This window comes from Solea senegalensis, linkage group LG17 (assembly GCF_019176455.1).
Source record: "Solea senegalensis isolate Sse05_10M linkage group LG17, IFAPA_SoseM_1, whole genome shotgun sequence".
NCBI lineage: Eukaryota > Metazoa > Chordata > Actinopteri > Pleuronectiformes > Soleidae > Solea > Solea senegalensis.
Genome location: NC_058037.1, coordinates 20,551,580 through 20,673,801, shown reverse-complemented (window position 1 = coordinate 20,673,801; position 122,222 = coordinate 20,551,580). Strand labels below are relative to the sequence as shown.

General features: G+C 44.8%; 10 protein-coding genes, 1 non-coding gene and 1 pseudogene across 14 annotated transcripts; 9 read left to right on the top strand and 3 right to left on the bottom strand.

The window, feature by feature from the left end:
- Positions 1-15,645: 15,645 nt before the first annotated feature.
- Positions 15,646-37,612, bottom strand: LOC122784334 (protein NLRC3-like). The gene is made up of 16 exons (XM_044049568.1): positions 37,379-37,612; positions 37,187-37,294; positions 36,491-36,586; positions 36,143-36,250; positions 35,846-35,938; positions 35,606-35,725; positions 35,087-35,245; positions 34,802-34,906; positions 34,392-34,472; positions 33,518-33,587; positions 31,533-31,767; positions 29,495-31,253; positions 29,219-29,392; positions 28,903-29,076; positions 28,715-28,761; positions 15,646-16,729 (listed from the first exon to the last, which is right to left on the bottom strand). Exons 1-16 carry the CDS (start codon positions 37,387-37,389, stop codon positions 16,206-16,208), a joined length of 3,864 nt encoding a protein of 1,287 aa, XP_043905503.1. The 5' UTR covers positions 37,390-37,612; the 3' UTR covers positions 15,646-16,205.
- A 2,698-nt stretch (positions 37,613-40,310) lies between these two features.
- Positions 40,311-46,713, top strand: LOC122784341 (NLR family CARD domain-containing protein 3-like). The gene is given in 10 exon segments (XM_044049578.1): positions 40,311-40,466; positions 40,728-40,820; positions 40,900-41,013; positions 41,437-41,565; positions 41,966-42,044; positions 42,188-42,377; positions 42,462-44,292; positions 44,389-44,561; positions 44,564-44,810; positions 46,585-46,713. Coding segments are annotated over 9 exon segments (2,868 nt in total). The 5' UTR covers positions 40,311-40,466; positions 40,728-40,743; the 3' UTR covers positions 46,613-46,713.
- Positions 46,637-47,225, top strand: LOC122784539 (annotated as a pseudogene).
- A 1,556-nt stretch (positions 47,226-48,781) lies between these two features.
- On the top strand, positions 48,782-74,933 carry asap2b (ArfGAP with SH3 domain, ankyrin repeat and PH domain 2b). The gene is made up of 27 exons (XM_044049574.1): positions 48,782-49,163; positions 59,323-59,395; positions 59,842-59,987; positions 60,066-60,140; positions 60,796-60,845; positions 61,518-61,647; positions 62,026-62,111; positions 62,201-62,276; positions 62,627-62,713; positions 62,814-62,917; positions 65,998-66,067; positions 67,253-67,340; positions 67,414-67,462; positions 67,561-67,727; positions 68,044-68,177; positions 68,259-68,353; positions 68,430-68,619; positions 68,699-68,784; positions 69,082-69,197; positions 69,278-69,345; positions 70,311-70,418; positions 70,500-70,839; positions 70,925-71,228; positions 72,810-72,853; positions 72,921-72,988; positions 73,082-73,201; positions 74,518-74,933. The coding sequence occupies exons 1-27, from the start codon at positions 49,029-49,031 to the stop codon at positions 74,590-74,592; spliced, it is 3,084 nt and encodes a 1,027-aa protein (XP_043905509.1). The 5' UTR covers positions 48,782-49,028; the 3' UTR covers positions 74,593-74,933.
- Positions 74,934-76,284: 1,351 nt separating this feature from the next.
- LOC122784345 (cleavage and polyadenylation specificity factor subunit 3-like) lies at positions 76,285-82,321 on the top strand. The gene is made up of 18 exons (XM_044049583.1): positions 76,285-76,455; positions 77,055-77,118; positions 77,217-77,314; positions 77,441-77,569; positions 77,659-77,836; positions 77,924-78,013; positions 78,097-78,247; positions 78,819-78,994; positions 79,083-79,241; positions 79,752-79,898; positions 79,979-80,131; positions 80,209-80,317; positions 80,401-80,499; positions 80,594-80,688; positions 81,375-81,462; positions 81,547-81,613; positions 81,772-81,868; positions 82,004-82,321. The coding sequence occupies exons 1-18, from the start codon at positions 76,385-76,387 to the stop codon at positions 82,091-82,093; spliced, it is 2,061 nt and encodes a 686-aa protein (XP_043905518.1). The 5' UTR covers positions 76,285-76,384; the 3' UTR covers positions 82,094-82,321.
- A 764-nt stretch (positions 82,322-83,085) lies between these two features.
- adam17b (ADAM metallopeptidase domain 17b) lies at positions 83,086-90,305 on the bottom strand. Its single transcript, XM_044049582.1, has 18 exons — positions 89,960-90,305; positions 88,893-89,025; positions 88,646-88,779; positions 88,196-88,284; positions 87,945-88,125; positions 87,634-87,764; positions 87,481-87,567; positions 86,842-86,952; positions 86,612-86,756; positions 86,442-86,533; positions 85,889-86,041; positions 85,609-85,808; positions 84,742-84,845; positions 84,522-84,656; positions 84,311-84,441; positions 84,047-84,214; positions 83,857-83,913; positions 83,086-83,732 (listed from the first exon to the last, which is right to left on the bottom strand). Exons 1-18 carry the CDS (start codon positions 90,114-90,116, stop codon positions 83,352-83,354), a joined length of 2,589 nt encoding a protein of 862 aa, XP_043905517.1. The 5' UTR covers positions 90,117-90,305; the 3' UTR covers positions 83,086-83,351.
- A 996-nt stretch (positions 90,306-91,301) lies between these two features.
- taf1b (TATA box binding protein (Tbp)-associated factor, RNA polymerase I, B) lies at positions 91,302-97,704 on the top strand. 2 transcript variants are annotated; one of them, XM_044049593.1, is made up of 15 exons: positions 91,302-91,466; positions 92,129-92,227; positions 92,418-92,505; positions 92,997-93,094; positions 93,217-93,309; positions 93,500-93,590; positions 93,791-93,959; positions 94,066-94,165; positions 94,264-94,411; positions 96,044-96,218; positions 96,310-96,362; positions 96,607-96,700; positions 96,798-96,868; positions 96,960-97,182; positions 97,292-97,704. In XM_044049593.1, exons 1-15 carry the CDS (start codon positions 91,449-91,451, stop codon positions 97,467-97,469), a joined length of 1,698 nt encoding a protein of 565 aa, XP_043905528.1. In that variant the 5' UTR covers positions 91,302-91,448; the 3' UTR covers positions 97,470-97,704. The 2 variants fall into 2 exon arrangements, with proteins under 2 accessions (XP_043905528.1, XP_043905527.1); XM_044049592.1 differs by having other exon boundaries at positions 91,303-91,466; positions 96,310-96,371; positions 96,610-96,700.
- Positions 97,705-100,624: 2,920 nt separating this feature from the next.
- Positions 100,625-108,519, top strand: LOC122784355 (Krueppel-like factor 11). Its single transcript, XM_044049597.1, has 4 exons — positions 100,625-100,973; positions 102,655-102,885; positions 104,278-105,118; positions 106,890-108,519. The coding sequence occupies exons 1-4, from the start codon at positions 100,944-100,946 to the stop codon at positions 107,183-107,185; spliced, it is 1,398 nt and encodes a 465-aa protein (XP_043905532.1). The 5' UTR covers positions 100,625-100,943; the 3' UTR covers positions 107,186-108,519.
- Positions 108,520-111,270: 2,751 nt separating this feature from the next.
- LOC122784353 (ribonucleoside-diphosphate reductase subunit M2-like) lies at positions 111,271-116,075 on the top strand. Its single transcript, XM_044049596.1, is given in 11 exon segments — positions 111,271-112,085; positions 112,270-112,338; positions 113,154-113,309; positions 113,387-113,503; positions 113,589-113,722; positions 114,214-114,308; positions 114,423-114,556; positions 115,017-115,121; positions 115,428-115,439; positions 115,441-115,542; positions 115,798-116,075. Coding segments are annotated over 11 exon segments (1,416 nt in total). The 5' UTR covers positions 111,271-111,746; the 3' UTR covers positions 115,951-116,075.
- Positions 115,590-115,724, top strand: LOC122784635. The gene has a single exon (XR_006362206.1). It is a non-coding gene; the product is annotated as a small nucleolar RNA SNORD94 (small nucleolar RNA).
- Positions 116,076-116,560: 485 nt separating the features above from the next.
- Positions 116,561-119,248, top strand: LOC122784363. Of its 2 annotated transcripts, none has more exons than XM_044049609.1 (6): positions 116,561-116,910; positions 117,998-118,100; positions 118,178-118,406; positions 118,491-118,761; positions 118,851-119,028; positions 119,184-119,248. In XM_044049609.1, exons 1-6 carry the CDS (start codon positions 116,626-116,628, stop codon positions 119,246-119,248), a joined length of 1,131 nt encoding a protein of 376 aa, XP_043905544.1. In that variant the 5' UTR covers positions 116,561-116,625. The 2 variants fall into 2 exon arrangements, with proteins under 2 accessions (XP_043905544.1, XP_043905545.1); XM_044049610.1 differs by having other exon boundaries at positions 119,143-119,202.
- Positions 119,249-119,710: 462 nt separating this feature from the next.
- LOC122784377 (P2X purinoceptor 7-like) lies at positions 119,711-121,128 on the bottom strand. 2 transcript variants are annotated; one of them, XM_044049628.1, is made up of 4 exons: positions 120,868-121,128; positions 120,475-120,544; positions 120,035-120,189; positions 119,711-119,873 (listed from the first exon to the last, which is right to left on the bottom strand). In XM_044049628.1, exons 1-4 carry the CDS (start codon positions 120,993-120,995, stop codon positions 119,711-119,713), a joined length of 516 nt encoding a protein of 171 aa, XP_043905563.1. In that variant the 5' UTR covers positions 120,996-121,128. The 2 variants fall into 2 exon arrangements, with proteins under 2 accessions (XP_043905563.1, XP_043905564.1); XM_044049629.1 differs by having other exon boundaries at positions 119,754-119,873; positions 120,031-120,189.
- Between the last annotated feature and the right edge of the window lie 1,094 nt (positions 121,129-122,222).

Here is a 122,222-nt window from a genome sequence, read left to right as displayed (position 1 = left end):
TTTGCATTTCTCTTCTATTCTACCAATATGCCCTGCCCATGTTAACTGTGAGTCAAACACTACACCCACAAATGTAAATGTTCCAACTCTTTGCAGCTCATTCCCGTACATTTTCAGTTTCATTCCTTCCTCTCTTGGTTTCCTGCTAAAATACACTGTCTAGGTTTTTTTCCACTGAGAACTGGCATCCCCAGTCATAGCCCCACTCCACCACCTCATCAATAGCCCCTTGTACTTTGCCCACAACATATGCCACATTCCTTCCTCTTTTCCACAAGGCCCCATCATCCACAAAGAGTGACCTACCTATCTCCTCTGGTACTTTTGAGAACACGTCATTGATCATTAGTGTAAAGAGTAAAGGGCTAATCACACTCCCTTGAGGGGTCCCATTCTCTACTTAATCCAGTTGTACACCCTTCCTCTTATACCCATCTTGCACAGCTTTATTAATAATCCTTCCTTCCACATCATATCATATGCTTTCTCAATATCAAAAAACACTGCCACTACTGCTTCTTTATTTGCCTGTGCCTTTCTTATCTCTGTCTCTAGCCTTATCACTGCATCCATTGTGTTTCTTCCTTTTCTAAAACCACTTTGATCATTTGCCAGCATTTCTGGTTTTTCAAGATCATATGTTAATCTTTCTGTTATCATCCTTTCCATTATTTTGCACAGATTTGATGTTAAGGCTATTGGCCTGTAACTAGTGGGTTGTGTGGGATCCTTACTGGGTGTTCTTATGGGGACCACTACTGCTTCTTTCCAGGCACTTGGTAATCTTCCCTCTTTCCATACCTTGTTGTACAATAGCAGCAACTTTAATAATGCTCTCTCCCTTAGTTGTTTTAGCATTATATTGCATATCTTATCTTTCCCTGGGGAGGTTGGTCTTGATTTATTTATTGCCCTCGTCATTTCTGCCATAGTAAATGGTTCGTCAGTTGCTTCTCCTGTTTCTTCCCTCCTGTCTAGCACACCTGGATACTGATTCATTGTTTTCTCTCTCCTCCTCCTCCTCCCCTCTTCTGATAGATTTTCAATGCCATGTACTCTTGCAAATGACTTTGCCATCATTTCTGTCTTATCCCTGTTAGAAAGTGCAGTCTCCTCCCCACACATCATGACCGGATAATCCCATACCTTTCTATCTCCCCCCATCTTTTTTATCATTCCCATACTTCTCCTACAGGTGTCGTTCTTCCTATTTTTTCACATAATTCTCTCCAGCTTGCCCTCTTGGCCTGGCATATTGTTCTTGTCACTACTGTCTGTGCCTTCTTATATTGGACTAGCTGCTGCACACGATGGGTTCTTTTGAGTTGTTTAAATTCTCTGTTTCTTTTTTTAACAGCTTGATGACATTCTTCTGTCCACCACGGTACCAGTTTCCTATTTATCTTGCTCTTACTCTGGGGGATGGCTCCCTCTGCTGGCCTTAAAATTCCTGAGGTTATGTTCTCATTTATCTCCTCTATATCTCCTGAAACATCCACTCTTGTCAGTTCTTCCTCACTCATCTCCTGAAACAGATCCCATTTTGCCTTAGCGTATACCCACTTTGGGATTTGTCCACTCGCACTTACTTCCATTCTCTCTCCTACCGAACATGTCACTGGGTAGTGGTCACTACCTACAGTCGAGTCCGCACAGACTTCCCAACTACTAACGCCCGCAATGACCCTTGACACTAGTGTTACATCTAATGCTGACTCATAACCTGTAGCTGTGTTCACCCTCGTTCCTCTCCCATCATTAATTCATACCAAGTTCCTTTCATCCATCAACTCTTCAACTACTTTCCCATTTGAATTAGTTTGTAATTCACACACACACACACTGAGCTATGGGCATTGAAATCTGCACACCATATTATTTTTTTATATCTGACTAATTAATTATAACCACCTTCTCCTATTTCTCCCACACTTCCACCACTATATACTCCTGATCCTCCCCCTTTTCCAGCACCCTATATGGAATACCTTGCTTAATGAATGTGGCACACCCCCCCTTTCCTTATCACTGTATACCCATGTACCACAAAGTCTATCCTTGGTTTTAGCCATGTTTCTTGCACACATACTATATTTGGTCTTATCGCCATTTCCTTGATAAATTGCTTAAACTCCTGTCCATTCGCCAGCAAGCTCCTCGCATTCCATTGTAAAAGAATTACCATGATCAATATCAACCCACACATGTTGCATCCTGGCTCAACTGATTTGTGAGCTTCTCCCTCGTTTCTTCCCATGTCAGTCCCACTAATCCCAAATAGTTCACCGCTGCTTTAACGATGAGCTGTATTTGAACACTTTTTGATTTCACTTCGGCTGTACTATTGATCACTCCTGTTATGAACGTCACTAAGTCTCTTTTAGACTTAGATTTAGACTTAGACTTCCTTTTATTGTCATTGCACAGAAAACACAGCAGTGAAAACTGACAACGAAATTACGTTGCTTGGCAAGCAGATAAAAAACCAACACATAGCATTGAATTGAGGTAGATTATTGTGTACTGTGATTAGTAAAAGAAATAAATAAGTGTTTTTGTATATAAATATATATAAAAGTAGTGCAAAAAAACAACAAGAACAGGAATGAAATCTATAAGCAGCAGAAGAAATAACAGTTAAATATTGCACATCGTGTCGGGGTCAGTCAGTCATCATCTAACCGCTTTATCCTCCACCAGAGGGTCGTGCTGTGCCAATCTCAGCTACATCGGGCGATAGGCGGGGTACACCCTGGACAGTTCGCCAGTCCATCGCAGGGCCACACACAGCTAGAGACAAACAACCATTCACGCTCACACTCACTCCTATGGTCAATTTAGAGTGTCCAATTTACCTAATCCCCACATTGCATGTTTTTGTACTGTGGGAGGAAGAGAGAACCCACGCACACACGGGGAGAACATGCAAACTCCATGCAGAAAGGCCCTTGTTCCAACCGGGCTCGAACCCGGTCTTCTCGCAAGGCGAGAGTGCTAACCACTACACCACCGTGGGCTCTATTTGGAATTTAGTAGTCTGATGGCCAGCGGAAAGTAACTATTTTTGAGTCTGTTTGTTCTGCAGGGGATGCTGCGGAACCTCCTGCCAGACGCCAGCAGGGAGAGCAGTCCATGCTGGGGGTGGGTGTGGTCGGTGAGGATCTGGTGAGCCCTTGTTAGGCAGCGCTTGTGTGCAATGTCCTGGATGGGTGGGAGTGGAGTCCCAATGATCTTCTCCGCTGATCTCACCACCCTCTGCAGAGACTTCCAGTCGGAGGCCTTGCAGCTCCCAGACCAGATGGAGATGCCACTGGTCAGCAGGCTCTCGATGGTCCCTCTATAGAAGGTGGAGAGGATGGGAGGGGGGAGAGACACCCTTCTCATCCGTCGCAGGAAGTGTAGGCGCTGCTGGGCTTTCTTCACCAGGGAGGTGGTGTGAAGTGTCCAGCTGAGGTTATCTGTGATGTGAACTCCCAGGAACTTGGTACTCGACGACCTCCACCACCATTGAGGAGAAGTGGTGTATGGCTGGGACGGGATCTTTTGAAGTCGACGATGATCTCTTATGTCTTGTCAACATTCAGGAGCAGGTTGTTCACCCTGCACCAGTCCACCAGATGTTGCACTTCCTCTCTGCAGGCCAGTTCGTTGTTGTCCTGAATGAGGCCCACAACTGTTGTGTCGTCCGCATATTTTAGGATGTGGTTGGTGTTGTACCTGGGACGACAGTCGTGGGTCATCAGGGTGAACAACAGGGGACTCAGGACGCAGCCCTGTGGGGAACCGGTGCTCAGGGAGATGACACTTGAGGTATTGTTACCCACACGGACAGACTGGGTTCTGTCGGTGAGGAAGTCCAGCAGCCAGTTGCACAGGGGGTGTTGAGGCCCAGTGGGCCCAGTTTGTGTACCAGGTCCTGGGGGATAATCGTGTTGAATGCTGAGCTGAAGTCCAGAAACAGCATCCGCACGTGGGTGTTCTTGTCCTCCAGGTGCTCGAGGCTCAGATGGAGAGCAGTGGAGATGGCGTCCTCAGCGGAGCGGTCTAGGTTGGTACGCAAACTGGAGCGGGTAGTATGATGGAGGCAGTATGGAAATTATGTGGTCCTTAACCACCCACTCGAAGCACTTCATGATGGTTGTTGTTAGTGCAACAGGGCGAAAGTCATTCATCACTCATGGTCACCCCCACATCTTGCACACCTCCTCTTCTCTTTGCAGTTCTTGGCTATATGTCCACACGTTTGACAGTTAAAACATCTTAATGGTTTTTGCGCTCACTGGGAAACTCACAAACCCCAGGAACACTCTCTTGGGCACATTCTCGCCTTCAAACTCAATCATCACTGTTTCACTATCTTTTTTCCCTCCATCTCTTGTCGTCTTTAGCCTTTGCGCTTCCTTTACTTTTCCACCTTTGATGCTTTTCTTTAACTCCTCCATTCTTACATTCATAGGCACTCCCATTATTACTCCTTTGCACCCTCCTCCATTTTGTGTTCCCACCCTTCTGGTGCTGACCACCTTGTTGTTCCCTATCTCTTTTAAACTTAATGCTTTATCAGTTTGTTCTTGACTATTACACCTCACCAACAGATTGCCATCACTTAGTACCTTTGCATATTGTATTTCTCCTATTTTACTGGTCAGATTTGTTGTCAGTGTGAATTGATTTATATTCTTATTTTTTTCCTGTCCCTTTTCATCAAACCTTATTATAGCAATACACTTCTCCTGTCTCACCGTTTGTGTTTGCTCAAGCCCCACTTCTTCACTCTCATTATGCTCATCACCGTCCCTTCTTAATCTCTTCTTCCCTTTTGCTTGGCTGCGTTGGTTCATACCCTTATATCCTCTCCACTCTCCCTCATTGTCCCCCTCTCTCCCTTCACCAAATTCCATTCCTGCCCAGTTGCCTATCTCTGAGTCATTTTCAGAGCAGTCATGCTCAATCACCTCAAACACGTCATTTGCACGACTTGAATTTTCTCAATCATTGCCACCTATCGCCTCCATCATTTCTGACCGAAAGAGTTTGATCCCGAGTCGTACACAGATATCGTATACCGGAGCTTACAGGTCATTGGCCGATATCCACCCAACCACTCAATCCAACTCCTCCTGCTCCCACACTCCTTCAAACTACTTTGATATGTTGTTAAATCACTTGTTATTCCAAAAAACTCACTTTCTCCCTCCAACCGACCGCCAAACACCCTGCCGACCCACTGTGACTTCCCGCGCACCAGCGGTTCACCCGGCAACGACAAAGTCATCAACTGCACCCGTGTCAACACGCCCAAACATTGTTTACGTCAGCTGCGCACTTAAATGACGATGATGGCGGGACGCTTAGTGTGACGTCACTTTTGTTTGTAGTTCCATTAATTATCTATTCATTTGGTTTATTGGTTGACTAATGACTTTATTCCTCCCCCAGGGGGGAAAAACACATTCACAACAGCTCTGTTAAGAAAATGAGAATAGAATAAAAATAAAAATAAAATACAATACAATACAATACAATACAATACAATACAATAGTAAGAAAATTTCAAAAAAAATAAAAGTAAAAAAGATAAAATTACCTCTCCGGGAACCATCACCTTACCGTGGTGGAGAGGTTCGAGTGCAGGTGTGTTGTCTGGAGCCTAGTGCTCCTGGTAGGGTCTCCCATGGCAAATTGGTCTCAGGGGAGGGGCCTGACGAAGAATGGTTCAAAGACCTCATGAAAAAACAACAGAGGAAGAGAGTGACCCTGCCCGGAGGAAGCCCGGGTGGCCGGGTCTACCACAGGGCCCGGCCAGGCACAGCCCGAACAAGTCCCGTGGCCTCTTCATCGTCCTCCTGTGGACCCACCACCTGCAGGGAGATCGACTGGGGTCGGGTGCGCTGCCACATGGGTGGCAGTGAGGGTCGGGGATCTCGACGTACTGGACCTGGGCGGCAGAAGCTGGTTCTGGGGACATGGAACATCACCTTGCTGTGGGGGAAAGAGCCGGAGCTTGTGCGGGAGATGGAGCGCTACCAATTAGATCTGGTGGGGCTTACCTCCACGCACAGCCTTGGCTCTGGAACCACACTCCTGGATAGGGGTTGGAAGTTATTCTTCTCTGGAGTTGCCCAGGGTGTAAGGCGCCGGGCGGGTGTGGGGATACTCACAAGCCCCTGGCTGAGCGCCGCTGTGTTGGAGTTTACCCCGGTGGACGAAAGGGTCGCCTCCCTGCGCCTTAGGGTTGCGGGGGGGAAAGCCCTGACTGCTGTTTGTGCTTATGCACCGAACAGCAGCTCGGAGTACCCGGCCTTCTTGGAGGCCCTAGATGGAGTCCTGCAAGGGGCTCCGTCGGGGGACTCCATAGTTCTGCTGGGAGATTTCAATGCGCACGTGGGCGACGATGGGGAAACCTGGAGAGGCGTGATTGGGAAGAACGGCCTACCTGATCTAAATCAGAGTGGTCGTTTGTTATTGGATTTCTGTGCAAGTCATGGACTATCCATAACAAACACCATGTTCGAGCATAAGGACGCTCATAAGTGTACTTGGTACCAGAGTGTCCTTGGCCAAAGGTCGATGATCGATTTTGTGATTGTTTCATCTGATCTAAGGCTGCATGTTCTGGACACTCTGGTGAAGAGAGGGGCAGAGCTGTCAACTGATCACCATCTGGTAGTGAGTTGGGTCAGAGGATGGGATGGGACTCTGGATACACCTGGTAAACCCAAACGTGTAGTGCAGATGAACTGGGAACGTCTGGAGGATGCCCCTGTCCGAGAGGCCTTCAACTCTCACCTCCGGTGGAGCTTTTCCTGTATCCCTGTGGAGGCTGGGGACATTGAACCTGAGTGGGCAGTGTTCAAAGACTCTATTGTGAAAGCTGTAGTGGAGAGCTGTGGCTCCAGGGCTTTGGGTGCCTCAAGGGGCGGTAACCCTCGAACATCGTGGTGGACACCGGTGGTCAGGGAAGCTGTCCGACTGAAGAAGGAGTCCTCCGGGATAACATATCCCGGAGGACTCCTGAGACAGTTGCAAGGTATCGACAGGCCCGAAGGGCGGCAGCCTCTGCTGTGGCAGATGCAAAGCAGCGGGTATGGGAGAAGTTCGGAGAGGACATGGAGAAGGACTATCGGTCGGCACCAAGGCGTTTCTGGAAAACCATTCGGGGCCTCAGGAGGGGAAAGCGGGGAACCATCCAAGCTGTGTACAGTAAGGATGGGACACTGTTGACCTCGACTGAGGAGGTAACCGGACGGTGGAAGGAACACTTTGAGGAACTCCTGAATCCGACATCTGCACCCTCTGTGGTGGAGGCAGAGAGGGAGGCTGATAGGGGATCATCGTCAATCTCCCTGAGGGAGGTCACTGAGGTGGTTAAACAACTCCGCAGTGGCAAGGCCCCAGGGGTTGATGAGATCCGCCCAGAAATGCTGAAGGCTCTGGGTGTGGAGGGGCTGTCTTGGATGACACGTCTCTTCAACATTGCGTGGAGGTCGGGGTCAGTACCGTAGGAGTGGCAAACTGGGGTGGTGGCCCCCTTTTCAAAAAGGGGGACCTGAGAGTGTGTGCCAATTACCGGGGCATCACACTTCTCAGCCTCCCTGGTAAGGTTTACTCCAAGGTTCTGGAAAGGAGGGTTTGACCGGTAGTCGAACCTCGGATTCAAGAAGAACAATGCGGAGTCCATCCTGGTCGTGGAACAACGGACCAGCTCTTTACTCTTGCAGGGATCCTGGAGGGGGCCTGGGAGTACGCCCAACCGGTCTACATGTGTTTTGTGGACCTGGAGAAGGCGTATGATCGGGTTCCCAGGGAGATACTGTGGGAGGTGCTGCGGGAGTATGGGGTGAGGGGGGCACTACTTAGGGCCATCCAATCCCTATACGCCCAAAGTATGAGCTGTGTCAGGGTTCTCGGCACTAAATCAGGCCTGTTTCCTGTGGTGTTGGCCTTCGCCAGGGCTGCGCTTTATCACCAATCCTGTTTGTGATTTTCATGGACAGGATATCGAGGCGTAGTCGTGGGGGAGAGGGGTTGTGGTTTGGCGTGCTTGAGATCACGTCGCTGCTTTTTGCAGATGATGGGGTCCTCATGGCTTCGTCGGCCTGCGACCTTCAGCGCTCACTGGATCGGTTCGTGGCCGAGTGTGAAGCGGTCGGGATGAGGATCAGCACCTCTAAGTCTGAGGCCATGGCTCTTAGCAGGAAACCGGTGGATTGCCTTCTCCAGGTAGGGAATGACTCCTTGCCCCAGGTGAAGGAGTTCAAGTATCTCGAGGTCTTGTTCATGAGTGAGGAGACGAGGGAGCCGGAGATGGGCCGGAGAATCGGAGCGGCTGGTGCGGTACTGCATTCGCTTTACCGCACGGTTGTGACGAAAAGGGAGCTGAGCCGGAAGGCAAAGCTCTTGATCAACCGGTCAGTCTAAGTTCCTATCCTCACCTATGGTCATGAAGGTTGGGTCATGACCGAAAGAACAAGATCGCGGGTACAAGCGGCCGAAATGGGATTCCTCAGGAGGGTGGCTGGCTTTTCCCTTAGAGATAGGGTGAGAATCTCTGTCATCCGGGGGGAGCTCGGAGTAGAACCGCTGCTCCTTCACGTTGAAAGGAGCCAGTTGAGGTGGTTCGGGCATCTGGTGAGGATGCCTCCTGGGCGCCTCCCGAGGGAGGTATATCAGGCACGTCCAGCTGGGAGGAGACCTCGGGGTAGACCTAGGACAAGGTGGAGAGATTACATCTCCACTCTGGCCTGGGAACGCCTGGGGATCCCTCAGTCGGAGCTGGTCAATGCGGCTCAGGAAAAGGAAGTTTGGGGTCCCTTGCTGAAACTGCTGCCCCCAAGACCCGGCCCCGGATAAGCGGAGGGTGATGATGATGATGATGAAGATAAAATTACACTGTAATATAGAGTAGTATCAGGGGTAAGTAGGAAAGTGAGTGGACATTTACGAAGAGTTAAATATCCGAACGGCAGTGGGGATGAAGGACTTTCGGTATCGCTCCGTCCTACACTGAGGGTGCCAGAGCCTGCCGCTGAAGGAGCTGCCAAGCCCCTCCACAGTCAGGTGCAGTGGGTGGAGTGTGTTCTCCATGATGGAGGACAGTCTGGATAACGTCCTCCTCTGTCCCACCTCCTCCACCGATTCCAGCGAGCTGCCCAGGACAGAGTCGGCCCTCCTGACCAGCCTGTTCAGTTTCTTTCTGTCCCGGTCCGTACTGCCCGCTCCCCAGCAAACCACAGCATAGTGGATGGCAGAGGCCACCACAGAGTCATAGAAAGTCCGGAATAGAGGTCTGGTCACTCCGAAGGACCTCAGTCTCCTCAGGAGGTGGAGGCGACTTTGAACCTTTTTGTAGAGGGCGTCGATGTGAGTGGTCCAGTTCAGTTTATTATTGAGGTGAACACCCAGGTACTTAAAGTTATCCACCAGCTCAATGTCCGAGCCCTGGATGCTCACCGGTGGGTGTGGTGGGGTCTTTTTCCCAAAGTCGATCACCATCTCCCCCGTCTTTCCGGTGATCAAGCACAAGAAGTTGCTCTCACACCAGTCCACAAAGTCCTTGATGACCAACCTGTACTCCAGCTCGTCCCCCTCAGACACTCAGCCAACAATGGCTGAGTCATCGGAGAACTTCTGGAGGTGACAGCTGCTGGAGTTGTAGGTTTAGTCTGAGGTGTAGAGGGAGAAGAGGAACGGTGAGAGCACCGTCCCCTGAGAAGTTTTTTTTTTTATTTATTTTTTTTTTATTGTCATTATGAGGACATAATGAAATTTTTGCAGAGACTCCTGGCTTGAGGTACACAGTAAAATAGCAAAAATAACAGAAATAACGAAGGACTTGACATTTAAATAGACATGACGAAAGGCATTTAAATAAGACCCAACAAGAGACTTAACACTAATGAGACACAACAAAATATAAAGTACAGTGTGTGCAAAGTGTGTGCAAAGTAAAGTATGTACAACTACAAAGTGCAGTTTAGTGCGACGTGGTCCAGTTTTATGGAGATTTGAGCAGGTTTGGGGGGGTCAGCAGGGGTGTGTTTGGGAGGGTGGGTGTGTGTGGCTGCTTGTGTGTGTGTTTGGGGGGGTGGTGTAGAGAAGGGATGCAAATTGTTTTCACTGTGGGGGGGCGATTACTTTCACAGCTCTGGGGAAGAAGCTGTCACTGAGTCTATTGTTCTTTGCTTTGATGTTTCTGTACCGCTTTCCTGATGGAAACAAACAGTACATGGTACAAACAGTGCATAGCCCGGGTGTGTGGAATCTGTAGCTATTTGTCTGGCCCTTCTCCGGACTCGGGCAGTGTAAACTGAGTCCAGATCAGGTAGACGGCATCCCACAATCCCCTGTGCTGTCCTCACCACCCGGGCTAGGTTCTTCCTGTCCTGTGCAGTGCAGTTGCCATACCACACTGTCATGCTGAGACACAGGATGCTCTCTACAGTGGCTCTGTAGTAGTTTATGAGCAGTTGGGAAGAGAGCCCAGACCTCTTCAACTTCCTGAGAAAGAAGAGCCGTTGTTGAGCCTTCTTCACCAGGTGTGAAGTGTTCACAGACCAGGAGAGGTTGTAGGAAATGTGGATGCCCAGGAACTTTATGCTGTCTACACGCTCCACCTCCTTTCCATGTATGTTGAGCGGAGCGTGTACAGTCTTCCTGGACCTCCTGTAGTCCACTATGACCTCCTCGTTTTGTCGGTGTTTAGAACAAGGTTGTTCCCGGAGCACCACTGGGTCAGGTTCTGGACCTCTCCTCTGTAGTGGTTCTCGTCGTTGTTGGAGATGAGACCCACTATGGTGGTGTCATCTGCAAACTTCACAACCATGTTTGTGGAGTGGATGGCAGAGCAGTCGTGTGTGAAGAGGGTGAAGAGGACAGGGCTGAGCACACAGCCTTGCGGTGTGCCAGTGTTGAGGGTTAGTGGAGCAGACGTGGACTCCCCTATCCTCACCACCTGTGGCCAGGAGCAGAGAGATGTTGACAGACCCAGGTTGTGGAGTTTCAGGGCCAGCATGTCCGGAAGGACGGTGTTGAAGGCTGAGCTGAAGTCCACAAATAGCATCCTAACATAGGTGTTGGGATGCTGCAGGTGAGTCTGGGCCGTATGAAGTGCTAACGAGACAGCATCCTCCGTAGAATGGTTCTCCCTGTAGGCGAACTGCTGGCCGTCTAGCCCAGCAGGGATGGCGTCCTTGATCTACTTCAGGAGGATCTTCTCAAAGCACTTCATGATGACTGGGGTCAGAGCGACAAGGCGGTAATCATTGAGGCAGGTGACGGTTCTTTTTTTCGGCACAGGCACAATGATGGAGGACTTCAGGCACACAGGGACCGTGGACAGCTGCATAGACAGGTTGAATATGTCCAGAAAAACTCCTGCTAGTTGTTCAGCACATAATTTCAGGGTCCGACCTGACACCTTATCTGGACCTGATGCCTTTCTGATGTTGATCTTCCTCAAGACGGATGTCACCTGGTGCAGCTGCAGGACGAGAGGCTGATGCTGTACCTCTGTCTGAGGAAGATGTACAGTCCTTCTGCTGCTTGGAGAGTCAAAGCGTGCGAAGAAGCTGTTTAAGGTGTCAGGCAGAGTGGGGTCCTGGCTGACCTGCTGGTCGCTTTGCTTATAGTCTGTGATGGTCCTGATGCCTTTCCACATACTACGTGGGTTGTTGTCATTAAAGTGCTCCTCAATGCGCTGCTTGTAACGATGTTTTGCCAGCTGGATGCCCTTTTTCAGTTCTTTCCGGGCCCTGCTATACGCCAGCCTTTCCCCCGACCTATACGCTGTATTCCGGGCTTTTAGCAGGTTAGTTAGTTTTAGTTTAGTTTTTTTTTTATTAATCCCCTTAGGGAAAGTATTCCTCTGCATTTTGACCCATCCTAGAATTAGGAGCAGTGGGCTGCCACACTGAGTGGCGCCCGGGGAGCATTGGGGGTTGGGTACCTTGCTCAGGGGTACCCCAGCCCTTTTTGGCCGGGTGGGGATTTGAACCTTTGGTTCCTTACTGTGCTGTCCATCCAAGGTTTTTGGTTAGGAAAAACCGTGATTGTCTTCGTGGGTAGGACAGCATCAGTGCAGAAGTGAACATAGGACAGCACAGATGATGTGTATTCCTCTAGGTCAGCGCCTTCCTTAAAAACTCCCCAAGAGGAGCCCTGATGCTGCAGATGGCCACCTCAGACCTGCAGTCCTGCAGCCTCACATACTGCGGCCTGTTGGTGAGGTAGTCGGTGGTCCATGCAGCCAGCTGCGTCCCCACTCCTACGTCCTCCATCTTCCTCCGCAGCAGCGCCGGTCGGATGGTGTTGAAAGCGCTGGAGAAGTCAAAGAACATGACTCTCACAGCACTCCCGGTGACCTCCAGGTGAGTCAGCGCCCGGTGCTGCAGGTAGATGACGGCGTCATGTGCTGATGATGACTGAGCTCAGGTTGAAGATGTGCACGACCACCTCACAGAGTTGGTCAGCACAGTCCCTGAGCAGTCTGGGGCTGATCCCATCTGGTCCCACAGCTTTCCTGATCTTCAGTCACCTCAGTTCTCTCCTCACCTGCTCAGTTGTCACAGAGAGGGGGGAGTAAGGGGGGGTGGGCAGCTGGGACTGTGGGGGGTGGGGTGTTGGAGTGAGGTGTTTTGGAGGTGAGGACGGTTGGTGGATGGTGGCTGTAGCCGCTGGAGAGCAGGCGTGTGAGGAGTGGGGGGCAGAGATGGAGAGGGGAGGGGGGCCCTGATCAAATCGGTTGAAGTATTGATTCAGTTCAGTGGCCCATCGCTGGTCCCCCCCTGCTGTGACTCTGGCTCCACTCTGTCCATGACCTGTGATGTTCTTCAGGCCTTTCCACACATCCCTCGTCCTGCTCTGCTCCCGCTGGACTTCTTTCAGCTCCTCTCTGCTCCCTGAAGCAAACACCCTCTTCTTCTTGTTCAGCAGGACTTGAAGTTGAGGGGTCACCCATGGCTTGGTGTTGGCAAAGCACCGCGGGTTGGTGCAACGTTCTCCTCACAGAATTGTATGTAATCTGTGAAACAGTCATTAAAGCCATCGATGTTATCACCATCAGAGAAAGTCTCCCAGATTGTTGGCTCGAAACAGTCTCTCAACCTCTCCTTGGCTTCTTCATTCCACATCATTACAGTTCTTTTCTGTGCGGGCTGCCTCCTCACCAAGGGTGTGTATTCAGGTCGCAGACGTATCAGGTTGTGATCAGAGCGGCCGAGTGGATATAAGAGGTCCAGCATCTTGTTCTCCTGGGTGTGGCACTTCACGTACTGTGTGAACGTGGGGGAAAAAGGGGGAAAACGAGGCATGGTTGAAATCACCATTTATGAGCAGGAGAGAGTTTGGGTGTTCAGTTTGCAGTGCCAACACTGAGCTGTGCAGTCTCTCACACGCTGCGGCTGCATCGGCTGAGGGAGGGATGTAGACTGTGTACACAATCACATGTGAGAACTCCCTCGGGATGTAATACGGGCGGATGCCCACCGCAACAAACTCAATGTTCAACTCAATGTGTCAAGTTCTTTCCCTAATAACCTCTGCCCGCCCCACCTCCTGCCCCCTTGACCCTATCCCCTCTCACCTTCTTCAGTCAATTGCTTCTGATCTTCTTCCTTTCCTCACCCACCTCATTAACACATCTCTATCATCTGGTTGCTTTCCGGACTCTCTTAAAGTGGCCAGAGTGACCCCCCTCCTTAAAAAACCCACCCTTGACCCGTCTGAAGTAAATAACTACAGACCTGTCTCTCTTCTTCCTTTTCTCTCCAAAACTCTGGAGCGCGCTATCTTTAATCAACTCTCATCCTACCTTCACCGGAACAACCTTCTTGATCCTCTTCAGTCTGGTTTTAAAGCAGGTCACTCGACCGAAACTGCACTTCTTGCTGTCACTGAGCAACTCCACACTGCCAGGGTTGCCTCTCTCTCCTCTGTGCTCATCCTCTTGGACCTTTCTGCAGCGTTTGACACAGTTAACCACCAGATCCTTACTTCCTCCCTTCAAGAACTAGGTGTCTCAGGCTCTGCACTTACCCTGCTCTCGTCCTATCTTCAAAACCGAACATACAGAGTAACCTGGAGAGGATCCGTGTCGGAACCCTGTCCTCTAGCTACTGGGGTCCCTCAGGGTTCTGTCTTGGGCCCTCTCCTCTTCTCTCTATACACCAACTCTCTTGGTTCGGTTATTCGCTCTCATGGTTTTTCCTATCACAGCTACGCCGATGACACCCAACTCGTTCTCTCTTTTCCCAGCTCCGACACACAGGTAGCAGAACGGATGACCACTTGTCTGACTGACATCTCTCAGTGGATGTCTGACCATCACCTGAAACTCAATCTCGATAAGACTGAATTTCTTTTTCTCCCAGGAAAAAGCTCTCCCACCACAGACCTAACCATCACCCTCGACAACTCTGTGGTAACTCCTTCTCATACCGCAAGGAACCTGGGTGTGACACTTGACCATCTCTCCCTCACTGCCAACATTGCTGCAACAGCTAGATCTTGCAGATACATGTTGCACAACATCCGAAGGATACGGCCTCTTCTAACCCAGAAGGCGGCACAGGTTCTGGTCCAGGCTCTTGTCATCTCACGCTTGGATTACTGCAACTCCCTCCTGGCTGGTCTTCCTGCATGTGCCATACGACCTCTGCAACTCATCCAGAATGCAGCAGCTCGACTGGTCTTCAACTTACCAAAATTCTCCCACACTACACCGCTCCTCCGCTCCCTTCACTGGCTTCCTGTAGCTGCTCGCATCCGCTTCAAGACTCTAGTGCTTGCGTTCCATGCTACAAACGGATCCGGTCCAGCCTACATCCAGGACATGATCAAAACCTACACCCCAGCCCGCCCACTCCGCTCTGCATCGACAAACCGGCTCGCTGCCCCCTCACTGAGAGGATCGCAGAGGCACTCGCAGAACTCGAGACTGTTCACTGTCCTCGCTCCCAAATGGTCTCCCCATCGACATCCAGACAGCTGAAAGCCTCCACATCTTCCGCCACCGACTAAAAACACATTTCTTCCGACTCTACCTCGACTAAGAGGACAAAAAAAAAACTTGTACATCGCACTTATGACTAGCACTTCATAGTTTGATCTACTTGAAGCTCTTACTTACTTCTAGCTCTTATTTGTACCCAAATGTTTAAATGCACTTTTGTAAGTCGCTTTGGATAAAAGCGTCTGCTAAATGACATGTAATGTAATGTAATGTAAGGCGATTTAGGATTTAAGGAGTTGTTTGAAGATGGAGTGACAGATTCAGAAATGTCCTCCACGCTGCAGCAGGTCTTCACTTAGAATGGTGAATAAAGACTAGGATTTGTAAAGTTTCAGGAATTTATTTGAATTACATAAACCTCGGAGAACACAGGCAACATCAAGACAGGCAAATACACGACCTGACGCTACCTCCAATTCTAACGCTCAGTCGTCCAGATGAGGCTGTTAATCATCCGTCTAACAAACATGTTTCATTAGAATCAGGAAAAACACCAACTCTCTCTGGAATAATGTGCTCTCAGTTCCATCATTATCTGTAGCCGTGTTTCCATCATCCTGACCAAGGATTAGGTGCAGCTCAGTCTGGTACAGTACGGTATGGTTTGGAACAGTAAAGCCCTGGGTCAGGCTTGGGTTTACAGTACTTTTACTTGGTAGGCGGGGTGTGCGCTGTGCCTGATGGCCACGCCAGTGAGATACGTAGTGTTACATGACAACAACAATGGAGGACATCCTTTTTTTGCTCACTTTGTATGAGAATAGACTGAAGAAACACCGGCTGAGTGACGCTTTTCTGTCACTGACTTTCGTGGGTCGAGCTCCACCCGTACCGTATTACTCCCCCAGGGGAAGGGTACAGAGAGAGGTAATGGTTGGGACCGGTTACTTTGGTACTATTCCACTCGGTGGAAACACACCACGTTTTGGTTTACACCAGGCTCTGATTGGCTTCTTACTGTCAAGAAGTGAACACACTGTTTTGCTATTGGAGCTCAGTCTGCACAATAACATGTTCTAACAACTGGTCTTTCCATTAGCAATGGCTCTATGTTAACAATAAATACAAATTACTAATGCTAAAGACTGACCAAGGATTAGGAATGTTCTAAAATGAGCGTAAAAATGCAGCTGAATCAAGTTGCAACAGTTATCAAGACTTTAATAGAAGACACTGATTAAACAGTGTCAGCGTTTCACTGCTGACACAGAGACACTGAACCGAACCACACCCTAAAGCCAGGGTACAGTAGGTCAGAGAATTTGAAGTTGAAGGTGTAAAGGTGGATAGGTGAGCCGTCAGAGACTCTGTGGAAAGACAAGATACCAGCGAGACAGTCCACATACACTCCTACTCTGTGAGAGATGGAGGGCGAGCGGATGCGTGTCTCTTTGTTGTCGTGCCACACGGAGTAAAAGTCGTCACAGCAGCTCAGACACCAGGACTGATCATTTCCTCCAAACCTGCAGGCTTTCCTGTATCCTTTCTTTCTGATTCCTCTCAGGGTCACTGCTACGTCGACTCGTCCGTACCACTCAACCTCCCAGTAACAGCGACCGCTCAGACCATTTCTACACAACAGCTGACAGAAGACGTCGAACCTCTCTGGATCGTCGATGTATGGCCGTGGCTTGGTCACCAGATCCACCTTCCTGTGGCAGTCGGACAGTCTGAGGTTTTTATGCGCTGATTTCGGGTCCAGTGTGAGTTCACAGGAAACTGGTGCAGGGAAAAAAAAGCAGTTTTTCATCAAACATAATGCTGTCTGGTGATGTTGCCTACCTTGGATTCGGGAGCCGGTCCAAATAACCTCAGATCTGACCACCTTTCATCCACTTTAACCAACATAAACTGAAATTGTTTTTCTTAACCTTACCAAAGAATCAATGTCAACCTCAGCTCAGGGTGTTGAGATTGTGGCCAAATCTCCAACCATCATCTATGTTTAGCAACCTTAGAGTTCTGTCACTGAACCTTCCCTGACATCTGCCAGAATCAGACCTCATGGTCATACCCTGTCATTTCATCATCAGTTCCTTAATCCTTCTTTCAGCCAACGACTGCAGATCAGCCTCTGCTTGTCCAGGTACTTCTCAAACAGCAACTTGTCAACCCTAGCGCATCTGCTACCTCTACCACAGGCTAAGCTTCCAGCTTAAATTATTGCATTAAAGAGACTTTTATGCTGAGAGATTTCCATAGTTCAGGCGGCAAAGCATCTCAGGAATGATGGGAGTGTTTCACAAATCGTTATATAAGTAATAAAGTATAGAAGTTGTTGCTTTACAAACCATACAGGAATCCAACGTGAGGTCTGCAATCGCGAGGGAGATGTGGTAGTATCGCGAGACTGCGCGAGATTGTGCAACCAAACCAAAACATGGCGGCGCGCGTCTAGCCCAAACATTGCCACACAGTATACTATCAAGAAGGAAAAATAAGGGAAAAAACTACTTGTCAGTCACATCTCCTTTTCTGCACGGGAAGAGGGCAAATACGGGAGACTGGAGGATCTGGAGGACTACATCGACGAGTACTTTGAACGAGTCGTAATGGGGAAACCTAAACAACCAGCGGTTACCCCCTCCTCCAAACGCAGTCGCCCGGAGGACTCACCTGGAGCAGCCTCATCAGCTGACAGCGACTTCACGGAGATTCTTACCTCCATCAACGCGAAGCTGGACACCTTTGATGGCCGACTCTCTCTGGTAGAGATTCTGCACAAGGAATTCCAATCGCTGCGAGAATCTCTTGAGTTCAGCCAGCAACAGGTGTCCCAGCTCGCGGCAGAAAATAACACACTTCAAGGGTCGGTTAAAACGCTCACTGAGGAAACGAGGCGCCTCAGAGAAGAAAATACTCACATAAAGAACTCAATTACTGATCTACAGGCACGCAGCATGAGAGACAATTTAGTTTTCTCTGGGATCCCGGAAAAAAACGAAGAAGACGCAGAAGCGACAGTTAAGAACTTCATTATAAAACAACTCAAACTCCCGGCAGACACTGTCAAAAACATTCCATTCCACCGGGCCCATCGTCTAGGAGGAAGACGACAGGAAGGCCAGCGACCACGTCCGATTGTTGTCAAATTCGAACAGTTCAAACAAAAGGAGTTGGTCAAGAGCCGAGGCAGGGAGCTGCGAGGAACGGACTTCAGCGTAAACGACCAGTTCCCGAAAGAAATCCTGGAGCGACGCAGGAGACTGTTCCCGGTGAGAAGAAAGTTTATTGACGGCGGATCCCGGGCAGTAATAGCAGTAGACAAGCTCTACGTCAACGGTCAGTTATACCGGGACAAAGAGGTAACCCCCTGGCTCTACTAAACACACGGTAAACCGATATATCGCTCACATTAAATCAATACAATAAAACCATAATTAAATCCACACTCACATTATTCCTTCGCTCCTTCATTTAATCCGCCACTAAATTCACAATCACTGCACATCTCCGTAGCGTACACCAAGGTAAAAAAGAAGACGGTAAGAATATTGTTGGACTTTGGTTGGTTATTTCTATCACTGTATCCCTCTATGTGTTTTTCATGTTTATGTTTTTATGTTTTTCTATGTTCATGTATTTCTAGAGTATACTATGTCACAATCGACAACATGTATCCTGTAATTAATGACCACATCAAAACGAGGCCCCTGCATACAACAGCACAAACGCATGCACTCTCTCTCTCACACACGCACATATACATGCATACACATGCTGAACACGTAAACTCACGCACATATGTACATCCACATACAAGCTGTAGTATTGCAGTTTATCAGACAGACAGACGCACACACATGCACATAATACACACACAAACACGTTACAAGCACGTAGACACATACACACACATCCACATACAGGCTGTAGTTTCGCACATAGGCTGTCAGACAAGCACACATGCACACACACACATGCATACACGCACACACATACCCTATCCTAGACAACAGCACTCACACATAGGCTGTCAGACAGGCACACACACACACATACTTACATGGGAACACACACACCCTGTGTTGAACATCAGCTTGTGCACATGCACAGAAAACACACACAGGCTACACTAGATAAATAAATATGGTTAATAAGATGAATACACTCAGGCTTGTCACTTGGAATGTGCGTGGAATTGGCTCGAAACATAAAAAACTTAAAGTCCTCAACCACCTAAATAGTCTCCAAGCGGACATTGTCTTACTACAAGAGACTCACTTAGCTAAGTCAGATTGCCAGCTCACCTCATCACAATTTCCCCACATATACACAGCAAGCTACAACTCTAGACAGAGAGGAGTCGCCATCATGATTAATAGAAAATTAAACTTCATACATAAGAACACTATGATAGACCCAGAAGGTAGATTTATAATACTTCACTTATTAATCAATAATACAAACTTCTGTATATCTAACATATATGGTCCTAATGTTGATGACCCCTCCTTTTTTCACACGTTCTTCTCCTCACTGTCCACTCACTTAGACACAACACTGATAATAGGAGGGGACTTCAACATGGTACTCAACCCAGAACTTGATAGGCTCAGTAAGGCAGGAACAACACGGAACTGGCAATCAACAGAAACACTTAAACAATACATGAGTGATTATGGTCTTTGTGATGCTTGGCGCTCCTGTCATCCAGCTGATAAAGAATACACCTTCTTCTCACCTGTACACAATTCCTACTCTAGAATAGACTTCTTTCTCACCAACAGCTCAATTCTATCAGACGTCACAGACACTCTGATTCACCCTATCACCATTAGTGACCATGCACCAGTTTCACTAAAGATAACTAATAAGGCCATCACACCACCAATCAGAAACTGGAGATTTAATACATCATTACTAGATGATCCAAATTTCATCAAATACTTTGAAAAAGAGTGGTTAATTTTTCTAGAAACAAACGACCTGCCAGAAACACAACCAGATGTCCTCTGGGAGGCAGCAAAAGCAGTTATGAGGGGTAGAATAATCTCATACTCCTCATTTAAAAAGAAGAAAGAAAACCTACTGGAATTAGAACTACAACATAAAATAAAAACATTAGAGACTGCCTATGCTGCATCCCAAGATGAGAACCTGCTGAATAATATAAGAAAATTAAAACTTGAATTAAACAAAATAATAGAAAGGAAAACGCAGTTCCAACTGGAGAGATTACGCTTGGAAAACTTTGAACATAACAATAAATCCAGTAAATACCTAGCTAACCAACTTAAATTAAACAAAGAAAAAACAACTATCCACTCTATAAAAGACCCAGACGGTAAACTAACCCATGCACCGGAAGAAATAAACAAAATTTTTAGAGATTTCTATAAAAACTTATACTCATCAAACAATAACTCATCAAGTACAGACATAAACACATTTTTAAACTCCATAGATCTACCAAAACTTAATAATGAACAGGTTCATTCTATGGAGTCCCATATCACAATAGCTGAACTAAATGAGGCCCTACACCATATGCCAAACAGGAAAGCCCCAGGACCAGACGGATTCCCAGTGGAATTCTACAAAACATTCTGGTCCATACTAGCACCAACATTCTATAAAATGATAATAAAAATCAAGGAAAGTAACACTCTCCCCACACACATAAATACAGCACATATCTGTCTCCACCTCAAACCTGAGAAAGACCCGTCACTCCCATCTAGCTATCGCCCCATCTCACTCATAAACGCAGATCTTAAAATCATCTGCAAAGCCTTAGCAAGGAGACTGGAAAAAATCACCCCCTTCATAATTCACCCAGATCAGACAGGATTCATTAAGGATAGACATTCAACTAATAATACACGCAGATTAGTAAATGTAATAGACTACTGCACAATTAATAAATTTAGAGCAGCAGTGGTTTCACTAGATGCAGAAAAAGCATTTGATAGAGTAAACTGGAAATTCCTAATTGCCACAATGGAAAAATTTGGATTCGGAGAAGAACTCATCTCCTGGATCAAAATTTTATACAGTTCTCCCATTGCCTCTGTCAGAACAAATGATCAAACTTCTCCAAGCTTCACTCTCCAGAGAGGCACCAGACAAGGCTGTCCACTCTCCCCGTCGCTTTTCGCCATCTTTATCGAACCACTCGCAGCGGCTATTCGCACAAACAAAAATATCAAAGGTATTCAAACAACAAAACTACATCACAAAATAAGCCTCTATGCTGATGATGTATTACTTTTCCTCCAAAACTCACAAAGCTCTCTCTCTGAGACTATTACACTTCTTAATAAATTCTCAGCCATATCAGATTACTCGATAAACTGGGCAAAATCGATCATCCTACCAATCAACCATGACTTCAAATCATCACCATCCTGTCCTCTGAAATCTGGAAACATTAGATATTTGGGTGTAAATTTTTCCTCCAGGCTGTCAGATCTAGCACAATTAAACTATACCCCACTACTTAAATCAATAGAGGATGACCTCCTACGATGGAATTCCTTACCTATATCACTTATGGGAAGAGTTAACACCATGAAAATGATGATCTTACCAAAAATCAATTACCTGTTCTCAATGATTCCAACTAAACCCTCACCAATCTGGTTTAAATCCTTAGACTCTGCCACCACAAAATTCCTCTGGAAAACCAAACCAGCATGCATCAGTTTAAAAACACTCCAAAAAGCAAAAGCCTATGGTGGTCTGGAACTTCCAAACTTCCACAACTACTTTCTTGCAAATAGGCTTCACTATGTCCAAAAATGGTTCCAACCCAAACCACTGGACAGTCTGTGGCTAGACATCGAACAAACACTCTGTAATGAAATTAAAATCTCCTATCTACCATTTATAAGCAAAACCATTAAACAGCATCAGTGCTTTAAAAGCATAAATATAAATACCTCCTTGTCAGCCTGGTGGGAATTTATCAAACTCACTGGGTCCTCGCATATCCCATGTAAATATACCCCAATCTGGAATAATCCAGACATACTACGGAATAAAACAACACTAAAACTCAAATCATGGCAAGAAAAAGGTATAAGGCACCTGGAACAAATTCTTCAAGATAACAAATTCATCCCATTCCATAACTTAGTGGAACAATATGGCATTAACAGCAACACGTCCTTTGATTATCTACAAATAAAATCTGTAATCCAGACGAGGTTTAAAACCAGTAAATTGGATCTAGAACTACCTCCAATGATCAAACAATTTCTAAACCTTATGTCTCCCAAAATGGTGTCTAAAACACATGCACTATTGACTAAAAATGATTGCATAATCTCTTTACCAACCACAAAATGGGAGGCGGACCTATCCATCAGCCTAGATGAAAATTTCTGGTTACAGATATCATCTAACACATTCAAATTGATAAAAAATCCAGACCTACAACTAATACAATACAAAATCTTACACAGAACACACTACACAGGACAAAGGATGTTCAGAATGGGGCTCTCACCATCAAATATCTGCACAAACTGCAACGAAAACACAGCAGATAACTACATGCATGCTATATGGCTATGCACACCGGTGTATAACTTCTGGTGTAGGGTATGCGAGGACCTCTCAGCATATCTCGAATACACCATACCACCTTCCCCCACGCTATGCATACTGGGTGATTTAAACGTAATACATATAAACATGGAAAAATCGCACGTATTAATCAACAGCCTAAGCATCGCCAAGAAAACTATCCTCTTGAACTGGAAAAACAAGAAAAACTTAAGTTTAAACCAATACAGAAATTTAATTTCAGATCACATCTCTATGGAGAGAATGTCTGCTTCCATAAAGAAACAATTACCTATATTTGATTTGACCTGGACACCTCTAATTGATTATATTTCCTAGGGCGGGTTGGTGACTGTGTCTCCCCTGGTCGGTCCGTGGTGTTGCGGGCCGTGCATCTGGGGTACTGGGGATGTCTGGTGGTCTGTGTGGGTTGGTGGCCCTGGGGCTACCGTCCCTCGGTGGCTGTGGGTCTGCCCTACGGGGGTCGGGGTGGATTTGTGGGGGGGCTGCCACCTTGGCCTGGGGGGCCCGTGGGGGTTGGGGGTGGTGGGCCGTGGGCTGGGGCTGGGCTGGCGCCGCACTGCGGGTGGGGGTAGGGGGTCTGGGTCTCTGTACGCTGGGGCCTGCGGGGCGCTGGGGGGTGGGGTTGGCCCATAGTGGGGGGGGGGTGATCCTCCCTGGGTTCTGCCCTCCGGGGTGGCGGGGCGGTACACGCTGCTGTGCTCCTGCTGCGCTCTGGAGCGGACTTGTGCGTCCTCCGTCCCTTGGGGGGGGCATGGTGGGGGGCACGCGGGGGGGCGCCTTGCTTTGGGGACCCTTGGGGTGGGAGATGGGGTGGAGCGTGGGCCTGGTCTGGACTGTTCCTGGGCTGTGGGCGGGGCCGGGGTCTGAGGATTGCTGCCGTCAGTAGTGCCGTGATGGCCTGGGTGTGGGTCCTGCCTCGTCGGGGCTGGTGTGCTCACCGGGGTCCTACCTTCTGGTCGGGTGTGGGGGTATCTGGTCCTCCGCCCCGGCGGCACTCATGGGATGCCATGGCGTGTCCCTGGCCTGGACGGGTTGCTCCCTTCTTGGCCGGGGGTGAGTGGGAATGGGACATATGGCCCTGCCAGTCAGGAAGCTGGCAACCTACTTGGGGGGGCACTCTTGCCCACCCCCTACGCCCCCCCCCACCGCAGATGATACATCTAAACACACACATCTAGGGCACCGGGGGGTGTGTGGCTGAGATGGTGGGGAGTCGGGGGGTGGGACCATCACATGATGGGGCCACTCTCCGTTCCCCCGATGATCTGCCACCCTTCCCCAAATTTTATCGCATGTTAGACATTAGGGCCTGGTGGGCGAGAGACACGTCGACGGCCCCACTGTCTGCCAACAGTGGGACGCCCGTGCCACATCTCCCTCCGCCATTTTAACTACACCCCAGATACCAACATACATCGTATCACACACCACACACATGCACACACCTCCAAATCAATCACCGGTGGGCTGGGGTGGGGGGGGTGGTCGTGGGTGCACTCCTGAGCGCTCGATTCCTGCCCACCCCCTGGCCGTGTGGGGACTGGCGGTCTGGGTGGGGGCAGCAGTGGTGGCCATGAGGCGTCGCTGGACGTGGGGGATCGGGTCCCCTGCGCTCGGTCTGGGGGGTGTCCGGGAGGCATGGTTGTGGCTCATCATGACGCACCTCCCTGAAGGTGCGGTGGTGGGCGGCAGTCTGCCTACCCGGCGGGGGTCGTCGGCGGGCGCAGATGCTCCTGGATGTTGGGGGACCCCTCTCCGGGGCACCGCGGGGTTGGGCGCGGCGGGTCCTTGGACCATTGGCCCTGCCTCTACCTGGGGGGTCTGGACCGGCTCGGGGGTCTGCCTCTCTTCTGTCTCTGGGGGCCCCCTTGGCTGGTGGCCCTACGTGGACCTCCGCCTGTCCCTCCCTGGGCTGGGGGGCGTGCGGTCGGCTTCTGGGGGGCGGTGGGGGTGACGGTGGTGGGTATCTGGCCGTGCCTCCCTGGTGGGCGGTCTGGGGGGGCTCTGCTCCCCCCGTGGTGGGCTGGCCCTGCCCTTGGGCGCTGGCGGGCTCTGGGTGCGGAGGCCCTGGGCCTCTGCGGCCTGCCTGGGTGTGGGGTGGTTCGGCCTCTGTCCGTGGTCTTGTCGCCGCCGGCCCCCTCGGGTCGACCCTGGGTGGGGGGGGCTTTCCCCCCGCATTCCTCCGACGGGCCCCCTGCGGGGCGGATGCGTTGCTATCCTGGGAGTGGTGGATGTGGGCCTCTCCTGCCCGGTACGACTACTGGGCGCCTTAGGCGCCTGGATGATTTTCGGGCCGTCGCTGGGGACGGACCGGACATTGGCACGGTCCCCCACCCCAATTCCAATCATACCTAATGACAACTCCTGCACATATACACTGATATACACGATCACACACACACACACACACTAACACGCTAAGATAAATTAAATTTAACTGATATAACTGTTGTAAGCCCGGACATACTCTCTTGATGTGGTCATTAACAATTACTATATAAACTGTACCTGAAAGTATGTTCTGTATACGCTAAATAATTTCAACTGTTCAATGTTATTAACCTGTTACTAACACACTAATGTCACCCTTAAGTTGCCTAGGTTCTGTCTTATCAGGTATGTTCTGTCTACTTTATATCATCTCAATTTAATGGTACTAACCCATGTATTATACTGTTGTCCACCTTGCTCTCCCTCTCTCTCACTCTCGATCTCCTTCTCTCTTCTTTTTTCTCCCTCTCTCTCTCGCTCTCTCTCTCTCTCTCACTCCCCCTCCCTTCCTCCTCTCCGCTCACTCCCCATCCCCTTGTCAGTCCACTCCCTGTCCCCCTGTCCGGTCCGGCTGCCCGCAACACATAATCATAAAACAAATAAATAAAAATACTGCAGTTATGAGTATCCCAGACTCGTCATGCACATGCATATCATCATATATTACATGCCCTACTAGGAAAAAAAAAAAGAAGTTGTTGCTGATGCTTTCTAATATCTGAAACACCTTCACTCTGACATCACAGGAGTTCTTACCGTCAACCTCTTACTGGCTAAAGATGATTGGTGATTAACGTTGTACTGTTTAACATAAGGACTGTCTAAAGAACTTTGGAGGTTTCTGTCAGAACTGAAGAAGCTTCTTCAATAACAAGTGAAACTTAACTCAATAAAGTCCACTTGTCCATATCTACTCTCCAGAAGATACTGGATATCTGAGATTCTTCACACACATGATGTCACATCCTTCTTTATTCTATCTATGTCAGCACAGTCAGATGTTTGACTTATATCTCCTTCACATCTTTCTTTGACCTTGTGACCTTTTCCATCCAGCTCAAGAAAAGATAGTTTGGAAAGAATGTATGTTATATTTCTTTGGACTAATCCGATTCAACCATTCTTACCAAAACAACAATTCAGCCCTGGATTTATTAAAGGCTTTGCTAAGTAACTCACAAGGCTGATTTGTCCTGACTCTACCAATGTCCAATTCAACAACAGAGAGCTTTAAACCAACATCCAGGTGAAATTATGTCTACTCGATCAGTTAGGAAGAGAAGCAGCCAATTCTGTCATCCAACCAGGCCACAAACAACAGGATTTGTTGAGCCGCATTTTGTAATAACGGTGCATTTTGTAATAAACGTCCAAAATGTAATAACTTTTTTTGTAATACATTTTGCCGCATTATGTAATAAGTTATTACATTTTGAGAAGATTATTACAAAATGCACTTGCAACTTTTTTATTCTCCAGGAAATGTAATAACATGGTGTATTATGTAATAATACCTATTGTTGTTTGTTAAACAATGAATTTATACAAGAGTGACTTTTTGTTGTTTTTTATGCAATTTATGTAGCCCAATAAATCTATGTATGACAGAACACGTTTTGAATTATATAGGCCAATAACTTATGGCCAAATTCAAAGCTCTACATGGTCTGTCACTCAGCCAGGGAGGGGAGGGCGGGCTGTAATCTGATTGGCTGCTGCATCAGTTCTACAAAGATCATGCACTCATGACAGCCAACAGAGTTCAACATGATGCCAGGTATGAAAAAACTGTGTCAAATATTATCTGTGTAATTGAATATATGGAAGTATAAAGACATTTTGCAGTTGATCTAAAGTTATGTAGATGTTTTGCCCTGGATAAGAAATTATATGACTGAATTTAAACCTGCATTGTCCAAGTTATGCTCACTGCATTAAAAACAGTTTGTAAAGTAAAACTGAAATCTATGCCTCTAAGTACATATTAAAAGTTAATAACTTTTAATGACCGACAGGTAATAACACATTTGAAGGAAAACTGTGCATGTGCAAAACTACACCCACCCACACACACACACACACAATAGTACACTGCTCAAAAAATAAAGTGATCATTTAAACAACACATCCCAGATCACAATGAATGTCATAATATGCAAATTAGATTGGTAAATTTAGTCCCATCACAAACTTAGGGTTGTGGTTAAGGTTTATCTCATTTACAGCATAAGTTTATCTCTTATCAGTTTCAAGTTACAGCCTTTTGGAAAATTAATATTAATATTTCATACATTTTTGGAATATCTTTGGCGGCGAAAGGGTTAACACAGTCATAAATAGTAAGCATCGAAATAGCTATTAAAAGGCTAAAAATGTTATAACAGGTGTGAAAACAATAAATTTGTTAAAACCTTGTTTTTCAGTATTCCTACAAAAGCAGCGTCCTCTTTAATGATAGCATCCTTTATTGAGACAAATCTAGGGCTATAACGTAAGATCAACATTCATAAAGCAATTTGAATTACTGTGATGCCGCAGGTGGTGGTGGGTTATCAAAATTGTAATAATTAAAATACCTTCTTAAATATTAATTCAAGATAAAATATTTTAGTACTTGAAATGAAATTCCACAAATAAAATAAAAGTGCAAAAAAAAAAAAAAGGCACAAAATGCAGTTTAGTTTTGGGAGTTAAACATTTTGTCATTAAGCCAAAGCCTTGGGTTGGACGTCGTTGGAAAGCACACAATTAGTGTACAAAGGTTGTACAAAGCAGCAGGGCGCTTTGGTGGTGTGGCATTAAAACTCAAGGAGCTGTTTGGGAAACATTCCAAGTGGTTTATGGCTTGGCTGGTAATTAGACATATTAGACATGGACAATTTGAAATTACGGATATATTTTGGAAATAGAAATTTTGTTGTTTGTTTAGCCTTTTGAGGCAATTTCATATTTGTTTAAAGTTAATCTTAGTGGAGAAATTTGCTGGTCATAGCAGCTCTCTAAACAAGCAGAAGACACTTACGTTGTTTAAGGTAGAACTTATATTCATTGGTTCATTATTATTTTAAATTGGCCGCAAGCCTGCATGTGTTGGTTGCATTTATTGTTGTTGAAAGGTTCTATAAATGCATAAATAAAGCTGTTCTTTACCTATTCATCAGCGTTTCTATTTTGTATGTGCATATGTTAATGTTTACGAATGGATTAAATTTTGATACCCAGAGTTTCTGTATTATAAGAAGCATAATAAGGTTTGTTGGATGTTTATAACTATTCTTGATGTGGTTTTGGTATCCAATAAAAAAAATCTGGAATTTACAGAATATTCTCTGTTAATGCAACCTTAGAATAGTGTACTGATAGTAATTGCTAAGTACTGCTACTAGGCTAATACAGTGATACTAATAATAGGCCTAACTTTTACAAATACTTTAAAGTAAAATAAAATACAATTAACAACCAAATAAACAATGCTCTAGAATTGTTATTACGTAATGCACCATGTTATTACATTTCCTAGAGAATAAAAAAGTTGCAAGTGCATTTTGTAATAATCTTTTCAAAATGTAATAACTTATTACATGATGCGGCAAAATGTATTACAAAATGCGTTGGGGCAGTTTATTACAAAATGCGGCAGTTTATTACAAAATGAAATGAAAAAGTTATTACATTTTGGACGTTTATTACAAAATGCACCGTTATTACAAAATGCGGCTCAACAGGGTTTCTGATCCAAATAAGGATTATTGTGGTTGTTTCTGTCTTTGGACAGTAGCCACAATGATAGCATTAGCTGCAAACCATATATTGTTTATTTCCTTATCTACTGTATGTATGATCGTGGCTCTCTGAGTTTATGATGTGTTGGAGTCTTTGAGTAAATATTAAACTTACATTTCCTCACACCAGGAGTTAACCTCCGCTCTCCACAGTTGTCCAGCCTGGAGGAGGAAACACAGTCAGACCAGCGAATCGATTTCAATCATGGAATCAGGTGAATTTAACCCTTTTTTGCACATTTTGCACTTTAGGTTAGTGTAACTTTGAGGAACTTTGAAATAGCAAATGTTGTCCACCCATACTTAAGAGTGTCCAGTCTCCAGTTTATGTCGGCAAGTCCAGCAGACAAGAGCTTCACTCCTGAATCCCACAGGTTGTTGTTGCTCAGGTCCAGGTCTTTGAGATGGGAGGGGTTCTTGCTGAGAGCTGAGGCCAGAGAGACGCAGCCTTCGTCTGTGATCAGACAACCTGACAGACTAAACACAAATCATGTTCTTATCACACAAGAGAGTCGTGCGTGTGGAAATATATTTTAATGACATTGCTGAATACTAGGAGATGATGAATCTCAAAGATTTGTGCTTTTATTATTTTTGGATACAGTGGCTGTGTCATCACCTGAGAGTCTCCAACAAACAGTAAGGACTCTGCAATCCATGTGACAGCAGCTTCACTCCTGAATCCTGCAGGTGGTTGTCACTCAGATCCAGGTGTCTCAGACTAGAGGACTCAGAGCTGAGGACTAAGGACAGAGCTTCACAACTTCTCTCTGAGAGGTTACAGTCCCTCAACCTGAGGTAGGATGAAGAAAAAACAACAACAAAACATTTCAATATCCTCTTGCAAATGCACATATTGTGTATTTATGCTTGGTATTGACATCATTCCACCTACACAGCTTTGTTGGAGGCTTTGACCGCCGGCAGCAGCCTCAGAAGAGCCTCCTCTGAAGCGGAGTATTTTCTCAGGTCAAACTCTTCCAGATCTTTCCCTGATGACAGTAAGATGAAGAGCAGAGCTGACCACTGAGCAGGAGACAGTGTCCTCGAAGCAAGATATCCAGATCTCAGGAACCTTTGGATCTCTTCTGTTAGAGAATGGTCTTTAAGTTCATTCAGGCAGTAGAACAGGTTGATGCTTTTCTCTGAAGACCAGTTTTCCTTCATCTTCTCATTAATGAAGTCAATTGTTTGCTGCTTGTTAGTTAAGCTACTTCCTGTGTGTTTCAACAGGCTTCGTAGAAGAGTCTGGTTGGTTTCCAATGAAAGACCCAGGAGGAAGCGGAGGAACAGGTCCAGATGTCCATTTGGACTTTTCATGGCCTTTTCCACAGCACTGTGGTGCAGATGACTTAGTTTAAGTTGATCTTGAAAGACCCTGGGTAAACGTGATGCTGCTTGTGGTTGTGACATCAGATTTCTTCCAGAGGTGATGAAGGTCAGATGAACATGAAGAGCAGCTAGAAACTCCTGAACACTCAGATGGACAAAGCAGAAGACCTTGTCCTGGTACAGGCCTCTCTCCTCTTTAAAGATTTGAGTGAAGACTCTTGAGTAAACTGAAGCTGCTGTGATATCGATGCCACACTCTGTCAAGTCTGATTCATAGAAGATCAGGTTTCCTTTCTGCAGCTGCTCAAAAGCCAGTTTCCCCAGAGACTCAATCATCTTCCTCTTTTCTTGCCTTAACCGTCTACGGTGATTGACCTTCTTCGCTTTGGACTGCACCACCAGGAAGTGGATGTACATCTCAGTCAGGGTCTTGGGCAGTTCTCCTCCATCTCTGGTTTTCAACATGTTCTCCAGAACTGTTGCAGTGATCCAGCAGAAGACTGGGATGTGGCACATGATGTGGAGGCTTCGTGATGTCTGGATGTGGGAGATGATCCTCCTGGCCTGCTCCTCCTCCCTGAACCTCTTCCTGAAGTAGTCCTCCTTCTGTGGGTCCGTGAACCCTCTGACCTCTGTCACCATGTCCACACAGTCGGGAGGGATCTGATTGGCTGCTGCAGGTCGCGTGGTTATCCAGAGGCGAGCAGAGGGAAGCAGTTTCCCCCTGATGAGGTTTGTCAGTAGCACGTCCACTGAGGTGGACGCTGTGACGTCAGTCAGGATCTCAGTGTTGTGGAAGTCCAGAGGAAGTCGACACTCGTCCAGACCATCAAAGATGAAGACCACCTTAAAGTCTTCAAACCTGCAGATTCCTGCTTCTTTGGTTTCAGTGAAGAAGTGATGGATGAGTTCCACCAAACTGAACTTCTTCTCTTTCAGCACATTCAGCTCTCTGAAGGTGAAGGGAAACATGAGCTGTACGTCCTGGTTGCTTTTGTCTTCAGCCCAGTCCAGAGTGAACTTCTGTGTTAACACTGTTTTCCCAATGCCAGCCACGCCCTTTGTCATCACTCTTCTGATTGGTCCGTCTCTTCCAGCTGAGGTTTTAAAGATGTCTTGTGGTTTATAAGAAGCTGTTTCAAACTGTTTGACATCATATTCATGAATGTCCTCGTTAGTCCCTCCCTTTGCGATGTAGAGCTCCATATAGATCGGATTCAGTAGGGTCTGGTTTCCTGTTGTACTAATTCCCTTCAATGCACTCTGAAACGTATTCTTTAATGTGGACTTCATTTTTCGCTGGCACACCGCAGCTCTCGTTCCTGGACAAACAAAAAATCTAATCAGTGATGTAACAGCCAGTAAAACTGTTCATTTTAATGTGGGACAAACTGAACCCGCACTGGAACCTAGGTTACTGGGCCATTTCATGTACTGATCCAAATTATAATCTTGAAGCTGATGGTCAGACCTGAGATTAACCTCGTAAGAAGACTTCCACCTGGTTGTTCACTGCGAGCAGGAGGACATACTTTGTGTAATAAGGACATGTTTATTTGAGAAAAATGTTTGGGTAAAACCTTCTTTCTAAAGTCTCTTACTGTTTTTTAGAGAGTTAGCCAGATCATCCATCCCCATTCTCCTCAGAAAGTGCAGTGTGATCTTCAGAAAGGCCTTTCTGCACCTCCTCCTCTGATCTTCGCCATCACTGTAGATCATGCCTTCATCCTCACAGTGGCTCTCCAAGTACATGAATTCTGGGCAGTCGGGACTGAGAGCCCTCTGGAATCTCGCCAGCTGGCTTTTCATAAACTTTGAGATGTTTTCCTCCAGCCGCTGAAGAAAAGGCATACATATATACATACGACACATTCAATCGAGCTCCCGTAGCTGACGTCACACTGATGTTGGATAGCCAGAGACAGGCTAACAGGCTAACGGGAGAACATTTTAAGACAGTGGAAGTGAATCACTGCTATGAAATGTGAAACTCACGGCGAGCAGAAGAAGACAGCGTGATGGGAACAAACATAAGCAACTGATTTAAACCACGAACTCAGACTAGATTTACCAAGATCTAGTCTGCACAGCAACGTTAACACAACAACAACGCTATCTTTAGCCGGTACACGCCAGAGTTCAATGATTGCGTCCATTTGTTTCCCTCCACGGGGTTTTAGTAAACTTTCAGTGACTCCGTGGAGTAAAATGAAGCAGGGGTGGAATGGCCATCGGGAGTACCGGGAGATTTCCCAGTGGGCCAATCGATTTTGGGCCAGTTGAGGGACGGACGTTTTTTTTTTTAATTATTATTTTGCTGCACCTTGTCTTGAAAGCTACACAGTGTGGGCTCGGGAGAGTTATCGTAGTTACGGAGACAAGGCGCAGGAGCTGCAAACAAAGATAAACACAGCGCTCAGCTGCAGACACAACGCAACGGAGAGATGACGTGACGATTGATTGTCAAGAATACCTGGCTCAATGGCCCTATGAGAGGCTACAGAGGCCCAGGAGTATTGACCATTTAAGCCCTGTTTTATACTTTCATCTCATACTTTCACACTAAATTGCAGATCTACATGCTTACAACTCACATGTTGCAATGTGATGTGTTTTGAGTATGTAGATCTGCTATGTTCACACTTTTTGATAATTTCAAACTATAATGAAATCTCCCAAATCAGGTCACAAAAGTAAAAGTGTTTAAAGTGTCAACATCTTTTTTAGTGCCAACAGTCCAATTTTGTTCATGAAGGACATTGATCTAACAACTTTAATAATAAAGTATATGCTACATATGTATGCTTTACAGTCAGTTTTTATGGTTTATTGTCCTTTTTAATAGTTTCACATTATATACAATAGTTAAAATGAATAAAACACTTATTAACTACTGTTACAATAATTTACAAAAAGTCTTTGTCCATTTTTCAGATCATTATACTATTGTTTTCCATACTTTAGTCAATTAGCCAACATTGTGATTGCATGCAGACTCATTTTTTGCATGTAATCTTGTTCAAACTTAACCTATTCCACACGACTCAGATTTGTGATTGGCAGCAGGCAGCTGTGTGATAATGAGTGATAAACACTCTTGAATGTGAAATCCTTTCTCCAGTACCCTTCTTATTAAGAGCAGGTACAGTAAGCATTTATTCAAGGCTCCAGAATATAAAGGGATATTGCTCAGAATAGTGGTGTTATTAAGGGCTTGCATGTTTGTATGTACATCAGTGGGGCGAGTTGGCACAGTATCTACGCGCGGATTATATTGAACCAGTCTGGACCAAAAAGTCCAGGGCCAAATTTTTTATCCAGTCCACCCCTGAAATGAAGAGACGTTAATCAGGAAGTTGAAGATGTCAGGATACTTCAGCTCTGGAATAATGTAACCTACAACTGTTCACAAACTCATAAAAAGCACAGGTCAGATATATTCAAGCTGTCACGTTTTGGATATATCTCGACTGTCCACCATTTAGAAAAAGGTGTTTCATGTGAGTATTACAGCCAATTTTGTGTCCATAGTTGTGTTTGATTGGCGTTATTTTAGAGAAGCAGCTGTGCCTGTTTATGTGCTCACCGTAAATATGGAGTTGAGATCTTTCTGTTTCCACTGAGCGCTGAAATACTCCGGAATCTCCTGATAAAGTCTGTGGAGAAAACATTAACGATCAACGAGGACTGAACCGAAAGTTGAGTTTTAACTATACACACTAGCTAATAGAGAGATACAGCGCCACCTACAGGGGCAGAGTCACACGTGCACGGTATCCAGTAGGTTGTCGGTCTTTGTTGGACTACGACCTTAGCACGATTGAACTGCACATGTATTGTGTCATGTGTCATGTGTGTTTACAGGCGAGTGCATACAACTGGGGACTTCTCACCTGGGGCTAATGCTAAGCTAAAGTACCCTCATGCTAATGTGCGACCAACAGTCTGAGTCATGAAACATGCAAAATGTTTTCACTTAAAAAATGTCCTCACCAAAAAATGTCCTCACTTTGACAAAATGTCCTCACCAAAAAATGTCCTCACTTTGACAAAATGTCCTCACCAAAAAATGTCCTCACTTTGACAAAATGTCCTCACCAAAAAATGTCCTCCCTTTGACAAAATGTCCTCACAAAAATGTCCTCAAAAAAATGTCCTCACTTGACAAAATGTCCTCACTAAAAATGTCCTCACTTTGACAAATGTCCTCACCAAAAATGTCCTCACTTTGACAAAATGTCCTCACAAAAAATGTCAACAAAATGTCCTCACTGTCCCTCACTTTGACAAAATGTCCTCACCAAAAAATGTCCTCACTTTGACAAAATGTCCTCACCAAAAAATGTCCTCACTTTGACAAAATGTCCTCACCAAAAAATGTCCTCACTTTGACAAAATGTCCTCACGAAAAAAATTTCCTCACTTTGACAAAATGTCCTCTCTTTAAACTTCTTTCTTACTCTTCATCATCCAGGCGTCCGTCCTCGCAGAAGTTTGGACGCTGCGTGGATCCTTCAGGTGTGTCGTAAATGTTGTCGATACTGAGAGAAACGAAACATTTAAAGTGATATTTCAATGTTGACGTTTTAGTGAGAGAAAAACATTTGAAAATTAAAAAACATTTTAATTGTGGCTTCATTCCATCAGTTTCTGTCTTCACTAAACCTTCACTGTCTCCTTCATGTGTTTGTTGTTGTTCTTCCTCTCCAGTTCTGCTGTGGCAGCGCAACAGTGCCACACACAGGCCTGAAGGTGTACCACAGCATTTAGTCTTTCACAAAGAAAAAGATCATTTCACTGCGTTCTGTTTCCGTGTGGATCAGAACTAAATGGAATGCGGCCACACTCGTGCTTTGACAAACGCTTTTACCTTTTATGGTCATCATGACAGCGCCCGTCGTCGTTTATGGTGTGTTGATACGCCGATCCCTCGTTCTTCACAGGCGGCAAAGCTGCGTCGTCAATTTCATAAAAACTAATTTAAAAAAACAAAACAAAAAACAGAAAGAACAATTTCACACCACAAAAAAAGACATTTTAATTTTAAATTCAGTAACATATCGAATATATATCAAATATAAAAATAAACACCGCACAATACATTACAATGAATTTATACATTGTTGTCATGTTGTTATTGTCTGCTACGTTTTACCTTCTATAAATTTCATCATCGTCGCCATCGTCATCTTCTTCATCGCATTCTTCGTCTTCTTCATCGTATTCTTCATCGTCGACGAGCGTGTGCTCGTACACGGATCCTTGGCTCGTTCCTGACGTTAACAGCTTTTCTTTCTCGTACATGTCATAAATACTGAAGACAAAGGACAGTTTCAGTTAAAACGTGAGTATAAATCATTATTTAAATATAAATATATACACAAAAACAATGCGTTTATGGAGCAACCATAAGAATAAATGTGGAAATGTCCAGAATTAAACACTAACTGTCAGCGTTTTCCCTCATTTTCTTCTGTACTTGTTTTTTTGTCGTTATTTGTAAAGTGTTACACATGAACGTCATGTGTTAGATTTTCAATTTAAAAGAATATACTATATTTTTTGCGTTCCTGATTTTCAATGGTGTATTATTTATCGTTTGTATTTCCACCTTTATTTTCTTATTCTTTCACAGGTTTGCGTCTTTTAAAGGTCATAATAGACGACCTTTTACCTTCCGTCGTCTTCATCGTCGTCGTTGCTTTCGTACACGGATCGTTCGCTCTTCACAGACGCTGAGGAGACTTTTGTCTCGTAAACGTCATCGATAATGTCAGTATAAATCATTATTTCACTATGGAATAAAAAAAAAACATTTCTATGTTTTTATGATAAGTAAATTATAAATATGTACATTTCTTATTAGGAGCAAATCAACATACAGGACCTTAAAACATGTCTGTAAAGGTTTTACCTTCGGTCGTCGTCACTTTCGAGCGTGTGCTCGTACACGGATCCTTCGCTCTTCACACGCGCTGAAGAGTCCGTCACGTAAACGTCATCAAGTCTTAAAAAATAAACACAAAACACAAGAAAACTATCAGAAAATGATCATTTATGAAAAAATACCTTTTCCAGTGGAGAGTCTCAGCAGTGCCATCAAACATCTCTAACCTTGGAACTTTAAGTAGATTTTGGAACTTTAAGTAAATTTTGGAACTTTAAGTAGATTTTGGAACTTTAAGTAGATTGTGTCTGTCCATGGTTTTACCTTCCATTGTCGTGGTCTTGTGCGTCATTTTCGAGCGTAAATACGTACACACATGCTTCGCTGTTCACAGACACTAAAGAATCTTTTCTTCCACCAACGTCGTAAATACTGATGAAAAAAAGACACAAACTTTAAATTGATATCACGTCACAAATATAAACCTTTGTTTTTACTGTAGAGGAGCAAAGAAATGCTAAATCTGATTAAAGTGACGGTGAAGACAAAGAGGAATCAACAAAATATTAATGGACCCAAATGGAAAGCGGCCACTTTTACTGGGTTTTTTTTTGTTTTTTTTACTTTAAGTCAAAATGTCTGCTGTGAAAAATAAATCTGTGATATTTTTACCTTCTGTCGCCGGCACTGGCGTCGTCTTTGTCGTCGTCATGGCTACGTACGAGACTGTCTACGGTCTGACTGAGTTCTGCCCCCTGCTGGTGAATCCTGAGAGCAACACAAACCGACGACAAACCATCGCGACTCAAATCTCAACGTAAATTGCAAATTTGTGAGTCATGTCATTTACAGCTGTCTCTGTAACAGCTGACTAAACAAATCATTTTATTAAAACTTCAGTTTATACGAGTTATTTAAAACCGTGGTTCCCAAAGTCTGGTTCAGGTCCCACAGATGGGTCATCGGAGATTTTTCTTTTGGGTCCTAAAACAAAGTTTTCAACCTTTAATTTAAGATTTATGTGTCTATGATTTATGATTTAAATAAAACCTTAAATAACCGATAACATAAATAACTAATGACACAGTTTTTCTCAGATCTTGTCAGTTTGTAATTCAGAATGATGATAACACACGATTTATGTTGTGATTTGGGTCATGGTAGTTTGCCATCATTAAAAAGTGGATCCACACGTAGAAAGTTTGGGAAACACCTGCTGCCCATCAGTGGGTCCCGCCCCAGGGTTTGTGAACCACCATGTATAAAAATGATGTTACTGAAGCTCATAAAATGGACGTTTTATTGCTCTGATCAGTTAGTTTCTGAGCTGTCAGTGAACTCATCACACGTCATCAAAGGAAATCTTACTTGTGGTCGGCTGACTGCTGCATGTGATCATTGTGTTCAAAAAACGCCTTGAGTCTCTGAACAGACCCTAAACCCAGGTCAGGTCCAGGTCCAGGTCCAGAGTCTGGTCTAGAACACACACACACACACACACAGCTGTGAGAGTGAGTGAAGTGATGAAATTGCTGAGTCATGGTCAAATCTTCGCTTCACCTCTGAGTCATGGTGGTTTTAGGGGGCAGGGCTCATCCAGGACAGAGAGGGGGTCTCTGTCCTTGATCTGGGTCAGAGCAGAGCGCCACCTGCTGGGAGATCATCACTCATCCATGACAACAACAGAGGTAGAAAAACCAAGAACTGATTGAACGTCTAACTCAACCGGGGCCACACTTAATAATCTGGGGGCCCTAAGCAACAAAAGCGTTTGGGGGCCACAGTTTGAAACACAAACTCCCATTAAATATTATTTCAGAATTTTACAAAATTTTGATTTCAGAGAAAAGCAGTGGAGCGCCCTCTCCCCGGCCAAACCTGAACCTCACTTCTTCTGTGGGTTCTAACCTGAACCTCACGCCTTCTGTGGGTTCTAACCTTAATCTCACTCCTTCTGTGGGTTATAACCTTAATCTCACTCCTTCTGTGGGTTCTAATCTAAACTTCACCCTTCTGTGGGTTCTAACCTGAACCTCACTATTTCTGTGGGTTCTAACCTGAACCTCACTCCTTCTGTGTGTTCTTACCTTAACTTCAACCCTTCTGTGAGTTCTAACCTGAACCCCACTCCTACTGGGGGTTCTAACCTTAACCTCACTCATTCTGTGGGTTCTAACCTTAACATCCCTCCTTCTGTGGGTTCTAACCTTAACCTCACCCTTTTGTGGGTTCTAACCTTAACTTCATTCCTTTTGCCCTGAACCTCACCCTTCTGTGGGTTATAACCTGAACCTCACTCCTTCTGTGGGATATAACCTTAACCTCACTCCTTCTATGGGTTCTAACCTTAATATCCCTCCTTCTGTGGGTTCTGAACCTCACTCCTTCTGTGGGTTATAACCTTAACATCCCTCCTTCTGTGGGTTATAACCTTAACATCCCTCCTTCTGTGGGTTCTAACCTGAACCTCACTCCTTCTGATGGTTCTAACCTTAATCTCACTCCTTCTGTGGGTTATAACATTAACCTCACTCCTTCTGTGAGTTATAACCTTAACCTCATAACCAGCATCAGACCCCATTTGTGTGATAGCTCATGCTGGCCGCTTGTATTCACAATATCATTCTTTCGGTCATTACCCAAAGCTCATGACAAAGCATAGGTGAGGGTTGGAGTGTAGATTGAACGGTAAAGCGAGAGATTTAACCATTGGGCTCAGCTCCCTCTTCACCACAACAGACCAGTTGAGCGTCCGCATCACCGCAGACACTGCCCTGATCCGCCTGTCCATCTCCTGCTCCATCCTTCCCTCACTCGTGAACAAGACATCGTGATACGCTGTGCCAATCTCAGCTGACATAGGGCAAAAGGCAGAGTCTCACCATGGACAGTTCGCCAGTCCATCACAGGGACACACAGAGAGACAAACACTCTCATACCTACAGAGTGTCCAGTTTACCTAATCCCCATGTTGCATGTTTTATATATATGTATATGTATGTATAAAAATAAACAGAATTGACAATGAAAAAAGCTGTTAATCATTAGCGTTAGCGTTGCACTGATTGTTCAGTTGTAAAGTTTTATGATGCGACAGGAAAATAAAACAAAGGCTTTTCCCAGAAGATCATCAAATTTGTGTAAATTTATCATCATAATAGAAAACGTTCACTGTAATTTTACAAACTATCGTTTTGTTCATTAACACGTAGACGTTTAACGACACATCGGTTCGATACGGACACACCCACTGAGAGCAGGAGGACATACAGACATGACTTACCTTCTGACGGTGAAATCAAGGTTCAGTTACTCGAAGTGAAAGCTTTGTTGTTTTTAATCATGTGTTGTTTTTCAGTTTTCCTCTCGTCTTTATTCTGAGGTGTTTCCTGAAGACGTCTGATAAGAAATCCACTCTGACCTGTGGAACTCAACTCTGTATAGCACTTGTGGTCAAACATTAACAGCATCTCCACACTGGGCCTCACCTCTGCTCTGGCCTGAGCAGACCTCCAGGTGTCGCCCTCACATCATTATCTAACCTTCCTTGGGTTCCTTAACCTCACACCTTCTGTGGGTTCTAACCTGAACCTCACTTCTTCCCTGGGTTCTAACCTTAACTTCACTCCTTCTGTTAGTTCTAACCTGAACCTCACTTCTTCCCTGGGTTCTAACCTTAACTTCACTCCTTCTGTTGGTTCTAACCTGAACCTCACTTCTTCCCTGGGTTCTAACCTTAACTTCACTCCTTCTGTTGGTTCTAACGTTAACTTCACTTTTTCTGTGGGTTCTAAACTTAACCTCACTTGTTCTGTGGGTTCTAACGTTAACTTCACTTCTTCTGTTGGTTCTAACCTTAACCTCACTTATTCTGTGGGTTCTAACCTTAACCTCACTTCTTCTGTGGGTTCTAACCTTAACCCAGAAGCCTCAGCACAGTTCTTTCCCATCACTAGATACGATCTGATTCTGTTAATATTTGACTCCAGGTGATGAGTGTAAAGTTCAGATCAGAGCAGTAATTTGATCACATTCATCACATTTACTTCAGATGACACTTTAGAGAACTTTGGTCTGTGGTTTGTTTCCTGTTCAGCAGCAGAGTCACTTCACAGACATTCAACAGCTTCATGACGATTATTTCTCACCATCAGAAGGTAAGGGAACTAAAATCATCTCATCACACATGTGAAAAAGAAATGCACTGAAAATGAAAAAGTTGTAACTTTTTGTCGACGTGATGTTTTTACTGTGAAGCTTCATGAATCTCACGTCACTGACTCTGTTGTTCAGTGACTAAAATGTTTGGAAATCACTGGTTTAGAGGACATTTTGGAGAAAGAACTTCTGCTGGACTGAAGATCTGATAGTGACTGATAAGTTTATGTTTCCAGTGAAAACAGATTACAGCCATTGTAGCTGAAAAAAAAGATTTGATTTGATAGATTTAAGAAACTAGTTAAATTAAATGTTTATTCTCAATAGTCACAATTAACGACATCTCTTCAAAGTCCAGATGTTTAACATACATATGTATCTATCTATTGGGCAGCTTCTTACCTGACCACCAGAGGGCGGGCTCTTCTGTTAAACCAGTGGACTCACCTGCAGTGAAGGGCTGTAAAGTGTGATGCAAACAGCGTCTTGAGTGAGTTGTGAGTCGAGCTGTGACGTTCACGAACGAGTCAAATCTGTTTAACGGCTCTTTGAAATCAACCAGTAACTGAGTGACTGACAGTCCATTATTAGCATAAACCAATGGGCTGTGCCGATTGTTCAGTCAGCCAATGAGGGTCATGTCGGCCAATTCTGTGGTTAAAAAAAGTCTTCTTGCTGACCGGCCCACATTAGGTCAATGTGGTCCACCCATGTTAGCAGAACTTGTAATGAGCGAGTTTTATTCTCCCAGCAGGTGGCGCTCTGCTATGAATCAGATCAAGGACAGTGAAGAGGAAGCTCCGCCCTCTAAAACCACTCTGTGTGAGGAACATGAGGGTCAGAGGTGAGATGAGGATCTCATGGATCATGTGACCCGTCTCCATGTCACAGCTCAGTGTTTTATTTACACATCCTGTTTGTAGGAGGATCCATCAACAGAGACCAGACTCTGCCAGACCTGGACCTGGACCCAGCTGTGTCTCCATGTCGAGTGACTGGTCCATGGAAGAACCTTTGAACTTCAAACAAGAACAGAGGTCAGATGATGGAGGGTGGAGGTCTTCACAGGTCAACAACTCAAATGATCCACCATGTAGCACCAGAGACACCTAATATTTGAGAATTAAGACCCAGACCCATGCAGACCCAAGACATTCTGGACCCTAGTCCCAAACAGACCCGTCCCCATTTAATCTCAGATCTGGACCCATGAAAAAATAAGAAATGTTGAATAATTGTGGAACAGTCCTGGCTCACATGCTTGGGTTTGGGTAAAGTGATCTGACTGAAGATGTGGAAGTCTTAAATGTGTTAATCAATGTAGTGTTTGACACCATCTGGGTCACACTCAACCATTTCTGACACAAACCTGTTTTCCTTGTGTCTCCTGATACTGTAGATCATTAATGAGATCAATCACACCAGATGTTGTATTTACATGTCATGTCCTGTGTTTGTAGGACGATCCATCAACAGGGACCAGACTCTGCCAGACCTGGACCTGGACCCAGCTGTGTGTCCATGAAGAGTGACTGGTCTATAGGTCATTATATTGACTTCAAGGATGGAAAAAAACATGGTGAACTAATGTAAGAATTTCACACATAGTAACAATCACTCACATGATCCTCCACCAGGGGGAGCCTGTCTAGTCCAAAACATGTTTAATCCAGAAAAACACTCTTCTTCTCTTTGGTGGACCAATCTTGTTTTTCTGTTTCCTGTCCTCATCTCTGAATACATTTCCAGCAGTAAATCTAGTCAGAGTCCGTGATTGGTCAGGGACACATCGACAAGCCTCTCTGATTGTGTCTTTGAGACTTCACACATAACAAACACGAGAGACTGTCCTTCAGGGACTTTTGTCTTCAACCTGTCAAACTCATATCATGTGAACTTGGCTGAAGAAGAATCGTATGTGCAGCACATTGACAACCTTGTAGAAACAAATGATTGTTTAGTAAATGAAACTGAATTTTTTCTCCTCAGAGTTGATCAGGAGAGGACAGAGGTTCTCAGTGGTCAGTCTGTCCAGCAGCATGGAGCAGACCTGGACTCCATATTTAAGGTGTGTAAATGTGCTAACATGACACTACTGTTAATACTGAAGCAGAGTCCTGGTCCTGACAGTCTGGATGCTGCTCTGTGGACCTGCAGGACTTCACTCCGTCACTGATCATCTGAGGTTAAACTTCACATGTTCTGTTCCAGCTGCTGGAGGAGAACATCATCTGCTTTGTGAAGAACGAGCTGAAGAAGATCCACAAGGTTCTGGATACAGATCACACAGAAGTCTCAGAGAGTCAGAGGGAGGATGAGGAGCAGAGGAGCAGCAGAGAGGCCTTTCTGAAGATCACAGAGGACTTCTTAAGGAGGATGAAGCAGGAGAAGCTAGCTGACAGTAAGAGGACTTTTAATGTGAAAGGAAGAACATCTTATTTTCTCAATGATCCACTCACTGATTTATTTTCTTGTGTTCTGTCAGAAATCAGAGCTCCAGCTTGTCGACGTGAATTCAAATCAAACCTGAAGAAGAAGTTCCAGTGTTTGTTTGAGGGCGTGGCTAAAGCAGGAAACCCCACCCTTCTTAATGAGATCTTCACAGAGCTCTACATCACAGAGGGAGAGACTGGAGAGGTCAATAAAGAACATGAGGTCCGACGGATTGAAAGAGCTTCCTGGAAACCAGACAGACCAGAAACATCCATCAGACAAGAAGACATCTTTAAAGCCTCAGCTGGAAGAGACGGACCAATCAGAAGAGTGATGACAAAGGGCGTGGCTGGCATTGGGAAAACAGTGTTAACACAGAAGTTCACTCTGGACTGGGCTGAAGACAAAAGCAACCAGGACATGCAGTTCATGTTTCCCTTCACTTTCAGAGAGCTGAATGTGCTGAAAGAGAAGAAGTTCAGTTTGGTGGAACTCATCCATCACTTCTTCACTGAAACCAAAGAAGCAGGAATCTGCAGGTTTGAAGACTTTAAGGTGGTCTTCATCTTTGATGGTCTGGACGAGTGTCGACTTCCTCTGGACTTCCACAACACTGAGATCCTGACTGACGTCACAGCGTCCACTTCAGTGGACGTGCTGCTGACAAACCTCATCAGGGGGAAACTGCTTCCCTCTGCTTGCCTCTGGATAACCACACGACCTGCAGCAGCCAATCAGGTCCCTCCTGACTGTGTGGACATGGTGACAGAGGTCAGAGGGTTCATGGACCCACAGAAGGAGGACTACTTCAGGAAGAGGTTCAGACATGAGGAGCAGGCCAGGAGGATCATCTCCCACATCCAGACATCACAAAGCCTCCACATCATGTGCCACATCCCAGTCTTCTGCTGGATCACTACAACAGTTCTGGAGAACATGCTGAAAACCAGAGATGGAGGAGAACTGCCCAAGACCCTGACTGAGATGTACATCCACTTCCTGGTGGTTCAGTCCAAAATGAAGAAGGTCAAATATGATGGAGGAGCTGAGACAGATCCACACTGGAGTCCAGAGAACAGGAACATGATTGAGTCTCTAGGGAAACTGGCGTTTGAGCAGCTGCAGAAAGGAAACCTGATCTTCTATGAATCAGACCTGACAGAGTGTGGCATCGATATCACAGCAGCTTCAGTTTACTCAGGAGTCTTCACTCAGATCTTTAAAGAGGAGAGAGGCCTGTACCAGGACATGGTCTTCTGCTTTGTCCATCTGAGTGTTCAGGAGTTTCTTGCTGCTCTTCATGTTCATCTGACCTTCATCACCTCTGGAACAAATCTGTTGTCAGAAGAACCAACAACGAGCCAGTGGTCCAGACCGTTTAGAAAAAAACGCCAGCGCTCCATACAAACAAACAAACCTGAACTGAATCATCTGCACCAGAGTGCTGTGGACGAGGCCTTACTGAGTCCAAATGGACACCTGGACTTGTTCCTCCGCTTCCTCCTGGGTCTTTCACTGGAGACCAATCAGAAGCTCTTAAGAGGTCTACTGACACAAACAGGAAGTGGTTCACAGACCAATCAGAAAACAGTTGAGAACATCAAGAAGAAGATTGGTGAGAATCTGTCAGCAGAGAGAAGCATCAACCTGTTCTACTGTCTGCATGAACTTAAAGACCATTCTCTAACTGAAGAGATCCAATGGTTCCTGAGTTCAGGACGCCTGTCCACAGAGACACTGTCTCATGCTCAGTGGTCAGCTCTGGTCTTCATCTTACTGTCATCAGGAAAAGATCTGGAAGAGTTTGACCTGAAGAAATACTCTGCTTCAGAGGAGGTTCTTCTGAAGCTGCTGCCGGTGGTCAAAGCCTCCAACAAAGCTCTGTACGTGGATCAGTATATAAATATTAATAAGACATATTCTAAAGAGCACAAGACAAACATGTTTAACCTTTTGTTCATCACTGTTTTCTACCTCAGACTGAGTGGCTGTAACCTCTCAGAGAGAAGCTGTGAAGCTCTGTCCTCAGTCCTCAGCTCTGTGTCCTCTAGTCTGAGACACGTGGACCTGAGTAACAACGAGCTGCAGGATTCAGGAGTGAAGCTGCTGTGTGATGGACTGAAGAGTCCTCACTGTTCTCTGGAGACTCTCAGGTCAGAACTCTGACTCTTGTTGATGAAGATGTTTTTTCTGAATCACTGAGTTCATCATATCTTCTTAACTCCAGTCTGTCAGGTTGTCTGGTATCAGAGGAAGGATGTTCTTCTCTGACCTCAGCTCTGAACTCCAACCCCTCCCATCTGAGAGAACTGGACCTGAGCTACAATCATCCAGGAGACTCAGGAGAGAAGCTGCTATCTGCGGGACTGAGAAGTCCACACTGGAGACTGGACACTCTCAGGTATTCTCCTCCTCTTCCTCTTCCTCCTCCTCTTCCTCTTCATGTTCATCAGCAGTATTCAAACTTGTCAGCAGGTTCAGGTTGAAGATGTCCTGTTATTATGTTTTCCTCTGTCAGTGAGTATAACCAAACATTAGTGACACTTTTTAAACACCTGTTGTTCTTCTCCTTCTTCTGGCTCCTCTCTTTAGGGAGCACCACAGCGGATCATCTGCCTGATAGATATTGTTCTTGTTTGACAATAAACATAAAAACTAGATAAAAACATCTAACAGCTACAATCAAGTTGTTCCTGATAGAAAAAATGTTGCTCCACACTTTTAGACTCTTGTGCACTTTGATAGTAGGTGACTGTAATTTTACATTTAATATCACATTACATACCAGTTACATATTGTGGCGACCCCTGGTGTCACCAAGTGTCTGGTGTTTGTTTTGTGCCTAGGGGTTTAATTGGTGTCAACTGGGAACCCCTTGGTCAGTGCTCCCAGGCCTATATAATCAAGGACCTGTTGCCCATTTGGCCCTTTCTGCTGCTTCTGGTTGGAATGGTTTGAGTTGTCCTGAGTTGTTGTTTGCTTTGTTTTAATTTGTTGTTTTTTGAAGGACTGCATCCATGCGGTTCGATAATGATTCATACAAGTCATCAGGAATAGCAAAGAAAGCAGTCTTACATGCCTCCCAGAGTTCATCAAGATTCTTTGGTTTCGTCTTCCATGCTTCCTCTTTCATTCTACCCCAGACATGCTCAATGATGTTCATGTCTGGTGACTGGGCTGGCCAGTCCTGGAGCACCTTGATCTTCTTCGCCTTGAGGAACTTTGACGTAGAGGTGGAAGTATGTGATGATTGCACCACCCTGCTGCAAAATTTGACCCCTTTTATGTTTGGGAATGTAAGAGGTAGCTAATACTTCTTGAAATTTTAGGCTATTGATATTGCCTTCCACCCTGCAAATCTCTCGCACACCCCTTTACTGGATGTAACCCCAGACCATGATTTTTCCACCACCAAACTTAACTGTTTTCTGTGTGAATCTCGGATCTATGGGGGCTCCAGTAGTTCTCCTGCAATATTTGCGGCGGCTGTGATGTAATTCAACTGAAGATTCATCTGAAAAATCCACCTTCTGCCACTTTTCCAGCGTCCATCCTTTTAGCAGGCTGTGGGCCTTGGCAAATGCCACACGTTTTTTTAATTGCCTTTTGTTTAGTGCTGGTTTCGAGACAGAATTCTACAAACTGTTCTGGTTGACATGGGGACTTGAGGTGACCAGGCCTGGTGAAGCTCTGCTGCAGTGGAAAAGGGGCTGGCCTTGGATTTTCGAGCAGTTGTCTTGCAGGGTCTGCCGGACCTGGGCTTGTCAAAAACATGTCCAGTCTCTTCTAATCTTTTTCTTATACTTTGTATTTGACGCTGAGACACATTGAAGGTGTCAGCCACCTCAGCAGTGGATCTGGTCTTCAGCCTCTTGATAATCAACGCTTTGGTCTCAGGGTGAATTTTAGGCATGTTGTCAGAGGTCACGTTGCAGGTTGATGTGAATGTCTCCGGTGTGATGGGGGTTCTTTTTATACACACCACTAATTGATTGATCAATTATTGATCACAGGAGAGGTGTATGCAAGTACATACTTGCATACTTGAGTGTGAGCAACACCGTCGTCTTCCTTTGAACACCTGTCCTTGTAGTTCATCATTGTGTCCACCAGAGTGCGTCATTAAGACAACAGTTTGGACTCTAGAAACTCATTCAGACTGTTTCTTCCTCCAGGATGGACCATGCTGAGAGCAGAGGTTAAAACCTGGTCTCAGGAAGTGTAAGTATGGATTTACAGGAAATAACAACATATCAGCTGATCATCAATAAACTGCAGCTGTGTCTTGTCTTCATCAGATTCATGTGAACTGGAACCAGACACAAACACAATGCACAGAAACTCAAACTGTCTGACGACAACAGGAAAGTGACCTGTGTGACAGAAGATCAGTGGTATCCTGATCATCCAGACAGATTTGAGTTCCTCCTGCTGTGTAGACCTGGTCTGACTGGTCAGCTGTTACTGGGAGGTCGAAAGAGAGGAATGTTTTTATATCACTGAGTTACAGAGGAATCAAGAGGAAAGTCAACGGTTTGACTGGTGTTTGGACAATGATCAGTCCTGGAGTCTGAGCTGCTCTGATGTTCATGGTTACTCTGTCCTTCACTGTGGGCAGTAACACCCATCAGGCCTCTGTCTCTCACAGAGTATCAGTGTATGTGGACTGTCCTGCTGGGACTCTGTCCTTCTACAGCGCCTCCTCTGACTCACTGATCCACCTCCACACCTTCAGGACCACATTCACTGAACCGGTTTATCCTGGGTTCCGGTCTCTCATGGTTCCTCAGTGTCTCTGTGTTCTCTGTCGACATGAAGAACATAAGCTTCAGGAGGTGTGGACAAGGGTCTCCTGTTTATAATGTGATGGTAAAGCTCCACCTCAGGTATTCATAGGTATAAATACAGGGGTACACTGAGGAGCATTCACAACATATTTTAACACCAAATTCTTTCACTTTCATTTATCAAAGAAAAAATATTCTATAACACCTTATAATGTTTTTTATAAGCCAATTCTAAGTCTAATACATTAAAATGTTGAATGATAAACATGAAAAATGCCGGAGAACTTACATATGTGCTATGGCAATATGAATAAGATATATTCTAAAGACCACAAGACAAACATGTTTAACCTTTTGTTCAATACTTCCTACCAAGGTTGAGTGGCTTTTTCAAAAGTTGAGAAGCTCTGTCCTCACTGGTTTAAATGTGTCACTTGTAATTGAATAGTCGTGATGTGTAGACTATCTGAGTGAATGTAACTTCTTTTAAATAAAATTCATGTTTGGCTTATTATTTATCATGGTTGATTTCTTAATGAAATCAAATGAAATGAAATGAAATGTTGATTTAAAAAGCACACTCTAATGTGTAGATATGCACATATGACCTTTTATCTCACTGTGAAATGGACTTTTATAACAGGAAAGTGGAAGTTTAAACCACCTCGCTTTTCCACACCAAACCTCACAGAGGAAGTCGGTGCGATTTTAGCTGCGGGGACGCAGCTGGTCCTCTGCTGCCTCAGGTGGTCACCTTTGAAGTCACTGAGGCTCAATCTGAATAAAGGATTTCAAACACTTAAGAGAAAAAAATCAGACATTTGAACTTAGTGATGGAGGCAGCAGTGGATCAACAACTCCTGTGAGTAATGTTAAAATCACTGGTTTTCTATATGGGGTTTTGTGAGAGAGTGAGTGGTTTCTAAACTTCAGATTAAAGTCATAAAATTTGACTAAAATTCCACTCCACGGTTGAAATAAGAGCCAAAAATATTCTGGATAGGTGTCGCTGACTTCAACTCACGCAGAGTTCACACGACGACGGTCTTTTGTTCAGTGGCTAAATGGCTGTTCGTCCTCCTGTCTCCATTTTGTTTCACTGAGTGTGAGCCTGTGTCTCTCCAGCAGCAGGGGGGCGCATAACAACCCAGCCGTTGACTATCTGATACACACCAGGTGTTACCCTGAAAAGGTGTCAGGTGAGGCAAAATGTTCTAACTTTCCCCACAAAGTCCTCCACTTCCTTGGTGTATATGTTTTGGTCTCACAAAGATACACATTCAAGTACACACACGTATGATAGACACACACACAGACAGACATGCGCGCACACATACAGAAACACACAGATACACACACAAAGTCACAGACACACACATACAGAGACACACTAAACTATATCTTTAATGTATTTTTTATATGAATTAATTGCTTGTTTTTTAACGGTTTTATTGCAGTCTTAACGTTTATAAATTTTCAAATTAATGAAAAAGGTCTTTTTTTCCGTGACACTTCGAGTCTCTCTCTCTCTCTCTCTCTCTCTCTCTGACCCCGCCCTCCTCCGTGACCCCGCCCCCTCCTCTCCTCGGCTCCGTTTACTCAGGTGCAGCGGCTGCAGTGGGTGGACACGCGGGACCGTGACGGCTCAGTCACTGTGTTTCACTCCTGCAGTGGAGGAAAAACACACTCTTTTTTTTATTAAAGCTGGAGCGATGACGTCAGGATCGCGGTGACTGAGTGAGTGAGTCCAGGTGTGGCTGTCTGTGATTCTTACCTGTCCTCCTACCTGCTGCGGGACAGTGTGCGTGCGCGCGCGCGCGCTGGAGCCCAAGATGCCCACGATGCCGGAAGTAATCAGCGTCACGGAGTTCGTATCGGAGACTAATGAGGACTACAAAGCTCCGACCACGTCCAGCTTCACCACCCGGATGTTACATTGCAGGAACACGGTGTCAGTGCTGGAGGAGGTACACACACACACACACACACACACACACACACACACACACACACACAAACCCTTAAACCCTTAAACCAAAACCAGGTCTTTACCCTGAAAAAGGTGTCAGATTGTTAGCACCAGCCAAAATGTTCAAACTTTCCCAAAAAGTCCTCACTTCCTTGGTGTGTAAGTGTTTTGGTCCTCACAAAGATACTCAAGAAAACACACCCAACATGTCCCCTCAAAGACACGTTTGTATGGCGTTTGGAATTCATTCTGTCATTTTTCAGCTTCTTAAATGTGAATATTTTCTACTTTCTGTCATTTTTCAGCTTCTTAAACGTGAATATTTTCTACTTTATGTCATTTTTCAGCTTCTTAAATGTGAATATTTTCTACTTTCTGTCATTTTTCAGCTTCTTAAATGTGAATATTTTCTACTTTCTGTCATTTTTCAGCTTCTTAAATGTGAATATTTTCTACTTCTGTCATTTTTCCTTCTTAAATGTGAATATTTTCTACTTTCTGTCATTTTCAGCTTCTTAAATGTGAATATTTTCTACTCATTTCAGCTTCTTAAATGTGTCATTTTCAGCTTCTTAAAGAATTTTCTACTTCTGTCATTTTCAGCTTCTTAAATGTGAATATTTTCTACTTTCTGTCATTTTCAATATTTTCTACTTTCTGTCATTTTCAGCTTTTTAAATGTGAATATTTTTCTACTTTGTCATTTTTCAGCTTCTTAAATGTGAATATTTTCTACTTTCTGTCATTTTCTTAAATGTGAATATTTTCTACTTCATTTTCAGCTTAAATGTGAATATTTTTTAAATTTTGCTTTTTATATTTTCTACTTTCTGTCATTTTTCAGCTTCTTAAATGTGAATTTTTTACTTTCTGTCATTTTTCAGCTTCTTAAATGAATATTTTCTACTTTTGTCTTCAGCTTAAATGTGAATATTTTCTACTTTCTGTCATTTTTCAGCTTCTTAAATGTGAATATTTTCTACTTTCTGTCATTTTTCAGCTTCTTAAATGTGAATATTTTTACTTTCTGTCATTTTTCTTTCTTAAATGTGAATATTTCTTTCTGTCATTTTCAGCTTTTAAATGTGAATATTTTACTTTGTCATTTTTCAGGTGAATATTTTCTACTTTCTGTCATTTTCAGCTTCTTAAAGAATATTTTACTTTCTGTCATTTTTCAGCTTCTTAAATGTGAATATTTCTACTTTCTGTCATTTTTCAGCTTCTTAAATGTGAATATTTTTACTTCTGTCATTTTTCAGCTTCTTAAATGTGAATATTTTCTACTTTCTGTCATTTTTCAGCTTCTTACATGTGAATATTTTCTACTTTCTGTCATTTTTCAGCTTCCTACTTTCTGTCATTTTTCAGCTTCTTAAATGTGAATATTTTACTTTCTGTCATTTTTCAGCTTCTTAAATGTGAATATTTTCTACTTTCTGTCATTTTTCTGAATATTTTCTACTTTCTGTCATTTTTCAGCTTTCTATTTTTCTAATTTTCAGCAATTTTCTACTTTCTGTCATTTTTTCTTTGAATATTTCTACTTTCTGTCATTTTTCAGCTTCTTAAATGTGAATATTTTCTACTTTGTCATTTTCTAAATGTGAATATTTTCTACTTTCTGTCATTTTTCAGCTTCTTAAATGTGAATATTTTCTACTTTCTGTCATTTTTCAGCTTCTTAAATGTGAATATTTTATTTTTTCTAAATGTGAATATTTTACTTTCTGTCATTTTTCAGCTTCTTAAATGTGAATATTTTCTACTTTCTGTCATTTTTCAGTTTCTTAAATGAATATTTTCTACTCTCTCTAATTTTTCAGCTTCTTAAATGTGAATATTTTCTACTTTCTGTCATTTTTCAGCTTCTTAAATGTGAATATTTTCTACTTTCTGTCATTTTTTAGCTTTTAATTGTGAATATTTTCTACTTTCTGTCATTTTTCAGCTTCTTAAATGTGAATATTTTCTATGTCATTTTCATTAAATGTATATTTCTACTTTCTGTCATTTTTCAGCTTCTTAAATGTGAATATTTTCTACTTTCTGTCATTTTCAGCTTCTTAAATGTGAATATTTTCTAATTTTTTTTTAAATGTGAATATTTTTTCAGCTTCTTAAATGTGAATATTTTCTACTTTCTGTCATTTTTGCTTCATATTTTCAGTCATTTTCTTAAATGTGAATATTTTCTACTTTCTGTCATTTTCTTAAATGCATTTTTCTTAAATGTGAATATTTTCTACTTCTGTCAGCTTCTAAATGTGAATATTTTCTACTTTCTGTCATTTTCAGCTCTTAAATGTGAATATTTTCTACTTTCTGTCATTTTCAGCTTCTTAGCGTCAATATTTTCTGCTTTCTGTCATTTTCAATGTTATATTTTCTACTTTCTGTCACTTTCTGCTTCTTAAATGTGAATATTTTCTACTTTCTGTCATTTGTCAGCTTCTAAATGTGAATAGATTCTACCTTCTGTCATTTTTCAGCTTCTAAATGTGAATATTTTCTACTTTCTGTCATTTTTCAGCTTCTAAATGTGATATTCTTAGGTAATACGATTTCCGATCGGTCCCTGAAGTGTACACGAATGTGATTGGCACATGTGACGTGTGTTTTACTTCCTGTTTTACCGGTACCAGAGATGTGGACGGATATTCCCAAGAGTTGTGAATAAAAGTACAGTTAGCAGCACATCGTGTGTCGGCTCAACTTATTTTACACAGTACAGAACAAGACATGGTGTCAGAGTAAAAGGAAGAAAAGCTTCGCAACAAGATGGACGTCATCGGAGTTCCGTCACCTCGTATGGATTGGGATGCGAGTAACCTGCCCGAAGCATGGCGGAAATTTAAGTTCATGTTTTCTGGTCCGTTTAAGAAAAAAGGAGAGGACGAAAAATGCAGCTACCTTCTCATTTGGATCGGCGAAAGAGGCCGGGACATATATAACACATGGACATTTACAGACGACGAACGAAAGGTACTGAATACGTACTATGAGTCCTTTGAAGCATACGTCATGCCAAAATCAAACATCATATTTGCTCGTTATAAATTCCACGAAAAAGTCCAAGGAGCCAACAAGCCATTTGAACAGTTTTTGACGGATCTGAGACTGCTCGTGAAGGACTGTAATTATGCAAACAACAAGGAAATGGTGAGAGACCGTGTCGTGTTTGGGATCCAGTCACCTAAAGTAAGAGAAAAGCTACTGAGTGTGGGTTCCGATTTGACGTTGTCTAAAGCTATAGACATTGTCAGGTCTCATGACATGGCACAAGCACAGCTCAAAACTATAGCTAGCTGCAACAGCGGCCTGCACGAGCAGACTGTCCATGCTATCAATCGCCATTACTCAAGGAAGACCGCTTGGAAAACGCGCCAGGACAAGGCAACAGGAAATATGGAGAACACCTACAGACCTGATGGGTACAGAGAGCGTCATAAAACTTGTGGCTACTGCGGAAACAAGCCTCATGGAGCAAAAGACAGCTGTCCAGCAAAAGGTAAACAGTGCAAAATATGCAGCAAATGGAATCATTTTGCAAAAGTATGCCGCTCAAAGCAAAGCAAAGGAGTGCATACTGTAAGTGAAATTGACTCACTCAGCAAGACAGATAATGAAGACTTGTTTATTGATGCAGTAACACAAGGCAGCAGTAACCAAAGAGAAACTGAACAGGCATATGCAGATGTATTGGTTGGACCAAGTAAAACTACTGTCACCTTTAAGCTAGACACTGGAGCCTCAGCTAATGTCATTCCCAATAATGTTTTCCAAAGGCTTGGGATACAGGACACACTACAACCAACAACACGCCCTCTCTATGGCTATGGGGGTGAGAGGCTATCTGTCAGAGGAAAATGTAACATTAAATGCCAGTACAAAAACATTCATCTGACATTAAAGGTCCACATCGTTGACACACAAGCTCCTCCAGTGCTAGGATTAAAAGCCTGTTTGGACTTTGGACTCATTAAACTTATACTGTCTGTGCACAGCTCACCTGAGACATCGGTTATGGATGAGTTTGCTGATGTGTTCACAGGAATAGGACTGTTTCCTGGAGAGTGCACAATTCACATTAAACCCAATGCAGTACCCGTAGTTCACCCACCTAGGCACGTCCCTTTGGCCCTCCGTGACCGCCTCAAGGAGGAATTACAAAACATGGAAAAACAAGACATTATTGTGAAAGTCACTGAACCAACTGAATGGGTTAATTCAATGGTAGCAGCAGAAAAACCACGCACAGGAAAACTGAGAGTATGTCTTGATCCAAGGTACCTAAATAAAGTCATCAAACGCCCGCACTACCCCTTACCTACCCTTGAGGACACCACATCCAAATTGGCAGGAGCCTGTTTCTTCATTGTAATGGATGCAAGGTCAGGCTACTGGGCCATCAAGCGCTCAGATGAGTCCTCAAAGCTGACAACCTTCAACACTGTTTTTGGACGATACAGATTCCTTCGCTTACCTTTTGGATTGATCTCTGCTCAAGATGAGTTTCAGCGTAAAGTTGACGAGACTTATGAGGGTTTGCAGGGTGTTAGAGCAATAGTTGATGATATCCTCATCTATGGCAAGACTAAAGAAGAACATGATACCAACCTCCGTGCCATGTTGCAGCGCTCCAGGGAGCGAGGAGTTAAGCTCAACCCAGATAATAGTACAACCTGTGCCACGGAAGTCAGCTACTTTGGGCACAGAATCACCAAGGATGGAATCAAGCCTGATCCAGCTAAGATTGCAGCTGTGAGGGACATGGAGCCACCAAAAGACAAAGGTGAGCTGGAAACAATCCTTGGCATGATTAACTATTTGTCCAAATTTGCCCCTGGACTGTCTGATGTCAATGCACCCATGCGTCACCTGTTAAAAGATTCGAGTGAATTCAGATGGGATGCACAGCAGGAGGAAGCATTCGAAAAAATTAAAGAGCTGCTCACTCAGGAACCAGGTCCAGTGTTAAGATACTTTGACCCGAGCAAGGAACTCAGACTCCAAGTTGACGCATCAAAATATGGATTAGGGGCAGTATTGTTACAAGAAGGAAAGCCCATAGGCTATGCATCTAAGTCACTGACTGATTGTGAAGTCAATTATGCACAGATTGAGAAGGAGCGATATGCTATTCTGTTTGGATGCAAGCGTTTCCACCAGGTCGCCACATCACCGTGGAAAGTGACCATAAGCCACTTGAATCCATTTTGCGAAAACCACCTGCAGCAGCGCCTCCAAGGTTACAAAGAATGATGCTTCAGCTACAGAGGTATAACATCACCATCACTCACAGACCAGGCAAAGACATCCCTGTCGCAGACACTCTCTCCAGAAAGTCACTGCCTGATCAGGACACCAGCCTCAGTGAAGGTATGGACATGCAGGTGCACACTGTTTACAGCAACCTACCTGTCAGTGACACCAGACTTGAAGACATCAAGGCAGAGACTGGAAAGGATGCTCAACTCGTCTTGCTGAGAAAGACAATTAAGTCAGGATGGCCTGAGGAGAGGAAACTATGCCCTCAGAACATAGCAGAATATTGGAACCACCGGGACGAGCTCTCGCAGATGAATAACATCCTGTTCAAAGGGGAAAAAATCAATCATACCCAACTCACTGCGCACAGAGATGTTATCCCGTATCCATGCAGGTCACATTGGTATGGAAAAGTGCAAACAAAGAGCTTGTGACATCATCTTCTGGCCTGGGATGAACAAACAGATTGAGGAGTTAGTTGGGAAATGCCACATCTGTAATGAACATAAACCGTCAAACACTACAGAGCCAATGATAAGTCACAAGATCCCAGACAGGCCATGGCAAACAGTGGCTACTGACCTGTTCACTTGGAACAATAAGGATTATTTAGTCACAGTAGACTATTACAGCAGATACTTCGAGCTAGACAGATTACACAGCACCACATCTGCTGCTGTTATACATAAACTGAAATCTTCTTTTGCAAGACATAGGATACCAGAGACTGTTATATCAGACAATGGTCCACAGTACAGATGTAGAGAGTTTGAAGGTTTTGCCAACACATGGGGGTTCACACACATTATCTCCAGCCCACACTATCCTCAAAGTAATGGCTTAGCCGAGAAGTCTGTCTGTCTGGATAAGGATATGCTACTTTAATTTCAATATGTTTCAGCAAGGGTTTATTGCACATCCTTGAATGTTGTCAGTCATCTACCGCTTTATCCTCCACCAGAGGGTCGCGGGGGGTGCTGTGCCAATCTCAGCTACATAGGGCGATAGGCGGGGTACACCCTGGACAGTTCGCCAGTCCATCGCAGGGCCACACACAGCTAGAGACAAACAACCATTCACTCTCACACTCACTCATACGGTCAATTTAGAGTGTCCAATTCACCTAATCCCCACATTGCATGTTTTTGGACTGTGGGAGGAAGCCAGAGAACCCGGAGAGAACCCACGCACACACGGGGAGAACATGCAAACTCCATGCAGAAAGGTCCTTGTTCCAACCGGGGCTCGAACCCGGGTCTTCTCGCTGCAAGGCGAGAGTGCTAACCACTACACCACCGTGTGGCCCCTTGAATGTTGTGTTTCATATTTTTCTTCAAAGAAGGGGGATGTAATATTCTTAGGTTATACGATTTCCGATCGGTCCCTGAAGTGTAGACGAATGTGATTGGCACATGTGACGTGTGTTTTACTTCCTGTTTTACCGGTACCAGAGATGTGGACGGATATTCCCAAGAGTTGTGAATTAAAGTACAGTTAGCAGCACATCGTGTGTCGGCTCAACTTATTTGACACAGTACAGAACAAGACTACTTTCTGTTATTTTTCAGCTTCTTAAATGTGAATATTTTCTACTTTCTACCTTCTGTTTTGTGTTTGTGGACAAAAACACATTGTGGTTCATTTTCTGAACCAAACAGCGCATGGATTAATGGAGAAAATGAACGACAGATGTCCTGGGTCAGGCTTGCATTTGAACTGAGAACAGTACCGCCACGCGCCCCGATGACCATGCACGACGACATGGAGGACGTCCAGCAGCTCAAAAAGACAAAGTCAGTCTTTGCACGAGGACAGACTGTGGAGATTTGTCTCGGCTTCCATGATATTACACACATCGTTTTCTGTCGCCCAATCAGCTGACTGTTGTAGGTCTTAGCTGGGTATTACAGGCTCTGCTCTCTCATGGTTCCAGTCCTACCTGACTGATTGCAGTTTTTCCGTGCAGCTCTGTGAATTCACCTCTTCCTCAGCCCCTCTCTCCTCGGGGGTCCTCCAAGGCTCCATCCTAGGGCCGATACATTTCCTGCTTTATATATTACCACTAGAATCAATTTTCAAAAATCACAATCTTTCTTTTCATTGTTATGCTGACGACATTCAGATCTACCTACCTTTAACATCAACATCCACTGATTCCAGACAGACATTTCTTAACTGCATATACAATGTTCAATCTTGGATGAGCACACATTTCTTGAACTTGAACAAATCCAAGACTGATATCATAATGTTTGGATGTGGTCCATCAGATTTTCCTGCTGGCTTTTTAGGCCCCCTTACACCAAACATCTGGTTTTCAGTAAAAACTCTTGGTGTTATATTTGATGACAGGCTGAAATGTGATCGCCAGGTTAGTTATGTCGTGAAAAACTGCTTTTATCATTTAATGATTTTATTGAAAGTAAAGGGGTACATGCTATACAGAGATTTCAAGACTGTAATCCATGCTTTTATTAATTCACAAGTGGATTACTCCAACACACAAATCCTCATTAAAGACACATTATTGGACTGTGTTTATGTATTTTGTTATCTATTTCTTTTATTTACTGTAACTGCCGCTTTGCGTTTAATCTGTACAGCACTTTGGTCAACCCCGGTTGTTTTAAATGTGCTCTAGAAATAAAGTTTGAGTTGAGTTTGTTCATTATTTGTGTGAACAGTAAAGTGCGTCTGAAGCTGCAGCTGAATGTGTGTGTGTGTGTGTGTGTGGGTGGGTGTGTGTGTGTGTGTGTGTTTGTTAACAGTACAGTGGGTCTGGAGCTGCAGTTGAGTGTGTGTGTGTGTTTGTTAACAGTACAGTGGGTCTGGAGCTGCAGTTGAATGTGTTTGTGTGTGTGTTTGTTAACAGTACAGTGGGTCTGGAGCTGCAGTTGAATGTGTGTGTGTGTGTGTTTGTTAACAGTACAGTGGGTCTGGAGCTGCAGTTGAATGTGTGTGTGTGTGTGTGTGTGTGTGTGTTTGTTAACAGTAGAGTGGGTCTGGAGCTGCAGTTGAGTGTGTGTGTGTGTGTTTGTTAACAGTACAGTGGGTCTGGAGCTGCAGTTGAATGTGTGTGTGTGTGTGTTTGTTAACAGTACAGTGGGTCTGGAGCTGCAGTTGAATGTGTGTGTGTTTGTTGTGTGTGTGTGTGTTTGTTAACAGTACAGTGGGTCTGGAGCTGCAGTTGAATGTGTGTGTGTGTGTGTGTGTGTGTGTGTGTGTGTGTTTGTTAACAGTAGAGTGGGTCTGGAGCTGCAGTTGAATGTGTGTGTGTGTGTGTTTGTTAACAGTACAGTGGGTCTGGAGCTGCAGTTGAATGTGTGTGTGTTTGTTGTGTGTGTGTGTGTTTGTTAACAGTACAGTGGGTCTGGAGCTGCAGTTGAATGTGTGTGTGTGTGTGTTTGTTAACAGTAGAGTGGGTCTGGAGCTGCAGTTGAGTGTGTGTGTTTGTTAACAGTACAGTGGGTCTGGAGCTGCAGTTGAATGTGTTTGTCTCTCAGTCTGAGGAGGAAGTGGACGCTCTTCACTTCCTCCTCTGACTGCTGTTGCGACACCGTCAGTTACTGTGTTTGGTAACTGAGGACGGTTAGTGAGGAGGTCAAAGGTCAGAGTGAGTCAGCACCGTCATGTGATCACCAGGTCACACATTTTCAAAACAAAATACACTGTAACCATGACGACGTCACCCAAACAAAGTAACAATCAATGATCAGTTACATCAACACAGAAAATCAATCATTCCATTGACACACACATACACGGTGGTGCAGTGGCTAACGTGGTTGACTCGCCCATGGAATCACATGTCTGTCAGTCCTGGTGCATGCTGGGACATTCACTGCTAACACATGAGCCTGAGGCCACGATGAAGCCTCACCCGTCTGATCCTGTCCCAACACGACTGTCATTTTCTCTCACTCTTCTGTCCTCCTCTGTTCTCCTCCTTTTTTAGGTGTATTTAGAGTATTTCCAGTCTTTTTTACAGAGCATTTGCAGTGTATTTTAGTATTTACACAGATACGTAGATTATTGATAAGAGGTTTATAAATATTGATCTGATTTATATCCTGATGTAAAGTATATAATATATCGTGATGAGATTTTTTTCCCATGCTGCCCAGTCCTACAGTATCTATTAATTCTCACTAATTCATTACAAATAATCACTGACAGGAAACTCATAAAGATTTTTGTTAAGTCATAATTCTGCTGTGGTCACTCCTGACGCGTCCCCGTGTCCTGACGCGTCCTCACTTTCTCACCTGTCCACACAAAAAACAAAGAAGTTTAAAAAGAAACTGAAAAAACCTCAGCTGGTTCTGGGGTTTTTTAACATTCACTTCCTGATTGTATTTTAACTAAGACTAGAATGAAAAGGTCCTTTAAGACTGACTTCCAGTTTCACTCTGTCACTGGTTTTTATAGAATTCATATATTCATATTATCATTATTAGCATTAGTATAACAATCTGTGTCTCGTTGATAAACAATGAAGAACAATTAAAAATGTTGAAAAATGATTGAACAATAATAGAAAAACGATGAAAAATGTTGAAAAATGACAGAAAAACTATGGAAAAATGATGAAAAATGTTGAAAAACGATGAAAAATGTTGAAAAATGATAGAAAAGCGATGAAAAAAACGAAGAACACTATGAAAAATGATGAAAAATGAACTCTGACTGAGAAAAGAGTAAATCCCAGTTTGAACTTGCTGGTGTCAGCGAGTGACAGACACATGTGTACACGTGACTTCACTGATGATTTCAGAGAACCGTGGTTACACATGTGACATGTCTATGAGGTTCTAAACACTCGAGTGGGCGTGGCCATGTGCAGCATGGAGACCAGAACCAGGGCTGACTCTGTTTGTCCCCCTCAGGCTCTGGATGTCGACCGCACGGTTCTGACCAAGATCAAGAAGTCCGTGAAGGCCATCAACACATCTGGTCAGGGTAAGTGATGATGTCACTTCCTGTCTGTCAGGCAGGTGCAGACTCACCTCCACATTCCCAGCATGCCAAGCTCCTGTCCCAGCATGCCAAGGGAGGGAGGGACAGGTGTGTGTGTGTGTCTCTGTGAGTATTTACAGAGAATTTACAGAGTAAGTACACACACACACACACACACACACACACACACACTCACTCACTCTCACTCTCCCACACACACTGCTGCCTCCATCACTAAGTTCAAATGTCTTATTTTGTCACTTTGGCGCTTAAAATCCTGCGTTCAGATTGACGTCAGTGACACAAAGTGACCACACGAGGCAGCAAAGGACCAGCAGCTCCTGTGTCTCTGCAGCTAAAATCACTGATATTCTCTATGAGGTTTGGTGTGTGTGTGCACGTGTGTGGAACCTAAACACAAACTGGCGTCCACTTCCTGTGTGTTTCAGCTCACGTGGAGAATGAGGAGCAGTACGTCCAGTCCATGGAGAAGTTTGGGGACCACTGCGTCCGTAGAGAAGACGCCGAGGTCGGCTCCGCCTTCCTGAAGTTTGCCGTTTTCACCAAAGAGCTGGCGGCGCTTTTCAAAAACCTGGTGAGGACATGGCATGTGATTGGCCGCTAGCGGTCATGTGAGCGGGACCTGACCGGTGTTGACGTTGTGTGTTCACAGCTGCAGAACATGAACAACATCATCAGTTTCCCTCTGGACAGTCTGCTGAAGGGAGACCTGAAGGGAGTCAAAGGGGTTTGTCTTCCACGGTCGATCAGTGAGAACGTACTGAGCGTCCGACACTTCACCCTGGAACATCTCACCCACTCCTCATCTGAGTGAACTTACACCCACTGTTTATTTTACCACAGTGGCTGAAAAACACAGATAAAAAGCACAAGTTTGGCTTCATTTTTAGGGAAAGTCTACGGTACCTTAGGATTATCTTTGCCACATTATTTCGACCCTTAGTCTCAGCCTTATTTTATGGCTTTAAACTGAAGGTTGTGTTGTGAGTAAACCACTCATTGTCTTGTGCTTGTTCTAGTTCTTGTTCTTCTTCTAGTTCTAGTTCTTCTTCTTGTTCTAGTTCTTGTTTTTGTTCTAGTTCTTGTTCTTCTTGTTCTAGTTCTTGTTCTTCTTGTTCTAGTTCTTGTACTTCTTCTTCTTCTTGTTCTAGTTCTTGTTGTAGTTCTTGTTCGTAGTGAGTGGTTTACAAAAGTCTAACCGTGAGATAAAGACGTGAACGCGTTCTTAAAGATATCGGAGACTTCTCCTGAACTATCCCTTTAACTGCTAACAAATGTAAAAAGCTGTTTTTTCAGGTTCACAAGTCTTGTGTCTGTGTTTGATGCTCTGCTGTGATTGGTCGGGCAGTCTCCTAATTATGTCAAGTCTCCACCTCCTGCAGGACCTGAAGAAGCCGTTTGACAAAGCGTGGAAGGATTACGAGACCAAACTGTGAGGAAATGACAGTTTAACCAGCTCATTCATTCATTAATTCAGTCAGTCATTCATTCATTCAGTGGGTTTTCCTCCATTTGAAATGTTCACAGATTTAAGATTTCATTATTTTATAAGAGTAAAAGATAGATTATCAGTTCATGCTCTTGTTCTTCTAGTTCTTGTTCTTGCAGTTCTTGCTCTTCTAGTTCTTGCAGTTCTTGTTCTTCTTGCAGTTCTTGTTCTTCTAGTTCTTGTTCAGTTCTTACAGTTCTAGTTCTTGTTCTTGCAGTTCTTGTTCTTGCAGTTCTTGTTCTTCCTGTTCAGTTCTTGTTCTTGTTCTTCTTTGTTCTTGTTCTTCTAGTTCTTGTTCTTGCAGTTCTTGTTCTTCTTTCAGTTCTTGTTCTTCTTTGTTCTTGTTCTTGCAGTTCTTGCAGTTCTTGTTCTTGTTGTTGTTATTGTTCTCGTTCTTGCAGTTATTGCTCTTCGAGTTCTTGTTCTTCTTGTTCTTGTTCTTCTTGTTCTTGTTCTTCTTGTTCTTGTTTTTGCAGTTCTTGTTCTTGTTGTTCTTCTTGTTCTTCTAGTTCTTGTTCTTCTTCTACTGTTTCACGTCGAACAGAATCACATGTGGCATGTGTACGTTTAGCAACTCGGCGTGCTTACTTGACCCTTGACCTTTGACCTCGGCAGAGTGAAGCTGGAGAAGGAGAAGAGGGAACACGCCAAGCAGCACGGGATGATTCGCACAGAGTTCAGCGGCGGAGAAATCGCAGAGGAGATGGAGAAGGAGCGACGACTCTTTCAGCTGCAGATGTGTGAGGTGAGTTCAGAGGTCAGGCAGAGGTCACACAGAGGTCATCTTTCATTGTACATCTTTAAATCTGTCTCTTTAACAACTTTTAGTAAGAAAGAAAATGTTGAATGTAATTATTTCATGAAAAGTTATGTCGGTTTTTACAAATGTATGGAAGCTCATTAGTGCCCATTAGTGCTCATATTATCAACGTCAATTATTTTGAATTGATCAGTTTGGTTCATAAAATGCGTAAAAATATTGATCTAGAAAATATTCACATTTAAGAAGCTGAAAAATGGTCAATTATCAAAGTAGTTAATTAATTTAGTATTTTTGAATGGCTGAACTTCATTGATGCCAGGCGCTCTCTCTCTCTCTCTCTCTCTCTCTCTCTCTCCACAGTACCTGCTCAAAGTGAACGAGATCAAAGTGAAGAAAGGCGTGGACTTCCTGCAGAACCTGGTCAAGTATTACCACGCTCAGTGCAAGTGCGTCACACTAACGCGTCCGTGTTCGTCACCTGTGTTCTCGTCCAAACGCCGGCGCTTAAAAACCCTGACGTCGTCTCTGTCTTCAGTTTCTTCCAGGACGGACTGAAAGTTGTGGAGAGTCTGAAACCGTCTGTGGAGAAACTGGCTGCGGATCTGAGCACGGTGAGGACGCACAGGAAGACCACACCCCCTTCTCGTCACCGTAACCCTGAGAACATTTTTAGAAAATTCAAAAAGTGTCCAGGGCGTGACTCCGCCTCTCGCCCTGTGTCAGCTGAGATTGTCACAGCGTCCGCCTGTGGCCCTTGCGTGGCGGATAAAGCTTCTACCTTTAATTTTAAAATCTTACTGTGACGTTAAGTGAAGCGCATGATTGGCTTCTGGGAGGAGTAGGCGGGACATGTGTCCTACTCCGCCCACTATGATGTTACATTTGGAATGAATGGAAAATATCCCATGGCTGTTTAACCACCGTCTGTCTGTCTGTGTGTGTCTGTCTGTCTGTCTTTCAGATCAAACAGGGTCAGGATGGAGATAGGAAACAGCTGACTCAGCTTCGAGACATGCTGAAGACTTCACTGCAGTCTGAGCAGAAAGAGGTGAGGAAGGAATGGAGGGAGAAAGAAAGAAGGAACCCCTGCCCCCTTGGACTTGAGTTACAAGACGGCAGGGGTTAACACTGTGGTTGTGTCCTCACAGGACACCCAGGCGAAGCAGAGCGCCGGCTACAGTCTTCATCAGCTGCAGGGAAACAAGGCCCACGGCACCGAGTGCTCCGGAGTCCTCTACAAGAAGAGCGAAGGGTGAGTGAACTCCACGTCCCACAATGCCTCAGGGGTTGCACAGGAAATTATGTCACTGTTAAAGGCGTTAAAGATGGTTTACATTAACCGAGCTCAACCAGCAGAGGGCAGCGCTGTTATTCTGTGTAAGCTGTTTTTTCGTTGTCAAGAGGTTTGGACAGGAAGTCCTCATCGTTCACCTGTCCTGTCCTCATCATTCACCTGTAATAATAATAACAATAATAATAACAACAATAATAATACTAGATTTTATTTGTATTGCACTTTACATTTGAACAACAAATCTCAAAGTGCTACATTTTAAAAACAAGATAATAAAAGAAATAAATTAGCTGTATGCTTTTCTTAAAAGGAAGGTTTTGAGTTCTTTTTTAAAAGCATCCTCCGTCTGTGGAGCTCTGAGGTGGTCAGGAAGGGCATTCCACAGACAGGGAGCGGCAGCTTCGAAAGCTCTGTCGCCCATGGTCTTGAGCCGTGTCCTGGGTGCGAGCAGACGGTGCTGACCGGGTCCTGGCTGACGAGTGTGGTGTGAGGAGGTCAGTGAGATAAGTGGGGGCATCACCGTGCAGACAGTGGTGGGTGTGCAGGAGGACCTTGTACTCAATGCGGGCGGAGATAGGGAGCCAGTGAAGGGAGTGGAGGATGGGGGTGATGTGCTCGTACTTCCGCACCCTCATCAGGACCCTGGCAGCGCTGTTCTGAACATACTGGAGCTTTTTGAGGCTCCTGCCAGGGATCCAGATGAGGAGTAAGTTACAGTAGTCCAACCTGGAGGAGACAAAGGCATGGACGAGTTTCTCTGCAGCTGGAAGGGAAAGGAAGGGGCGGAGTTTGGAGATGTTACGGAGGTGAAAAAATTAGGTTTTGCAGATGTGGGTGACATGATTGTCGAAGGAGAGGTGGTGGTCAAATTTGACTCCTAGGTTGGTAACGGAGGGAGAGAGGGGAATGTTGTGGCCAAAAAGTGAAACTGAGGTTATGGGGGAAGAACGGAGTTGTTGAGGAGTACCGGTTTGGATGGCTTCTGTTTTTTGAGCCGTTCAGCTGCAGGAAGTTTTGACTCATCCATGGGTTTATCTCCTCCAGGCAGGAGCCGAGACGAGCAACAGTGGCAGAGGTGGACCCAGAGGGGGAGACCTTAAGGTAGAGTTGTGTGTCGTCAGCATAGCAGTGGAAATTAATTCCATGTCTGCTGACGACACACTCAAGGGGAAGCATGTAGATAGGGAAGAGGGTTGGACCGAGCACGGAGCCCTGGGGGACCCCACAGGTGACAGTGTGGGGGCGAGATTTAGCATCCCCCGAACCACGCGCTCGGCCCTGTCAGTGAGGTAGGAGCGGAACCAGTGAAGGGCAGTGTCAGAGAGGCCAATGAGGTGCTGGAGATGGTGGAGGAGGATGTTGTGGTCAATGGTGTCGAATGCAGCAGAGAGGTCGAGAAGAATGAGGAGGGATGTGGAGTCGGAGGACATTAGCAGATCACTGTTGACTCTGATGAGAGCTGTTTCTGTGCTGTGGGAAGGGCGGAAACCGGATTGGAATTTTTCATATAGGTAATTTGAGATGGTTATGAAGCTGGATGGAAACAACTTTCTCTAGGATTTTGGAAATGAATGGGAGATTTGAAATGGGTCTGTAATTTGACAGAGGGATTGGGTCTAAGGTTGTTTTTTTTGAGTAGAGGTTTTATCAAAGCTGTTTTGAGGGAGGGAGGAACGTTGGCTGTTTGGAGAGATAGATTTATGATTTTTGTTATGAGAGGGGTAATGGATTGGTTGTGTGTTTTGAGCAGAGGAGAAGGGAGGGTATCAAGGGAGCAGGTGGATGGTTTGGATCTGCGGATGATCTTTTCGACCTCCTGCTGTGTTGTGGGGATGAAATGTGAGAAATGTTGTGTGCTGAAAATTGCTGGGATGTCTTGGACTATGGGACTATGTGTTTGTATGATAGATGAGCGGATATTGTTAATTTTGGAGGTGAAAAATTCAAGGAACTTGTTGTAGTTACTGTCTGTATGAGTGTAGTATGGAGTGATCTGAGGTTTGAGAATGTGATTTACTGTAGAGAAGAGCTGCTTGGAGATACCTGGGTTATTGTTGATGATTGTGGAATAGTGTTCTGACCTGGACACGGAAAGGGCTTTAGTGTAAGATCTTTGATGTTCCCGGTAGGCCAACTTATGCACCGTCAGGCCAGATGTTACGCTGGCCCGCTCCAGGACACGGCCTGACCTTTTCATCTGCCTCAGCTCCTTTGTGTACCATGGGGCAGACCGGGAGAAGTAGATTGTCCATTTTTTGTCCAGGATGGAGGACAGACTGTTGTTGTAGAAATCCACGAGGTTGGAGACTGAGGAGGATGTAGGTGGGAGAAGAAGATGGAGATGATGACTGAAAGAGGGGGAATCGATGTTTTTTAGGTTCCTGAAAGTTATTGTACGTTTTGGTTTTGTGTATGGAGATGGTAGGGGGAGTTTCTGCCTGATGGTCAGACACACCAGTGTCATATACATGGACTGTGAGGGAGTCGTGATAACTAGGTCCAGGGTATGGCCTTTATTGTGGGTGGAGACATTGACATGTTGGGTGAGGTTGAGGCAGTCCAGTACTTCTTTGAATTCTGTGGCTAGTCGATTGGAGGGAGAGTCCATATGAATATTAAAATCACCAATAACCAAAATGTTTTTGTAGGATGTGCAGAGTGTAATAAATGTTGGTTGGGGTTTTGGAGGACGATAAATAACAGCTATTGTTACATTAAGAGGGTGTTTGCATTTGAGTACCAGATTTTCAAAGGAACAGAAATTTGGGGCAGACAAAAGGCTCAATTCAATGTCACTGTGGTGTAAAACAGCGAGGCCACCAGCAAAGCCTGTACAACTTTCCTCATCGTTCACCTGTCCTCATCATTCACCTGTCCTGTCCTCATTGTTCACCTGTCCTCATCGTCACCTGTCCTCATCGCTTACCTGTCCTGTCATCTTTCATCTGTCCTCATCATTCACCTGTCCTCGTCGTTCTCCTGTCCTGTCCTCATCGTTCACCTGTCGTTCATATTTTGTGTGTGCGCGCCCCCCACAGGCTGAGGAAGGTGTGGCAGAAGAGGAAGTGCTCGGTGAGGAACGGTTTCCTGACCATCTGTCACGGCACGGTAAGACGCCAGATCCTCTTCTCTTATTGGTCGTTGTGCATGCCGAGCTCCCACCCTCCTGTCTGCACGTCCAATCAGAAGTCTAGTTATAGGTTTGCAGTCTTTTCTTAAATTTAGCCTCTTATTTTTTTTCCTCTTTCTTTTTTGTTCCTTCTGTCTTTTTATTTTTAAGTTTTTGCACGAAGAGTCAAACGGCCAATCAGGACAGAGCAAGAAGCAGAGGAGGAGAAAGAGCAGGAGGAGGCGGAGCATAAGGAAAAGGATGAAAGAAAGAAGGGTGGGAGGAGACATGGTTTTAAGAAACAGGGCGGGGTCACTCACTTAGTCGTGACTCATGAACCGGCGTTTGCGACGTGTGAAGATTCAAACACAACAGTTGCTAGGCAACGACAAACGTTGCCTGTGACAAATGAAACTAAAAAACACACTGACACAGGCTCCACCCTTTTGCACAGGCTCCACCATTTCACAACCCCAGAGAAAATGCTACTATTGCTGCATGCTAACCAGGGATAGTCTAGCTAATAATGCTACTGCAACTGCTAATGCTGTTGCTACCATTGGTAAATTGCTGATTCTACTGCTAATATTGCATTTAGTACTGCTGTTGCTACTGCTAATGCTGCATCCTAACCACTTAGCTCTAGCCTAGCCACAGCTAGTTCTAGCTAGCTGCCAGTGGTGGCAGAGAAAAAGGACACAAAGCAAATTAAAATTTCCCAATACAAATACACATTAAAAACAAGATTACAGATTATATCACACAGTAGATTATTAATCTTAATCCCAGATTTTAAAAACTGTGAGGTGTCATTTGTAATAACAGCCTAACAGTTAGCGCAGGTTAGCCCGTTAGCATAACTGGGCCAGAAGTCAATTAGTTTGTTCAAACGTCTGCTTGAGATCAACTATGACATTTGTGCTAATGGCTAACTGTCGTGTCAAGTGCACACAAGCTACACGATCACTTCCTGTCTGAGAGTAAAAGCGCTGAGACTTCTGTGGCGACCTGTGACCTCAGAATCTTACAATTCGTAGGAGACAAATCTTAATACTGAATTGCATTTAGCGCCCCCTGCTGGGCCATTTGTCTGCGCCCCTCTTTATAAGTGTTTTGTGTCTTTGTGAGGACACACGTGTGTCCTCTCCGCTGCTTCACGTGTGTCCCTGCTCCTCGTCTCATAGGCCAACAGACCTCCTGCCAAACTCAACCTGCTCACCTGTCAGGTGAAGAGGAACCCGGACGAGAAGAAGAGCTTCGACCTGTTCTCGCGTATGTCACATGACATCACACGTCCCTTTCTGTCTCGCGTGTGCGACGTCTCATGTCCGCTTTCCTTCCTCAGACGACAGAACCTACCACTTTCAAGCCGAGGACGAGGCCGAGTGTCAGGTGTAAGTAGCTTTAAGTCGGACGCTCGGGTGTCGCTGAGTGTGTGTCTGTGTGTGTCAGTGATATGTTACTGTGTGTGTGTGTGTGTGTGTGTGTGTAGCTGGGTGTCAGTACTGCAGAACAGTAAAGAGGAGGCTCTGAACAAAGCCTTTAAAGGAGACCAGGACGAAGGCGAGAACAACATCGTCCAGGAGTTAACCAAAGCCATCGTAGGAGAGGTGAAGAGGATGAGCGGCAACGATGGCTGCTGTGACTGTGGAGCCCAAGGTTAGCTAATGATGCTAATGCTGTTCATACTGCTAATGATGCTAATGCTGTTCATACTGCTAATGATGCTAATGCTGTTCATACTGCTAATACTGCTGTAGCTGCTATGCTAATACTGCAAATGATTCTAATACTGAAAGTAATGTTACTGTTGACACTGCTAATAATGCTACTGCTAATACTGCTAATGCTGCCAGGACAGCTGTGAAGAGGAAGGTTTGCTAAATGCTAATACTCTAACTTCTGAGGCAGTAAAAACCAACACAAATGTTTCTGTAAAACACCAAAAAAATATAAGACACTCCCCCTCCCTCAGGCCCCACGTGGCTGTCCACCAACCTTGGTGTGTTGATCTGCATCGAGTGTTCAGGGATCCACAGAGAGATGGGGGTCCACTACTCCAGGATCCAGAGTCTGGACCTGGATGTCCTGGGAACCTCGGAGCTGCTGGTGAGTCTCCACCCCATCGGTTGCATGAGTGATGAGAACCGAGAAGCGCTGGCTCACGAATCCCCCGATGTTGTGTTTCAGTTGGCGAAGAACGTCGGCAACGCCAGCTTCAACGAGATCATGGAGGCAGATCTGACGACGCAGAACGTCACCAAACCGGAGCCGAGCAGCGACATGTGAGTGACACGGGGTGACGCAGACTGAAAATGAGGCGACGAGCTGACCGTGTCTGTGTGCTGTGCTCCTCTCCAGGCAGGTGAGGAAGGACTACATCACGGCCAAGTACACGGAGAAGCGCTTTGCCCAGCAGCTGTGTCCCGACGCCGCGTCCAGGCTGCAGGCGCTGTACCAGGCCGTCAGGAACCGAGACATCCTGGCCCTGATCCAGGTCTACGCTGAGGGCGTGGACCTGATGGAGTCCATCCCACAGTCGAGCGAACATGTACGACGGCACTGACGCACGGTCGCCTGACGACGACGGCCACTTCCTGTCTGACCAGGTGTGTTTTGTTCCCCGTCAGGAACCTGGAGAGACGGTGCTCCACCTGGCTGTGCGCATGGTCGACAGGAACTCGCTCCACATCGTGGACTTCCTGGCACAGAACAGGTAACCACGATATCTACGTCACATGATAACGACGTATCTCACTGTGAGACGGACTTTTCCAACAGGAAACTGATGTTTTTTAAACCGCTCACTCTCCCACACCAAAGCCCACAGAGAAAACCAGTGTTTATAGCTGTTGGTCCTCTGCTGCCTCGTGTGGTCACTGTGTGTGACTGAGGTCAATCTGAACAGAGGATTTTTAACACTGAAGAGACAAAATAAGACATTTGGACTTAGTGATGGAGTCAGCAGTGTGTGTGTGTGTCACATGAAACACTGACCTGTGTTGTGTTTCAGTGGGAACCTGGACAAGCAGACGATTAAAGGCAGCACGGCGCTGCACTACTGCTGCCTGACCGACAACAGAGAGTGTCTGAAGCTGCTGCTGAGAGGACGAGCGTCCGTGTCCATCAGTAAGAGGACAAACGCGTCCACTGAAGCTTTTCACGCTCGGCGACTGCAGTCAACGTCTTTTCTTTATTTGTCTCCACAGCAAACGAGGCAGGCGAGACACCGCTGGACATCGCCAAGCGTCTGCGACACGTAGAGTGCGAAGAGCTGGTGAGAAGGCGGCCATTTTGTCTCTTTGTGCTTGTTTTGTGTCTCTTGTGCTTGTTTTGTGTTTCTTTGTCGTTGTTTTGTCTCTTGTGGTTGTTTTGCGTCTCTTTCTTGTTGTTTTGTGTCTCTTGTGCTTGTTTTGTGTCTCTTTTGTCCTTGTTTTGTGTCTCTTTTGTGCTTGTGCCTCTTTTGTGCTTGTTTTGTGTCTCTTTCTCGTTGTTTTGTCTCTTGTGGTTGTTTTGCGTCTCTTTCTTGTTGTTTTGTGTCTCTTGTGCTTGTTTTGTGTCTTTTGTCCTTGTTTTGTCTCTTGTGCTTGTTTTGTGTCTCTTGTGCTTGTTTGTGTCTCTTTGTCCTTGTTTTGTGCTTGTTTTATGTCTCTTTCTCGCTTTCTTGTTGTTGTTTTATGCCTCTTTCTTGTTGCTTTTGTGTCTCTCTGTCCTTGTTTTGTGCTTGTTTTGTGTCTCTTTGTGCTTGTTTTTTGTGTCTCTTTGTGCTTGTTTTGTTGTGCTTGTTTTGTGTCTCTTTCTCGTTGTTTTGTGCTTGTTTTGTGTCTTTTGTGCTTGTTTTGTGTCTCTTTGTGCTTGTTTTGTGTCTCTTTGTGCTTGTTTTGTGTCTTGTGCTTGTTTTGTGTCTCTTGTGCTTTTGTGCTTGTGTCTCTTTGTGCTTGTTTTGTGTCTCTTTGTGCTTGTTTTGTGTCTTTGTTTTGTGTCTCTTTGTGCTTGTTTTGTGTGCTTGTTTTGTGTCTCTTTGTGCTTGTTTTGTGTCTTGTGCTTGTTTTGTGTCTCTTTTGTGTGTGTTGTTTTGTGTCTCTTTGTGCTTGTTTTGTGTCTCTTTGTGCTTGTTTGTCTTTTGTGCTTGTTTTGTGTCTCTTTGTGTGCCTCTTTGTGCTTGTTTTGTGTCTCTTGTTGTTGTTTTGTGTCTCTTTGTGCTTGTTTTGTGTGTCTCTGACCAGCGTTGTGGTCTCTCAGCTGACTCAGGCTCAAACAGGAAAGTTCAATGTCCACGTTCACGTCGAGTACGAGTGGCGTCTTCAGAACGAGGACTTGGACGAGAGTGAGGACGAGATGGAGGACAAGGTGAGCAGCTGTTAATGATGAAATCAAACGCGGTGTGTGTGAATGTCCAGGTCAGACGGTAACGGACTCTTCTTCGCGCAGCCCATCCCTAACCGCCGTGACGAGCGTCCTGTCAGCTGCTTCGTGTCAGGCTCCTCCCCCATGCAGCCCAACATGGCGGCGTTGGCGCGGGACGCCGCCTCCCTGGCACGGGACAAACAGAGGCCACCGGTCGCCAGCACCATCATCAGCAACGAGACCTACGGGACCATGTTGGACATCAACCTGCTGCCGACCGGACCGACGCCCCCACTGCCTCCCCGAGGACCACACAGAGGATCAGGTCATGGTAAACCTGTCGCCATGGAAACTGTAGGAAGACAGCGGTCGTCGTCAGACCCGCACATCCCTCAAACCCCTGAGAGGAACTCATCCATGTACGGTGAGTGTAGTGCCCCTGTGTGGCCGTTTTGTCTTAAAATCTGTGTTTACTTCAAATTTTAATCAAAGACCCCCACACCTCCCAGTGCTCCCAGCTGCTCCTCCCCCTCCTCCTCCTCCTCTTCCTCCTGTAGGAAACAGGAAGTCCATTCTGTCTGAGACCAAATCCGGGTCAGCCCGGAACACGCCCCTCCCTCCTCTGCCTCCTCCGCCGGCTCTGGGACTCCCCTCTGTCCCCCCAGTCCCATCACCACCTTCTATACCAGCACCACCCCACTACAAGGCTCCACCCCTGCCTCCACCTGTCCCCGTCCACCAGAGCAGCAGAACACCAGGACCTCCAGGACCCAAGTCTCCCAAATCTCCTACGTCACCCAAATCACCCACTGGGTAAGTACTGGTTTTTATGGTTTGATACTGGACTGTACTGGTCTGTAGTGGACTAAATTAGTCCATACTGGTCTATAGTGGACTATACTGGTCTGTAGTGGACTAAATTGGTCCATACTGGTCTATAGTGGACTATACTGGTCTGTAGTGGACTATACTGGTCCATACTGGTCTATAGTGGACTATACTGGTCTGTAGTTCTGACAGAGCCACAGCTCCACTGAACCATCTATTCCTTTAACACTGAGCAGTGATGACTTTATCAACGTCTTTGTGAATAAAATAACATCAATTAGAGAAAAAATGGATCATCTCCTCCCTCATATTGGGACTGACTCATCTTCTAGCACAAGAGCTTTAGAAGCACCAGGTGCACAGTTAGACAGTTTCTCCCCTATAGATCTCCCTGAGTTAACATCATTAGTTTCATCATCTAAGCCATCAACCTGTCAGTTAGATCCTATCCCCACCAAACTGTTTAAAGATGTGTTTCCTTTAATTAACAACTCTATATTAACTCAAATTAATCTATCCTTATTAACTAGATATGTTCCCCAAACGTTTAAAGTAGCAGTTATTAAACCCCTTCTAAAAAAAGCGACCCTTGACCCAGATATTTTAGCTAATTACCGACCTATATCTAATCTTCCCTTTGTCTCTAAAATCTTAGAAAAGGCTGTTGCCAATCAATTATGTGAATATCTGCGCATTAATGGCCTGTTTGAAGATTTTCAGTCAGGTTTTAGATTAAACCATAGCACAGAAACAGCACTAGTTAAAGTTAGTAACTCAGATAATGGTCTAGTTTCTTTACTTGTCCTGTTAGATCTTAGTGCTGCATTTGACACCATTGATCATGATATTCTACTGCAGAGATTGGAGCAGACTCTTGGTATCACAGGTGCTGCCCTCTGCTGGTTTAAATCATACTTATCTGATAGATTCCAGTTTGTTCACGTTAATGATAAAGCCTCACTACAAACAAAAGTTAATTGTGGAGTTCCACAAGGCTCAGTGCTTGGGCCTATACTTTTTACCTTATATATGCTTCCTCTAGGGAACATTATTAGGAAGCACAACATACACTTTCATTGTTATGCAGATGACACACAGCTATATCTATCAATGAGGCCGGATGAAATAAATCAGGTTGTTCAACTCCAGGAATGTCTCAGAGACATTAAGTCCTGGATGACCTGTAACTTTCTACTTTTAAACTTTTATACTCGGCCCTAAACACCTCAGAGAAAAACTTTCTGATCACATTGTCACTTTAGATGACATCACCATGGCTTCCAGTTCCACTGTGAGGAACCTTGGAGTTACTTTTGACCAGGAAATGTCTTTTGATTCACACATAAAACTCATTTCCAGAACAGCCTCCTTCCACCTGCGGAACATTATGAAAATTGCTCTCCTTGATTTTGTCTGTGTAGAGACCTGAGATCATGTATGTTATGATTTGGCGCTATACAAATAAAATTTAATTGAATTGTAGTGGACTATACTGGTCTGTAGTGGACTATATTGGTCTCATGTGAACCACATGATGGAAACAAGTTATATTTTTCCTGCTTTCAGATCAGTGAAACGTCCTCCACAGAGACCTTCAGTGAGGGACAGAGGTACACGCGCGCACACACACACGCACACACGCACACACTCTGCATGCTGACGTTTGTTTCTCTGCAGTCTCCTCTCAGTCCAGATCTCCTCAGAGTCCAAATCCTCCCACACCCAAACCCAGAACCACCTTCTCTGTAAGTCACACAACATAAGGTCAGAGGTCAACATAAAGAAACCTCTGCTGAGCTGAGATGTGTGTGTGTGTGTGTGTGTGTGTGTGTGTGTAGAAGCAGAAGCCTCAGAGAGTGAAGGCCATCTACAACTGCAAAGCTGATCATCCTGACGAGCTGACCTTTGTGGAGGGGGAGGTGATCGTGGTGGAGGGGGAGGAGGACGGGGAGTGGTGGGTGAGTGACACACTTCATCCTGTGCTACCACCGAAAACCTTTCATAATGAATGAAACTGTAAGATGGGAAATATACTGTATATGTCACATCTACAGTATATGTGTGTATATGTATATATACAGTATATGTGTGTGTATATGTATATATAATGTATATGTGTATTTTTACATATATACTGTATATATGTGTATATATACAGTATATGTGTATATATATACACATATACTGTGTATATATACACATATATACTGTATATGTCACATATACAGTATATATGTGTATATATACAGTATATGTGTATATATATACACATATACAGTATATATGTGTATATATACAGTATATGTGTGTATATGTATATATAATGTATATGTGTATTTTTACATATATACTGTATATATGTGTATATGTATACACATATACAGTATATGTGTGTATATATATACACATATATACTGTATATATGTGTATATGTATACTGTATATATGTGTATATGTATACACATATACAGTATATGTGTGTATATATATACACATATATACTGTATATATGTGTATATGTATACACATATACAGTATATATGTGTATATATACAGTATATGTGTATATATATACACATATACTGTATATATACACATATATACTGTATATGTCACATATACAGTATATGTGTGTATATGTATATATACAGTATATGTGTGTGTATATGTATATATAATGTATATGTGTATTTTTACATATATACTGTATATATGTGTATATATACAGTATATGTGTATATATATACACATATACTGTGTATATATACACATATATACTGTATATGTCACATATACAGTATATATGTGTATATATACAGTATATGTGTGTGTATATGTATATATAATGTATATGTGTATTTTTACATATATACTGTATATATGTGTATATATACAGTATATGTGTATATATATACACATATACAGCATATATGTGTATATATACAGTATATGTGTGTATATGTATATATAATGTATATGTGTATTTTTACATATATACTGTATATATGTGTATATGTATACACATATACAGTATATGTGTGTATATATATACACATACAGTAAATACAGTAAAACAGTCAGATTTGAATAGCAATGACATTACATAGCACGCTACTGCTGAGGCCACGCCCCTTACATGTACATGTCACATGACATCACAGACGATTTCTTTTTATATATACATTTAGTCCAAGGACTAGATATTCGATCTCTGCTTCTGCCCCCTGCTGGAGGCCACGCCCCCTCCTCTGTCTGAGGATGTGTTCTGTTTCAGATCGGCCACGTTGAAGGAGAGCCGACCAGACGAGGAGTGTTTCCTGTCACTTTTGTCCACTTCATCACCGAGTGACGGTGACGGCGCCGGCAAGCAGAGTCCACTTCCTGTCCCTGTCGTTGTCGCCGTTGTCTTTGATCTGAGCAAACAAACAAACAGGATTTGTTCCTCTTTTAAACGTTGAGAGCTGACGCATGTCATTTTATTTTGTAATATTTTGTGTTTTATTTTTGATTTTTAGTAATAAAAAATGTTTAAATCTCTCGGTTTCTACAGAACATTTCAGGATAAATTTATAAAAATGTGTTTAAGAGTCTGAAAGTGGACAAAAGTATGTGGACAGTCTGTAAAAGTCTGATGGTCCAGGTTCATTTTCATTTACTCTCATGTTATTATAATAAACTTTAATAACGCTGCTCACTCGACTGGTTTCTTTTCTTATTTCTTATTTCTTATTTCCTGTTCAGTTTAGTTTGTTCGACAACATTTTCTTTCCATTTACATGAAAACGTTTTCTCTCGTTTCCACTTCCTGTTTCGTGGCCAAATGGTGGCTACATTCAAGATGGCCGACTTCCTGTTGGCTCAAGTTTGTGTCCACAGACGTGTTCAGGGTCGTGGCGATCGGTCACTTCCTGTTGGCTCAAGTTTGTGTCCACAGACGTGTTCAGGGTCGTGGCGATCGGTCACTTCCTGTTGGCTCAAGTTTGTGTCCACAGACGTGTTCAGGGTCGTGGCGATCGGTCACTTCCTGTTTCGTGGCGAATGGTCGGGATTTGCCGGACTTCCAATGGTTGCCATGGCCTCGCCCCTTTTGAATAAGTGACACCTATCGATAAAGTTTTGCCTTTGATGTGTTTAGCACTAATGGAGAAGTTTGCTCATTTATGTAGTGTGCAAATCGTCAAAATTCAAAATGGCTGACTTCCTGTTGCGTTGAGGCCACGCTTCCAATCGACTTTTTTTGGTCGTCCTGGGCATCTTCACACCAAGTTTTGGGAAATTTGGCGGAACTGAATTTTGGCTCAGTTTTCACCTTTGGGGGTGCTACAGAGCCCTTGAGCAACGCATGGGTTGGGCCACTATAACAATATTGCATTTTTGCCTGACCTGACCTTGTTTGTATGTGTGTTAACCCGCTCAACGACGTAACAATAATAATAATAATAATAATCTGAAGGAAAACAGCGACTGCAGTGAAGCTGTCCTCCATATCTTTATATACTAGACATTACTGTAGGAGAGTGGGATTTCAAAATAAAAGCAATGGGTGTGGATTTTCACACTTTCGAAAGTCTATCAGTGTGAAGTGGAAACGAGTAGTTTTCTTTGAATAGCAATCTGAATTTAGGTGGAAAATTTATAAATTATGCAATTTCAGAGGGCCTTTATTTTGAAATTCTACATCTGTCGCTTTTATTTTGAAATCGCACGCTCTTACCCCAGTGTTCACATAGATTCTGACTTGAATCTCAATCAAGCTGAGTGTTCACGTACGCATGTGCATCATTGTATTTGCAAGCTTTACTGACACCTAGAGGCGAAGTCGCACATTGCAGCTAACATGACGGACTCAGCGGAAGGTGAAACAAGAACACCAATTCTTCATTTGTAGGTGTTAAAACTAAATGGAAACTTTTAAAAGTGTTGTGTTATTTTATGTGTTGGAAGCTTTATATTTACATATATATGTATATATATATGTATATGTGTAAATATAAATGTATCAGGCGGAACCAAGTGAAGCGCACACTGGGGACACGGACGATGTTTGTGTCACGGACCAGAAGTGACTGAGCAGCGCCAGAAGCGCGGATGAAGTGACCCGTTGATTTTTGTCTGTTTTTGTTGTTTCTTTTGGAAGCAAAATGTCGACTAAACGTAAATCTGACGTCACTGTACCTGCGGAGGAAAGTGACCAGCTGTTGATCCGCCCGCTGTGAGTAAAAACACACAAACACACACACACACACACGTACCGGAGTTTACCAGCGTCTTTGTGCGCGCGGCACCAGTCTCCACTCACAAAGTGTCACATTTAAAACACATTTACAGATTTGAAGGACGGGGACACCGCCGATCTTCATTTTGTTTACGTTTTCTGACTCCTCTTAGACCACTCTTTATTTCGGCATAAATCAAATGTTTTTGTGCTATTCAACTTTGTAACAGGAAGTTGTAATGTCTGCTAAAATAATGCCACATTTATGTCTATTGACAGTGTTTCTGCCCTGCTTTTAAATGTTTCCATTTGCACCAGCCTCCACTCACAAAGTGTCTAACTCCTCAAACGGCTCTTTATTTCGGCATAAATCAAATGTTATTGTGCAACACTTTTCTTTAAAAAGTTGATGTTGGTGTCTTTCCACACGGATGTTCATACAAACATTCTAAACTGCGAGTGTAAACAATTGTGAATATGATATTTCTGTTTACAAGTCAGACTGAAATATTGTCGTGGGGGAGTTGGGGTTAGCAGAGGTCAAAGTGTAAAGACAGCAGCCTGTTGTGTGATGATGTCACCGTGTTTGTGTCCAGAGGAGCCGGACAGGAAGTGGGGCGGTCCTGCATCATCCTGGAGTTCAAGGGGCGAAAGATCATGGTAACGATGTTTGTCACGTCTCCTGTGAACTGTGATGTCAGCGTGGACACGCGTCCTCAAACGTGTGTGTGTGTGTGTGTGTGTGTGTTGTGGTTTAGTTGGACTGTGGGATCCATCCTGGCCTGGAGGGAATGGACGCTCTGCCGTACATCGACCTCATCGATCCGGCGGAAATTGACCTGCTGCTCATCAGCCAGTGAATATACACACACACACACACACACACAGACCTGGACAGTCACTTATTCCAAAAACCAAGAAAGAAAAAAGAACATTACTTGAGTGCTCTTGAAGGCTGAAGTGTTGACTCCGCCCCCTGCAGCTTTCACCTGGACCACTGTGGGGCGCTGCCCTGGTTCCTGCAGAAGACCAGCTTCAAGGGTCGAACCTTCATGACTCACGCGACCAAAGCCATTTACCGCTGGCTGCTGTCTGACTGTGTCAAAGTCAGGTATCACTCACTCACTCACTCACTCACACACTCACACACTCACTCACTCACACACTCACACTCACTTGCTCATGTCCGTGTGTGTGCAGCAACATCTCTGCAGACGACATGCTCTACAGTGAGATGGACCTGGAGGAGAGCATGGAGAAGATTGAGACCATCAACTTCCACGAGGTGAAGGAAGTGGCGGGCATCAAGTTCTGGTGTTACCACGCCGGTCACGTGCTCGGGGCGGCCATGTTTATGATCGAGATCGCCGGCGTCAAGGTCATCATCATCAACGTCCGTGTGTCCACGACGCTCTCCATCACTCAACTTCCTGTTGTCATTCCTGACGTGTGTGTGTGTGTGTAGTTGTTGTACACAGGAGACTTCTCTCGTCAGGAGGACAGACATCTGATGGCAGCAGAAATCCCCAGCGTTAAACCAGACATTCTCATCACTGTGAGTCGCTGCACATTCAACTTCACTCACTGTGTTTAAAGGTGTACTTCAGTGTTTTTTCACTGTGTGTGTGTGTGTTCCAGGAGTCCACCTATGGCACTCACATTCATGAGAAGCGTGAGGAGCGAGAGGCTCGTTTCTGTAACACTGTGCACGACATTGTGAACAGGGAGGGTCGATGTTTGATTCCCGTGTTTGCTCTGGGACGAGCTCAGGAGCTGCTGCTCATCCTGGGTGAGACTCACTCACTCACTTACACTCACTTTCACTCACTCACTCACTCACTCACTCACACACACACACACACTCGCCACTCGCCCCACTCACTCACCACTCACCCACCCTCACTCACACACTCACTCAATCACTCACACACCTCACATACTCACCTCACCTCACTCACACACACATACTCACTCACCACACTCACTCACTCACTTACTCACACACACTCACTCACTCACACACACTCACACACACACACACACTCACTCACCACCACTTACTCACACACACTCACTCACTCACACACACACTCACACCTCACTCACTCACTCACTCCTACCTCACACTCACTCACTCACACTCACACACCACTCACTCACTCCTCACTCACTCACACTCACTCACTCACACTCACACTCACTACACTCACACACACTCACTCACTCACTCACTCACTCACACACACACACACACTCCCTCACTCACACACACACACACACACACACACAGGCAGAGCTACCGTTCAGGTTGTGGCTCCGCCTCCACACTCAGTGATAACAGAGCTGGGTCTTTGGTCCAGACGAGTACTGGCAGAACCACCCGGAGCTGCACGACATCCCCATCTACTACGCTTCCTCTCTGGCCAGGAAGTGCATGGCCGTGTACCAGACCTACATCAACGCCATGAACGACAAGATCCGCAAGGCCATCAACGTCAACAACCCGTTTGTCTTCAAACACATCAGCAACCTGAAGGTGAATGACACGCAGCCGCCCACTTTACCGCCGTGGCACCACTGTGCCTGTGACTTACGTATGTGTGTGTGTGTGTGGGCGTGGTCAGAGCATGGATCACTTTGATGACATCGGCCCCAGCGTGGTGATGGCGACGCCCGGGATGATGCAGAGCGGTTTGTCCAGAGAACTGTTTGAGAGCTGGTGCACGGACAAGAGGAACGGGGTCATCATTGCTGGATACTGTGTGGAGGGAACACTCGCCAAGGTCAGGGGGCGGGGCTTTAACTGACCATGGTCAGACACCGGGGGGCAGGGCTTTAACTCACCATGTTCAGAGACCAGGGGCAGGGCTTTAACTCACCATGGTCAGACACTGGGGGTGGGGCTTTAACTCACCATGTTCAGACACCGGGGCTTTAACTTCGCCATGTTCATACAGGGGCGAGGATTTAGCTTGCCATGGTCAGAGACCGGGGCAGGGCTTTAACTCACCATGGTCAGACACCGGGTGGGGCTTTAACTCACCATGTTCAGACACGGGCGGGGGCTTTAACTCACCATGTTCATACACCAGGGGGCAGGGATTTAGCTTTCCATGGTCAGACACCAGGGGGCGGGGCTTTAACTCAACATGGTCAGACACCAGGGGGCGGGACTTTAGCTCGCCATGGTCAGATGTAGTCTTTTTGTCCATTTTGTGATTTTTTTTTTCCAGTTTGACTTGGAATGACAGGTCAAAGGTCACAGGTCTGTGTGTGTGTGTGTGTGCGCGCAGCACATCATGACGGAGCCTGATGAGATCACCACCATGTCGGGGCAGAAGCTTCCTCTGAAGATGTCGGTCGACTACATCTCGTTCTCCGCTCACACGGATTATCAACAGACCAGCGAGTTCATCCGAGCGCTCAAACCTCCTCACGTGGTAAAGTCACATGACCACAGTCGCCATGACCACCACGACTGCAGTGTTACCACGGTAACGAACGTGTCTGCCGTCCCCAGATCCTGGTCCACGGCGAGCAGAACGAGATGGCGCGTCTGAAAGCGGCTCTGATCCGCGAGTACGAGGACAACGACGAGGTCCACATCGAGGTCCACAACCCGAGGAACACGGAGGCCGTGACGCTCAACTTCAGAGGAGAGAAACTCGCCAAGGTCAGTGCCGACAGACGCTGCTCGCCCCCTCGCCCGCGGCGCTTGCTCCAGTTAACTCCCATAATGCTCTGCTGCAGGTCATGGGCTCGCTGGCAGACAGGAAGTGTGCTCAGGGTCAAAGGGTGTCCGGGATCCTCGTCAAGAGAAACTTCAACTATCACATCCTGACCCCGTCTGACCTCTCCAGTCAGTAACACGCATCCACGCCCCTTTTCAAAATAAAAGTTTGTCCACAACGACGATAAACGCCGAGTTTCTCTCGTCTTCAGATTATACGGATCTGTCCATGGGGACCGTGACGCAGACTCTGGCCGTCCCGTACACCGGACCCATCTCGCTGCTCGTCAGTCAGCTACGGAACCTCGCAGGTCGCCCGCCAATCACACTCACCTGAGCTCACATGAGCTCCACCCACTGTTGACTTTGACCTCTGAACTCTTGTTTTGATGTTCTTTGTTTCAGGAGACGTGGAGCAGGTGGAGGGAACGGAGAAAATCACAGTGCGGGTCTTTGACAGCATCACTCTGGTCCACGAGGCCGGCATGGTCCTGCTGGAGGTCAGAGTTCAACAAGCTTTTCACAATAAAATGTTTTTGTATCTGAAAATGTCTCAAGTCCTAAACTTGCGTCAATGTTCCGTATTCTCGCATCGGAACTTTGTTTTGTTTTTAGTTGTTTATGAAAAATTGAGTTGTACCACTGGAAACCACCTGGGGGCAGTGTAGCCAACAGAAGAACACGACGAGACCTCGTGTCTGATATTAACAACGCGATCTCTGCCTGTGTCTGCGGAACCCACGCATCGCTACACTGCACGTGCGATCGAAACGTCCTGCTCCGATTTTACACTCAGGGGTTACAGCTAACTGTAAAAGGGAATTCGTAACTACTGTGATCGTGTTGCGATACCTTTAGCTCGAGTAGAGTGAGCGTGATCCCGTGGGTGGCGGCCGAGAGTTAAAGTGAGGCGAACAAATTTCGTCAATAGCACGATGATTTTTATATAAATTGAAGTTAGCTAGCTTTTTTCGTAATCCTGCGAATGTCGTGGAAAACGTAAATTCGCATTTTACTGAGTGTACGACAAAGTCCCTCCTCCACCACGATGTTTGTTCTTGTCAGGAATTCTCTGCTCTGTGCTGCCCTCTAGTGGTCGTGCAACACTTCTTATAGAAAGGAATGTTTCTTTGTTTGTTTTTAAAGGAAAATCGTGTTTTTCTTTGTGTGTTTGTTTTTGTCGCAGTGGATCGCTAACCCGCTCGCCGACATGTACGCTGACGTAGTGACGACGGTGGTCCTGCAGGTTCAGTCCAATCCCAGCGCTCAGAAATGTTGGTGAAGACGTCGCCGTGGTAACGTTGTTCAGTTTCGGGCGTAAAAACGTGCTCGCTGACGTTGTCGTGTTTGTGTTTCAGTTGTGGAAGGACGAAGCGAGGTGCTCGACGTCGACGTGTTTGTGGAGAAACTCAAGCTCATGCTGCAGTGAGTCATGTGCAGGTGTGGGCGGAGCCCCGAAGCGCCGCCCACCCACCAATCCTCACTTTAGTTTTAGAATTTATTCTCAAATGTATGACTTTGTTTTTGGTTTTGAGGAAAACAAAGTGATTTTCACAATAAGAGCGTCCAGTTGTGTGTTGCAGTGACATGTTCGGGGACGACTGCGTGAATTTCAAGGACAGTAAAAACCTGAGTGTGACGGTGGACGACGTCACCGCCTTCATCCAGCCACAGACCAGAGTGAGTTCAGCAGCGTCCCCCTTAGGCCAAAATGATCACTACACAGTAGTTTGTTTGCTTCTTAATCAAATGATTGATTTTCTAAATTTCTAACAATGTTTATTTAACTTATGTGACCTCTGTGTTGACCCGCAGACTGTGACATGTGCGGAGGACGAGACTTTCAGGGAGACGGTGGAAGTCGCCGTTCATCGGCTCTACGACGCCCTCAGTCCCATTATCTGAGTGGCCACGCCCCACTCTACGGTGTCACCACGAGGGTGACGCAAACTCGATGTGTACAGAAGCCCAAATGTGACAAAAGTACCTCTTTCTTTCAGAAATTATGTGAAACTTTTAAACATTTTCTTTGAAATCAGAAACAAAAGTTTCCTAAAGGACAATTTTTCTCAAATTTCTGAGAATTTTTTTTTTCTTTAAAAAAACGTTTCTGTGATTCCTCATTTTTTTTCTACTTCCTGTGTAAAACAATAAAACATTTTTCATGAAAAAAAGGAAATGTTTGTTTTTCTCCAAAAAAATGATTTTAACGTGGATGTTGAAAACTGGGAAAAAGATTTTATAATGACTTTTATTCTGAAAATCACAGTGACATTAAAACATGACACGCGTTCAAAAACAAAATACTGATTCAAATTAACGTCTGGATTTAATTCAACAACGATTAGAAAATCGCTTTGTGACATTTTTCATTCTTTGGTTTAAAAGGGAAAAAACCACGTGACGTTTGAGAACGTTGTCGTTTCAACGTAAAGATGAGTTTTTTTCTCCACGGTCGAGGTTTAAAAACATTTAAGATTTTAGCAAAGTAAACAACCCTGATCTGCTGAGTCATGTTTACTCAGCCAGTGCCAAATAAACAACAAACACGTGATGTGTTCAGGGTCCCTTTGTTTAGAAATGTAAACATTTCATTTAAGAAAATACACTTTAGTTTTTACAAGAATAAAACGTTGACTTGGTCTGTCCGAATTTTTCAAACATTTACATCAACGTACACCTGCGGGGCATTCAGAAACTCCAGGGACTGTGGGACGTTCAGGAACTCTTAAGACTGCGGGATGTTCAGGATCTAAAAGGACTATGGGGCATTTAGGAACTCTAAAGACTGTGGGGCGTTGAAGAACTCCAAAGATAAAGAGTAGGCAGCCCGTGTCCAAGTGGAAAGGGAACTTGGCTTGTCACTGGAGGGTCGTCGGTTCAAGTCCCCACCAACCCCCATTGCTCCCCGGGTGCTACTCAGCAGCCCACTGCTCTTAATTCTGGGTCAAATGCAGAGAAATTTCCCTAAATTAAGTATAAGATTTAGATTTAAAGACTGCGGGGCATTCAGGAACTCTAAAGACTGCGGGGCGTTCTGTATCCAGACATAAAAACAGTGGTGATGCCTTCAGGGACTTGTATGAGCAGCAGAAATCGTAACAGTTCATCTTCAACATAAACATCGGGCTTGAGTAAGGGCGGGTCTGAAGTGGGCGTGTCCTCAGCACTGTGTCTCCCTGGTGTTGATGTGATGTTGTCTCTGGAGTCTGAACAGAAGCGTCTTCTCACTGCGGCTCATCACATTTTTCTCCGTCAGGTCCTCGAAGGAGCGTTGAGTCGCCGCCACCGGGCGCCCGAACGCCTCCTCCAGCGTCTCCTCGTCCAGGTGTGAGTCCAAGCTCGGGTCCTCCTGGATGGTCGCCATGCGGGGGCTGTCCAGAGGAGGGGCGTGGCAGTGATCTGGGCCGGAGCCAGAGACCGGCGGGGTGCTGGTCTGCTGGGGACCGGCGGCATGGAAACGGAGCGCGGCGGTGGGCGGGAACGTTGGAGGTTTGAAGATCCGAACGGATGCCGACTCCAGGCTGCTCAGCAGCTCGGCATTCTGGGGAAAAAGAAGCCATGAGTGTTCGTTTATATTTATTTATTTGTGCCTTGAATGCATCACGTAGGATCTCAGTGGTGATGCGTTCATGGACGGCGTGGAACATGAAGACACTTGTACTCACACTGGGGAAGAACAAAGACTTTGTGGTTTGTTCATACTGTTGGTCCAACTTCTTATCCTGAGGACAGAGAAGACAGCAGAGGACAGAGGACACAGCAGGGGACAGAGTGAGATAAAGACGTGATCATGTCGATGTTTTCCTTGTGTGTCCACCGGCGGTCATGTTGTCTCTGTGTGATGATGTCACTCACCACACAGTGAACCAGGATACTGAACGGAACCCAGAAGAGCAGAGAGAACGCGACCACTGATCCCACGATGTTGTCGGCCAGAAACTTCCCCAAAGTGTTGATGTCGAGTTTATCAATGAAATCCCAGAGACGCTCGATGACGTCCTGAACCTGCTTCATACACTTCCCCTACACACACACACACACACACACACACACAGCTGTAACGTACAGTGTTGTTTGTTGGTTTGTTTGTGTGTTTTTGTAAAAGGGGCGTGGTCTTACGGCGCCATCACAGAAGCCCACAGTGCACGGTTTTCCTTTACGCAGGAACAGGAAGTTGCCCGTCTTGTCTTGGTAGGGGGCGCACACGCCGCTGCGGCTGCGACAGCACACTTTACACGAGGAGACGGTTTCTATGGCGACACAGACTGTTAGTGAGCTTCACATCCACCAGGTGGCGTCATGCACAGCACGCGGTGTTGCAGCGGTGTACCGTTGCAGGCGCAGGGCTGCAGCTGGAGGACGGCCTGACAGAAAGGAACGCACTCTCCGCTCACACACTCGCCGCTGTCCAGACACACCGTCTCGTCTCTGGCGTTCTCTGGAGGCGGGCATTCGCTGCTGTTTCCTGTCCACGCAAAACACAGCAGACATGAAGGCGTCGGCACCTCTGTGTGAGACCTCTGTGTGTGACCTTTGACCTGTGAGCTGACCTGTGCAGTAGGAGTGTCCTTTACAGGTGGCGTTGATGGGCTCCTGACAGACTTCACCTTCAGCCTCGAACCTGCAGTGTTTGCAGCAGGCGCTGTTTCTGTCACTGGACACAGGAGACACTGTGAGTGTGAGGTGTTTTACAGATGTTTGCAACTGTTTAATAGATATTTACAGATGTTTACAACTGTTTTATAGATATTTACAGATGTTTACAACTGTTTTATAGATATTTACAGATGTTTACAACTGTTTTACAGATGTTTACAGATATGTTTACAGATGTTTACAACTGTTTTATAGATATTTACAGATGTTTACAGCTGTTTAATAGATGTTTACAACTGTTATATAGATATTTACAGATGTTTTATATTTACAGATGTTTACAACTGTTTTATAGTTATTTACAGATGTTTTATAGATATTTACAGTTTACAACTGTTTAATAGATGTTTACAACTGTTTTATAGATATTTACAGATGTTTACAGCTGTTTTAGATATTTACAGATGTTTTATAGATATTTACAGATGTTTACAGCTGTTTAATAGATATTAGATGTTTTATAGATATTTACAGATGTTTACAACTGTTTTATAGATATTTACAGATGCTTACAGCTCTTTACAACTGTTTTATAGATATTTACAGATGTTTACAGCTGTTTAATAGATGTTTACAACTGTTTTATAGATATTTACAGATGTTTACAACTGTTTTATAGATATTTACAGATGTTTACAGCTGTTTTACAGATATTTACAGATGTTTACAACTGTTTTATAGATACTCACAGATGTTTTATAGATATTTACAGATGTTTTTACTACTATTGCCTTTCAGTTGCAGACGGCGTGGTGTCTGACCTGCACTGAACTCCAGGTCGTAGTCGACAGTCCGCGGTGCAGCAGCGGTCTGAGTTGATGTTCAACAGTCCGGGATCACACTCCTCACCGGGCTCCACGCGGGAGTTCCCGCACACATTGACGTTCCTCTCTTTGAAGCACGTCAGCGCTTTCGCCCGCAGACGCTTCACGATGGAGCGTTTGCTGCAGTTTGAGAAAATCTGGACAACACGAGACAGAGTCAGCGCCGAAGGAAGGAACCCGCGTTATTAAACGTGTTTCCCGCCATCTGAGGCCACACCTTGTTGTTGACGTGGTCTCCGCTCACAGCGATCGGGTACATGACGAACTTCCCGCCCTGGTCTTCTCGGGGAGCGCAGTACGGGATGTTGTCGGGGTCGTGCTCCGCTCCGAAGTTGTGTCCGAGCTCGTGGGTCGTTACCAGGTCGGCTTCCTGTGTAGAGGACAGAAAACTGCTCTCATTGGTCCTGAAGGGAGAGACCCCGCCTCCAATTTTACCACAAATTTAGCTTAGCATTATCCATATATACATTTACAACCGAAGTTGGAACTGGGAGTGACATCACCTTCCAAGTTCATCGCATTCCAGTCAGAAACACAAAGCTTTCTCAGCATAGTTTTCAAAATAAAAGTCTTAGTTTCCTCATCCACACTGAAACACATACTCATACTTTCAAAATAAAAGTCTTAGTTTCTGCTCATCCACACATTTTCAATATAAAAGTCTTAGTTTCTGCTCATCCACACTAAAGCACAGCCTCACAAAAGTCGTGGTTTCTTAATGTTTACAAAACGTAAAAAACACTTTGTGAGACCTGGACTTTTGGACTCACCTTGGTCAGGATGGTTTTCCCATAATTCTTAGTGCTGGTCAGACCCGTGTTCAGGTAAATCGGTCTCAATTCATTTGTTGACGAAGGACAAACTGTGGAGACAAGACAAGGACAACGTGATGCCCTGATTTGCTTTCGTCACATTTTGACAGCAGGGGGCGGGACTTTACCTTTGGAGCAGAGACCTCCAGGGATGTCGGGTTTGGACGGAGCGACGTAGGCCAGACCCAGAGTCCCCTCGTCAAAGTCCTGGTAGGTGAAGAGGTGAGCAAGACACACGTTGGACGCCTTCTCTGCGATGTCCACGCTGAACTGCTGCAGGAGGACGAAGCCACAGAAGACGTGGTCAGCCACGCGGACATGGAGACGCAGGGAGTGAGACGAGAGCTTTTTTTTTTACCTCCAGCAGTTTCTTCACGTCCCACACTTCTCGATTGTCTCCTGGACTTCCTCTCATGTTGAAGTGACTTTTTCCTTGAGCCACTGACGTTGGACCTTTCTCGATGATGATCTGATCAGAAAAGCGCCGCGTTACCGTGACGACACAGTGATGGACACACACACACATTCATGCTGACTGACTCCACCCAAGTAAGCCAATAACAGAGCTCCAAGTCTGTTTCCGTTTGTCCACACTAAAACGCATCCTCACATTTTCAAAATAAAAGTCTTAGTTTCTGGTCGTCCACACTAAGATGCATCCTCACATTTTCAAAATAAAAGTCTCATAGTTTCTGCTCATCCACACTAAAACGCATCCTCACATTTTCAAAATAAAAGTCTTAGTTTCCTCTGATCCACACTAAAATGCATCCTCACATTTTCAAAACAAAGGCCTCAGTTTTCAAAAATAAAAGACTCAGTTTCTGTTCGTCCACACTAAAATGCATCCTCACATTTTCAACACACAAGTGACAATTCTGTTTGTCCTCACAGAAACAAAAACAGACTGGACCAGCAGTTTTGGAAAACTGTGGTCCAGTCTGGACAACGTTTTAAATCTAAAATGTGAACGTAGCCCGAGTGTCCCGCCCCTCACCTGCTGGATCTGGACGCCATAACCTACAAACTCTTCGTCCCATGACGTGTTTCTGTAGATGTCGTCCACACGATCGATCAGCTCGATCTGTAAAAACAGAGACGGGCGTTAGCGTGGACTCACTGATGGAGCTCAGGTGTTTTCAGGTCTGACCAGGTAGTTGAGGGTGGTGCTCTCCTCCTCTCTGCCCATGTGTTTGAAGAAGCGATGGTCGGCCACGAGCAGCAGAGGACACGTGTTCTTCCTGTGGTCGTAGACGTGACGTTTGGCTCTGGACACGGACTCTGAGGACATGAGGACACTTTATGGACATTTATCACATGAACACGTTGAGATTTCAACAGTGTGACATCACTTCCTCCTGCTTAAAGGCCTATTTTAAAGTAAAAGATTTAAAGACCATGTAAAACGCAGTACTTTTCTATGCCTGCAGGGGGCAGCAGCGTATACATCTACATACTGACCGTCTTCCTCGTGCTCTTCCAACATGGCCGTCCTGACGCTGTCGGGTAGGAGGTGGCTGGGGTCAGAGGTCATGTAGCCACAAACTGAAGGCTGGTGCAGTCTGCTGAGGTTTCTGATGTCCTCTGAACGGTACACCAGCAGGCGACCATCGGGGGGCGCCGACGTGAACCTCCACAGTGGCTGAAGGAAGGGGAGGGAGTTAAATCGGGGAGGCGTGCGATGTTTTTATTACGTCGTACATGCGTCGTACCTCGATGTTGTACTCGGCCTCGTCGGTCAGGATGTGCGCTGAGAACTCGTGGTCGTCGATGTGAGCCTGAACCCGGGAGTTCTCTTCCCCTGGACGAGACATCGCAGAGTTAGAGGAGAAACCTGGGCGCTAAGCTCCGCCCCCTAGAGCAAAGACAAGTCTCAGCACTTGTGTCTGACGATGTGTTAGTAGGAAGTGTCTTCCTGTTGACCTGTTGACCTGTGATGGTGCGCTCCACTTGTTGTCAGAAGCAGAAATCTCCGAGTTGAGGGGTGTGTCCTCATTTCTGAGGGGGCGTTTAAGTTTTGAAATGTGGTTATAGTTAAGGTTAGTCATTAACCTGTCTGTGCATGTGTGTGTGCGTTTGTCTGTGTGTGTGTGTGTGTGCGAGCGTGTGTGTGTATGACTGTATGCGTGCGTTTGGGTGTGTGTGTGTGTGTGTGTGCTCACCGATGACGTGTCCAGTGAAGTAGTTGTGTCTGTTGACCGGGTAACTGTGCTCTCGACCGTCCTCGTCCACGACCACGGCGCTGAAGTTGTCAGAGAACAGTTCGTTGTTGGTCCTCAGGTACAGTCTGAAGTGCCTACACACACACGCACACACACACACACACACACGCACACAGGTGCGCGTCAGTACACAGTGTTCAGTTTCACGTGTCAAACGTGACGTTGACCCGGCTGAAGCGTGGTGAACCTCTGCAGGGCGTCGAAGCTCAGCGTCTTCTCCACGTGACTCTGAGTCTGGACGTCGCGGCGGCGGACGGAGTGAGTCCTCAGGCTGGACAGAGACAACACGTCAAAGTGGTCCAGCACGGACCGGAGAGAGTCTGAGGGGGGACAGAGACAACACGTCAAAGTGGTCCAGCACGGATCGGAGCCCTAGTGAGAGTGAGCACTTGGCGCCATCTAGTGGACTGAAATTATGTCAATTGATTTTTTTCAATGCTAATCCATAAATAGTCAGTCAGTCAGTCATCATCTAACCGCTTTATCCTCCACCAGAGGGTCGCGGGGGGTGCTGTGCCAATCTCAGCTCGCCAGTCCATCGCAGGGCCACACACAACTAGAGACAAACAAACATTCACTCTCACACTCACTCCTACGGTCAATTTAGAGTGTCCAATTCACCTAATCCCCACATTGCATGTTTTTGGACTGTGGGAGGAAGCCAGAGAACCCGGAGAGAACCCACGCACACGGGGAGAACATGCAAACTCCATGCAGAAAGGCCCTTGTTCCAACCGGGGCTCGAACCCGGGTCTTCTCGCTGCAAGGCGAGAGTGCTAACCACTACACCACCGTGTGGCCCTCCCATAAATAGTTTCAATCAAAAATCAAAAATTAATAACATCGTCACACAAAATATCTATTTTTCTAACGTTTACAATAAACGTAAATAAAGTTTTTAACAAACAAACTTCATAATCTACGACACCAACTCATAGTTAACATGGAACGGGGGTGGAGTGGCTCAGTGGTTAAGACCGGTACCCATCGTGGTCGCAATGGTTGCAAGTTCGTCTCCACCCCTGGCTGATTGTACGCAACTCCATTGTAAGTCACTTTGGATAAAAGCATCTAATAAATGACATGTAACGTAACGTAACAAACGTGAAGTTTGTTACGTTACGTTACAAGTCTACATTTTACTTACGTTCTCGTCCAAATTCATCGCAAAGTTTTGTCTCAGCCGCATAATAAGTCACAAAAAATACATTTGAGGTAAAGACAGAGGATTTGAATCCGATTCCGAAGACTCACCGAAGTCCTGCTGCTCCGTGTTCGCGGGCGAAGATCGAGCTGCTCCCATGACCCTGACGAAAACCGCGAGAACCGCGAGAAGCGATAAAACCGTGATTTCGCGTCTCGACATGTTTGGCTGTTTGGACGCTTCTTTCAAAATAAAGTCTCCGAACATCAGGTTTAAAAACTGCGAACGACGGTTTGGACGGAAACTTCACGTGAGAAACACGTTTCTTCATAAAAGTGCGTAAAACCTGGTCCTGGCGACGAAAGTAACGACTTTAAAAAGAGACGGAGACAAAAAACCGAAACAAAAAAAAAAAAACCTCCGCAAAATCCAGGAAGACGGAGAACTGCTGAGTAAGCTAGCAACACACTGGCCGCGCGGGACGGAAGTGGCTGTGAGTCCCTTCACAATTAAAAACAGAACGACGTCAGTGAAAATATTAACAGATTATAACAATGATGATATTACAATGATGTTTTCATAATGATGACAATAATTAGATAAGAATGAGGTTTCATGAAAATGCTTAATATGTCATTTCAATGTAGACAAACCTAAATGTTGTGCTAGAATGAAAAGGCAAATTATTCTTATTCTTATTAGTATCATTACATTACATTACATTACATTACATTACATGTCATTTAGCAGACGCTTTTATCCAAAGCGACTTACAAAAGTCGCTTAATATCATTATTATTATTGTCGTTATTATTAGTAGTATTATTATTAGTGATAGCAGTATTAATAGAAAGTATTACTGTTGTCTTGTTACTTTTTATTTCCTGTTTATCGTTTAATGTCGAGCTTTATTTTGAAAACTGGCCACTGTGTTCGTGTTGTGTTGAGCTTTACAAGCTGGTGATTCAAACACGCTGGAATAAATAAAAAAACTCCTGACAGAAAAAAAACCAGATTGAGATTTTCTTCTTATCATCATTATTATTATTAGTAGTATTTGCTATCTTTTATTTTGAAGGCGGTTTTGAAGTGTCGTCGTCCATCTTATATAAGAGAATAACACAGAGACATCTGGCAGCTCTATTTATAACATGTGACCTCATGCATCACACATGTGACAGCGTGAACGCTGACCGGAAACAAGCATATACATTATAATAGAAACTTTATATATCATTTAAACATAAAGAAGCTGCAGGTAAAGTATAATATAACACACTCAAATGGTAGATTATATACATTTTAACACGTATATGTTTGTACATGTGTATGTGGTCATCAGCGATATCAGCATCTTTATTAAAAACATAAATGGTGTAAATATTAAAACTTGTTCACCTTGGGAAAACACTTGGTTGCAGTTCATGTCTCAGACTGTGGCGGCAGCAGAGTGCCACAGAGCGACCAGTTCACCGGAAACCGAAAGAAGAAGAAGAATGGAAGTCGATCCCAAACAAACCCGCCGGTCTTCCACATGTGATCGAGCTGCGGGCCTAACACGGCGTCTCTGCGGCCTCAGTCGCCGCTTTTCCCGGGACCATGGACGACGAACACACGGTAAACTCTTTCGTGACGTCGCGGTGAGACGTTTACTGCTGCCAAAGAGCAGTAAGCTGCTGTTAGCTGCTCGCTAAGCGCCGAACTCCGTTCAACATTCTATCGGTTTTATCTTTGTTTTGGCTCCTTTCTCAAAGTCATGTTTTGAACAAAAATGTTAAAGGTTTCTACGAATATGCAAGAGACGAGTTTACAATCGGCTTATTCCCAGTCTCTGTTACTCCGCGTTAAATCGTACATTCTGCGCGGACATCGCTGCCAACGTCATTATTGGTTCGAATGATACTTGATGACGGGCTCTAATTTCATCAAAACGCAATTTCACTGTCTCGTTTTTCCGCCGAATTGAGCAGAAACAGTCACTGAAACCGTAGACACACTTTTGTACATCACGAACAACCGAGTCGGTGGGAAATGTTCATTTATTTACAGTCCTGCTGATTTATTAAGAAGTGCCACAAGGGGGAGCTTCGTCTTTCCAGTTCATCTGTTTTTACATGTTTTAATTTACACATAATCACAGAAATGTAACGTTTCTTTATTATCATCTCACTGATTCATGTTTGTATTCAATAATGATTTTGTTATCGATTTGTTATTTTTTTCGTTTTTATAAACATTCCGTATAATGACAGTGTGTCTGTGTGTGTGTGTGTCTGTAGGCCAGCTTCACAGAGGCGTGTGGTCAGTGCTCTGCGGTGAACTGGGGGATTTCAGATGAAGGTCGTTTCTACTGCAGATCGTGTCACAACGTCATCGAGGTAAATGACAACAACAGTGACTGAAGTCTTTGTTTTATCCGCCTGATGATGATTCTTATTCATATTTAAATGGCACCTGCAGTGCAGCGGATGCTCAGCAGGTGGCAGCATCGTGCTTTCAGCACCAGTTTACAGCTGAGTCTCTCATGAGGTTCAGTGTGTTTTAATGTGTGTGTCCAAACGTCCTCAGAGAACCAAAGAGGTGGAGGACACCTACGTCGACCGCGGCTCCATCAGAGTCTCCACCCTCAGCAGAGGATCCAGAACCAAGAGATCAGGTCACTTGTCTTTTCTTAGCCTGTTTTTAAAGTGTGGACTGTGCTGTGAGCGCCCCCTGCTGCTGAGAACCTGCCTGAGACACTGCCAGCAGAGAAATTCAAAAAGCTGACGTTTGTGTCACTTTGTAAGCCACTCACTCTCCCACACCAAACCTCATAGAGACAATCAGTGATTTCAGCTGGCAGGGACACAGGAGCTGCTGGTCCTCTGCTGCCTCGTGTGGTCACTTTCAGAAGCCGTTTCAAAATAAGATGTTTGAACTTAGTGATGGAGGCAGCAGTGGATCAACAACAACTGATGTTCTCTATGAGGTTTGGTGTGGGAGAGTGAGTGGTTTACAAACGTCAGTTTCCTGTGGGAAAAGCTTGTTTTATGGTCTAATCTATTCACTGCTTCTACTGTTGTCTTAAGGACTGACAATTTTAAAGGGAAAACTGTGTTTGTGGGATTTTCTCTCGTTATTTAATATAATTGTTGTTGTTTGGTCCAGAGTGCGGTCGTCAGTGGATGATCTGTGAAGGTTTTCAGTTCATCCTGAAGAACCAGGCAGACGCTCTGATCGCACTCGGAGTCTCTTCTCACTTTAAAGTGAGTTCTTTCACACACACACACACACGCACACACACACACACACACACACACACACACACACACTGACTGTGTGTGTGTGTGTGTGTGTGTGTGTGTGTGTGTGTGTGTGTGTGTGTCAGGACCAGGTGTTGTGTCAGCTGTGGAGACTTTACCTGCAGAGGAGCAGACAGGCGTTCACCAGGAACCCAGTGAGGAGCGTCGCCTTTAAAATGGTGCGTTCACTGACCCAGACTCCTGATCCGACGTCACCTGCGTCAGGTTCCGCTTGTCGTGCATTTAACTTGTAATGTGATGAAAGCTAAAATTGAAAAAAAAACTACAGTTTTCGTCTTTGTAAATTAATTTCATATAAAATCCTTTTGGGTTCATATGTTCTTCTCTCGCTCCGCCCCTTTACCTTAGCGACGCCCAGGTTCCGACTCGGAGAGCGCGGGTGAGTCATGGGCCGCCTCCGCCAGTGAGACAGACGGAGACACCAATTTGTCCAACGCAGGTGATGAGGACGAGTGACAGGACAAAAGCGTTGATTGATGGTCACATGACGGTTCAGTTCTTTTGACCCTTCTGTGTCTCCGTACTTTCAGGCTCAAGTCTTTACAGAATTCTCCTTTAATGACCTTTTCATGTTTTCACATTCACGTCGTCATCGCCCTCTCTGGTTAAAGCTCCGCCCTGTATTTGTCTGACACGCAGAGGACAGCAGCGATTGGCCGCAGTTGTCGGGTTCGGCCGACGCCCTCACTTACATTTCGTCGCCCAGGAGGCGGAGCCACAGGCTGATGAGCATGAGGAAGACACTGGCGCTGATTCACGTCGCGCTGACGTGGAGTCGTGAGTCGCTGACGCTCAGCGATCTGCTGAGGTGACCCCACAACTTTATTCACAACTTTATTCACAACTTCATTCATATTTATTTGTGCGTGTATGTGTATGTGTGCGTGCGTGAATGTGTATATGTGCGTGCGTAGGCTGGTGAATGAAGGTCACGTCCCGTTCGTTGACGCCTACGATGACCTTCCTGCAGAAATGAGTCTTTCAGGCAAAGACGCTTTGATCTTCAGAGTCGAGGTCAGAACTTGTCCCGATCGTGATTCAAAATGTGTTTTTCTTCTCACTGAGTTTTGCTGAGTCATGGCTTCTTGTTTGGGGTGCACTTGTTTCCACAGAGTGTCCCGTCCCATCGCGTGGTGCACAGCGAGGCCCAGGCTCTGGTTCTTTACCTGCAGCTGAAATCTTTTCCTCCAATCAGCCGTCAGTGTTTGCTGCACCCGGCACTGCTCAGCCTGCGCTACCTGACCGACGCTAACCTGCCCGGTAACAGCTGCTCCGTCTGCTTACTGTCAGAGACTCTTCTTCTTCTCTGATGGTTGTTGTTGTTCTTCTTCTTCTCTGATGGTTGTTGTTCTTCTTCTTCTTCTCTGATGGTTGTTCTTCTCTGATGGTTGTTCTTCTTCTGATTTGTTGTTCTTCTTCTTCTTCTCTGATGGTGGTTGTTCTTCTGATTGTCTGATTGTTGTTCTTCTTCTCTGATGGTTGTTCTTCTGATTTCTTCTTCTGATTGTCGTTTTCTTCTCTGATTGTTCTTCTCTGATGGTTGTTTTCTCTTCTCTGATGGATGTTGTTGTTCTTCTTCTTCTCTGATGGTGGTTGTTCTTCTCTGATGTTCTTCTCTGATGGTTGTTCTTCTCTGATGGTTGTTGTTGTTGTTCTTCTTCTCTGATGGTGGTTGTTCTTCTTCTGATTGTCGTTGTTCTTCTCTGATGGTTGTTCTTCTTTGATGGTTGTTCTTCTCTGATGTTGTTGTTGTTCTTCTTCTTCTCTGATGGTGGTTGCTCTTCTTCTGATTGTCGTTGTTCTTCTCTCTGATGGTTGTTCTTCTCTGATGGTTGTTCTTTCTTCTTCTCTGATGGTGGTTGTTCTTCTTCTTGATTGCTCTGATGGTTGTTCTTCTCTGATGGTTGTTCTTCTCTGGTTGTTCTTCTCTGATGGTTGTTCTTCTCTCTCTGATTGGTTGTTCTTCTCTTCTCTTGATCTTTTGTGTTCTTCTTTCTTCTTCTGATGTCGTTGTTCTTCTCTGATGGTTGTTTCTCTGATGGTTGTTTTTCTTCTTCTCTGATGGATGTTGTTGTTGTTCTTCTTCTCTGATGGTGGTTGTTCTTCTTCTGATTGTCGTTGTTCTTCTCTGATGGTTGTTTCTTCTTCTCTGATGGATGTTGTTGTTGTTCTTCTCTGATGGTGGTTGTTCTTCTTCTGATTGTCGTTGTTCTTCTCTGATGGTTGTTCTTCTCTGATGGTTGTTCTTCTTCTCTGATGGTGGTTGTTCTTCTCTGATTGTCGTTGTTCTCTCTCTGATGGTTGTTCTTCTCTGATGGTTGTTTTCTTCTTCTCTGATGGATGTTGTTGTTCTTCTTCTTCTCTGATGGTGGTTGTTCTTCTTCTGATTGTCTTGTTCTCTCTGATGGGATGTTGTTCTTTCTCTGATGTTGTTCTTCTTCTGATGGTGTTGTTCTTCTCTGTTCTCTCTGGTTGTCTCTGATGGTTGATTGATTTGTTCTTCTCTGATGGGTTGTTCTTCTTCTCTGATGGTGGTTGTTCTTCTTCTGATTGTTCTTCTCTGATGGTTGTTCTTCTCTGATGGTTGTTCTTCTTCTCTGATGGTGGTTGTTCTTCTTCTGATTGGTTGTCTCTGAATGTTGATGGTGATGACTTCTTCTCTTCTTCTCTGATGGTTGTTCTTCTTCTCTGATGGTTGTTCTTCTATGTTCTTTTCTCTGATGGTTGTTCTTCTTCTGATTGTCTGATTGTCGTTGTTCTTCTCTGATGGTTGTTTTTCTTCTTCTCTGATGGTTGTTGTTGTTCTTCTTCTTCTCTGATGGTGGTTGTTCTTCTCTGATGGTTGTTGTTCTTCTTCTCTGATGGTTGTTCTTCTTCTCTGTGTGTTGGTAGATAAGCTCCACCCGTGGCTCTGCAGGCTGATGGACTGCGCTGGTTTAACAGATCAAACGTTCTTCACCTTTGATCCGTTGTCGTTTCCCTTCCTGCCGCAGTTTGACGTCCAAACAGCTGCGATCATCATCGTCACCATGAAGCTCATGTTTGGTCTGGACGACCACACAGAGTGGTAACACACACACACAGAGTGGTAACACACAGAGTAACACACAGAGTAACACACACACAGTCACAGATGTGTGTGTGTGTGTGTGTTTCAGGGATCTATGTAACGTCGCTGGAGTTAAAGACGACCATGATCCTGATCCTGATCCTGATCCAGGTTTGTTTTTCACTCCCTTCACAGGACTGTTAAAGCTGCCATAGGTGATTTGTGTCTGTGCTTATTGATCACTAATGTTGTGATATCATCTGACTCCTCCTCCTCTGGACTCTGACCAATCACAGGGCAGCACAGACACCTGTTGGTTGGTCGACCAAGCAGCTGCGCGTACATGAACTCCTCACTCTTTCCAATTTGTCTTGACTGTGTTGGTTGTTGTGTTGTTGTGTTGTTTCAGAGGCGGAGTTTAACCTGAGGAGGTGGTACAGAGTGACGCACGCCGCTCTGACCCGAGCTCAGCAGAGCAGAGAGTGTCACGACGTCGCCAGGTACAGCGCTCTGTTCGCTCACAACACACCAGTGATTGACAGGAACCAACACTCTGTGTATTGTTGTTATTGTTGTTGTTGTTTCCTTTGTTCACAGGAAACAGTGGAAGACAAAGAAACCTCTGTTCCCAAGCAAGAGGATGAAAGCTGTCATGGTGAAAAGGAAACGTGAGTGTTTTTAATCAGCTGATCTGTGAGCGCAGTGGCGTGTCATGTCCAGAAGGCGTCGCTGTGACGCTGCTCGTGTTTGTCTCCACAGGAACAGCAGAGCTGGTCCACAGGTGTTTCCACAAACTCTCCTGTCCCTCTGTCCAGCGCCGCGGTCCATCCACCTTCAGGTTCTGCTGGGGGGACGAGGACGGAGTGGACGGACCCAGTCTGCACCACAAGAAGCTGAGCGCCGTACTGAGCCTGAAAGACCACGCCCTCACGCCGCTGAACACCGCCTACTGGCACCCGCCGCTGACCTCCTGTAACCCCCGGTACTGAAGAGGGTCATAACGTGGCTACAGCTGATCAGTCAGCTGATCAGTCAGCTGATCAGTCAGCTGATCAGTCAGCTGATGATCTTCTTCTTCTTCTCCTCCACAGTGAGTGCGTCACTCACTTCTCAGAGATGGAGGCGGAGCTTCCGAGGTCGTTCATGTGGCTGCTGCAGCTGTTCTCCTTCCTGCTCGACGTGAAGCCTGACTGTCTGTACGAGGCCGTGCTGAAGGTGGAGAGACGCATCCTCGCCACCGGGACCAGGTCCGGGAGAGAAAGGAGATGAAGCAGAAGCTTCAGGTGAATCGTGTGAACGCTGGAGACCACAGGTCTCAAACTCACGGACCACGGACCACATCCGGGCCGCCACCTCAATTTACAGTTATGACTTCTGTATGTATAAATGCTTTTATTTTGAAATCATGTTAGAAATCATGTTATCAACAGCAGACTCTTTGGATGCTTAGCTCTGAGCTCAGACACTTACAGCAATAAATAAAAATAAAATCTGTTTAAAAAGACGATTTATTTTCATGTGTTTATGTGTCTCACACATACACAACAATGATTGTGTTACTTTAGGGCTTTATGTTCAGACCCTTGGTTCTGTGGTCGTCTGCTGCAGTGACCTGGTCTCACCTCTAGGGTTCTTTAAGGTAACTGGGCAACAATAAAACAGATTATACTCTCTCTTTCATCTCCCATGCGTTCACCTTTTGAAGGTGTTGCTGTTGTTGTTGCTGTTGCTGCTGTTGCTCTTGCTGTTGTTGCTGTTGCTGCTGTTGCTGTTGTTGTTGGTGTAACTTTAAAGTCACGTGAGGTGAAGACAGTTTTCAGAGGACAGGAGTTGAACTCAGGACACTGGAATAAACGAGCCACGTGTGAATGCAGCACAAAGAGGTGAGCCGAGGTAACGCCACTCTCTGTAGTATCACCATGGCAACATGCCCAACGCTGTGATGTTGCCTAGCAACAGCCCTGAACATGGCAACCACCAAAACGAAAGCACGCGACTGTCGCCTGGAGCTGATTTAATCCGGAGGAGATGAAAGAGAGCAGATTATAATCTGTTTTATTGTTGCCCAGTTACCTTAAAGAACCCAAGAGGTGAAAGCAGGTTTAGTGAAAACTCTGAGTAACCCTGAGATGAGGGTTTATATTTACACGTGGAAATACAGTCATGAAATATCGTTGAGCAAAATCTTTTAATGTAAAATGGAGTAAAAAAAAGTGAGTCAGCTTGAACATGGACGCTTCAGGTGGACTTTATAATGATAGGTCCATAAGTCAACTATGTTTTCTCAGTTTGATCCATATTCTCATCTTTAGTTTGTGTCTCGTCAGGTTACAGCTGAATAAATATAAATCAAATGTAACATAATGTTAGGACTGCAGCATTTTATCATCCATTAATGAAATTAAAGTCTGTTAAATGATGAATGAGTGGATTACACTGTATAAAAAGTTTTTTTAACTCAGAGTTTGTTGAACCTGCTCTCTGAAACGCGCCCCAGGTCAGTACAGCAGACGACCACAGAACATCACACTGATGAACTCCCTGCACCTCCTGCTGGAGGGAGTGTGACCTGACACCACCCCTGCGCCTCCCCCTTCACATATATACACAGTACACATGGTCAGAGTGGGCGTGTCCATGTCAGTGAGGTCACAAATGTTTGTTTTGATGAAAGTAAAATCTGCTGCTGTTCTCAGACTAAACTTAGGTCTAAATTTATACTAAACATAGACTAAACTTAGGTCTAAACTCAGGTCTAAACTTAGACTAAACTTAGGTCTAAATTTAGACCAAATTTAGAGTAATCTTAGGTCTGAACATAGACTAAACTTAGGTCTGAACTCAGGTCTAAACTTAGACCAAATTTAGAGTAAACGTAGGTCTAAACGTAGATTAAACTTATGTCTAAACTTAGACTAAACTTAGGTCTAAACTTAGATAAACTTAGACTGAACTTGGATTTAAACTTAGGCTAAACTTAGGTCTAAACTTAGACCAAATTTAGACTAAACTTAGGTCTAAACTTAAACTAAACTTGGGTCTAAACTTAGAAAACTTAGGTCTAAACTTAGGTCTAAACTTAGACTAAACTTAGGTCTAAACTTAGGTCTAAACTTCGACTAAACAGTTACTGTTTCTGCTGTTACAGTTACTGCTGCCGATACTGCTGTTGTTTCTGCTGCTGATACTGCTGCTGTTTCTGCTGCTGATGCTGCTGCTGCTGCTGCTATTTCTACTGTTGCTGTTACTGTTGCAGTTACTGCTGCTGTTACTGCTGCTGCTGTTACTGCTGTTACAGTTACTGTTGCTGTTTCTACTGCTGCTGTTACAGTTACTGCTGCTGTTTCTGCTGCTGTTACTGCTGCTGCTGTTAAAGTTACTGCTGCTGTTACTGCTGCTGTTACAGTGACTGCTGCTGTTTCTGCTGCTGCTGTTACAGTTACTGTTGCTGTTACTGCTGCTGTTACTGCTGCTGTTTCTGCTGCTGCTGTTAAAGTTACTGCTGCTGTTTCTGCTGCTGTTACTGCTGCTGCTGTTAAAGTTACTGCTGCTGTTACTGCTGCTGTTACTTACTGCTGCTGTTTCTGCTGCTGCTGTTACAGTTACTGTTGCTGTTAAAGTTACTGCTGCTGTTACTGCTGCTGTTTCTGCTGCTGCTGTTACAGTTACTGCTGCTGTTTCTGCTGCTGCTGTTACAGTTACTGTTGCTGTTACAGTTACTGCTGCTGTTTCTGCTGCTGCTGTTACAGTTACTGCTGCTGTTTCTGCTGCTGCTGTTACTGCTGTTACACTTACTGTTGCTGTTACAGTTACTGCTGCTGTTTTTCTTCCTGCTGTCAGTATTTTCTGCCTGGAAACCGCCTCTGTCTTTTTCCTTTTTTCATTTTCCAACCTCAGTGAACTCGGGAGGGAAAATGAACTCACGTCACCTCTGTCTGCTTTTGTCCCACTTTTCCCTCCTTTTATGAGTCTGAAGCAGCAGCAGCAGTAACATCAGCAGCAGTACATCATTCCCTCTGCAGAAAGACCCTAACCCTATATATATATACATATATATGTATATATATATTTATTTATGATGTTTCATAGATACAGTTTTTTTTTCCTGTTGCTCTGAAAGTTTATTTTTTTAATTTGAGACAAAAATCATTCATGATGCTAAGTGTTTGTGTTCATTTCATCAGTGAATAAGGTTTGTATATATGTATATGTTATAATGTGTATGGTTTTATTGCATTATATGAACACTTTATGTTTGTCCTGCAGACGCGCGCCCTCGCCGCTCTCGCGCCCGCGCCTCGTGCCTCTCTCTGCCTCCCAACCTTTCCCCCAGTTGGCGCGCGCTCCCGGGTTCATCGGGTTTACTCTGACACCGTTGACTCCCTGGCCACGCCCCCCGACAGCCACGCACCCCGCCCCGGGCCAATGGCGTCGCGAGCACGTCCTGATCACGCAGCGCCTCGCCTGTGATTGGCTGCGCGTCATCAGCCGCCAGACTGCGCTCACTTTGTTTCTGGAGCTGCTTTTTTTTCTCTTTTTGTGCCAATGTGTATTTTTTTTATTATTGTTATTTGGCTCCGCTCAGTTAAGACAGTCTGACGCTAGACCTGGACCTGGACCCGGACCCGGACCCGGGTCTGACTCTTGACTCCCGGCTCCAGCAGCAGCAGCGGCTCGCCTCGCTGTGTCTGCCCGCTCCTCCGCCGCTATCTACGGCTGCTGCTCCTCTCTGTGTCCCGCTTCATGCTCAGCTTCACGGGGCGCTGCTGTCAGGTGAGTCCGCTCCTCGGTGCTCAGTGTCCGGCTCTGCTGTGAAGCAGCTGCCGCTGGTTTATCTGAGGACACACACACACACACACACTGATGCCGTACTTACGATGGGTTGCTGTGTTTTCTATGTTTTTAGTGCGAGAATCATGTTCAGTTTATGTTGCTGTTGTCTTTGTGTGGTTGTGTTACTGTTGTCTTTTTGTGTCTGTGTGGTTGTGTGTTGTCTTTTTGTGTATGTGTGTTGTCTTTTTGTGTCTGGTTGTGTGTTGTTGCTGTTTTCTTTTTGTGTCTGTGTGTTGTGTGTTGTTGTTGTTGTCTTTGTGTGGTTGTTTTAGTTTTGTCTTTTAGTGGCTTTGTGGTTGTGTTACTGTTGTCTTTTTGTGTATTTGTGTGGTTGTGTTACTGTTGTCTTGTTGTGTCTTTGTGGTTGTGTTACTGTTGTGTATTTGAGTGGTTGTGTTACTGTTGTCTTTGTGTGGTTGTGTTGCTGGTGTCTGTGTGCTTGTGTTGCTTTTGTCTGTTTGTGTCTTTGTGTGGTTGTGTGTTGCTGTTGTCTGTTTCTGTGGTTGTGTGTTGTTGCTGTTGTCTGTTGGTGTCTTTGTGTGGTTGTGTTGCTGTTGTCTTTTGTGTCTTTGTATGGTTGTGTTGCTGTTTTCTGTTTGTGTTGTTGCTGTTGTCTGTTTGTGTGGTTGTGTGTTGTCTGTTTGTGTGGTTGTGTTGCTGTTGTCTGTTTGTGTCTTTGTATGGTTGTTTTGCTGTTGTCTGGTTGTGTGTTGTCTGTTTGTGTGGTTGTGTTGCTGTTGTCTCTTTGTGTGGTTGTGTGTTATTGCTTTTGTCTGTTTGTGTGGTTGTGTTGCTGTTGTCTGTTTGTGTGGTTGTGTGTTGTTGCTGTTGTCTGTGTGGTTGTGTGTTGTTGTCTGTTTGTGTAGTTGTGTTACTGTTGTTTGTGAATTGTGTTGCAGCTGGAAGTTGTTGTCTCAAGACAGTGTTGTTGTGTAGTTGTTGTTTTAGTTCATAAGTTTTTCATCACTGATCAGAAAAATGTGATCAATAAACATCAAAGGACTGTCACTCAAAACAAAGTGTGTGTGTGTGTGTGAGTGAGAGAGAACACAGATTGACTTTTTGTTTTCTCAAACGACACTTCCTGTTAGGAGCTTCCTCTCTCTCTCTCTCTCTCGCTCGCTCGGGGTGATTCGGTGCATGTTAATGTGGGAGGGGCAGGGGCGGGGCTTGTGTGTGTTCTCGGTGAAGGGGAAGTTTCTTCACCGTCAGCGCGAGACAGTGTCTCTCTCTCTGGTGTACATAGGTCTCTCGCTCACTTGCTCGCCCCCTCCCTCCTCTCTTCCTGCAGTTCTTTGTCTCGAACAACACTGTTGTTTTTTTACAGTGTATTTGATGACTCAGCATTTTTACTGTTTTCCTGTTATTATAATGTATTTTTATTATTTATTATTATTATGTATTTTTTTATCATAATTATGTATTATTATTATCATTATTTTTTTAACTATTATTATTATCATGCTTTGTTTTTTTTTCCTCGTTGATTTGAAAATAAAACAGTGACGTCATTGTTAGAGTTCACGTGGGGACGCCACGCGCCGCCTACTGGTAGCAGAGAGAAGGCGGCACTAATGATGAAACATGGTTATATCACGTGAGTGATTGTCCTCTGTCTCAGGTGGACAGCATGGACACTGTGGACAGACAGCAGGGGGCGCTCATGAAGCCCAGTCCGTGCGTTGAGTACAACGACCTGGAGGCGGCCGAGGCGCTCGTCAGCATGAGCTTCTGGGATCAAAGGTTGCATAAGCCCCGCCCACTGACCCCCACCTCTGACTCATGTGACTCCATCCAGCTGCAGACGGAGAGCGTGGACGCTGCTAAAGACCTGATCGCTCTGTCGTCACTGGTGAGGATCTGACACACACACACACACACACACACACACACACACGTAGTTGGACATTCATGACTTGAGGGGACATTGCATTGCCTTACATTCATTTCCTGGAGACTTACTCTAACCTTAACCACAATTACTACTGGCCTAATCCTAATCTCAACCTAACCTTAAAACATATCTTCACCTTAAAATGTAGTTATTTATGTTGTGGGGACTGTTTTTTGTCCCCGCAAGGAAGACAAGTCCACATTATGTGACTGTGTTTTAGGTCCCCACAACATTAGTAATACCCGCACACACACACACACACACACACACACACACACACACTTACTTACACACACACACACACACACACACTTACTCACACACACTTACTCACACACACACCCACACACATACTCACACACACACACACACACACACACACACTTACACACACATGTTCGACATTCATGACATGAGGGGACATTGCATTGACTTACATTCATTTCCTGGAGACTTACTCTAACCATAACCACAATTACTACTGGCCTAATCCTAATCCTAACCCTAATCTCAATCTCAGCCTAACCTTAAAACATACCTTCACCTTAAAATGTAGTAATTTATGTTATGGGGACTTGCTTTTTGTCCCCACAAGGAAGACAAGTCCCCATAATGTGACTGTGTAAACAGGTTTAGGTCCCCACAACATTAGTAATATCTGGACACACACACTTACTCACACACACACACACACACACACACACACACACACACACTTACTCACACACACACACACACACACACACACACACTTACTCACACACACACACACACCACTCACACACACACTCACACACACACACACACACATTTACTCACTCACACACACACTTACTCACACACACACACACACACACTTACACACACACACACACACACACATTACCACCACACCACACCACACACACACACAACATTTACTCACACACACACACTTACTCACACACACACACACTTACTCACACACACACACACACACACACACTTACACACACACACACACACACACATTTACTCACTCACACACACACTTACTCACACACACACACACACACACTACCACACACACACACACACACTTACTCACACACACACACACACACACATTTACTCACTCACACACACACTCACACACACACACACACACTTCTTTGTTTCTTCTGAATTGTCTCTTGACGTCTGATTCTCATCAGCACTGGAAACAAAGAGATGGGAAAATGTCGTCATATCCATCACAGTGACAAACACATGAACTTTCACTGTGTTTTGTGAACACATGAATGATCAGAGTGAACACATGAATAAGAGGGTTTTTTTTAACCTCTTCCTTTGTGTCGTTGCTTTCTTCAGTGCATGACTCCACCTCACAGTCCAAGCTCCTCTGAGGCCTCCGCCACCTCTGCTCCAAGCCCCGCCTCTGCTCCAAGCCCCGCCTCCACACACGTCGTACCCGGCCTGGAGCTCAGTGTTGGCTCCGCCCTCCTCAGTGACTCCCACCCTCATGTGTCAGTGCTTCCACCTCAGACTGAGTTGTGTGTTGTGGCTCCGCCCAGCAGAGCCATGGCCACCAGCGTCATCCGCCACACCGCCGACAGCCTCGGTGTCCCCGTCCCTTCCTGCTCTCGTCTCACAGAAACGCCCACATGTCCACTCACGCCTCCAGAGACAAGGGGCCGTCCTCCGTGTCCCAGCAGCCCGCCCTCTCCTCCTGCTCCTCCTCCTCCTCCACGCTCCTTCCCCGTGTCTTCCTCTTCCCAGCGGCTCTCGGCTTCTCCACTCCTCTGTCAGGTGATCCCGGTGAGCGGGGGGGCGGGGATGATCTCCGCCTTCGTCCAGGCTCCAGTTCAGGTGCAGACTCCGGGGGGACCGAAGCCCATCCTGCCGCAGGCTCCTCCCACCTTCTCTCAGCCTCTGCTGGTGGGCTCGGCGGTGCCGCAGGGCACTGTGATGTTCGTGGTGCCGCAGCAGCACGTGACGCAGCCCTCGCAGGGCCCGCAGACTCTCATGACCCTAGGCAGCACCAAGCTCCTCCCCCTGGCCCCAGCGCCGGTTTACATGCCGTCAGGAGCGAGCGGCGCCTCCTCGCATGCCGAATTCTCCCGCCGAAGAAACTACGTCTGCAACTTCCTTGGCTGCAAGAAGACGTACTTCAAGAGTTCCCACCTGAAGGCGCACCTGCGCACACACACAGGTAGGAGGCACTGTCACCACACACACACCAACACGGAGTCTACGATGTCTTTAAGAACGTGATCACGTCTTTATCAGAGGTCTGGAAACCACTCGCGCTCTCATGAGCGTTCTCACACACACACTCATGTCTGGACACACACTCATGCACACACACACTCATCCTCTCACACACACACTCTCTCTCACACACACACTCATCTCTCACACACACTCATGCACTCTCTCACACACACACACACCACTCTGCATTACACACTCCCCTCACACACACACACACACACTCCTCTCACACACACACACACACACGCACACCCTCTCCTACACTCCTCACTCTCACTCACACACACACTCATGCACTCTCACACACACACACTCTCTCTCACACACACACTCACTCTCACACACACACTCTCACTCTCTCACACACACACTCCTCTCTCCACACGCACACACACTCCCACTTCACACACTCACACACACACACACTCACTCTTCATCACTCTCTCACACACACTCCTCACTCTCTCATGCATACCCTCACACACACTCACTCTCACACTCACACACACTACTCTCACACACACCACACACACACTCACTCACACACACACACACACTCATCTCTCTCACACACACACTACTCTCTCTCACTCCACTCTTACACACACTCACTCTCTCACACACTCACTCTCTCACACACACACTCATGCACTTCACACACACACTCACTCTCTCACACACACACTCATGCACTCTCACACACACACTCACTCTCACACACACACTCCCTCTCACACACACACTCATGCACTCTCACACACACACTCTCACACACACACTATGCACTTCACACACACACTCACTCTCTCACACACACTCACTTCACACACACACTCACTTCTCACACCACACACACTCATCACTCCTTACACACACACACTCATCTACTCTCACACACATGCACTTGCACTCTCACACACACTACTCCTCACACACACACACACTCATGCACTCTCACACACACACTCACTCTCCACATACACACTACTCTCACACACACACTCACTCTCACACACACTCACTCTCTCACACACGCACACACTCTGCACTTTCACACACTCACTCTCACACACATCACTCATGCACTCACACACACACTCCTCACCTCCCTCACCACACCACACTCACACACACACTCTCACTGCACACACTCTCACTCACTCTCACACACACACTCATGCACTCTCACACACACACTCACTCTCTCACACACACACACTCGCTCTCACACACCAAACCTCACAGAGAAAATCAGTGATTTTAACATCACACACACACTGGAGTTGTCGATCCACTGCTGCCTCCATCACTAAGTTCAAATGTCTTATTTTGTCAATTTGGCTTTTGAAAAACTTTAGATTTGCTTCAGTGACACAAAGTGACCACACGAGGCAGCAGTAGACCAGCAGCTCCTGCGTCCCTGTGAGCTAAAATCACTGATTTTCTCTATGGGCTTTAGTGTGGGAGAGTGAGTGAGTGAGTGTGTGTGTGTGGGAGGGAGAGTGAGTGGTTTACACAGATGAGCTAAAGACGTGATCATGTGACTGCTGAGGCCAGCAGGGGGCGTCCTCATCTCACTCCTGTAGTGACGTGATGGCGGCCATTTTAAAAACACAAACATCTGCATCTGTCGAACAAATATGCTGAAGAAACGTAGACGTTTTCGCGTGTTGTTGTGGTGGTGACCCGTGTTTGTTGTCGCTCCGCAGGTGAAAAGCCGTTCAGCTGTCACTGGGACGGCTGCGACAAGAAGTTTGCCCGCTCCGACGAGCTTTCCCGCCACCGGCGGACGCACACCGGCGAGAAGAAGTTTGTGTGCGGCGTGTGCGACCGGCGCTTCATGCGCAGTGACCACCTGACCAAACACGCCCGGCGGCACACGACGTCCAAGCGGGCGACGTCGTGGCCCGCCGACACCGGTGACCTCAACAAAATGGCCCTGCCCAAAGGTCATATCCGAGGCCCCGCCCTTCCTGTCAGGGTGCTCGTCCCCACCGCCAACTAACTCAGGACACTGGAGGCGGAGCTTCAGTCAGAATGATGGTCTGTAAGCGTATGGCGCCCCCCTGAGGCTGAAGCGGTCGTTACACTCCAGTGACTGATGATGAAACAGAAACCTGGAGTTTTGAGTCTTTACAAAAAACTTTGGCACAAAAACTGCAAACGTCGGATTTCTGCGAGAAAATTCAAATAAAAAAATGAATGGAATTATTTTTATTTCTTTTTACATCAGTACTTCAGAGAACTGCACTTTACAGTATGTCAGTAAACACACCGATGCTTCCCGACACTGAGGTAACTTTTTAGCCGAGTGGACTTTGAAAACGCGGTTCTCAGCAGGAAAAACTGATTTTAGCCTCTTAATAAAAGACTTGTGTCATAAAATCGCCGTCAGTCCAAGTCTACGATATCTACGTCACATGATCACGTCTGTAACCCACTCGCCCTCTCACACCAAAAGCTGTGGATCAACAGCTCCTGTGTGTGTGATGTTAAAATCACTGATCTTCTCCATGAGGTTTGGTGTGGGAGAGTGAGTGGTTTACAGTGAGATGAAGACGTAATCATGTGACGTCCTGGTTGAGATTTTATTACCCGCTGTAGGCACAGGACGAGGCCAGCAGGGGGAGTCCACATCTCAGGCAGCACTGACTCTGGTGTCAGTGCTTCAGAATCCACACAACCTTGAGTTGAGCTCATGTGGTTGTCGGACACAGTGTCCGGCTTTGCTCAGGACATTTTATTCCCACACACACTCACAGAGGAGGAGGCGGAGCAGGAGGCGGAGCTGCTATTCATTCACACAAAACCAATAAAGATTTGACGTTGCACTGGAGTTTTTAAAATGGAGCTGGTTTTTGTACTCAGTAAATTCATGTTTACTTCACGTGTGTGTGTGTGTGTGTGTGTGTGTATCTGTTAGTCAACCATATGCACTCTTTTTTTTCTTGCCAAAGCCTCTGTGTATTTGTGCTTCTGTAAATACTGTAAATATATTCATATCTATATGAATGTTCTGTGTATTCCAATCTGCATTTATTGATTGTATGAGTTGTTGCTATTTTAAACATGTCAGTATTCCTCACTGTGATACTACCTATTCTTTTTCTATTTTTGTTTTTTTATTATTTAATAAACATGTGTTGAGGAAAAGTGCTTTTTTTTTTTTACAGTGTAGCCAGTATGAAAATACCTCATGTTATGAAATGTAATTCTTATTATTAATAATAATAATGATAATAATAATAACAACAGCTTTTATCAGAATGATTTGCCTGTAAGTGATGGTGAAAAAGGAAATGACTTTTATAATAATAATAAAAAAAGACCATCTCAAATATAAAAGTGTTGGTTTGTACTTTTTGTTCTTTAACACCATGGGCAGGTAAGAGGTGGGGCCACAGGTCAGGGCGGAGAGCCACGATGCGACATCACGATATTTATGTCACGATACGACATTATCGCGATATTTATGTCACAATACAACATTATTACGATACTGAAGTCACGATGCAACATTATCACGATATTTAATTACTGTTATTCATTAACTGGTTCTGGTTAATGTTAGCGTGATAAGACTTTGTTTAATCTGTTTAAACAATGGAAGTCAATGCAGCGTCTGTGTGTGTGTGTGTGTCTTCTTTGTGAGGACATTCTGTCTGGTCCTCACAACTTTAAAGGGCTTTTTTAGGGTTAAGACCTGGTTTTAGAGTTAGGGAATACATGATGTGTGTGTGTGTGTGAATAAACTGGTCAAAGAAAGCAGGTCAGATAGAGGCGGGAAACCACAGAGACGGCCTCGCGCTGCGGCTTGTTATATAAACACAAATCTTGGTTCCGTGTGTGAAGTTTCTGCTCGGCGACAGTGTCACGTTACACAACCGGAGCCGCGGCTCCTCCCCGCTGACTCCGCCCGGTAACAGCGGTCAGCCAATCCTGAGCAGGCCGCTGCGGGGGCGTGACCAATGAGCAGAGAGATGACATCAGTACCGGAAACGTGAAGGAGGCGCGTCATTGGCTGATGAGGGTCCCGCCCACTCTGCCTTACTGACCGACATTCAGCTTCAGCCAAAAGAGATATATACATGTGATGGGTCACAGCGACTGTGTGAGGCTGTGAGCGGTACTGCAGCACAGTGTCTGTTTACATACATGCATTTATGTGTATTATTGTTATATTCCAGTCCAGTGTGCGTATGTTAGAAAGTTTCTAAAAGCAAATGTTAATATTCACATTTAAGAAGCTGAAAACGACAGAAACTAGACAACATTCACATTTAAGAAGCTGAAAAATGACAGAAACTGAGAATATACACATTTAAGAAGCTGAAAATGACAGAAAGTAGAAAATATTCACATTTAAGAAGCTGAAAATGACAAAAGTAGAAAATATTCACATTTCAGAAAACATTGAAAATGACAGAAAGTAGACAAAATATTCATTTAAGAAGCTGAAAAACGACAGAAAGTAGAAAACATTCACATTTAAGAAGCTGAAAATGACAGAAAGTAGAAAATATTCACATTAAGAAGCTGAAAATGACAAAACTGAAAATATTCACATTTAAGAAGCTAGAAAATGAAGCTGAAAATGACAGAAAGTAGAAAATATTCACATTTAAGAAGCTGAAAATGAAAAAGTGAAAATATTCACATTTAAGAAACTGAAAATGACAGAAAGTAGAAAATATTCACATTTAGGAAGCTGAAAAATGACAAAGTAGAAAATATTCACATTTAAGAACCTGAAAAATGTCAGAAAGTAGAAAATATTCACATTTGAAACTGAAAAATGACAGAAAGTAGAAAATATTCACATTTAAGAAGCTGAAAAATTAGAAAATATTCACATTTCAGAAGTTGAAAATGACAAGAAAAATATTCACATTTAAGAAGCTGAAAATGACAGAAAGTAGAAAATATTCACATTTAAGAAGCTGAAAATGACACAAAAGTAGAAAATATTCACATTTCAGAAACTGAAAATGACAGAAAGTAGAAAATATTCACATTTAAGAAGCTTTAAAAATGACAAAAGTAGAAAATATTCACATTTAGAAGCTGAAAATGACAAAACTAGAAAATATCACATTTAAGAAGCTGAAAATGACAGAAAGTAGAAAAATATTCACATTTAAGAAGCTGAAAAATGACAGAAAGTAGAAAATATTCACATTTAAGAAGCTGAAAATGACAAAGTACAAAATATTCACATTTCAGACTGAAAATGACAAAGTAGAAAAATATTCACATTTAAGAAGCTGAAAAATGACAGTAGAAAATATTCACATTTGAAGCTGAAAATGACAAAAGTAGAAATATTCACATTTAAGAAGCTGAAAATGAGAAAGTAAGAAAAAATATTCACATTTACACTGAAAATGACTAGAAATATTCACTTAAGAAGCTGAAATGCAAAGTAGAAAATATTCACATTTAAGAAGCTGAAAATGACAAAAAATAGAAAATATTAACATTTAAGAAGCTGAAAAATGACAGAAAGTAGAAAATATTCACATTTAAGCAGCTGAAAATAAGAATCAGAATCATAATCCTTTTATTACCCCGAAGGAAATTGTTTTGAAATACCAGTTTTTTAAAGAGCACATATGTTAAAAATTAAAAAAAAAGAAATTAAAATTAAGTAAAATTAAGTAAAAAATAGAAATAGAATATAAAACAAATAAATTAAAATGACAGAAAGTAGAAAATATTCACATTTAAGAAGCTGAAAAATAAAAGACTGATTAATAATCGATTCATTGAGCACTTGTTTTAGCTCTTCTTTTATTCTTGTCACATTTTAAACTCATTTATACTCATTCATTCATTTAGGCTTATATTTCCTCTGCTTATATTGTTAATATGGGGGGGAGGGGGAGGTGCAAGTTTTGAGGTATATTCTTGACATTTTTTACCTGGTAAATTTGTTCTTATTTTATTTGTATTCTTTAACTGTGTAATTTTATTCTGATTATTTATTTTAACTTTGTAAAAAACTGCTGCTATAACATTCGTTACCTTTGTACACTGGAGCGCTGTGACGAAAGAATTTCCCGCAAGGGATTAATAAAGTATATTCTATTCTATATTCTATATTCTATTCTATTCAGCGCCCGCTGCTATTGTTTCCCTCGTGGGTTGTTTTACAAGCGTAGATTCTCTATAATCTGGCATCTTTCACGTTGACATCGTTGAATGTCTATATGTTAAATAAACACATAAGATATAAACATATACTTATGTACCAGTGCAGTGTGGGTAAATATAAAGAGTTAAATGACTGTGATCAGACTCTGTAAATGTTAATGTTTCTCTTTTCAGGCAAAAGTCACATTCACTTCTCTCACTTTAACGTTCATCTAACGCTTAAGGGTCGTGTTGTGAAATGTCGGTTAATCGACTGTTACGTGTAAAATAAAAGTGTTTTATTGTTAAATTAAATGAGTGTTTCGTAACTGCTTTTATAACCGGTTTCTCGCGGTTTCGTAAGCTTGGACAAACTAAACAAAGCCGCTTCAATTTCCCACACTTCCGGGCGTCACGTGAACGCGGCGTGCCATATGATTGGCTCCGTGGCAGCGTCACGTTTAAAGAGCCTCCGCGAGCTGCGCTGTGATTGGCTGGCTGAGTTCACGCGCCAACATTTCAATAAAAAGGAGCCGCGGACGGAGAAGCTGCTTCAGTCTCTGCTCTCTCTCTGTGTTTGTCGCTGCTGCTGGACCTTTCCCTCCTTTTTCTCCCCTGTGACGTCACGGTGTTGTGTTTGCGGACTTTTCTCCCGTGTGACGTCACTCTGTGTGTGTATAAAAATGCTGTCTACTCGCGCTCCTCTCTCTGTAAAGGATGAAAACACACTCGTCAGTCAAACCAACAAAATGGCGCTGGACAAAGAAAACACGGTGAGAAGTCTCCTCTTCCTCTTCTTCTTCTTCTTCTTCTTCTTCCTCTTCATCATCAACTTTCACGCCAAACTAACGGCAGCCATTTTCCTGAGCTGATTTACATCCCGCTTCATCCTCCGTGAGGCTCACGTGATCGATGTTTGTGGTCACTGTATTGATCTTTACTTTGTGTTGTTTTCAGCCTCCGAGTCTGAACAACACCCGCGTCCTGGCGTCAAAAACCGCGCGAAAAATCTTCAACGACGCTGAGGTGAGTGACGCTGAGTCAGCTGGCGACTTCCGGTCTGAGGCCGACCGATCGCATTGATCATCTTCATTGAGCGGGAATGTGCGTCGATTGTGGCGCGAACGTGTCTGGTCAGCTGTTTGATGTTGTCACGTGAGAAACAGCTGACATGAGATGATTTGTGTGATCACTGAAATAATCCGTTTACATGATTCAGAGTAAAGTAATCTGATTTAAACTCCCTCCTTACCTTAGACCAGGGGTGTCAAACATACGGCCCGGGGGCCAGAACCGGCCCGCCACAGGGTCCAATTGGCCCACAGGATGAATGTGTTCAAATTTCCCACTAATCTAAACGTAACGTCAAATGCTCCAGATACCCGTGACTAAATGTTTGTGCCTTTATAGATCCAGTGTGCTGTGTAAATAGTACATTTAGACATGATATTGTTGAAATTTCATGTTTTGTAAAATTATCCTTCAGTAAATGTAAAACAAAGGAGAAAAAACAAAGGGGTTCTTGTTGTTCGTAGGTTATTGTGCTATTACTTTACTATTTTTACTGGTCCGGCCCCCATGTGGCCCCTGAACAAAAATGAGTGTGACACCCCTGCCGTAGACCTTAGTTCCTCTTGTGCCTGAAGTTTCCATGTCCTTTCATCGGCAGCTATCATCTCTGTTTCTTCAGTAATCTGTTAATCTGTAATGAGTGAATTAGGTCCGCTCATACAATCTGAATTAAAGGGCCGAATTAATCTGATTCCAGCTGCTGATAAATTGTTGATCAATAATGATATTGATTATAGATGTGAGAAGGTCTTTTTGTTTGTCTGTTTTAGCCCAAAGTGGTGAAGCATAGCAGCAGCAGCGGCGGCGAGGAGGCGGAGCCTCTGCTCAAAGACAACCCCCGCCGCTTCGTCGTCTTCCCCATCCAGTACCACGACATCTGGCAGATGTACAAGAAGGCCGAGGCCTCGTTCTGGACGGCAGAGGAGGTACGAGCGTCCACTGCGGCGGGGAGGCGTGGCTGTGGGCGTGGTCACGCGGTGGTTAACGGCTTGTGTTTGTTCAGGTGGACCTGTCCAAGGACCTGCAGCACTGGGAGTCTCTGAAGGACGAGGAGAGGTACTTCATCTCACACGTGTTGGCGTTCTTCGCCGCCAGCGACGGCATCGTCAACGAGAACCTGGTGAGTGAGCGCGCGCTCATTTATTGATCCGATATCGATATTCGATCGGCCGCCTGACCCCGTTGTTTCACTCCGTCGCCACCAGGTGGAGCGTTTCACACAGGAAGTGCAGGTGACGGAGGCGCGGTGTTTTTACGGTTTCCAGATCGCCATGGAGAACATTCACTCAGAGATGTACAGTCTCCTCATCAACACGTACATCAAAGAGCCACAAGAGAGGTGACTGTCCTTTACCGTCCTCTGATGTCCTTTACCGTCCTCTGCTGTCCTTTACCGTCCTCTGCTGTCCTTTACCGTCCTCTGCTGTCCTTACCGCCTCTTTCGCTGTCTCTTACCGCCCTTCTGCTGGGTTCTTAACGCCCTTCTGCTGTCTCCTGTCCTCTGCTGCCCTTACTGTCTCCTCTGCTGTCATTCTACGCCTCTTTCTGTTGCCGCTTACCGCTCTTTCTGTTCTTACCGCCTCTTCTGCTGTTCTTTACTGTCCTTTTACTGCCCTTCTGCTGTCTCTTACCGCTCTTCTGCCGTCTCTTAATCGCCTCTTCTGCTGGTCCTTTAACGCCCCTTCGTTGTCCTTAACGCCCCGCCGTCCTTTACCGTCCTCTGCTGTCATTTACCGTCCTCTGCTGTCCTTTACCGTCCTCTGCTGTCCTCTACTGTCCTCTGATGTGTCCTCTGTGCTGTTGTGTGATGGTGCGTTCACTGACCCTCAGAGAATACCTGTTCAATGCCATTGAGACTCTGCCGTGTGTGAAGAAGAAGGCCGACTGGGCGCTCAACTGGATCGGCAACAAGAGCGCCACCTACGGTACAGCAGCCGCCTGTGTTTGTTCCTGTGGTGTCTGTGCTCTCATTGATCAGGTCTGGTTATTGATCAGGTCTGGTTATTGATGGTGTGTGTGTGTGTGTGTGTGTGGTCCAGGAGAGAGAGTGGTGGCCTTCGCGGCCTTGGAGGGAATCTTCTTCTCTGGATCGTTTGCTTCCATCTTCTGGCTTAAGAAGCGCGGCCTGATGCCCGGCCTGACCTTCTCCAACGAGCGCATCAGCAGAGACGAGGTGATGATGTCATCAGTGCGCACACACACACACACAGAGTTTACTGTGTCTCACTAATCTCACGATACGATTCCATCATTTTCTGACAGATTTTAAAGGGACAGTGTGATTTTAGTGACATCTTGTGAGTGTTCCAGTGACTCGGGTTAAATTAATAAAAGCTGAAAGCATCAATTACACAATATATGGCTCTGACTGGACAGAGAGTCTACAGCTTACAAATGCTGGACAAAATCAAATCAAAGACGTGGTGAGAAAATAAGATCTATTTATTAAAGTGCCTCTTACAAGTAAATAAAGTGCAGTATGAAAATGAACACGATTTTTATCCAAGTCTTCACTCTTCTCCTTTTTTTTTTTTGTTATAAACCGAAATCCTCCCACATCTGCTTTTAAATATAATGGTGCTGGACTTCTTCCTGCTCATGTGATTGATTGATTGATTGATTGGCTGTTTCAGGGTCTTCACTGTGACTTTGCGTGTTTGATGTTCAAACATCTGGTGAACAAGCCATCCTCAGAGGTCGTCACCAAGGTCATCAAGAACGCTGTGGAGATTGAGCAGGTGGGCGGAGTCATACCTAACACCTGTGGTTGTGTGTGTGTGTTGACCTGTGGTTCTGTGTGTGTGTGTGTGTGTGTGTGTGTGTGTGTGTGTGTGTGTGTGTGTGTGTGTGTGTGTGTGTTGACCTGTGGTTGTGTGTGTGTGTGTGTGTGTGTGTGTGTGTGTGTGTGTGTGTTGACCTGTGGTTGTGTGTGTGTGTGTGTGTGTGTGTGTGTGTGGTTGTGTTGTGTGTGTGACCTGTGTGTGTGTGTGTGACCAGGTTGTGTGTGTGTGTTGACCTGTGGTTGTGTGTGTGTGTGTCTTCAGGAGTTCCTGACTGGAGGCTCTGCCTGTGAAGTTGATCGGGATGAACTGTGAGCTGATGAAACAGTACATTGAGTTTGTTGCTGACAGACTGATGCTGGAGCTCGGCTTTACAAAGGTAACCATGGTGACACACATACACACGTTGAATTGTGCCTTTAAAGGTGTGTGATGATGAGACGCGCAGGGGTACGGACCTCAGCTGGTGATGGGAGCTGAGTGCTGCTGAGACTCTGATCAGAGGACGAGTGGTTCACTGACAGACGACAGCAGCATGAGACAGACGCCACACTGAACACACCTGTGACTGACTGACTGACAGACTGACTCACCTGTGACGGACAGACAGACTCACCATCTCTGTTGTGTGCAGATCTACAGGGTTGAGAACCCCTTTGACTTCATGGAGAACATTTCTCTGGAGGGAAAGACCAACTTCTTTGAGAAGAGAGTGGGCGAGTACCAGAGGATGGGCGTGATGTCCACGACCACAGACCACACCTTCAGACTGGACGCAGACTTCTAAAAGTGTTGTGTTTGTAAATAAAGTTTGTGACTTGTTTTATTTTGTATAAAGATTTAAACAGTGGATTTTAATTTTTTTTTTTTATCAACTTTTTATTTAAAAATGTGCAAATAAAAGTTTTATCTCTTGAAATCTCCTGTTTCCGACTTTTATATGAACATGTTTTTACTTTGACGTGTTGATTGCGATGTTTCAATAAACTACATTTTAAAGGAGACATATTATACCCTATTTACCAAGTTAAAATAGTTCCCTGTCAGTGACATGCTTTGGTCAAAATACCATAAGGATGAAGCACCATAGCAGTTCAATAACCCTGCTAAACCCACATGACCTCTGTGTGACCTTTTCTTAAAGGCCACATAGCCCGGAAGCTCCAATTAACGCTGCGTTTGTGTGTGTATCTGCGTCATTACCTCGTTTATGAAACCCTAAAGTTTCAGAACAAACAGTTCAGCCACTGCTGAGAAAATAGTGTTGCATTGTTGTTCTGGGCTCTGCCAAGCGGATCTGCACTTCCCGAAGCTGATGATGTCATCAGAAATCCTCACCACTCCTCTCACCACCGTGGCTCCTCCTGGTGCAGGCACTACTCCGGGCACATCCGGTTGCGTAAATTCAACCGCAGAAGAAGAACTACTCTCGTTGTAGCTGCTGAGCATATCGGTTGAGAACATGTCTTCGAAAAAAAGATCAGTTTGCTCTGTTCTGGGTTGTAGTAAACAAGGAAAGACGCTCCACAAGCTCCCCACCAACGAGCAAACAAAAGCTCAGTGGATATTGTTCATTTTTGATGGGAATGCCCCTGCTACATTTCCCAAAATTCTCCATGTATGTGGCAACCACTTCACAGAGGATTGTTACACAAACTTCGCGCAATACAAAGCAGGGCACAGCACCACACTTCGCCTCAAAGAAGGAGCAGTGCCTACAATACATGCTGGATTACCTGCAGCACAAGTAAGTATTTCAAACAGTAATACTTTCTTTGTGTGCTCGTTCTGCCGTTTAGCATTAGCGATAGCCGGCTACTTGCTAAGCTACACGCGTTCGCTCGTGTTTCAATTGTGTGTATGTGTCTCTCCTATGCCGGTAAACACGGCTGTATTGTGGGTGACTATCCGGGGAGCACGTAGGTATGGAGGCTAATCACTATATGAGTTTTTCGGGAACCCTACACCGATAAACACGGCTGTATTTTGGGTGACTATCCGGGGAGCACAGAGCTAAGCAGGCTAAACGCTGTAGAAGTTTGGGACCGTGTTCGCTCGTTTCAATTGCGTGTATGTGTCTCTCCATGCCGGTAAATAAGGCTATATTGTGGGTGACTATCCGGGGAGCAAAAAAGAGCTAAGCAGGCTAATCGCTGTAGAAGTTTGGGACCGTGTTCGCTCGTTCCAGTTGCGTGTATGTGTCTCTCCATGCCGGTAAATAAGGCTGTATTGTGGGTGACTATCCGGGGAGCAAAGAGCTAAGCAGACTAATCGCTGTAGAAGTTTGGGACCGTGTTCGCTCGTTTCAATTGGGGTGTATGTGTCCCTCCATGACGGTAAACAGGGCTGTATTGTGGGTGACTATCCGGGGAGCACGTAGGTATGGAGGCTAATCACTATATGAGTTTTTCGGCAACCCTACACCGATAAACACGGCTGTATTGTGGGTGACTATCCGGGGAGCAAAGAGCTAAGCAGGCTAATCGCTGTAGAAGTTTGGGACCGTGTTCGCTCGTTTCAATTGCGTGGATGTGTCTCTCCATGCCGGTAAACAGGGCTGTATTGTGGGTGACTATCCGGGGAGCAAAGAGCTAAGCAGGCTAATCGCTGTAGAAGTTTGGGACCGTGTTCGCTCGTTTCAATTGCGTGCATGTGTCTCTCTCACTTGTAAACACAACGTTATTCATGCGGTGTAGGAAACGTGTGTTTATGTTAAAGTAGGGAAAAAGTTATAGTCAAATTGGGGCAGATTCAGGAAAGGTAATGAAGTAGAAAGCCAGTCTTTTTAGCATGATCTGTATTATTGTTTTAACCTTTACTATTTTCCATACCAGGATCGTTTTATCCACACGGGCACACAAACAGAAGCTCCAAGTGTGAGAACATGTGCCACTCAACTGTCAATTGGGACCTTGAAAACACACGTGCACAGCCAGAGTAAGTAGAATTGAAATTTCATAAGAACCAAATTAGTAAAGACCATGAAATGTTCACACATTGTATCTACTCCATAGGGACCCAGACACCAGTGTTGTCACATGAGACTGCTGGCACACAAACCACACTGCCTGAGTACATGTTTTCATCCACACCTATAAAGGGGCCAGGGTTTGGACCACAAAAAAGAGCACGTGTTGAGTCAGAGGAGGAAGAGGGATTCACCTCACCAGAGTCACAAGTCGACCCAAATGACTCAACCTTTACTCCTGGCGGATCCCTAACAACACACGATTCAACAATGTCGTAAGTACTGTACAAGTTCACTAGGCTTGTCACTTCAGATCAAAGAAGTGAGGCTAAATGCTTTTTGTCTTGTTACATTTGTAGGACTGAAAGTGCTGTATACATGGATAAAAAATACATTGTATTTGAGTCCTGCCTGAGGGAGCTTTTTGACACATGTCCAGTGTGCAAGAGAAAATGCGAAGTGCAGCAGCAACAGAAGGGCACGTATGTTGCATTTCATCAAACGTGTCCAAAATGCAACTACTCCAGGAAGTGGCAAAGTCAGCCCATGATGAATAACACCCCAGTTGGCAATGTACAGTTATCTGCTGCTACATATTTCACTGGTGCATCCTTCATCCAGCTGGAAAAGGTAATACTATTAATGTTTTTGTCAAAATCATATGACACTTTCAACCAATAGACAATTACTAAACACTGTTTGTATTATTGTTATGTTAGCTATGCCGCGCCTTGCAGCTCCAGATTACTCATTATGACACCTTCCGGAAACATGCAAGGAAATACCTGGAACCTGCAATCGTCCACAAGTGGAAGAGTGACCAGCAGGTCCTTTTCTCCACATTGAAACCGGGGGGGAAAGTTCAAGTTGCAGGAGACATGCGTGCAGATTCACCAGGTAATGAAAAAAATCAGACCACCATCAAAATCATAAATACCAATTGTAAACATAAAAAAATCAATCACTAGTTTTTTTTCAAGAAATGAATTCATATTGTTCTGTTTACTTCAGGGCACTCTGTCTCATTGATCGGAATCTTTATATTTACATAGGTTGTACCTTGCATCCATGCATCACAACGAAAATTCCAGCCGTGAGCAGGCAACAACCGCTTTAGGCCAAGCTGTCTACAGAGTGTCGTATCCGAAGGCCAAGAAGGGAGAACCCACCGCGAAGCCGGTCAAAACAGACCCCACGTACAGTAAGTCACTAAAAAATTTTATTTACATTGAATAAAGCGTTATACAAAAACAGACAAATACTGACATTTCTTTTGGCTTTTTTTCCCTTTCTTATTAACTTAAATTAACACCTAACACAGCAAATAACACATTTAAATTGAAATAGCTGAAAATGTAATGACACAGTAAAGAAATTACTGTCTGAATGTAATGTCATGGTTCTCTGTTACATTTTAAAGACTATGTGGCTGAATTGATGAGGCTGGTGTTCGAGGAGGTGATGGAGGACCCAGAGTCTTTCGCAGAGGACATGAGGAAGATCGCCATCCCAGAGACCCTGTCAGCCCAGTATGACAGGCCCTTAAAGGAGGAAGTCATTGCCTCACACGTGACCCGCTTCAGTCAAGGGGTGGGCGGAAGCCAACATATTGTCCAGCCAGATCAGGAAACTCCTGGCGTATCCGGCACACAACACACGACGGGATGACAACTCGTACACGTCGTCCCAAATATCCCCAGCACCAGCTGACAAAGCTGCGATATGCTAAATGCCGGTAGCGACTGAAAAGTGGATAGAAATGTAAAAAAAATTAAATGCTGCTCTTGCACTGAGCACATTTTGTGTAAAAAGTATTTATTAAACATTTCTAAGACACAATTCTTTTATCACTTATGTGTGTTATGATTTAAACATGCCTCTTATTTGTATGTTACATACATACTCGTGTATTGTTCTTCCCCGCAAAGGCCCATAGTCTGCCCGGTAGATGTTGTTCATGTTCTGCAGTGTGTATGGGTTCAAACAGTTAGGCTCCAGGCCTGGATGGTAGGTCATGCATGTTGGTGTGTCCGGAAGCTCATCCATTCTTCGGATAACCTAAAAAGGGGCAGAACAATACTGTTACAGTAATGGCATAGAGTAATTAGGTGAAAATAGCTGGATCACTCAAAAGTGATGGATTATTACTGTAAAAAGGTAAGTACAATCATAGTTACAAACAGGATTAGAGAAAATGGAGCTACATTGTAGTGCACTGGTCTAATTACAGGATTGAAAATAGTCAAATTTGTACTACATTGCTTTAAAAAAATCTAAACTAACATTTACTAATCCATTTTTTTACAACACTAATTTAGTTATTGTTTATGGGCAAAATAATACCTTAAGTGTTTCTTTACAGCAGACGTTCTGCCCTTCTGTGGGCATCGTCATGCAGTTCCCACAAGTGCACCTTCCAGAGATACAGTATTGTGTATGAAAAGTACAGTAACACATTTCATAGATTCAAGAGTTCTATTCATCAGTTACTCATATTACGTACAGGGGAACAAAACTACTTTCATTACAGTCCCACCATATATCTACACAAAATGTTAAAATTAGCGTTTCACCAAACAGTAAGTGATAAATTCTAAATAGAAAACAAAAAGACATGTACAGGTACTGCTGAAGCTTATACTGAGAGAAAATGGTGGGGGGAGGGGCGGGTTATCAAGCCTCAACCAGTGTCTCCCTCATACTGTATTGGAAATATACACAGAGAAAACATATTACCATTCTGAGGCGTCCTGCAGCAGTCTTTGTTGTGGAGGTGTTTCACTTGCGACAGTATCTTCTGTCTCTGGGTCAGACTCCGGGTCAAATGTGTAAGGGATTACGGCGCGGGGTCGTGACACAGCCATTTAACAATGTTTTGATAATGACGAGCAGAGCATCCATCGTGCCAGAGGGGGAGCTGCGTATCTGAGAACTGACGTGCTAAATACGTCACTTCCAGGTACCTAGCCAATCACAGGACAGTGGGAAAGCTCTCGTTGGCTGGCCAATCACAACACAGTCCACGTTCTGGGGGTGTGGTTTTGGTCTGAAACAGCGCGGCTGACGAGAGCGTCAGTGAGGAGATATTTTGATCGGCTCGTTTGCAGCGATTAGAAGGTTTTTAATCTTGAAAACAAGTTAATATATGTAAGTAGACCTCCATAACTAACATATATGTGAGATACAAGCATTCGATGTCACCTTTAACAATGTGTGTGTTTGTACGTCGCTGACTAAATCCTGATGTGAAGTGGTGCGAACACGCGAACACACGTTTGCTGACTTTATCCGGCACATTAGCTTCATATATAAAATCCTCTGTAAAACACTGTGCTCCACTGTGCAGCCACCAACAGCACACTTGTCCCTCAGCGTTGACATAATACCGCTCTTCCTCCCTCGCCTGCACTCTCGCAGGGACAAGGTGAGGTAAGTAAACCAGTAAGTAAACTTACTGGTGGGGCGGTAACATTCGCGGTGAAATGAGCATGCTGCTGTCATACGTGCAGGGAATTCAACATGGAGTGTTTTATCGCCTATACTTACACTAAGAGGGACCATGAAAACATGACTGAGTATTGTTTTTCCACACTTTGGCGACTGGTAGGGCCTCCAGAGTCCCAAATATCAGTACTGAAATGATTAAAAAGTTGATTTTGCAAAATATGTCCCCTTTAAGATGACTTAGATAAGTTCTAATCTTACAATGACGTCACGTTCAAACACTTTTAAAACTTTGAACCTGAAACAGAACTTAAAAACACCAAGAAAGTTCTCAGAATAGCTTCCGCTGTAAGAGTACGACTTGTGTGCCTCAGGTTGTGAGTTCAAAATCCTGTGATGTAGTGAACTTTTTGAGTTCAAGATTTAACGGAAACAGTCAAAGGTTTGAAGAGGACCGAGGGCGTGCGTCCGTTCGGACCGCGGGTGTCTCGTTACGTGACTCGTGAGGGCGTGGCATCTCCGTTAAGTGACGCGAGGGCGGGCGCTCCGTTTCGCGACGCGGGCGTGCCAGCGGATCAGCGTGGCATCTCCGTTCTGACCGTGAGGGCGACGTCTCGTTAGTGACCGTGGGGACGCGTTGTCTTCAG

Coding starts and splice junctions, on each gene's coding strand:
- LOC122784334 (XM_044049568.1), bottom strand. Junction 33,588..34,391: donor GGACGCCTGGATGATGAAGA/GTAAGAAAGAAG, acceptor TTTTCTCCACAG/ACTTTATCAGGAGATTCCGG. Junction 28,762..28,902: donor TGGAGACTGGACACTCTTAA/GTATGGGTGGAC, acceptor TTCCTCCTCCAG/GCTGGACAACTGTGGAGAGC.
- asap2b (XM_044049574.1), top strand. CDS start 49,029: ATGCCCACGATGCCGGAAGTAATCAGCGTCACGGAGTTCGTATCGGAG. Junction 67,463..67,560: donor GACGAGGCCGAGTGTCAGGT/GTAAGTAGCTTT, acceptor GTGTGTGTGTAG/CTGGGTGTCAGTACTGCAGA. Junction 70,419..70,499: donor AGGACGAGATGGAGGACAAG/GTGAGCAGCTGT, acceptor TTCTTCGCGCAG/CCCATCCCTAACCGCCGTGA.
- LOC122784345 (XM_044049583.1), top strand. CDS start 76,385: ATGTCGACTAAACGTAAATCTGACGTCACTGTACCTGCGGAGGAAAGT. Junction 77,315..77,440: donor GACCTGCTGCTCATCAGCCA/GTGAATATACAC, acceptor CGCCCCCTGCAG/CTTTCACCTGGACCACTGTG. Junction 81,614..81,771: donor AAACTCAAGCTCATGCTGCA/GTGAGTCATGTG, acceptor TGTGTGTTGCAG/TGACATGTTCGGGGACGACT.
- adam17b (XM_044049582.1), bottom strand. CDS start 90,116: ATGTTCGGAGACTTTATTTTGAAAGAAGCGTCCAAACAGCCAAACATG. Junction 88,285..88,645: donor CTTCACTGGACACGTCATCG/GTGAGCACACAC, acceptor TGTCTCGTCCAG/GGGAAGAGAACTCCCGGGTT. Junction 83,733..83,856: donor AGTCTTTGTTCTTCCCCAGT/GTGAGTACAAGT, acceptor CTTTTTCCCCAG/AATGCCGAGCTGCTGAGCAG.
- taf1b (XM_044049592.1), top strand. Junction 96,372..96,609: donor TGATCCTGATCCTGATCCAG/GTTTGTTTTTCA, acceptor GTGTTGTTTCAG/AGGCGGAGTTTAACCTGAGG. Junction 97,183..97,291: donor CTGACCTCCTGTAACCCCCG/GTACTGAAGAGG, acceptor TCTCCTCCACAG/TGAGTGCGTCACTCACTTCT.
- LOC122784355 (XM_044049597.1), top strand. CDS start 100,944: ATGCTCAGCTTCACGGGGCGCTGCTGTCAG. Junction 100,974..102,654: donor TCACGGGGCGCTGCTGTCAG/GTGAGTCCGCTC, acceptor CCTCTGTCTCAG/GTGGACAGCATGGACACTGT. Junction 105,119..106,889: donor GCACCTGCGCACACACACAG/GTAGGAGGCACT, acceptor GTCGCTCCGCAG/GTGAAAAGCCGTTCAGCTGT.
- LOC122784363 (XM_044049609.1), top strand. CDS start 116,626: ATGTCTTCGAAAAAAAGATCAGTTTGCTCTGTTCTGGGTTGTAGTAAA. Junction 116,911..117,997: donor CTGGATTACCTGCAGCACAA/GTAAGTATTTCA, acceptor TTTCCATACCAG/GATCGTTTTATCCACACGGG. Junction 118,101..118,177: donor AACACACGTGCACAGCCAGA/GTAAGTAGAATT, acceptor TCTACTCCATAG/GGACCCAGACACCAGTGTTG.
- LOC122784377 (XM_044049628.1), bottom strand. CDS start 120,995: ATGGCTGTGTCACGACCCCGCGCCGTAATCCCTTACACATTTGACCCG. Junction 120,545..120,867: donor CTGCAGGACGCCTCAGAATG/GTAATATGTTTT, acceptor TATCTCTGGAAG/GTGCACTTGTGGGAACTGCA. Junction 120,190..120,474: donor GCTGTAAAGAAACACTTAAG/GTATTATTTTGC, acceptor GCCCCTTTTTAG/GTTATCCGAAGAATGGATGA.